Genomic DNA, 135,143 nt, shown 5'->3' with positions numbered 1-135,143 from the left:
TTTTTAACTCATAAACCGTTAACCGTATAACTCTGGAATATTTTTATTTGAGTCCCCTGGGTCCTAACTTAGAAAATTAGGTCAAGGTCAAAGGTCAAGGTCATATTTTAGATTTTTATAAGTTTTTCATTGCCCTATAATTCTTGAACGGTTATAGATACAAAAAAATTAAGCAGTGAAAAATGCTTGGTACTTCAAGGGGCAACTTTTTTACATTATGACTATATTGATTTTACCATCATGTAAGGGACATAACTCCCATCGATGGTTTTTAAAAAGCCATTTTTAGGCAAAACTCTTAAACAAAAGGTCCTTGACCCATAGGGTCTTTTGCAATGACCTTGTGGAGCAATGACCTTGACGAAGGTCACAAGGTCAAAGGTCAAGGTCATCAAATTATGTGGTTTTGGCACTATTTAAACAGTTTTATGTGTGTTTGAATTTCAACCAACCAACCAACCAACCAACCAACCAACCAACCAACCAATCAATCAATCAATCAATCAATCAATCAATCAATGTTTCCGTTTCATGTGTTTGATACGGGATTCAAGGTCTCTTTTTTTCCGCTTGTTTTAATTGAGCCTATCAAACGTGTTTAACCAACATGTTTAACCAATATGTTTAACCAACGTGTTTAACCAACATGTTTAACCAACCAACCAACCAACCAACCAATCAATCAATCAATCAATCAATCAATCAATGCATGTTTCCGTTTCATGTGTTAAATACGGGATTCAAGATGGTTTTTTTTTCCGCTTGTTTAAATTGAGCCTATCCAACGTGTTTAACCAGCCAACGTGTTTAACCAACGTGTTTTACCAACATGTTTAACCAACGTGTTTAACCAACCAACCAACCAACCAACCAACCAATCAATCAATCAATGCATGTTTCCGTTTCATGTGTTCAATACGGGATCCAAGATGATTTTTTTTCGCTTGTTAAAATTGAGCCTATCAAACGTGTTTAACCAGCCTACGTGTTTAACCAACATGTTTAACCAACGCGTTTAACCAACCAACCAACCAACCAACCAACCAACCAACCAATAAATCAATGCATGTTTCCGTTTTATGTGTTAAATACGGGATTCAAGATGTTTTTTTTCGCTTGTTTAAATTGAGCCTATCCAACGTGTTTAACCAGCCAACGTGTTTAACCAACATGTTTAACCAACGTGTTTAACCAACCAACCAACCAACCAACCAACCAATCAACCAATCAATGCACGTTTCTGTTTCATGTGTTAAATACGGGATCCAAGATGGTTTTTTTTTCGCTTGTTTAAATTGAGCCTACCCAACGTGTTTAACCAACGTGTTTAACCAACATGTTTAACCAACGTGTTTAACCAACCAACCAACCAATCAATCACTTAATGTATGTTTCCGTGTCATGCGTTTAACACGGGATGCAAGTTTTTTTCTTCTTGTTCTAAGTGACCCTATCAAACGTGTTTAATCAACCAACCAACCAACCAATCAATCAATCAACCAACTAATCAATCAATCAATATGTATGACTGTTTATTTATGACAGTATATTGAAGGAACAAACTCTCGATTATTCAAGAAAATTTTTATTTTATTATTGTTCTTACGTCTCTTCTGAAAAAAAATCCACATATTCTCTGAAACTACAAGTCCAATTGATCTGACAATTTGCAGTCAGCAGGGCATACATGTCCTGAAGGTTCATAAAAAAACTTTTTGCAGATATCTCTCAAGACTTTTCCTAGAAAAAAGAAATGGCAATGCCGTAAAAATCGCTTGCTAGGTCCGTAAATCTCAGTAAAAACCTACAATAAAATGTCCGCTCCGAGATTGAAATACTAATCTGTGTTACAAACAGGTGCTGAAAAATGTACATTATCAGAAAATAATCAATAAATGTGTTTTAAAGTTACACCGATTCAATTAAATCCAAAACATGCACTGCTTGTGAACTTTCATCAAAATGTCAATTTCCTACAATGACAAAAGAAATTACATTGTGTGCATTCCATCTCTATACATGTTGTCTGTTTAACGTCCCGACCTAAAGAGAAATAAAAAGATTAAGTTTTTCTTAATATAAACCCGCGTCACGTGATGTCTCCTCAATCTTGCGCGCGCGCTGTATCTAAAATAAAAGAAAAACTTTCCAAACTAAACATGAAACTTCTCCGGTAACTAAATAATATAGACCCTTTACAAAAACAAACAAACAAACAAATACCCCCCCCCCCCCCTTTTTTCCAAATCAATAAATCAAAAAAATCAATTGTCCATTCATCAGAGGGGAAAGACTGCCTAACAATTGTTTTCAAAACAATTGCTTTATATTTTTTTTCTTTTTTTTCTTCCGCCAAATTTTGTTCTTGCGCAAAATGTTTGTTTTGCAATATGTCGCTTAGATATTTCTCATATGGTATCGTATAGTTTATGCGCTTTTAAATTTCACCCTGCTAAGGCGAACCATTTTCTATGTAAGAGTTAGCTCCCTTTTCACTGTTTATCCTCTGTGTGCATCTCCTTTGTAACAAAACAAGATAGCGACAAAATTCTTTTTACAAATTGTTCGTTACATCCTCAGTAATTTTTGGCGTATTTGGATCGAAGCGATTCGATGAAATTTTATAGGAGTTATCTACCTTTACAAAATAAATTTGTCGGTATGTTTATTTAACTCATAAACAGTTAACCGTATAACCCTGGAATGTTTTTATTTGAGTCCCCTAGGTCCTTACTTAGAAAATGAGGTCAAGGTCAAAGGTCAAGGTCAAGTTCTCAATTGTGACTTTTGCTTGTTTTTGCATTTTCTCTGACACTTTGAGAGATACATATAAAAGAACAAGTGCAAAATGTCAGCTTTATTGTAGTGAAGATATGCTACATTTAGTCTTATCCAATTAAATGGCATCTTATAGGAGTTGATGCCCCTGAAATGTCTTGATATGAGGTTATTTGATAATAACTTCAATTAAGTTCATTATAAAGACATTTGACCTTATACAAAAGGTTAAGTGACAAATGACCTTGAAAAATGGCTACCGGAAGTGACCTTGGGAAAACCGGAAATAGCTTTTTTTGCAATGTTTTCACATAAAAGTACTCAGAATCCAGATATTTTGTCATAAAGATACATGAACAGATAACTGAAGACTAAAAATGACTTCCAACAAACCGGAAGTGGCCAATTATCTCCCATTCTACATTCAAAAGAATATAGAAACTATATATTTTTGGAATCAGTGTGAAAGAAGCTATCATATGAGACCGGATGTGACATACATTTCACCGGAAGTAGCATATTATCTCCCTTATATCACTGAAAAAGATAATTAAACCATTATTTATCGCATCAGTATGAAGAAACTACCTTCTTATCCAAATTTCTTTGGTGTGGAAAGACTTTCAATTGTTCTCTGAACAATTGGTTTTTAATTATTATTATTATTATTATTATTATTATTATTATTATTATTATTATTATTATTATTATTATTATTATTAATTATTATTATTATTATTTTCTTAATTGAATTTACTTCATCAGTCGTTCTGGGTCTGTTTACATAACAGGTTTGATTAATACCACGGAGATGCTTCCAACATGCATTTAATCTTAAATCAGCTGGGGGAAGGTCATTGTTCGTTCATATCTTGGATTGAAAGAAACACGGCACATAAATATTGCAATAAGTTAACTACTGTTCAGACAGTTCAGATAATATTTTTTTTGCACATTATTTAGCATGTACAAATCAAAATATTCATATTATTCACAAAGACACAAAAACATAACAAAACAGTAGAAAAAGCACACAGCTTCAACGCAGCGTGAAAGTACAGCACCTGGATGCGGGCTTCAGTTGTCTCCTCAACAATAATTCATACTATCAGCGAAAATTCAAAAAGTCATAAACACAGCCCGCCAAGCAATAATTATATAAAAAATGCTAGCTTCAGTAGGTTTGCATCTGCTCAGATGAAATCGGATGCAGCTAATTTTTCTTTATCTTATTACAGATTACTGGTAATTCAGCATTACATTTTTCTGCTTGGACTGGAGATCTACCAATGACCAAATGGTTGATAGAACGTGCAGGAATGGATCCCTCGATTAAGACATCAAGGGTAACACTTTATCTTATACATTGTTTATTATATGTGCTTCCTATAAGACACAATAAGCGGAGATTAAAAAATTAATTAGGCATTAGTGGAAAAGAAACATACTATATAGCATTGCTGAATTTATGGAAAAATTAAACCAATCACAGTAACAAATACAGACATACCATTCTCAATTCATATACAAAGTCTACAGAAACAACATCCTCTGATTATGCGCTTCATACAAACGAGTAACTAATCGTAACATACGGAAATTCAACTGACTATAAACCACAAACAAACCAATTACTGATCGTTAAGTACACATATATCATATACCGATCATACACTACGGACAACGTATCCATTGATCACAGACTGTCATACAAGTGAGAGGTTTGGCTAGCTATAAAACCAGGATTAATCCACCATCTTTTACATAAGAAATTTGTTGTACAAAGTCAGAAATATGACTGTTGTTATCCATTTGTTAGATGTGTTTGAGCTGTTGATTTTGCCATTTGATTAGGGACTTTCCGTTTTGAATTTTCCTGAGAGTTCGGAATTTTTGTTATTTTATTGTATACTATCAACACAAAATCAACCGATCATATACTAAACAAACTACTTTGTTCAAAAAGGGGTGATCTGAGTTGGATCACCATTTCTTGAGTATCTTTGTTCTAAATGTTTTTTTATTGTTCTGTACTATTTTGGCGGGAATGGCGAACACACAATAAAGCTTAATAATATGCGGAATAAATATTTACTTTTAAAAATCTATGTAGAAAAAAGCCCCTAAATGTCAGTGTCTATGTGACGTGGGGAATCGAACTCAACCTACATCAGGACGACTGGATACAAATTGTGCTCCGGGGCTAATAAAGGGTATATACTATATAGTAATATATTAATTGTAATTATTGTATGACAATTGTATTGCAATCTGAACTAGATGTTATGAAGCGTAAATATTTTTTTTCATGTAGTCAAGAAGAGCTGGGATGTAACATTGTTATCTACTCGGACTTGGTGCGTCAGTGTAAGATCACCCTTCAGCCTACGGCTATCGGGTGATCTTACACTGACACACCGCGTTCTCATGGGATAACTATAACTTGTCTTCTACTGTACACATATGTTTGTAAATAAATCGATAACAACTACTATAGAACGGTCAGATGGTTCAAGGTAATCTTGAGTCACTATTGTTTCTTTGGACTTTAATTGGTTTCTACTTGTCACCTGTTGATATTAATCTGGTTTGTGTTTTAACGGATTAACAGTGTGGTAAACATGTCATTATTATAATCTTACTGATGTTAAAAAGCTTTTTGTCAGATAAAAAGAATCTTCGATCTATTAATTTGTCTTATTTTAGGGTGAAACACCATATGTTTTAGCAAGGAATCACGGGTATCATAAAGTGATGGAGTATTTACAGGTACATACTTGCTAATCCTAAATATATTGTAGTTATTCCAGCTGGTTTTCGTGGTATTGCAATTACATCATGCAGCGTGACAAGACATTGTTTTGGGATCTTGTTCTAAGCCCTTTACAATCTGGGTGTAGTTTATGAAAACAACGAATTATAAGCACCTTACATCAATGATTTTAACTCATAGAAATACTGCCTTATCATTTATCAGATTTTACCTGAGTTAGTTTTCTTAAGCTATGATAACATCACGTTATTGAATGTCATACATTACTAATGGTTATGTACTGTGTTTCGAATACTCCAATACAATTGAATAACATAATGAACAGCTTATGCTAGCACAAAATTATGAAGATTCAAATTGTAATCTTGAATATTAGTTTTGGCAATTGAAAATTTATTGCTGTTCTCCTCTGAATGAAAGAGTTTATTTTTCCTAAAAAAACATACGTTGTCATGAACATTTTTTTTTGTTAAAGAAGCTAACAATCAGGAAAAAACAGACCGTTGAAACACTTATTTCTGATTTTGATTAATAATGTATTTTCAGACTAATTTGTTTATCTAGTATTCATTTTAACCTTTTAATGCTTTTTGTTTTAGTCTCTTGGAAATGAAATACAATTTTTTACAAAGATTTAAAAATTGTATCTGCCGCGCTTTATCTTAGATTTATCAATCAAACTAATTAAATTTATCGTTTTAGACAGTAATGCCAACACTGGCTGAAGATATCAACCCGACAACATCAGGACAGTGGCAATCCACGCCAAAAGTTGAAGGTTGAAACATTGAGATTTTTTTGGTTAAACATATTTATATTTGTGTTCAATTTACTAACTCACTAAAATTGTGTATGATTTATCTTTAAAATATACATTAAAACAGATAGAAAAAAATGCAAAGTAAGTTCGATTTATAAAATTATCAATCTTAAATTTCTACTTTATAAACATTTGTCTTCTTTTTTGTGATTATGTTAACATTCTTCTATAAGAGCAAATGTCTATATAACATCATCTTATTTTTTTTTAGATGACAAAGTTCCGATTGAAATCAAATTGATGTTGGACAAAAAATATGTTCCTTTGTATCTCAAATTACTGGAGTCTGGTTCTGAGAAAAAGAGGGATATTCGTTTAGTCATTGTCGGGAAGAAGGGAGCCGGCAAAACTTCATTACTCAAACGATTGTTTGGAGAAGAAATACACAACAGAGAAATGACCAGCACAAACGGGATCGAAATTCATAAAATAAGATGCAATGCAAATTATGATGATGGTGAATGGTATAAATTAGAAGGTAATAGAATTGGGAAAGGAAATGGGGAATATGTCAAAGCGACAACAACCCGACCATAGAGCCGAAGGCCACCAATGGTTCTTCAATGTAGCGAGAAACTCCCACACACGGAGGCGTTCTTCAGCTGGCTCCTAAACAAATATGCATACTAGTTCAGTGGTAATGGACGTCATACTTACCTAACTTCGAATCATAAACAAGAAACTAGAATTAAAATTCATACAGGAGTAACAAATGCCAAAGGCTCCTGACTTGGGACAGGCGCAAAATTGCGGCGTGGTTAAACGTGTATTTTTTTATATCTCAACCCTCCACCTATACCTCTAGTTAATGTAGAAAAAACAAACCCACAATAATACGTATAGTAAAATTCAGTTTAAGAGAAGTCCAAGTCCGATGTCAGAATATGAAACAAAGGAAATTAAACAAAATGACAATAATGCATAAATATCAAAATACTTATATCAGTTACTGACATGCCAGCTCTAGAACTCTGATTGAAAGATTATGTCTTCATCATATCAATATCAAGCACAATCCCTCCTGTTAAAGGTTTAGTATTATACCATCATGAAATATATCAGCAGAACCTAACCCCTGTCAGTCATGCCAATAACTTGTTTTAGAATAAATGTGTTTCATTCCGATGCAAAGACCCTATAAGTGAATCAATATTAAATAGATATGATCTGTATTTTGCAAAGTATTTGAAATATATGGTTTATTCTGAATCGAGCGCCACTCATAAATATTTATTATACGATTCGCGCCTTTGTCATAACAAACAATAGAATAACTCATTAGAAATACCTTGGAAGGCTGATAATTTGGAAGACAGACGTGTGTTTCGTCTACATATAAGAAAAACTTTTTGGGCTCTTTGACTGCTCTAGATCTTCAATGGATTTTCACACTCTTTGTGTACAAAACAATGACCTTTCGCATTTTTAATCGATTTGATTTGGTTATGCAATGCGAAAAAGATTGATGATGCCATTTGGACATTATGGTGCTTTAGACCTCATTATATGTATCTCTATTTTTAACAAAATATTATTAGAAAGAGATTTTAATACAGTTTTAATTCTAATCATAGGCAATAATGAAGAAACTGAACGTCATGCAAGACTGATAAAACCGTATGAGGAAACCCTTATTAACCAGCGTAAGCGACCAATGGAAGCATCAGTAGAAGCAACAGCCAAAAAGCATAGAAAGAACTCATCAGAAACTATCTTATATATGAGGGAATCAGAGGAATCAGAAGCAGCCTCTTTACAGTCTGAAAAAGAAACAGATCCTGTAGGCATTGAAAACCAGCCATCTTACCTGTTGATAGAAGAAGCATATAAAGATATTGAAGCCATGCTACAATCTAAAATTGATCTAAACGATAAAGAAAAGTATGCCACATTATTGTTATGGGATTTTGCAGGTGATGAAGAATTTTACCACACACATCAAACCTTTTTGTCTCCAGACGCCATTTATCTCGTTGTAGCAAAACTCAATGAGGCTGACGACAAAGATGCACAAGGTAAAGATAAAACCGTCTTCATAGTAGTCAAAGTGCGGGCATACAACTAGGCACAGAGTACCGTGAAAGAAACACTGATTTAAATCTATAGTCACCATTAACACAGATTTAAAGTGGAAATAGTTTATGATTTCAAACATTCATTTTAAGAGCATTTAAGCTTCACGAGAGTACAGCGATTAACAAAAATTATAAACAGTTGCGTTCGCAAAAATGTTAAATAGGGAAGGGATGTTAATAATGCGTGAATTGAAAGTTTTTTCTTTAAGCAGACCTAGTATTACACCGTAGGGACACATACGTCTTTAGTATTTCAATAAACTTATCATAGATACGAGGACTAAATTTAGTATACGCCAGACGCGCGTTTCGTCTACAAAAGACTCGAATCTAAAAAAGTTAAAAAAAAAACCAAATAAAGTACGAAATTGAAGAGCATTGAGGACCAAAATTCCTAAACGTTTTGCCAAATACAGCTAAGGTACTCTATGCCTGAGGTATAAAAGCCTTAGTATTTCAAAAAATTCAAAAATTTGTAAACAGTAAATTTATAAGTATAACAGTATCAATGACAACTCATGTCAGCACAAAGAGTGCTGACTACTGGGCTTGTGATACCCTCGGGAAATAAATCTCCACCAGCAGTGGCATCGACCCAGTGGTTGTAAATAGACTCATCATATATACCAGGACTAAGTGATGAGAAATGGTTTGTTGATTTGCAAAAAAACATAAGCGTATGATCTTTAACGATGTTCCAATAAGTAATTATGGTTTATGTTCTAAATCAGTTTTAACTACTTTATTACTAAAATGCTGTTTTGGTTTTTTTTTTATTTTTCATTAGGGATGGGTTTTATAGAATATACAAACAAAATATATACCTGAATTACCTACTATTACATCCATGGTAGCAAAACCAATAGAAACCATACCTGTGAGTGTATTTCTTTAATATTGCTAAAGCTGTATTTGAGTAAACCTTTAGGAATTTTTGTTTGGGTCTTCAATGCTCTTCAAATTCATATTCTATCGGGATCCACTTTTTAACTTTTCAGATTCGAGTGTCACTGATAAATCTTTAACATGTTGAATAGACAAAATGGGGTTCTGGAAGTCAAAAGTTTGTCTTGCTAGGTATCTATTATGCGTCGAAATCCTAGCACTGTAGTATACAATTAGTAAAACCATTCTGCAATTACCATTACTTTGTAGATTTATTTCGATTTTGGATGGATTCAATGCATTGTTATAGTAGAATGGATGAGATGCAAAATGAATGTGAGGACAAGACTATAACAAAAGATGATTTTGATCCACCAGTGGTTATTGTTGGTACTTGGAAAGATGCTGTGACATCAGAGACAGAAGAGGTAAACTTGGTAATGAACACGTACACATAAAGATGAGCACACTTTCATATTGGTTTTTTTTCTGTAATTCTAGTGGGATTTAAACTTTTATTTCACCAAGGCTATAACTATAGAAAATAAGACAAATTGTATACGATTTGAAGATTTATAATATTTCCAAGTGAATTAGACTTATATATAACATGTGTAGCAGGCTAGCCTTCTTGAGCACCTGAGATCACCATCAGTTAAAGTGGGATTCATGTTGCTCATTCTTTAGTTCTCTACGTTGTGTTTTGTTAACAAATATTTGTCTGTTGTTTTTTAAGCCAGGCGTTGTCAGTTAATTTTGAGTTTGAATGTCCCTCTTGTATCTTTCGCCTCTCTTTTAATGCTTAAAAACTGTCTACAATGACAGTAAAATTTAGAAAATTTCGTTATGTTAAATTAATAGGTAATAACAATATGGTTATCAATAGATAATTTTCAACATTTTGACAGCTTTTGACAGGATGCCTCAAGTTTCGTTTTAAACGGACATTTCCAAAACACTTCATTTTACAGATTGAAGATGTATGTAAAGAAAAACTGTTACGATATACAGATAATATGGTAGATGATGAGCGCATACATATCAGAGATACAGTTTATATTTCTAATACAAAAGATGATAACAGTGTTTTTCAGCAAATACGACAATACATCTTAAAGTTAGCCAGGAAAATGAGAACATGGAATAAAGACTATCCGTTAAAATTCATTCAGCTTGAAAAACGTCTTCAAGAGAGAAAGAAGGAGTTACCAATTATTAAATTTCGGGAACTGGAGCATATCTCTACTGAAGTATCCGAACCTTTGACAAACGAAGAACTCATTTTGTATTTGAAATTTCATCATGAAATCAGAGCTCTGGTTTATTTTGAAGATCTGCCAGATTATATTATTTTAGATACACAATGGTTGTCTGATGCATTCAAATGTATAGTTACAGCAAAGGAATTTCGAGCTGTAAGCATTCAGAATCAACAACTTTGGGAAGAATTCTATCAAAAAGGAAAATTGCATAGGGAAGTTTTAGAGGATATATTCAAAAAAGAAGAAGTCATGTTGTACAAACACAAGGAACATATCCTGAATGTTATGGAGAAATTCGATATTATAATACGACCATTAAAATCAGAGAAAAAGGCTACAGAAGAAACATCTTGCTATTATGTACCTTGTATAGTTAAAGCCGAACCTGAGTGTGACATATACAAAATGTTTAATGTGTCAGAAGATAACTGTCAAAAGTCCTCTTGGTTATGTTTTAAGTTTAGATTTTTGCCACCACATCTAATGAATCATGTGATTGCTTCACTGTGCAGGAAGTATGATGTTGCAGAAGTAGGTGTCCTTCAAAAAGAAGAAAGAAAAAATACCTCTCAGCGGGATATTGCTCTTTTCAGAGGGACCGCTGTCTTTGAATTAAGGAAAACAACCAAATTAAGTAAATTACTTATAACAACATGTCCAAATCTTATTCTGGTACAAGTTTTCGACTTTGGGAAACGTGCTATTATAGAAAGGGGTATTTACAAATATATTGCCGACTTTGTTACAGATGAAATGAACAAGATTATTGGTACAAGATTCAAGATGACAAATGTGGAATTTGAGAAAAAATGGGAATGTGGTCTGACAAAACCTGAATCTGTTATTGGATCAAATGATTTTAGTACAGAGGAGGATACAGAATATTTCTGTGAGACGTGTATAACCGTGCACGAATTAAGACATGAATGGTCAGATCTTCAGAGTCAAGCACTATATGTAAGTAAATCATTGAAAACTAGGAAAAAATCAAAATATTATATTCTGGTTAAATAGTCATTCAATGATATACATAAATGTTGATATTGATAAGATGGCATGCAATCATGGTTATTGCATCTGCTTTTAAGAGTCTTAGTTCTAAGTGATGCATGGATATTCATGTCAATGCATTCATAGCAGGAGACGCTAACTATGTCAATGTATTGAGTCGTACTCTGTTTAGTATGCGACACATGTGTGATTTCCTCATTTTTTATTTGCTATCTTTAGTTGTTTTAATCTAAATATTCAATTATTTGATTTAAAAATCGGCTATTTTGAAAGGCGGCGTATGAAGGACATAAAAATATCAAATTCCCAATTAACTTTTTCAATTTTGACAATTCAATTCTACTTTGATAATTTGCATCCATGTCTCAGAGGAGACCTGATATTTTGATTCTTTCAATATTGCAAGGACAATTCTGCTTTAATTTTTTTTTGTAATGAGACCAGATTTAATTTTTTTCTGTTTTATTTCTTTTAATCAGAAAACGTTACTTCGTTTTTAGATTAACTTTTGACTTATTTTCAGTTCAATAATGAGAGGATCAACTTTGCAAAAATGGGGATGATTGTGCTGAATAATCTTACTGATGTTTTATATGATTTATTGAAACAAGATAAACCAAATATTCGTCCTAGGAAAGATTGTGATATAACATATTTGTACAGTGAGCATAGAAAAAATAATAAGCATACTCCAAGTAATGGATGGGGAGGCCAATGGCAAAGAATTAAGTCTACAGACATAGCTGTTGGAGATGATATTGAGCGCATAAGACTGACTAGAAATGAACTACAACACTCCAGGTTACCTATGCTCGATAATAAACGCTTTGCCGAATTATCTAACATTATACGTGAATTACTAAAACGATTTGATATTCATAACATACCAACCAGGCTGCATACAGATCAACTTAACCAAATTCTTGCCAAAACTATTTCCCTAGAGGAGGTGAAAGCTGTTGAAGATGAATTGTAAGATAAATTTGCTTTGATTGGTCAGATTTCTGTGATACTGACATTTGTATATAAATGTAGTTAGTAAGATCGTCTTAGAAGTAGTTAAAGCAGAGTATACGGGGTTTTGTTGTTCCTTGTCTGATTATGTCATGAACTCTAGACGTGCTAAAATATGACATTCCATACACAGATCTAAATCCCCAAAGATAATCATGCAAAATGACAAAATTAATTTAAGAATGTTGAAATCATATATTAGGCATTTCATAAACTTTTGCTCAAAATTGCCGCGTTTATACCACATAACGTCTATTTCACTTTATGTTAAAAAGTTTTCTCACGAATTGGAGATGTATAACTTTATTGTATAAATTCGACATGTAGATAAAGAGCAGGATGTAAAGGAGAGAAAATTCAATTTGATATCAAATTTCATGAAATATTATTCGACTGCTTTCTATTTCAGATTGATTTATAGGTGAAAATGGAATATTATTAAATAAAGGTCTTTATAAAACACAAGTAAATAACATTTTGGGAATACCCTTGTTCGATTCATTTTGATATTTTTGAATTTGATATCAGTTCTTTGTTTTCTTATTTAAGAAAAGTAACTGTCAACATTTATTGTTTGTCTTTTTTTATGAACAAATCGTTCTTAATGTAACTTAGTTCAATACAATCAAATTGCACTTCAAAATATTCTATTTTCTTTCATTTTGAATTTGAATTTGAATTTAAAACTAAATTTATATTTAGATATAAGTTCAAGGTGAAATCCAACTACTATTTAATCAGAAAAAAAGTCCGAGAAACGTGAAACAAAATTTAAACGATGGACAAATATTAAATTTCATTCGCCAAATTCTTTAGCCAATCATGATTTCTAATCGCCACAATTATATTTTTTTCGTTACATGCGAAATGAACCTCGAGCGGAAGCTCTGTAATAGATGAACAAAAGGAGACACAAATTTACACCAATGTGACAGCAATCCCACTACCAAGTTAACAAAAAGACATATAGACGGCTCATTCGTCTATATCAATAGCATAAAACGTAGTACACTCGTTTCAAGTATGGTAAAGTCATTAAACTTTTAGGTGAAAAAGAAAAGGTCGTAAGCACTGCTGTCTTTCTATATAATCATATTAAACGAATCTATGAAACGATTTTAAGCAATCTCTAATCAATCAATCAGTCGTTCCCTGAAAATGGGAAAGAATAAACGATATATAACAAATTAAACGTCACTGCTGTTAACTATAAACATAAACTTTTTCTGTACAACTTACACAATGCTTTTCTAGTTCAAATATAGAAGTATCCTCCAATGTCTGCACATAATACCCTTCTTCATTAGATGACGTTAAACCACACTAATATATCTATATTCTGCCAGAAAGAAAGATATACCATAACACACTTATTTAGAAGTTGTTATGTGGTCTCTTGTCTCGGACAATAATTGACGTTTTGAAATGGCAAATACTAAAGTACAATGATTAAAATATTTTTTTTATTTGGAACAAAATATTAAATTGAATTTCTGGGAAATTAAGATTATATTGGTTATAGAATATAATTATGTTTAGGTTATATTTGAATGAACTTAACTTTCAGTGCAGTGATAATTTAGATGAAAAAGGAGATGTGGTATGATTGCCAATGACATAACTTTCAACAAAAGTTCAAATAAAGTGAATGAAGAAATTAAAGGCAACCGCACGACCTTCAACAATAAGAAAAACAGATACCGTATGGTGAGTTATAAAAAGCTGCGACATGTAAGATATGAAACAATTCAATTGAGAAAAAAATACATTAATATTATTTTATTTGTTTAGAAATTGAAGTTGAAATTGAACATGACAGCTTAAGATAACCATCCAAGTAAAAATTAAAACCTCAATAAAAAGCATCAAATGTAAGGACCAATTGTAACCCTTTTCGAACCAAACTTCTCTGCTTCTACATGGTGGTTCCAGGACTTTCAACGCACATCTGCTAAGTTTCCAAATGGTTGGATTTAAAACTATAGGTATCCTAGAACTTGAAACGCTCATCTTGTGAAAATGCCATAATGATGTGTATTTTAACTTTAATTTAATCAAACACTGTTCTTAACTTTATAATTATTCCGGTAAGGAGTTGTCCACTAATGTGTTACTTTCTATATTTATTGTGGTTTTTGAAACACTAGATAATTGCTTGAATTTCTAGCCATGTCGGCTATGGTGGTTTATTGGCATAACAAAAAAAATCACTTGATTCTAAATACCTACGGATACTTCAAAATTATAATTAAAAAGAAATACCGAACTCCAAGGAAAATACAAAACGGAAAGTCCGTCATCAAAGGCTCAAACACATCAAACGAATGGAAAACAACTGTCATATTATTGAGTTGGCACAGGAATTTCCATTTGTAGACAATTGTGATCAATTCATTTTGTTTACTTGGTCTTGTGGTTTTAGACAAACAGGTGTTTATAGAGTTCACGACGACGATATGTTGTGGCAATTACTCACACGAAGATGAGCTGAAATTATGCACATGGAACTATTTTTTCAAATTTTTGATTTGGATGTTTTTTTTTATTAAATTTAAATGAAAAAGACGTCTTTTACGACAATATTGTAAGAATGAATATCTGAAGCTCATGATATTGAATAGAAATATATATATATTTATGATTATATATTCTCAAAATGTTTATTAAATTGAATAAGATACATGTAAATACAGGGGAATATCTATTTAGAAAATCATGACCTTAGAAAAGGTTGTTTAATTGACCGCTACGTTGCATATACTATGTTTACATGCAGACCAGTTGATGAAATGTTGTAATAACAATTAGTTAAAACACTGGACAAACGTGTATTCTTCAAACATCAATTTCAAGGTTGGTCAAAACATGTCAATTAGAGTCAACTTAATAAATATTCATCCATGTACCTTTAGAATTAGAAACTATTATTGTCAAATTAATAGAAACCTTGACACTGTTTATATTCTGTATATATACGTATGTATGTACTGTATGTGACACATCGGCTTATTCAGCGTTAATTAAAATTATAGCAACTACTTTGTTTTGTTTTTTTGGTGTACCGTGCCAGGACGAATTCTGAAGTATTTTAAGGTACGTGTGATATTTTATTTGATAATCTGAATTATTATATTCGGAAAAATGGCTGAACAAGAATTTAAAATAGGGTTTGTTTTTCAAAATTTAACAACACAAGTTCAAAGTCTTACTCAAAAATTAACTGCAAACGGTGTCAATTCGGTAGTTGAAGGCTTTCATGGTTCAAATTTAGAAAAAATATTCTCAATGGATTCGATCCATAGAAAAATATGCAATGATTACCAATTTGAATCCGAACGATTGTAAAATGGTATGTTACCAAACATCTGTAGGGCCAGTTAGAGATTTCATTACTAGGTGGTTAAGAGAAACAGATGTGGGAAATAACACGTGGGATAATCTAAAAACTCATTTGAATTTTCGCTATGGGCATATTCCTGATGCATCATATGCATTTGAACTTTTGCATAAGGTTAATCAGAAAATTGGCGAAAATGTTCCCATATTTTGAGAACGAATTTTAATTTTAGCAACAGACGCTTCTAGAGGGCAAGATATCAATCAACCAATTGTTTAACTTCAACTTTTCAATAAACACCTGTAATTGGCAAAACTTTTAGGAATTTTGGTCCTCAATGCTCTTCAACTTCGTACTTTATTTGGCCTTTTTAACTTTTTTGGATTCGAGCGTCCCTGATGAGTCTTTTGAAGACGAAACGTGTGTCTGGCGTATATACAAAATTTATTCCTGTTACCAGTTGTTATCATGACACGGGTTATGTTCTTCTCATATATTTTATGATGGTATGATACTAAACCCCTAACGGGAAGGATTGTGCCTGATGTTCATATGATGAAATCATAATCTTTCAGTCAGTTTAAATGACGTCTGGAGCTGGCATGTCAGTTAACTGCTAGTAGTCTGTTGTAATTTATGTATTATTGTCATTTTATTATTTTCTTTGGTTACATCTTCTGACATCAGACTCGGACTTCTCTTGAACTGAATTTTAATGTGCGTATTGTTATGCGTTTACTTTTCTACATTGGCTAGAGGTATAGGGGGAGGGTTGAGATCTCACAAACATGTTTAACCCTGCCGCATTTTTGCGCCTGTCCCAAGTCAGGAGCCTCTGGCCTTTGTTAGTCATGTATTATTTTATTTTTAAGTTTCTTGTGTACAATTTGGAAATTAGTATGGCGTTCATTATCACTGAACTAGTATAAATTTGTTTAGGGGCCAGCTGAAGGTCGCCTCCGGGTGCGGGAATTTCTCGCTACATTGAAAACCTGTTGGTGACCTTCTGCTGTTGTTTTTTCTATGGTCGGGTTGTTGTCTCTTTGGCACATTCCCCATTTCCATTTTCAATTTTACTTGTATCAAGATTATTTGAGAATGAAAATAATGCGTGAAAATCCACAATCTTTGGCTCAAGCAGTAAACTCGGCAATGGATGAAACGCAATTAAGAAGAAAATTTGACTTGAAAAAAGATAACGGTAATGAGCGTAATATAACACCAATGGACATAGCACATTACCGAGAAATAGGTGTAAAATGTAACAATTGTAACCGATTTGGCCATAAGGCAAAATATTGTAGGGATAATAAAGCAAAATTTCATGTAAACACAGTAAGTTCGCGTGCCGAATGACATGTACCCCGAAGGAATTTACTGACAACATGATACGTAATAATGCAAAAACATATCCTAGAAGGTCTAATTATGTACTAAACAAGCCTAACTTAAGAGGACAAACCAGAGGATCATTCTTCTGTTAGAACCGTGGTAAACAAGGTCATTATCAAAGAATTGTAGAGCAAAATTAAATGAACAATTTGGTAAACCAACGGAAAATCTAAACTAAGACGGTCTCTTTATGCTGAAGCCAATAGGGAGACTTTTAAGAGAATTAGGGGAAATAAGATGTTTGAGAGAAAATTTATTTATGGAAACACAAAACCTGTATACAATATATATGAATCATGATTAAAAAAATTAAATAACAAATCGACAGACTTTAACATCGCATGTTCTAACAATTCTAACTATCACTGGAATAAAAATTATTATAAAAGATCTAACAATCGTAATTCAAAACCGGAAGTGAACAAAGAAAAAATGGCGCGATTTTTTTTTCAAACCCGGAAGTAAACGAAGTACAAAAGGCGCGAAAATCAAAATCCAACGGAATTAAAAAAGTAAGAGCTCGAAATTCAAATGTACAAAATAGAAATATTGAAACTGATCAATTAGAAACATTTGAAATTAATTTAGCGGGAAATCCTAATTCTTGTTTGTTTAAAATTGCACATATGAAAGTTAGGAGTTTAATTGACAGTGGAGCTTCAATATCTTTATTGCATAATAAAATTTACAATTCAATTAAGGAATTACCAAAATTAGGAAAAAAGAAAATCAATCTAAAAGGAATTAATAGTTCTTCATTAAATGTTTAAGAAAGTATAAATTTAGACTTCAACACGAAAGGAAACAAAATGAATCATACCTTTTATGTAGTATCTGACACGAACAGAAATGCAATTTTGGGTCGTGATTGGTTAATCATTTGGTGTTAGAGTTTATTTCGATTTGGGATGTTAAAGAGTAAATAAATCTTATGTACCATTAGTAGAAGATATTCATATAGCTTCAAGTGTTAGACTTGCTCGTACCACTGTCTTCAAATCTGAGACTAGTAATATCTGTTATGTAAAAGGTAATAAAAATTATACCTTTTCAAGTTCTAAATCTTTTGAAATTTCACCAATTATTCAAGGGCATTTGAGTTCTCAACTAGGTTTAATGGTTGCTAATTCGGTTGCAAACATTAATGAAAAACGTTTAAATGCCAGTTCTTATAGTTAAAACTATGAATAGAACTTTAGAAGTTTAGAAGAGGCATAGCAATAGGAAGGGCTTCTCCAGTTTAAGAAGAAAATGTTGTCTCACTTGAATCTACTCAAGAAAACTCTGAAATTGAGAATGTTTTTGAAACTGATCTAAATGTTCCTGATGTTCATAAGGGTAGGGTGTTACAAATGTTGAATAATGATAGAGATGTTATTGCTTTTAAGGATACTGAATTAGGTCAAACCGACACTGTGAAAATGAGAATCGATACGGGTGATAATTCCCCGGTTAAATTGAAACCTTATCGAACTCTATGACATAAAAGGGAAATAGTCAATGAAGCAATAACTGACATGTTAGAAGCAAACATTATAACAGTAATTATTCCTCACCAGTTGTATTAGTTGATAAAAAGAATAAAACCACATGTTTCTGCATAGATTTCAGACATTTAAAATTTCTACAGTATCGATCCGATATCCACTTCCGGTTATCGTCGATATATTGACACTTTTAGGGGCTGCAAAGTTCTACTCACTTATCGATCTTCGATCAGGATTTTGGCAAATTAAGATGGCAGAAGAAGATAAATCAAAAACAGCATTCGTTTGTCATCGGAGACTTTTTGAATTTTATGTTATGTCATTCGGATTACAAAATAGTCCTGGTGTATTTAGTCAATTGATGGAAATAATTTTACAAGATCTAAATTTTGCTATCTCATATAAAGATGATATTTTGATATTTTCTGAAACTTTAAAAGAACATTTTGATCATATTCTGCAACTTTAGAAAACAATTTTGATCATATTCTGCAAGTATTTGACAGATTAAGACAACATAATTTGAAATTGAAATTGAAGAAATGTAAATTTTTGCAGGAAAGAACTAATTATTTAGGATTTAACATCAATATCGACGGTGTAAAACCGGACGATGACAAGGTCGAAGCAATAAAAACGTTACCAAACCTTGTTACTGTTAAGTAAGTAAGAAGTTTTATTGGGGCGTCTTCATACTATAGACGATTTATTCCCAACTTTTCAAAGATTGCTATACCTTTAGTTGCTCTAACAAAAAAGTATGCTAAATTTCAATGGGATGAAGAATGTCATAGAGCTTTTAATTTTTTGAAATATAGTTTAACTATGACTCCTTTTTACCATACCAAGAAACCTTATGTTTTATATACTGACGCGTCTAATGATACCATAGGTGCATGTCTTACGCAACCTTGAGAGGAAGAAGAAAGTCATTTACCGTCTATGTGGTCTACTACTGAAAAAGAAGCATTTAGCATACATTATGTATTACAGAAATTATATCATTATCTTCATGGGGCTGAATTTATGGTTAGAACTGACCTCAAACCTTTGAAGTACTTATTGCTTTTGCCACAATGTAACAAAAAATTACAGCTTTGGGCTTTAGGTATTGCAAGTTATAATTGCAAGATTGAATGGCTTGCGGCCACTGATAATACTATTGCTTACTATCTTTCAAGAAGACCTCCGGGTCAAAAAGGCAATCAAAACCAAAATGAAGCAATTGAAGTAGATATAAGTGACAAGAAAAACAAAAACAAAACGCAGATAAAAATAGACAAGAAATAAATTTAGAAATTGGTGATCCTGTATCATGTGTATATTACAAAAATCATTTAAGAAAAATTAAATTAGACCCTTGGTGGAAACCTTATTACAGAATAATTGAGAAAACTTCTCCGGTAACTTTTATCCTCAAAAACCAATTGATGGGTCTGTCGCTAAGAAAGTCCATTTAGAACAGCGTAAAAAAGCTAAGATTGATGAATGGGTTATTCCAACAAATCTATAAGGTAGGCAATTAAGGAAAGCAAATTATGTTGTACCTCCCGAGGACACTGACGGTAGAGATACTTCCGGACGGTAATCCTCTAGAAAGACTCATAAATTGTTACCGAAAAGAACGAGAATCATCTTCCAACGAGGATAATATTTCCGCTCGCTGAATTAAAACAAAAAATAGCAAATAGAAACCGACGTGAAAACGAGGAAGAAATATCTTCCGTTACTTCCGGTTCCGGTTATGGAATGTCAGATAATAAGAGTTTTGATGGGTATAATTTAGAAAACAGTCAAAAAATTGTCTGTTGATAAAATTAGAATACCAAAGAAAACTAAACGAAGTGATAAAAAGTCTGAAAAGAAAGACGAATTAATGTTAAGTTTTCTCTCAAACATTTCTTGTTATCTAAATAAAATGCTCGACTAACAAACATAGTAATAGTTGTATTCAAAATTAGCAATGTAAAAACGAGTAATGTGTTAGCGATAGCGGCAATGTCAAGGATGTAGACAAGAGTATGAAACGATATTGACAATGTAGAAAATGATGGATTAAACCTGGTTCTATAGCGCTAAACCTCTCACTTTGATGACAATTTCATCAAATTCCGTAATATTTACATTGATGCGTTAACTAAACAGATACAATAAATAAAAAAGTCAAAATATGGGTACATCAGTCATCATAGTATAACAATTTTCGAAGGAACAATTTAACAGAACACAAAAACATCTATCTACAAACACATTTATTGATTTGTGTCTGACGTCAGAAAATTTTATACGTCACATAGATTTGTCGTTCAATGTGCATACAAACAATTTTAAAATTTACCTAGGTAATGTTAGCATACAGTGTTAAAAAGTCAAACGTATGTAAGAATAAATTTCAGAATAGACCGAGATTTAAACCAGTCCAAAAGTTATATATAGAATTTATAAGAAACCCCAAATAGTAAATTCCACTAAGCGATTGAATGATTTTGACGTTTGTGGTCCAACTTATATTATAATTCATAATAGAAATATATCATAATGACATAAAATAGAACAATATCATACTGACGGCATCTTTTAAAGTACTAATTCACGTTATAACTTTTTTAGAGGTTTATATATATAAATATATATATTTTTTTAAGTCCATCATATTGTCACATTCCTTCCTTTCTTAAAGGGGCACTAGCTAAGAGATATATAAAAAATCTAAAGTTTGATTTGTTTTTGTTCAATCAATAATGACAGTGAAATAGTGAAATAACAATTCGCTTTTTGCAGTCAAAAAGGTTCAATTTTGTCAAATTACGCTAAAAAACATTGATAATTAGTTTTTCACTTGCAAGTGAATGAGTCGACCTCTTCAAATCCGTATTCATTTGAACTTCAATTTAACCCCTAGCTAGCGATTGACAACGCATGCATTGTACGTGTACTGGTTATTTAAAGAAAAAGAATGTCAACAATGAAAGTGAAACTACGGTAAATCATTTGATTACTAATTCGATGCACATAAAATCATTCTTATACGATTAAAAGCAATGAGAAACATCTATTTTTAATCTATAAAATAAAATCAAACAGACCTATAAACTCCAAGTGCACGTGTTGGTTTAATCTATTCATATCTTTATTTATATTTACATCGCTTATATGGTCATCTGAGGTCAAATCGATAGTTACTTAGATGGCGTCTGGACTAAAATACACACGAAACGAACCTATATATTATCTATCCCATGCTTTGTAAACTGTTTATTTTAGACTTTTGATAGTTTGGATAAATGTTTTACATTGTTATAAATCAAATATGAAAATTTGAGTCACATCGGTGACCATGAATTTGACAGCTAGTGCCCCTTCAAGAATATAATTTATATTTTAGTTGAAATTGGTGACAAAATGAATGCTTGCAAATCCCCCTTCCAAAAAAAAAAACAATATTCATAAACAAAATCATTTCAAAAGTTCAACAACATCTAAATGTTCAGCAATGAATAGTTCATACAAGTCTTGCGTGAATAACTAAGTTGTTAAAGTTTAATCATAACACTCCTCGTAACATCAAATATCGGAACTTCTTAGTTCTAGAAAAAGGCGCAACCATCAACTGCGGACCGTCTTCATAACCCCGACTCCAGTGAACTGCTTCTCTGATATATTCTCAAAATGTTTATAATATTGAATAAAATAAATACAGGGGAATATCTATTAAGAAAATAATGACTTTGGAAAAGGTTGTTTAATTGACCGCTACGTTGCATATAACATGGAGACAAGATGGTGAAATGTTGTAATAATAATTAGTTAAAACACTGGACATACGTGTATTCTTCAAACATCAATTTCCAGGTTGGTCAAAACATGTCAGTTAGAGTCAACTTAATAGATATTTATCCATGTACCTTGAGAATTAAAACTATTATTGTCAAATTAATAGAAAACTTGACACTGTTTATATTCTGTATATATACTTATGTATTTACTGTATGGGACACATCGGCTTATTCAGCGTTAATTAAACTTATAGCAACTCCTTTTTTTTGTTATACACTGACATACAGCCAGGTGCATTTGAATCAACTTTGTTAGCTATTATATACAACTGAAGTGAAGTATAACCTCATATAATTTAACGTAACAGAAATACAAATCAATGTATCTATTATGTTATCACATGTGTAGCACAAACAGCTTATACCCCACATCATCTGAAAACATCACCGGTTTGCTGGTGTTTTTCGTTTTCATTTGTCATGGGGTTGTTAGTTTTTTTTCGACTTATGAGTTTGATTGTCCCTTTAATAAGTCTTGCGTCTTCAACAATAAATAGAATGAGTCTAATAAGATAACATTGTACAGTTCTATATTTACGACTGATAGTAGAGTATTATTTCCCTTCACCTTACAAAGCCGTCGCGAGTCGTATTTTACGCAAGTGTAAAATCTTTTGTTACCCGGAACAATTTATGACAGCAACTTCTATCCTCTCAACCTATTCGTAAAGAAACACATCAGTAAAATCTAAGGATAAAGGCATAACATATGTTTTTTCCTGTGTTTTGGAACAACAACATTTAAGTTGAGAAAAGTTATTACTAGTATATCTATAATACTTAAATAACGAGCACCGATTTGATAGCCGTCATGACGGAAAACCGACGAATCAAATAATTCAAATTATTTATGACTTATATAGGACAATGGTGTTGATTACAATTACACCATGTCAGGCCCAATTGTTTCCACATAAACAATATCACCACTTATATATCACAACAAGTTCCAGGCCCTATCCGATACCGATAACAAAATTGTATGACACATGTAGTTTACGGTTGTCCATATGATGTATGATCGGTATCTCTCTCCTTTATTGGGTGCACCACCATAGGTTATGGTGTATATAAGGACATTTAACACACTGTTTTAGAACAAAAAGTAAAATAACAAAAATACTGAACTCAGAGGAAAATCAATTTGGAAAGTCCATAATCACATGGCAAAATCAAATAACAAAACGCATAAAAAACGAATGGACAAGAACTGTCATATTCCTGACTTGTGAAATTAATGTGAACATTTGACAAAACAGTTTCACAGCCTGGACGTTACGGGTCTTACTGCACGAAGGTTGACCTTCCCTTTAACAACAACTGCAATGCAATGCTACAATCGAACACATACTTACCTGATTTGCTTATCCTCAAAATATAAAACATATGGAAAGATTTGAGGTACTTTGCTAATTTGCAATGCGGTAAATGATGGCAGCCCTTGCAAAAGGATCTAAATATATGTCCCTTCAATCAAATTCGAATATGAAAATTACAGGGTCGAGTCAACAACATGACCTCATACAGGTGAATTGTACATGTTGTTTGCCTTCTGTTCGTGTACAAAGTAAAGAAAAACGAACTCCGAGGAAAATTCAAAACAAGAAGTCCATAATCATATGGCATAATCAAAAACTCAAACCCATCAACCGAATGAACATCAACTGTCATATTCCTGACTTGAACATTGTCAACAATGACAACTTGGGCTTTAGTAAAATCGAATTCTAACCGTAGTATCATTGCTATCAGAATAACGTTTTTTGCAAAAAAAATACCAAATTCAAAATAAGAATAAGCATTCAAGAAATATAGATTATATAGCTGCAACAAGTGTGTTACGATATTTTTCCACCCAAGACAGTTAAATTTTAATATTTAAGTTATAAAGCACGAGGCTTGCCGAGCTTTTAAAATAATTAAAATTTAACCGTTGAGATAGGAGAAATATCGTAATACACGAGTTATCGTTGTGGAATCTTTAATAATTTTAATTCTTCCTTTTCAAACATTTGCAGAAAGTTGTGTTCTTTATATGTGACGTCATCAGGCATGGTCGTCTTTTTCATGACGTCACAATAGGAAGTTTAGAAAAAATCACGAAAATTAAACGTCATAATTAAACTTCGACCAATCATTTGCTGAGAACAGATAATCCACTACTGATGAGAAATATATTTTATCACACCGCTCAGGATTTGTGAAAACAGCACAAACATTAGAGAAGGCATTGTTCATGATTTTACTGCATATAGGAAGAAAACTTGGAGGTTAAATTTTTTGTTTTAATAACTTTTATCTCACCTGCTTTCTAAAAAGTTCGGCCAATGTTTTCAAAGACATATGACGAATTCATCCTTCCCATTCCATAGCATGAATAAGGAGTCAATTTCTAATAATGTGTAATACAAGTTACAAAATATTTAGAAATAGTCAAAGCAAGTTTTTAAGGAAAACGTTAGTTTTAGATCAAACACGGGTGAAGACTTGAATATCCGCAAATTTAGTATAATTTGTATTTTCAATCTATAACTAAGGAAAGTAATTTAATAAAAAGTGCCGTGGTGCAAATTATTAGACTGGGATCCAGCTATTTATAATCACCCTGTTCTATACATAGACATATTAGTACTTTTGTAGTAAACTAAATACTGCGCAGTCAGTCGCGCAGGAGATTCCAGAAGTTATATAAGAATTTCCTTTATTATGAATACAGATGTCAGAATGGTAGAACGTCTGCTACAATGAAGATCGACCATGTAACGCATAATCACATTTAAATGATATCATCACATATACCATGTAAAAATATATATAAATATCATTACTTTAAAAAAAAAGATCTACAAAAAAATGAGGATTTATATATATATTTTTTTTGTAGTGCTTATTTTACCGGCAACAGCAATATAATTAACTTGATATTTTTCCGGTGACCGTTCTTTGTAAAATGGGAAATTTAATGTTTACTTGAAAAGTTCTATGAAAATGTGCAGTCAACATATAAAAGAATCAAATACTTACTGATACACCAGTATTTAAATAAGATGTCATAAATGCATATTTTTCATTCCTTTGTTTATAAGGTGTAACAAGTTCTATTCCTAGCTGACTATGCTCCAAAAATGTTCGTTTTGTATTTTGTTGCCAATTATTTCCTAGTACTGAGCTAAGAAACAACAACAATCAAACATTAATTTCAACACATATCTTTATGTTAAAGAAACATGAACATCTCATTTTTTAACAATGTAGGTGCCATTGTATGTTTAATGTGGTCAAATGAAACAACATTTCATTCATAATTATTTCAACCAAATGAGATGCCATATTAATTATAAGTACCAATATGTTACGTTTCGGTATTGTGTCTCTGTTGTGTCGTAAATCTCTTATATTTGATACGTTTCCCTCAGTTTTAGTTTGTAACCCGGATTTTTTTTCTCTATCGATTTATGAATTTTGAACAGCGGTATACTACTGTTGCCTTTATAATATTAAGATTTTTTATAATAAAATAGAGTATTGCACTCTTATTAGGCAATTATACAATCATCTATTAAAATATGCATATTGACGCAATTGTTATAACTTTGATTGGACAACATCTTGTTTTTAGTCAGAGTAGAGTCAACACATTATTATAAATTTCTCTTGAGGGGGGAGGCGAGACAAAAAATAAACTGTTACAGCAAACATTTTCAAATTCAATTTATAAAAGGTGACACAGCCTCCTTTTGTAGAAACCAATGTATCAAATATAATATACATGTAAGTTGACTCATCTCTAACGAACCAACCATGTGTTCATTAAATCGTTTCCGAGCTAGCTATTTTTTTCAAGTTCACAACTTTTTCTTCTTTTATTAGGGTAAACAAAACGTTGACCTCTGTTTCCCAGTCTTTTGATTTAAAAAAATAATGAAACTTTCTCTAAATCAGAATAGATGGAACATTCAAGTAAATAAAGACTTCTAAAGTAAATAGTTTTATTATTAAAGGCCCTTTTATTTGTAATAAGCTCTATCATATATCTTTAAAACCAATACACTAATGAAACCATTAATCAAAAGTTTTCAACAAAATACTAGATTTCAATCATATATAGATTATATGTACTAGTAACCTTCTCTTAGTTAGACACTGCAGAAAATTTTGTTTTTAACTTAATTGAAATGAAGTTATGTTATAAACTAACAAGACTGTGGAAAAAAAAAAGTGTATTTTACTTATATCAAATTAAATTCCCTGCACAACGGTCACAATATCACTTTTAATTGCACATTGAATACTTTGCAATTGCAAAGGTATCAAGAACGTTGAATTCACTTTTCGTTTACAGTTGATTTTAATTAATGCTATTTAATGTGTCAAGACATTCTGTAGTTTTTATTTAAAATCTTTTACAGTATCGTCTGCTGCCATCTTGTTTATTGTTGTTTGTTACAAATGCATGCCGGGGAAAACACCGGCTTTCCTATTTTGATGACGTCATTTTTTTTTTAATTAGTACAACTGTTACATCGATTTCGAATAAAAAGATGGCGTTGAACCCTACAATTCTTGATATATGAAATATGTGATACCAACCTGTTTCTAGACAGGAGAACCAGTCTATGCAAATCATATGAAAAAAGTAAATAGGATTTTGCCATATCACAATACAAAATATAAAAATGATTAAATCCAAAATAAGGGATAAGGTAAAAAAATAGCATGTCAATGATGGCAACGACGAGAAAACCGATAAGAAAACAGTGTTGCAATAATACCAGGATGGGTAGTCCAAATAATTATGACGTCTTGAAAGGCTGTTATATTTTTTTTCTTTGACGCCTGACATCGACGTCGCAAATTAAAATAGCAATCCAAGACGTCATAATTATGTGGACTACAGGATGGGTTGAAACAAAAACAGGGAAAACTGTGCACTTTATAATCAGCATGACTTTATCAGATGGCACATTTGTGACAATACTTATCCTAACAATCGAGGCTTAAAAAGGCATTTTAATTTAATTATATTCATTTACGGACCAGCGATGTCGCGGGTGTTTTCCAATATAGATTAATGAGGTAAAAAAAAAATCACAAACATACTCAGTTTTAATGCACTATTTTCTACATAATAAAATGCCTGTACTAAGTCAGGAATAAGACAGTTGTTATTCATTCGTTCGATTTGTTCAAGCTTTTGATTTTGGCATTTGATTGAGGACGTTCCGCAAGCTAGCTAGACCTCTCACTTGTATGACAGTCGCATCAAACTCCATTATATTGACGATGTGTGAAAAAACATACATAATAGGTAAAATTGTCACAAATCAGTCAACATTGTTCTATAATCTTAATCACAATAAAAAAAATATGTAACAAAGAAGTACAAAAAGGCTGATAGACAAAGCATATTAGCAAAAACGAAAGACAAGAATACAATGTTTACAATAGTACAATAACACACTTCTTGTGCTATTTATATAACCACCGACAAAAGTATAAACGAATAAAAAAAGTCATCGTACAAGACTGACATACTGAATTTTATTTATCACCGGGATTGTACTAACATGAGTAACACGACGGGTGTCACATGTGGAGCAATATCTGCTCACCCCCAGTTTTTGGTTGGGTTCATGTTGCTCAGTCTTTCTTTTTTAGCCTTAGAGTTGTCCGTTTATTTTCAACTTATGCTTGTGATTGCCATTTTAGTATCTGTCGCCTTCTTTAATTCAACAGAATTTGCATGATGGATATATCAGAAACAGTAAAGTAAATCCGTCTCATATCTTTTTTTTGTAATTATTTTATTTTACATAATGAAACATGTGAAATTTCATACTACAGTATTCGATACACATTATAAGAAATAAAGTAATACTTGAAAGATCAATTAAGTCATAAGGATATAATAAGATATAAATATAAATATTAATTAAATAAAAGCTGCTTCTAACAAATGCCATTTCTAATCCATTTTTACTTTTTGTACAGGGGTTAAGAAACATACAGAGTATTTTTTTATATTAATCCAATATTTTAAATATCCAGGAATGTTGTCTTCTTTACTCTTTTCCATCAGATCATAAATAAATCTAGTACATTCGCCTATATACCTACCTTTAAGAAAACCTTTTTGTGTTTGACTAATCATGTTTACCAAGACCTTTTTAAATCTATTTGCTAGACTTTATGTAGCTATCTTATTGTATACACACATTAGGGTGATAGGTCGCCAGTTCTTTTGATAAAATTTTGACTTACCCTCCTTTGGTATACAGGTCATTAGTGCCTGTCTTTGAGTGATAGAGAACTGTCCATATTATAAAGCCTCATTTAAACATCTTAGTGGTATTCAAATATCATTCCATTTTTTTTTTTTATAAAACTCAACAATGAATCCATCTATACCAGGTAATTTAAAGTTTTTCATATGTTTAAGAGAAGACAGACATTCCTGCACTGATAAAGGTCCTTCACAGGAACCCATCTCTTCCTCGATAGGTTTTGTAATAAAAGGATTGTCATGCTGAAGAAACGTGCTTTTGTGAGTTTCAATGGGTTTGAACTAGTATATAATTTTTTTATTAAATTGTTTTTGTTCATTTTTAATAATACATGGATCTGTTATCTCAGATTCGTCTTCCAGAATAAGTTTGGGAATATTTTTTTCTGTGTAATGGTTTTTTTTTTTCAAATTATAAAAATAGTTACTTCCCTTTCCCCCCCTCTACTTGCCATCTTGCCTTTGCTCTTTTAATTATCCCTTTAACATTTTTTTCTCTTATTTTCAATTCTAGTTCCAACCCTCCCCTTTCTTGGTGCACCGATGGCAAGTTATTCCCTATGAAAGATTGTTATTAACTTTCCATGTACCCTTCCCTCTAATCTGGCTTGAAAATTTTAATTTAATAAGTACCGGAGAATGATCCGATCTATAACTAATCCCTATATCTGATGAAATTACAAATGTTTCTATATCAGAGGTACTCATGAAGTAGTCAAAACGACTTTGTTTGCGATTTGGATTGTTGGTTGCATACACAGTTATTATAACAAGCTTTTTCTCCTTTTCCCTATACGTACAAACAAGATCTTGAAAGAAATCAACTGACAAAGGTCCCTCAAGGGAAAAGCAAACCGTTTTTACCCTCTTGCCAACCAGAGTCTTTGGAAAGTATGATCACTGGTTTAGCAGTATGAGAGCATCCAAACTGGCGTTTGAAGCATTGCACGTTGGATGTGATCTAAAAACGTATTTTCATATTGGGGGATTTTCAAAAGACTGGCTTTCTTTTTGGCGGCTAATTCCACCCTTAGCTTGTTTAGATAATCATGAAGATACCTGCACTTTCGCCTTCGGATTATACAATGAGACGATAAATGCACTTCCAATGTTAACGGCGATTCATGATCTCCCGTTTGAAAAGTTATCGGAGGAGGGAATCACCAGCCTAGTATTCAGCACTTCGGTGTTGATATTCATATCAATTTTATAGTCATTTGTATAATTTACTGTTAGCAAAAGTATTAGTTATTCAAAATACTAAGGATTTTCTTATCTTTGGCATAAATTACTTCAGCCGTAATTGGCACAACTTTTAGGAATTTTGGTCCTAAATGCTCTTCAACTGTATACTTGATTGACTTTCTAACTATTTTGATCTGATCGTCACTGATGAGTCTAATGTAGCATCTGACGTATCAAATTATATCCTGGTACCTGTGATAAAATTTATCATAACTTGGAATATTTAAAGAAGAGCAAATATCCTCTTCAAAGAGGTGAATAATATCAGATTTAAAACATTTCTACATGATACCATCCATGGAAAGGAGCTGAAGATATTGGACCAATAAGATTTGCCAATATCCTGATTACAGTCACATTCTCACGAATATTAGCCAGGACTAAAGCACGACGAACTGATTTTACTGGGTTTATTTGTGCCTGATTTACACTTGATTTTTTAGTCAAAATATGGATACATCAGTCATCATCGTATAACAATTTTAAAAGGAACAATTTAACAAAACACAAAAACATCTACTACCTACGAACACATTGATTTATTTGAGTGTCTGAAGTCAGAATTTTTTTATACGTCACATAAATTTGTCGTTCAATGTGCATACAAACAATTTTAAAATTAACATAGGCAATGTTAGCATACAGGGTTAAAAAATCAAAAGTATGTAAGAATAAATTTCAGAAATAGACCCGAGATTTAAACTAGTCCAAAAGTTATATATAGAATTTATAAGAATACAAAAATAGTTAATTCCACTAAGTGATTGAATGATTTTGACGTTTGAACGATTTTCGTTTTTAAACCGTTTGTAGAATGCTTTTTAATTAAACACAAGAGCCATGAGAGCCTCATATACCAAAGTTAATCCATGAACACATCTGGCATAGACCATGTTACATTAAGGCAACATCATACAATTAATTGTCAAATGTTTGCACAACATATTGTTGACCAGCACGTTTTGACATATTTAAACATTTATTCATAGTTGTATATACTATTGATAACAAGTTTAGAAGGAACTGTATTATTTTTGAGTTGCCTCAACAAACTGTACCTTGCACTCGGTGTAAAATCTAAAAAAAACTTGTTACCTCAACAGACACCAGCTGAAAGTATACTTCAAATTGAAGAATGTATTGAATTCCTTTCAAAAACTATCAGCGACGTAAAAGCTTTCCCTTCTTTAGAAAGAAACACCAATGGTGCGGATGGAACTATATCGTAGCCAACGATGGAATCAGTCCAAATGATGCACTCTTCAATGAGTAGTTTAGTTGATGTCACTTCAACAACAAACCCTTCATATAAGGCCAATTTCAAAGCTTAATTAACAACAGCTGTTAAAAACTTACATTCCTTAAGTCATGTCAAACAAGATCTGCCATCAAAACTGCAGTATTGCCGGGATTTTGGTAATATTTTCACAGAAAGTGTAAAAAGAATAACAAGCTGGTCTGCTTACTACTACACTAAAGACTCGTCTTATTATCCTCTCCCTGACAGCGCAATCTATTTGAAGGACATACCTAAATTAAAGAAGCCAGACGCGCGGTCCATTACACCAGAAGACTCCAAACTTTATGACGATTGGCAAAAACACATGGTAAATGTGTGAGACAGAGGACGGTGCGACAAGAAACCACTATGTACAAGTGTGGCACTTTGCCTTTGAAGATGTATTCGGATAAGAACTATGAAGGGAATGCTCTTGTGTTCAATTGGCAGCAAAACGAAGAGAACGACTCAAATGACCAGAGAGTGGACAAAGAATACGATACAGATGATGAAACATATGATCGAGACGAGGAGGAGGAGAATGGTTTTGTCGATAATCATGACAACACAGAAGTTGCAAAGGAACTCCGATTTATAGTAAATCGTGGGGTGTCTAGATCTGGACGGAACTTAAAAATATCTTGTTGTTTAACTAATTTTTGATCACTATAAAAATTAAACTACTGTCATGAGTGTAAGGTAATCGGTGTTGAAATGATATCGAACTTATTTTCATAATATCTCAAACTGGTTTGATAACATCTTTGGATTGTCTTTGCTAAACATCACAATTTATAGTGCTGTTCGCATACCAGACAGCTTTATTTATCGGAAAATGCTTCTTTCGGACAATTTACGAACATCTTGAATAAAAGTTACCTTCATCGTTGGTAAAAATAAAAAAAGTTACGATCATCATCGTGATTTTTGTATCTCAATTTTCATTGTTTTTGTTACTTTTCCATCATGAACGAAAAAATATTTCAAAGACTATGCTTCTAAGATGTTTCTTGACATAATACAAAATCTGAGAATAAGCTGTAAAAGTGGAGAAATCAGCTTTCAGCTTTTTAAAACTTCCCTAAATGTGTGTCCGCCATATTGGACATATTGGGATGATGATCGATGATCGTAGTTGCAGATACGATCAACACGCTGACACAAGTGTCTAAACAATCAGGGACTGTTTACTATTCTAGAGAATCGACATTTTTTCCTTGTTACATAAGATGGAAGTTTGTGTTCTTCAAAGTATTGGTTTGTTGTATTCTTTGATGTGTTCATATGTGATTGTCCATGTTCCGGGGTTTTTATGTCGAGCAGAAACTGCTTACTTTTTCCGCAGCACCTTTGTTGTCATTGTTTACTACTGTTTTGTTTAGGAGTTCGTGTGGTCCATGTTTCTTAATGTTAGGTGTTCTGTGTTGTGATTGTTTCTCTTGTACCTGGGTAAATGTTTTGGAAGCTTTTTGAATACAAAATAGTAAATATGGACACGATTACACAAGAACGAAACAAGGTTTGTTAGCATAAGATTAGTATTCAAACGAAAGATTTATGTTTTTGAATACTAATCTTAAGCAAAAAGCGTCTGATTTTGGCCACCCACAAAATTGTTTGAGTTTTGTGTTTCACTATCTTAAATTTCGAAGCACTACAAAGTTATTTCCAGTATAATGTCAGCCACTGCGGTAATGTTAATAGTGTACCACAAACAGAGCAAAAGAGAGTCCATATTGAATTCATGTCAAAAAATTTAAATGGAAAGACACAAATAAAGAATTACCAAAACAAACACCGAAAAAAACAACATTGAATTCATTGTATACACGCAACTACTTAATACTGCGGATTGCACACAAAAAGGCTGCAGAGTAAAGAAGAGTAATAACATATTCTATCATACTTCAATTAAGTAACTGACTAAAATATCTTACCGGTTTTTAAAATCAAACTAGCATTTCTATATTAATCATTGTGACAGTGTCTTCGAATTTTTGGAATGTGTCAGTCTCCATATAAAACTATATTAATTGTTTTCAGCTAGACTCACTAGTTTAATATGTTAATATGTAAGATACAGGAACTACACAACAAACTGAATGATTGCTTTGAACAGTATAGATCAGTATGCAATCATTTATCAATGTTTTTGCCCCAAAAAGCATGTTATTTTATCGGGATTTCGGGATATGGTCAGATTAGGCCCGGGAAATCGGGATTAAGCAAAAATAAGCTCGGGATTCCGGGATTGAACCCCCTCATACCACCCCCCCCTCACTATTGCCATGTCGCTAAACTTGACACCTATAACCGGAGCATAGGCTACAGACGGAGTTTCAGATTGAGTTTTTTGTAAGAGCCGGTTCAAAATGGAACAATTTGTTCAGTGCTTTCTACATCAAATGGAATCGAATCTAAGTTTTGTCTTGGAAGAAGTGGCAGAAATACCAAAGACAGGAAAGATATATCTCGGTTTGCCATGAAACAAGACACAATCTTCCCATAAAATATCAGAAGAAAGAGGAGGTCCATACCGCTCTGTTGACTTGTCGAAATGGAAACATGCCATACAATTGGTATTCGAATCCTTTAACGTCAAAGATCTTTCTATAGTATCTGTTAAACCTTTACGGAACTTATGTGGGCGTTTGATGATTGGTTTCGATACTGAAATACAATTATAGCCAGGGAGTGAAATGTATTTTTACCATCGATTGTCTCAGCATTTAAGTCAACATTTTCTGATCCCTTCTGTATAATACGACCCCCGGTTTTAAATAGAGCAATACCATAAGGTACATTGAACATGTCTTGGATTCTGTCTATTTCCAAATTTGTTAAACCAGTCCGATATCTACTTATCTACGATATGATTCAGTTTAAGATTCAATTAAATAATCGAAAATTGTTTTGTTTTATTTTGATCTGCAAAATAAACAACAAAATACATTTAATTGTTGTTCTTAAATGAACGATGCATCATTACGGACATCTGCAATGAATATTGGTAAAATCAGTGCTAGAGACTATTTAAAATCATAAATTGGTTAAATATTTGAACCCTGGTGAACTATTAAGATTTTAGATACAAAACGCGCAACATATTTATTGTTTTTTTAAGTTGTTTTTATTTCTTAAGTGATAAAAAGTAAAACCACAAAAATACTGAACTCCGAGAAAAATTCATTACTGACTTGGTACAGGCATTTTCAAATATAGAAAATGGTGGATTGAACTTGGTTTTATAGCGCTTAACCATTCACCCGTACGACAGTCGCATCAATTTCATGATATTGATGCATGAACAAAATGTCACAAATAGGGGTACAACAACAACACGGACCCCACCAAAAACTTGGGATGATTAATCACAGCCTAGCCGTGACAGAGAAAAAATATATACCTATCATGTGTCCAAGTTTTCTTCTAATATGACTTCTAATTTACAGTCTCTTTCTTAAAATGATTTTAACTATCAATTGGCAATGACATATTGTGACAGACAATATTCAATGCATCGTTTAAACAGCGAAGAAATTATTTTGCGATAAACTTGCAATCTAGCTATGTTTAACACGATAAAATAAATAAATGAAGATATAAGTTTAAATACCGAATAGTTATATTATTATTTTTATAGAAATGAGATACGAAATAAGATCACCACCTTTAAATATTTACTTGATCATGTGTTTACCACGGTCTAGTAGTTTTGTCTGTATAAAAAACGGGTAGAGAACAACACGAATGTCGAATGAAGGATTTGAAGCCTTGTGCAATTTTTTGGATTTTGATACAGCAGTTATCTGAATACGCCTGGTGAGTTTTCGAGACTTTAATTAAAGAAAAGCCTGTCTATTTTTAAATTTTGACAAAAAGTAATCATCTAAGAGATATGATTTAGTAAAGACTATTTTTGTATTTGATTACTGCTACTATCATGTACAAAAAATGTCTGTTTTGTTTAAAGACTAGCCATTTAAATCAGTTTTGCGACAATTCAAACGTTCAGAAAAAAACGATTGACTAACAAGGATACATCAATAAAGGACAAGGTACGATAAGCTATTGCAACTGGCCCCCTATTTTCGTTGAAATTAGAATGCATAATATCCAAGAAACATGGCTATTTCTAAAAAGAATAGTGTCTCTTCTTACAAAAAATCAATATAACTTTTCTTTTTCCGTGTGAAAAAATATTAAATACCTCTCTCTTTCTCATGAAAAACGTAAATTTTATGAAAATCCGAAGTTTTTCCGTCCGTTTGAGCAATTTTTAACTATGAGCGAACGCGAGTACCACAAAGATATTTCAATGTGTTGTTTATTGTACGGAAATAATTCACTGTTTTAAATATATTCGTGGTACTCGCGTCCGCTCATGTTCAAAATTCAATAATTCTACACTGAAAATTCCTTGATTTTACGGAAACGGCGATAATATGTGAACCAAGGACCGGAACGAACTTGCATTTCCAAGTCTGCTCGAACGTCTTATTTTAGCTCAGGTGATCTTGATTGAGTTACAAATCCTTAATGCCGGGAAGAAAAAAAGCTTTTTCGTTCTTTATCATGTTTACGGTTTTTTTTAGTCGGGCAAGGTAAAGGAACATGTTATTCTACATCATTTTTTTAAAGTGACAGTGGCAGTGTTGTCAAAGAACAACCATCAAACTGTACATTCAACAACACTAAATGAACAAAGACCCTACCAATTTATTATAACCCTTTGTATCCGGGCACATAGTACGTAAATGGCAACTGGAAATTTAAATCGATTTCACGTGAAAACAAAATTAGAACCGAGATTACCACCCCTGTCAATAGATTATACAGGAAATTATTTGAAATATTTTTTTAAAATAATTTTAAAGAAACAAAAATCTTAACTCATTAAATTTATTATAAGAATTTTAAATATATAACATGTATTAAAAAGAAATAATGCAAGGTTTAGACATAATTTTGAAACTTTAATTAAGTGTATGCAAATGTTGTATTTGAAAAAATACAAAGTCAAATATGACACCATATAATAATCTCAAGTACGATTGATTCTCAAAATCCGAAGATACATTACAAATGCATGCTTAATTTTTTTAAATGAAAAAAAATCCATGCGTCTACTCTCGTATAAAAGGTGATCAGCTGCTGTTACTTGCTACAAGATGACATTACAACATGATAAAAGTTTCAGTTAAAACAATCATAATACTATCTTTTTTGTGACTATTTTATTTTATTTTATTTCTTTTCACTTTTTTTTTTTAGAATCTTTTCTCTTATATAAAATAAAAGGAGAAGCTGCTATGTGTGCGACTTGTTAATTGATAAAAGGAGAACATAACTAATTTGTTTAAAAGAAATAAATTCACGTCTTTTTGGCACATTCCCTATCCAGTCCATTCCAATGTATTTGTTAGTCAATGTATATTAAATTTGTATTTTGTGTATCTTCTCAAGGGTTGTAGAAAAGACATTTCCTTACTAAAGAGAGGCACACCTTGTATCTGTTAGATTACGAGGAACAAAAAGATTCAGTGTCTTTTTGTTTTTGGAATGTACCCGGCCACGTCCACTTATTTGTAATATTTGTATTTTTATTGATCTAAAGCCTCTTTTTAACTGATTTTTATAGTTTGTTCTTATGTTTTACTGTTACACCACTGTCCAAGGTTATGGTGAGGTTTCAGATCCCGCTAACATGTTAAACCTGCCACATTCTCTATGCACGTGCCTGTCCCAAGTCAGGAGCATGGAGTCAGTTTCACAAAAAAAAAACTTACGACTAAGACTGATCGTGAGTTATGAACAATTCAGTATACTTACGATCAATCTTAGTCGTAAGTTTTTTTTGTGAAACCGACTCATGTAATTTAGTGGTTATCGTTTGCTTATGAGTTAAATATTTGTTTTTTGGTTATTTTTTTCTGCATAGATTTAGCCACTGGTTATCTTGCTTGAATCGTTTGAAATTGTTATTTCGGGCCTTTTATAACTGACAATGCTGTATGGGCTTTGCTCATGTTGAAGGCCGTACGGTTGTTGGTTGTTAATTTCTGTGTCATTTTGGTCTTTTGAGTGGAGAGTTGTCCCATTGTCAACCATACCACACCTTCTTATTTATAATACATGCATTTAACACAATGACTTAAACTACTAGACTCCTATCATTTTTCGGATATCCCAAAGATAGATATGTTATTCTATGTTTTCATGATATATTCATCTTTTGTCTTAGATTAAAAATAAAACTATAAAAGAACCCAAAGTCATCGCCCCCTATCCTGTCGGCCCCAGTTGAAAAATATCAATGTGTAGATCAATTTAACAATCAGTGTACAGTATGCACCAAATTACTCAATGTTCTAAATAATAATATGAATGGTACTACTTTTTACTGCATAAAATTTATTTTACAACTAAAGGGTTAAAAAAAATGGACGTTTATGTAAATTTTGAAAGTCAGCAGCCAAGTTTACACATCAATAATTTTTACTCTTACTATTCTCAACTATTTTTTATGCTCCACGTATGTAGTAAAAAGCATGCATACGTCGTCTCTGTACCGGAGCGAGCATTTTAGTTGTTCCCTTGTCCGTCTATAAATACGTACATAGGTCCGTCCGTCTGTACGTCCCAAAATTGGATTCCGATCTCTAACTTTAGTTTGCCTCAACCAAATAATAAGAAACTTATACACAATGCTTATCACCACAACACACAACTCAAGTTTGATTTTTCTGGCGCAACTTGATACTAGAGTTATTCTCCTTACCAAAAGGAAAAATTGCTGAATTGTTCGTTTCCGTTCTCTAACTTTAGTTTGCTTCAACCAAATGTTATGAAACTTATAAACAATGCTTATTACCACAAAACACAGACCCAGTAAAAATTTTGGTGAATTCTTTTTTCTGTTCTTGGGTAATGCTCCTTTACAATTGAAAAAAATGCTGATTTTGTTTTGTTTCCGATCTCTAACTTGAGTTTGTCTCAATTCAATTTTATAATGCATATTATAATGATTATTGCCACAAAACTCAGTTTAAGTTCAAATTTTAGTAGCGTCACTTTTAAAGTTCTTGAGATATGTCTCTGTATAACTTTATATGTAAGCGAGGGAATCAGTTGAGTCCCTATGCCAATGGACACATTCTCCATTTATTTATGTTAAATTATTTAATCGTTAGGGGGAAGAAAAAAATACCGGAAATTGATTGAAACCTTATAGTCATAAATTACATTGTCTATTCATCAGATCATGAACAATTGATTTTTTTGGAAAATAACAATAGAGAAAAAAAAAACATTGTGAAAGCTGAAAGCAGGGGGGGGGGGTGTACATGGTATCAGGCTGTTGTTAGAAGCAAAACATCTTAGATTATTATACAGTATGTAAAACTAAAAATATATGTCTCTGTTGTCTCTCTTTTATATGAAAATACATACTTAGGTATGCATACAAATTATTTTATCTGATTTGCGATGGTTGCTCAGCAAGATATTATATCATGGATACGTCCGTGTGTAACCATGGATACACTGAATTAAGAATTATATTAGAATTGAACATATGCACTAAAGGTACTGATAAATATCCTTTAGTTCCACGTTTCAAGCTTTAAAATTACATTCAGTAATACTAAAAATCTTTTGAAATGTTCTTCAACTGCTAATTTAAAACTAACTTTGCGTTGCTAAGGAAAACTCGGGTTGATTTGAAAGGTTATATGAATACAAAATCATTTTTTTTCATGCAAACATTGTTACTAAAAATATCAATATAGTAGTCGACTTAATATGAATTGTATAAAAACATTTGAATTTTTCAATTTTTTTATGGATAACAATGGATAAAAAAGTACTTTTGTGTGGTTACTAGGCAACATTTTGGTTGCTAGGTTACTATTAAGAACTTTTTAAAGTGATAGACCCAACAATAGTAAATATTCAAGTGTTTGGTAACACATTACCATTGATTTTAATAGATACAGAAGTCTTTTCCTTGGGCAATTGCAATAAAGATGGATATTATAGTTCGTTTTATAAAACCCGTTGCTAGGCAACCAAATAATCACATAAACGCAAAATGTTCAACATTTTCTTAAGTAACTATGCATAGACTAATGATGGATTGAATTATGGAGTTATTTGAAGAGGGGGCCAAAAAAGAATGTAATTTTAACAGATTTACCAAATAAACTGTGGACTAGAGTAGTGATATCATATTTGTTAATATTATCAATAGAAAAATACTGAACGACCGATTCTGATTCAAGACAGTTACCAAGTCATAACCCTTATGAGCAGAGATAAGACCAAGATATAAGACTATCCAGAACTTTGATCATGTTGATTAGAAGTTATTTTTAATATGACATTAAAATGTAAGAATGCAGTATTTTGCGTTTCAAAATTTTGAATATAATTTACGTAGAGTTTTTTTTTTTATTTATTGATTCAAGATACAACGATTCGCTTTTTTCTTCAACCTAAATGAACTACATCATTTCAGACACATATATTGAGTATGGGATTATAAACGTAACTTTTGTTATTAATCATACACAGATTTGTGTAGATAGATACCCTGTTACTATTCACATCTGTAGGTTACTTCTATTTCTGTATGTTTCGATTTTTTGTGTACGGAAATATGTTTTTGTACCTCAGAGGAAATGTAATGTTCTTCGTTCATACGTCTGGAACACTCTAATCCTTTGATACCGTTTGCCAAACTCTTTCATACCTGGAATGATTATTTGTCATGTTCTCTTGACTATGCTTTAGCATGAGTTTGATTTTGAAATTTTTGCAAGTGAAAAGGGAACTTGACCATAGTTCTAGGTATTATAACTTCTTACCTTAAAGCTCTTATACTTGGTAGGATTGTTTGCCATGATGAACCTGGCTAGCTTTCCATTTTTTTCGTCAAATTCTACGGGTGTTGTGAGAATTGTCTTCTTTTTTGGTACTGTGACAATAAAACATTGTGAAAGCAACTTGATAATCTAGCCTTAGATGCATGATCTATTTTTATTAGTTGTTAGTGGTTTTAAACTAGCGGTCAGAAGCTGTGAGTACTCTCAGGTCTGTACTTAGTGTCTTTTCGTTGTTGGGATATACTAGTATCCTGCAAAGTCCACCCTGTATAGTATTTGTATATGAATCTATCTGATGAGTTTGAGGTTTTTTTCAAATATTTTTTGTAAATCGGTCTCATGTTGTAATGTTACACCACTATCAGAGGTAAGGGGGATGGTTGGGATCCCATTGACATGTTTTACCCCGCCACATTCCGAATGCATGTGCTTGTCTCAAGTCAGGAGTCTGTACTGCTCATGATTCAGTGCTTGTAGTTTGTTTATGTGTTATATATTTTTTTTTCGTTCATTTTTTTATACATAAATTAGCCTGTTTGTTTTCTCGTTTGAATTGTTTTACAATGTCAATTCGGGGCCTTTTATAGCTGAATATGCAGTATGGGTTTTGCCTATTGTCGAAGGCCGTACGGTGACCTATAGTTTTTAATTTCTGTGTCATTTGGTCTCTTGTGGAGAGTTGTCTTGTTGGCAATCATATCACATCTTCTTTTTTTATACCCCTGATACATTTCAACAGAAATCTCCTTACACTTCTGATGCTATCATGTGTAATTAACAGTATTTAACCATTTTGTTCATTTGAATATTTTACAGGACTAGAGGGACTTTGACCATTTTGTGGTATAATAAGAAGAACATCATATTCCTACAACTCATTTGAGAACGATTTACAAAACGGTTCATACTTAGAAGTATTATTTATCATAAGGTGTATTTGAAGTTTTGCGGACGTTAATCGGTAGGTTTACTGTCGCAAATACCCGTTTACCTGTCTCCGCTACGCGTCGCCAGGTAAACTAAATTTGCGACAGTAAAACTACCGATGGACGTCCTTTAAGCTTCAAATACAATACAGTTATCTTTTAACTGGAATTAAGGTATTTAAGTCTTAACTCGTGTTGAAACAGTGACGGCTGTTACTTGATGTACCATAGTGACATGTAGTAAATGCAACTCCTGTGACGGTTTTTCAAATGAAAACACAAAATATGTCTCTGGCTAGATATTAATAGACAAATAGTGTGTCCTAGATATGATTTTGTATACAAAATCACATTTCAGAAAAGAGCACAATGGTCACATGGAAAATTCAAATGCTCTTTTTTTAAATCCAAGGTTTTATCCTTTCGTCTGAAATAAACTTTATAAGTAGATTAGGTTTTAACGGGCACTACAGAAACACCACAAATGACATGTTTACATTTTTATTTAAAGGAAACATCACAAAACGAGTAGGCAATAAGTTCCCTTGTGGTTTTTCTAAAGGATCAGCACAAAACGAATGATATCTTTTTGATATCTGCTAATTACAAAACAACCAGGGGTATCTATATAATCCTTACTTTATGTTGACAGGAATGAACATAAAATAAGTATCGTTTTATTATAGTTAGAAGTGAACAGAATATCAAGTGTATTTTGAATATAGTAACTTTACAATCTAATTTTGTGAGCATTTAAGTCTAGCAATATACTTATACTGATATGATTTCTGAGTAGTATAATTCGGACAGCACGCCACTATCATATATATTATGGCATTCGTTTAACTGTTTTACAAATGTAATTTTTCTTTTGCAGATCACGTGTAATAAACATCGCAAAAAATGCCGTATACTCAAGAACAGGAGAACTACTTCAAGCTGATCACATTAATATTCTGCTTTGGTGCGAATGTTAACCGTGATCTGTTGCATCGATTTCTTCATTTAACAAACACTACCTTAGAGGAATTTATAAATGATCATCAACATGAAATATACCATTTTTTCTGCAATGTTAATTGCTGTCAATGTAAAACGAAGCCTATACCACCAAAACCAAATTTTGTAAAGGTCATTACCCAAAAACAAATGCTATCTATTTTTGAAAACTCTCACACCGATCGACTTGACAACCATCAATATCAAAGAAAAGGACAACTTTGCTGTTTGAAGGCAAATAAAAGTGTTGAGCTAAAAGATTTAGATTTCACCCTTATTCGATTTTTTCTTGTTCAATTTTGTTATCAAGTATTTTGGGAATGCCATCTAAAAAATTACAACACGTCTTTCTCTGCTTTCCTATTGAAAAATGTCCACAAGGTTTATCATTTGTCTGTGGATAAGATTTGTTGTTGTAAGTGTAATGCTGACAGAGATATTCCAGACAAGTGTATTCACCAAAAACAATTTGAAATAATATGTAAACAAGGGAGTTCACCGTGTCCTCATCAATTTTGCTCCTGTCAGTACACTATCCAAAGTGATTTGACCTTATCCTCATTGATCCAACAAGATACAGATTTGACTACAAAATTAACAAAGCAATTTTGTTCCTGTCGAAAATATCTTGAAAATATCTATGAAAATCGAAACAAAATTGCACATCATCCAGACTGCAGCATCAACAATGATAAGTTTTGGGAAATTTGGAATGAAACACAACCAAACATTCTTAAAGTAGCAAAAGCTTTAGACAAGGAAAACGAATATACAATAGATTTACAAGAAATAATAGATGGACCAACTAATAAGGTGTTGTTTGTTACCGTGGTATTGAACTTGCTTAAAACATCTGAACACGTATGTATAGTTATTATATTATCTAAAATCTATTAAAAGTAAATCATAATTGAATATTATAATTCAAACAACATTATGTACATATTTATATTAACCCTTTCCCTTTCATGCATTTTAGACCTTTACTTATCGAAAATACATTATCGAAGTTTAAATGAATACAGAATTAGTATCAATGGTCATACACATGCCATGTTGGGGTCAAATGAAAGATAATTGGTAAAATATTTCAAAAAATTAAGTTTGACGATAATTCATCATTTTTTGGTCACGTGGTATCTTTCCAAAAGTCACGTGACTGTTGGAGAAAAAGTGAGAAAATACGAATTCCATGGGCAAAAAGTCGTGCAGAGACATATTGGTGGGCTAATATGGTCAGGTTTTGATGGAAACACAATGCCTCGAGTCTGTTGAAGCCATATAAGCTATCATAGTGGTATAAATAGACGCATAACGTGCTATAGGCCTGGAAATATCGATGTCCGTAACATTCAAAATAATTGATTTTAGACGCTCTTTTTGTCCGATTTCAAACTTGGACCCTAGTTATTTGTCTAATTCGTTTTCAATCAATTAGCAACCTTAACTTTTTTTTTACAAGGGAAAATTCATTGAATTACCAATGCTAGCTCGATCTTGGACACCCTTGACCGAGCCCGATGGAGCAAAGGGGGTTAAAAAAAAGGGGGGGCAATTTTGCACACACATTCTTTTAAAAAAAATATTCGTAGGTTTCCTTTTTGAAATTGAAAGTAAAGTTAAGTTAAGTTACATTTAATATAGGAAATTGTTTTTCCAATTCCGGCAGTGAGATTCAAACTCTCAATCTTAGCGCCTTGAGATAGATCAGCGTACCCCTGCGCCACTGACATTGTAGTGAATTTATCGAAATTTAAGTACTTAAGTCTTCTACTACCAAAGAAATGAAAAAAAAAATAATATAAAGATTCTCACCCAGTTTGTTTTCTTTTTGGAATTATGTGTTCAGAGGATAATTTTTTGTTGCCAAATCCATGATTTTTACGCAAATCTAGGAGGAATCCACTCTTTAAACTGTCATTTTTTCATTGAAATATACATGTTTCTTCATTCAAACAAAAGTGTTTTCAACTTTAGTATACCGCAACACTTACGAAACCATGTTTTGTTACATCTATTTCAACTTTGCCAAAAAAATTTAGAATATTTTAGCGGTTTTTGTCTCTTTTCTCATAATATCTTTAAGAAATGACTTCAGATTTTTAGCGTAATTCAAGTTTGTGATTGCGCTGCTACACTTAAAATTACATTTGCAACTAGTGTACAAGTTAGAACTATTAGTTTAATACTATTCTTCAAAAACTCACTGCACAGTTATTGAAAAAAGACATAAATCCTCTTAAAAGAGCAGTTTTCTTTGCACTTTTATTTGAGAAACATGTCTAAATGTCCCAAAAAAATCTTGAAATTGGTTTCACCGGTAAGCTGTACCGGTGTGAAAGGGAGAGGGTTAATACTTTTTGCGAAAATTGCCTATTCGTACTCATCCTTGCTTTCTATGTTTATGTTTGAGCGTTCCTGTTTCTATTTAACAATTATTGTGTTTCAAGTCATATAATCATGAGATAAATGTTTAATTTATTAAACTTGATGCACAAAATGTTTTCGTAAACTTGTCACTAGTTAACAATAATCAGACTAAAACGGCCAAATTGAACTGAAAATTCTTAAACATGTTAAATCACTGAGAACAAAAAGTTTTATATTTTTCAGTTTTTACAGTACAATTTGAAATGACTCTATATAAATTTCACTCACCTACACGACTTGCTATGAAAAAATGAAAAAGACTCGTCTAATCTTAATTTTACTACAAGGATAAAACAAGGCCAGAAATATCTTCATTTTAAATTCCTAGCACCCCCCCCCCTGAAAATCAATGGGTCCGATGCACCTCAACTTTGTCCTAATTTGGCTTTATAAATATTTTGATATGAGCGTCGCTGATGAGTCTTATGTATACGAAACGCGCGTCTGGCGTACTAAATTACAATCCTGGTACCTTTGATAACTATTTGATACATGAATGTTATATTAGATTTAAACAATTGTGTAACTATCCTACTGAAATCTGAAATGCTTGAGACCGGCGAAGGGAGACAACCAGAATTTATATAATGTCTTATAAGTCTGTATAATTGTAAACCTAAATTACTTGCGTTTACGTACGTAAGTTTCGTTTGAAACTAAAAATTCTCTATTATCACTTTGATATCCTTAGCATCTCTTTTAGGTATCCAGTATAAAGTCGGGCGAATTTCATAATTTCTTAATACGTTCATACCAAAGGATTAAGGGACGGATTTGTGATTACCTAATATCTCCTATTTTGTGAATGGCAATTTGGCTATAGTGAAACGTTCGCAAAATTTTCTTTTACCTGTTTCATATCTTGATTGTTGTCGAGTCGAAATAAATTTGCCATGCATATGCATGGTCTATGGAGACTACTTTAGAAATTTGAATTATTTGAATTTGACTAATTACAATTCATCCATACTGTCTTGTTTACATCTTCGCTTAAATTCTCTGATTTATGATGGATGTTTGAGAATCGTCACCATATAATGCCAATGTGCAACTTTCGTTTGTTTGGGTTAAGTTTTTTATCTATCAGAGATATTTTTGATTATACATTTAAAAGGTTCCATTGAATCTTTTCATTAATTCTATGTTCATTTTGAATTTGATCATATAGTATAACTTGTAATAGATATGAATAACAGATGTGCAACAACACAACAACATGTCAGGTTACTGAACATATCTTATACATTCTGACAGTTATCCTTTTTAAAATTTTATTGCAGGTAATATGAATACTTATATATTGCAGGTAATATTAATACTTATATATTGCAGGTAATATTAATACTTATATATTGCAGGTAATATTAATACTTATATATTGCAGGTAATATTAATACTTATATATTGCAGGTAACCGTTAATACTTTGCAGAAGATTGAAGGTAAAGAGGGTTCAATTGAGGACAAAATCGGAGCGGTTTATACACTAGTCCAAGACATTCAAATTCCAAAATGTAACAACATGAACAATAGTGATTGTAAGCATATATAAGCAGATAAATATGCATCATGTGGCCCGAGAACACATTTACTTCGTTTTACTATTTTTAGACATAAAAGGCATATCAAAAACATCGCCAGTGCTCTATCCATCAAAGTTTATTTACAGAGTAGTGTATTACAAATTGTTATAAAATTATCGGAAAGTTGCTTGGCTCTTATGGCTATTTTATGTAAAGGGGGTCTGTCGTTCAGTTTGATAGTTTAAGACATACTTATTTTGTACCTTTTCAAATTTGACAGAACCATTATTTCACATAACAATTCATTTTTTTACATGTAATTTCACTTTTTTACTTTTTATGCATAAAGTATCAAGAAATGAATTTAAAAGGTGTATGAAAAAAAATTGCAAGTTATTCTTAGTTATTACTAGGACTAGCAGAAAACAAAAATAAAATTACGAAAACTGTGTCTCCGGACCTAATATATTACAAAAGAGATCCAAAAGATAACACAGAGGCATTCAAAGTAATGTCAAAATTAAACTGACAACACCACGGTTACAAAAGAAAAAGAATAGCAAACACAAAACACAACTTAAGACTCTAAAGCGGACTACTCATCAATAAATTTATACATATTTTATGCACACAATATGTACACAACATGCCAAGTTGGTTGAATTTACTTTCATGCAATATTTTGAACATAGAAAAAAGATAGGCATTATGTTGGTTTTTTTTTTTTTTTTCTGTTTATGGGTCGGATGTTTGAAACTCGATCTGTTAATTGGTCTGTTAAGAGTTATGCATAGCAATTAAAATTTAATTTGATTTCTATGTGGGGGTGTTATCGGAACAAATGGGTAGACTCAAGATGAGTGACTAAAATATACGGAAACAACAAATGAACAATGAAACATAAATCTAGGCAATGGAAATTGAAAATTGGTAAAAATAGTTTCAAAAAATGTAATATTAGAGTAATGTTAATTTTATCAAAATATGGTCACATCTATCAAGGTCATACGATACAAATACAAGCACGTTTGTACACTGCTAGTCGGCTAAATAACTTACAATGGTAATGCATCATTACTGGAAAAATAAGATTAATATTATGCATTTTTTGTGTTTCAAGGAAACATTCTTTTTGTTACACATTAAAGTTAATCAGCATCTTACACAAATGTTGATGGAAAAAAACTTATTAATGTCAATTGATAGTTTAGAATCATGTCTAAGAAAACAACGATCATATTTCTTACTTGGCACAGACATTTATTTAGGCAGAAAATGACAATGATGACTAGGTAGAAAAGACAATGCATATAGGAAAACGCATGAAATTGAACTTAGCTGCATTGCAACACAAGAGATAGATTCACAGATGTTGCAGACTTTGAACAGACACCACAATTTAGACTGATTGATAACGTAAATAATGAATTCATGCATATTCCACCGGCCAATCCATATCACGCTATATTGAAGTGACACACCCTTCAATAAAATGCAAAGAAGGTCAAAATAAAAATGCTTTAACGAGAGGATACTGTTACACCGTATTGTCATTTTTTCTACACAAAATCTCATATTTGACTTTTTCAATGGGAAAATATAAAGGTAGCAAAACTATTGTCGTGGCTAAATAACTGACACAATTCAAATGGTCCATTAACAGACTTTATTCCCGTAATATTCACTAAAATGTCGTATTATTCAAGTTAAATTACAATTATGAAATATTTTCTAATGTCAGTTTATCTTTTAGAACCAATGTACTATTTTGTGTCCTTTATAAGAGGGACGAACGATACCAGTGGGACAGTCAAACTAATAAATCGAAAATAAACTGACAACGCCATTGCTAAAAATGAAAAAGACAAACAATAGTACACATGACACAACATAGAAAACTAAAGCACAAACAACACGAACCCCAAATGATATCTAAGTAATAAAATGTTCGCCTTTTATCCAAAACATTGCTATGCGTTTAAGCATCAATATCACATACTTCCGCGACGCCTTTTAGTTTTACTGAAAACTGTGAAAGCTAAGATTTTTTTTACAGATGGAAAATGTTCTATTAAAGATATCGTTATGTCAGACACTTTGATTTGGTTTTATAATATGACAAACATCTGTATATTTAACAGAGTTTTACATTAAATTGTACGTTTTACTCCTAACAGACGTATAACCGACCCGATTAACAGACCAACCGCCGATATAGCCGCATACACAATATAGATTAACCGACCAATCTCTCGGTTCGCCGAGTGACGGCCGTGATCCAATCGCTCTTGAGTTAATTAATTCGTAAAAGAAACATAAACAATTTTGATTTTTTTATCTCTTTATATTCAAGGGATTAATTAAAAGCACTCGCTGTTTAAAGCACACATTTCTGTGAGACAACATAATTTGTGTCTTTGGATGACATTGTGCGACAGGTATTGCGTCTTTTTCGTCTTTTTTGTTTACTGGATAAGCTGAAAAAAGAAATCATATTTAGTCATTCACTTTTTGATGCAAGTTACGATTTTAACCATTGCGATATTTTCCTACTTGAGATCTTGCAAACAGGTGATGCACATTAAAACTAATTTTAAATAGCGCATTTACTTCAATAAGATTTGATTATGTGTTAAATTATCATTTTAGATGTACGATGTCGATTTCGATTTGCTAATTATCACCTTTCTACTTCATGTTTCTTTCAAAATTGTATCATTTTGTTTCCATGTAATATCAAATTGAATGTTCCTGAACATAGTTTGAAAAAGATTAGATAATTTTTCTTGATTTGCCATTGTAGGTTTCAGATAAACACTGTTATTTTGTATCGTTGTATATTATTATTCTGCCTACACATTTGTCGTCGTTTTTTATTTCAAGGTTCTGTTCTGAGCATTGTAAATAGTTTACGAGATATGGCGATAGGTCTGTGTAAGGAGAATTCATCAGAAGGCGATCTGGACAATTTCCGAGGTATATATTCATAACGTCTTAATAATGATAATGATTATATTTCAATATTAATCATGATATAAAATAACAATTCAATGTGCGTTCATATTTAAAAAAAACAAAGAACCTCTCTACACCCAAACACAGAATGAACATCATGTTTCGATATTAATCTTTCTTTTCCATAAAAGCCTCGATCTTATTCGTATTCCAGTATACCTTTCTCATACTACTTCTGAGCGATTTGTGAAGTGTTGTTTGTTACATTACCGTTTAACACGAGCGTGTGGACATGTCAAAAGGAACAACTGCAATATCTGCAAAATTATGGAGTTTCCAATAAAATAAATCTTAATGCAAGATCTCGTTTTTGTCGAGGTATATCTTAATTCGATTTTGCGTGTGACCAACGGTGACTCTGACATTGTTGAAAAAGTAAATTTGAGTATTGTAAGTTATGCCAGAAAGTTGAAATTCACAAAAGAGTAAATATAAATAAGTACTAGTAAGCATGTATAATGATGATCACATAAAAGTCTTTATCAATGGTAATATAACTCTTTTTTGAAAATCACAAATTTCGGATAAATCATCTACGAATTATAGGTCACAACTTTAAAGATTAATAAAGGTTAGACCCAAAATTTTATGCTTTTTGCATTTTGGCCGTTTCAATGGTTCGGTGGCCATTTTGGAAATCCAAAGTCAAATTTCACTTCATATACCAGTTAATAACTTTTAAAATTCAATTAGATTTGAAGAATTTAAAAAGAAATAAAATTGAGAAAGGAAAGTACATTTAAGCAGTGTACATTGAAACTTCAGCAGTTAAAACTTTCCCCATGTCGAAGTGCTGCAACACAGGCGTGGTATGTAGCTACCCATAATACTCTATCGTCTAGGAAAAAAATAACACTGATGTTCTAGTATATTCAACAAAACCTCGCCCTAAATTAACAGAGTAACGGCAGCTGTTTTCAATAAAATTCCAAATTCAAACACTTTATCTATAGACATACCAGGTGAACATTCCATAAAGTACCAAGCAGTAAGGTGTTACAATAAGGATTATAAGTAAGATTCAGTAATTTGTAACAATTTATAATAATTTAGGAGGGGTGATCAACACATAATATATACCTTTGGATAAAGCAATTTTAAAGTTCACGAACACATTATTTACGCTCACGAAAATGTTGGACAGCTAAGGCTGAATCACAAGCCATGAAAAAATGAAAAAATAGTCTGGTATCTTAGAGACGAAATGAAGAAATAGAAAAAAAATGTACGAAGTTGTCAAATCGTTAATATTTCAAATGTTATCCTGTTATTTCCCGAATAGCACATCGGCTTGTACACTCTAATTGTTCTTATTATTCATTTTACAGAAGTCAGTTTCGAGTTAAAACTGCAAGTTAATCCGACACCAATCCAAACATCTCAGGGTAAGGACTTCAATACAAAACGGCACTTTTTGCTTTAATGTTTTGCCTTTTGTAGTATTGATTATATGTTTAATGCTAGAATTATCATTATATGAATGTGTAGTTGTATATTTGAACTTCAAAGCATATGATCTTATTGAATTATTCCATTATAAAAAATATTAAATAACAAAAATACCGAACTAATAATATTCAAAACAGAAAGTTCCTAATCCAAATATAAAACTTAAACACATCCAACTATTAATGGAAAGCAACTGTCATATTCCTGACTCGGTACACGCATACTTAAGGACATATTAAACATTGTTAGTTCCATTTTCAAGCAACATTATGCATTTTAATTTTCTGGGTTTTTTTTTTTATTTTGTAAGCTGCTCTATTCTTTTTACGGTACTTGAAAATAAAAAAAAAGTATAATGCATCATGCTCTAGTATAGCATAGACAGCATAATGATCGATGAAATTGAGAATGGAAAGGATGAAGGTGTCAAAGAGCCAACATACCCGAACAAAGAGCAGAAAACAGCCGCAGACCACCATATGGTCTTCAACACAACGAAAAAATCCCGCACCCGGAGGCGGTCGTCAGCTGGCCCCTTAACAAATTTGAGTAATAGTTCTGTTAAAGTGGACGTCATACTAAACTATGAAAACATATAAATTAACAAAAATTAAAAATCATACACGACTAACAAAGGCCAGTCTTGTAAGACATATGACTAATGTCATTATGATTATGATTTTTCCGATTTTTCATAGTCACTGAAACAAGGTCTAACAATTTAACATAAGAAGACATGTATGAAACAATTTCAATCATACAGCTAGATTTGATCCGGAATATTTCTTCCATGTTGATAAAATTTTCAGTTAAATTATATTTGTTTTTATACGACCGGATTTTTTTGTTTTGGTCGTATATTGGTATCATGTCGTCGTTGTCGTCGGCGTCATCGTGAGCGTCGTCCGAAGACAGATGATTTCCGGATAATAACTTTAGTATAATGACTAGGAATCAATAAAATTTTAACACAATACTCATTACCACTAAAGGAAGGTTAGGATTTATTTTGTGGGTTATGTACCCAAAGGTTTGAGAACTAGAAACCCAAAGGGGCCCAAAAACAAGCATTTATCTAGTTTCAGGACAATATGTTGTGTATAAGTGTTTCAATTGCTCTGCAATTTTTCCACAATGTGTAGTACCATAAGTAGAAGGTCGGAATTTATTTTAAGGGTTATGGGACAAATAGTCTAGGAATTAAGGGCAAAAAAGGGGCCAAAACAAGCTTTTGTGTAGTTTCTGGACAATAACTTGTGTGTAACTGTATGGATCTCTCTGACATTGTACCACAATGTTTCATTTAACAAAGGGAAGGCTGGGATTGGGAAATTTAGATATAAATAGATTAAGCAAACTCGTGCTGCTTGATTATTCTAGATCTATTTAATTTCATATTATAGATGAAAAATAAATATTAATTATCGTTTTCACCTGTCTAAAAATGATATTTTGGTGGATCGAATCCGTCAATCAAATGATTTACCTTTGTTTCACTTTCAATGTTGACATTTGTTTCCTTTAAATAACTTTACACATACAATTCACGTGTTATCCATCCTAAGCTTAGGGGTTTAATTGAAGTTCACATGAATACGGACTCAATAAGGTCGAATTATTCACTTGCAAGTAAATAATTCAAAGTCAATGTTTTGTAGCTTATTTTGAAAAAAATTGAACGATACTGGCTGCTTAAAGCGAATAATTATTTCACTATTTGTATTTCATTAATGATTGAGTAAAACAAATAATATATTAGATTTTTTATATATCTCGTAGCTAGTGCCCCTTTAATTTTGACGATTTATCTTCATAGTAGAGCATTATTCTGGAAAATACTTGATATAGCAAACTCTATGATGGTTACATTGTATTAATGTTTGAAAATTAACAGCTCCTTATTATGTAAATAATAAATATCGACATCTTTTATCTTGCAGGTAGTAGAGATGACAACTCTGATCAAGGTAAATTTCGAAATTTCTAACATAAGTTCTAAAATAGATTTGGTTGATTTAATTTTCATAAAATGTTTACAAAATATTTATTTTAAAGTGTTGAACCACATACATATCATGAATAATTTCATAAGATATATAGCAGTTTGACAATGAAACACTAATGTTGGTCATTGAGAGAGGCTTAAATTCTCTTCATTATTAGTATATGATAACAAGTTTCAGTTAGTTTTTGAATAATTAAATAACCGTAGATGTTCTGTACAACCTTAAATTACAATTCAACCCAAACTAATTACTTACAGATGATCACCGACAATGAAGATTAGTTTGTTTATTACTTATTCTTTACAAGATATGAACGAATGACATACTATATCAATAGAGTATGTGTGTAATACAGCAGATTGAATAGTAAAAGGGAACATTTTGAATTAAATTTTATTTTGCTGGAAGATTTTATTTGCCTTGACAAAAATGTCCACATCTATTCGATTTATTAAAGTTGTTGTGGGCGAAGCTAAAAATGATATCCCGACCCTTGCAAAGTACATGATTTGGTATAGGAAATCCTCAAAATAATTTTGACCCGAAAACAAAGAAATAGCAAAAAGGCATCCTTTGGCATGGAATCTGAAAACAGTTTTATCAGTTTATGTTAAGTACGACTTGCGGACACGAAATGAGTACTCACGTATAAAGCAATAGCAAATTATATAATTAGGTGATGGTAACCTAAACAAAAGTTTAAACCAAATAACAGAATGAGAGGCATGCAATGGTATCATATGATCAAGATTCATAGAAATTTCATTAAATTATATATAAAGGCCTTGGACAAGTTGTGAGTACAATATGGGTACTTCCAGAATATTGCAATTAAACAAAACTCTGTCAAGCGGTTAAGTAGCAAATACAAAGATGGAACAGAAGGACGGATGGACTCCCAAAATATTAGTATTCCGCCCGCTTAACAAGACAGGGTATAATCAGCCATTTGATCTATTGAAATAGACTTTTTGTGAAGCATGTTATCAATATTGAACCAGTGTTTTAAAAAAGTGTATATGTCAAGCTTTAATTTATTCTCCTGGACAACATATATATACTTTTCAATGATAATGGGTATCGACAGGTAGTAGATATTTATATGGACAATAATTGTACCCCTTTAATAGCAGAAATATTCCTGTATTGCTATGAATCTCAGTTTATGACCAAACTCAGTAAACACACGTCATTGTTACTACCGTTATTTTGAGAAGATTCTAATGTTAAACAATCCTAAGTTCCTCAAATATACAACCAAAATTTACCAAAAGGAACTTATTTTAAATAAATCTGACAATAACAGCAGTAGTTGACTTTTTATAGATTCAGACATTTCAATTTCTAAAGGGAAAATCCATACTAAAATTTAAGACAAAAAAGACAATTTTTATTTCCTAATTTAGATGGCGAGGTTCCTTTGGGTCCATCATACGGTGTTAATATATTCCAACTCGTTCGGTATGCCCGTGAGTGTAGTGATGTCATAGATTTAAACAAACGTAATCAATACATCACTAGTAAATTATTAAGTCAGGGATTTCGTTACCATAAATTACTTAAAACTTTTACTAATTAAAATTCTTTCATAGATTTGATAAGCAAATTTGTCTGTACTCTTTACAATTAATAATATTTTATTGATAGTTTCCTGTATATGTTATTGTTTTCAATGCCATATTGTCCCAGTTTATAGTTGTCTTTTTGACATTGTTAAACATGTTGTATTTATAGTGTGTCATATATCAACTTTACAGGTATTCGTTCAGTGTATGTTTACATTTTTGTTAATCTTTCTTTTTGCTCGAGTTTAGCTATTTCAATAGATATTTTACACATGTTACAATGTGTCTTTCTGGATTTCTTTTTGGTATGACCCTAGGTTACTATTCAAGGCCGTACTCCGACTTATATTGGTTTTCTTTGTACAAATTATGTTTTAGATGGAGAGTAGCCCCATCGGCACTTATACCACATCTTCTTGTATCTATAGCCATCTATTTTGAGTCCTTTAAGGTGGTACCTAATACTAGAGGATTTTATTCTGTAAAATCAGCTAAACTTTATAATCATGTTTCATTGTTTAGAAAATATTAAGCTTCTCCATGATCAAAATGAGTGTTTGTCAAACTGCAATAATTCAATCATTTTTTTTCACGAGAACATGATTGGTTCATGTTTTTTGTAAAAACAATTCCAAAGGGTCCAAGTACCACCTTAAGCAATTACCACTATTCATAACATATAAAACTAGCCAAAAAGTATAAACTCATAACTGACTTTAAAATGCTATATGTATTAGGCTAGCAGTACAAACGCTTTAATTATAAAATAAAGTACAAGTTTATAGAAACCAGTAACTGTTCAAAAATGACTTAAGTTTTCAAATGAATGTTATGCTACAACTTTAAATTCCTGATGCATTTGCTTACAGATGAGCCAACCGATAATTTTACATGTGGAAAATGTAAAGAAAATTTCACCAATCTAAAAAAGTTTTGCAAACACAAGGACACGTGTGATACGGTAAATACAACTATCAAGTTACTAACTATAACGCATGTATCTTATTTTCAAAGATCAAAGTTAGCTATCCCCTGTAAAAATGTTCCTTCCCACATTCAAGACACTACAGATTATCTTCGTAAAATGGAATCCATGAACCCTCTTCCTCCGGGAACCCTCCTTGTCACTTTGGATGTCACCTCAGTGTATACCAACATACCTCATGATAACAGCATAAAATCTTGTAAGGAAATATAGGACTCGCACAATACTGGAGAACCACCAACTGAATGCTTAGTACAGCTGCTTACACTGGTCCTGAAATGCAACAATTTCACCTTTAATGGTGATCCTTACCTTCAAATAAACGAGACCGTGACGGGGACAAAAATGGCATCATCTTACGCCAATATTTTCATGGACAAATTAGAAAAACAAATTATTTCAACATATTTTCCAAACCTCTGTCTTGGTTCCGTTTCATTGATGATGTTGATATGAACTGGATTGAATCCCAACAAAAAACTGGATGATTTCATCAGATAAGAAAAACAACGCCCATCAGTCAATTAAATTTACGTATGAAATTTCCAACTCTGAAATATCTTCTTTAGACACAACTACATCTATTACGGTCGGTGTCATATTATATCAACAGACCTCTACTGTAAACCTACAGATAAACATCAGTACCTTTCTCCCAAACGCTGTCACCCCAAATACTGTACAAAAAGTATCCCGTTCAGTCAAGCTCTTAGAGTAAAGCGGATTTGCTCCTCTCAAGAGGTTGTCATGAAACGGTTACAGGAACTTCGCGGGTTTGTGACCAAACGAGTTTATAAGAAATTGGACATACATAAGGGGTTTGTGCGCGCTATCAATAACAGCCGCAATGACCTGTTATAGTACAAACGGAAGAGGCGCAGAAGAATAGTCACGTTTGTTCTAATATACAATTCCACCTTTACTAACCTTTCACGTGTTGATCCGTGCCAATTGGCAAATTATTGCCAAGCACCCTAAATTATCTAAGATCTTTCCCAATCCTTCTGTCTTAGCTTTTCGGAGACCAGCAAGTCTGAAAGACTTATTTGTAAGAGCTGAGGTCTCCTCAAATAAAAGCTGTTCAACTGCAGGATGGTGCATGTCGTGTGGTAACAAACGTTGTCTGACTTGTCAAAAAATACTAAATACTCAAACATTTACTTGCCACCCGACTGGGTATGTCTACACTATATTTTGCAATGTAACTTGCAAAACACACAATGTTGTATACCGCCTTCAGTGTCGATGTGGCATGCATTATGTTGGCGAGACAGAACAGCCATTCAACAAACGCATGAATGGTCATCGAAGTGACTACACTTACAAGCCCGACCTACTCGTAAGTCGTCGTTAAAGAAAAGACAAATTAGACTTTCGCTTACTTGTCATTATGAAACAAAAAACGGCGAAAGTAAAATATCAAAAATATTGAACTCAACTGAAATTCAAATCGTAAAGGCTTTATCAAATGTCAAATCAAAACATCGAACACATCAAACGAACTGAAAACAACTGTCATATTAAATTGACACCCAAATAGGTATAATTTTTTGTGTTCGTTAAGGGGTATTGTTTAAATGAAATTGAATAGAAAGAAGTCCACCAGAATTGCTAAAGATCATGACTTTTGATTTAGTAATATAAACTTCCAGTCCCCAATTCAGTTATTAAAGCAAGTATTATTTGCTTATGATAATTATAAATAATATGTTTTATTTTATTTTTTAAATGTACATGTATGTGGCACAAGAATGTTTTGATCCCCTATTATACATGTATACATATACTCTTATATAAGTCAAGAGTCAATATTTTTGTTTGTGTAGCTTTTATTGGCCAAAAAGGCCTTCATTTATACATGTACCATAATTATAAACTTTACAAAAATGTATATTATTTACTCTATTTACTGTAAAATTTGTTACATTACTGTACAAGAAACTTATATCTATGGATATCTCAGTTTTTTGGTCTTTTTTCTTTTTATGTCTGATGATTTTTTCCTTCTGTGTACTGGTTATCAAAACACTTTACGTGTAAGCTGTTGGAATATTAATGGTTTTAAACTAAAAGGATACAGTGATTCAGATTTTATTAGTGAATTCAACAAAAAAGATATTTTTTGTTTACTTGAAACCCATTGCTCTCTTGAAGATGCATTGGAAATACCAGATTTTAAAGCTGTGCATCTTATTCGGCCTATGTCTGCACGCACAAGAAAACGGTCTGGTGGTATTTCTGTATATGTAAGGTCTACACTGAGACCTGGAATAAAATTCTTAAAACACAAAACAAATGACTACATTTGGCTTAAACTTTGTAAGCAATTTTGTGGCTTACCTGAAGATTTATATCTCTGTTTTTTTATATAACCCCCCTGCCAATTTTACATATTCTCAATCTCTAACCTATGATATTCTGGAATATGTGGAAAATGATATAGTAAATTATTCCAAACTTGGAAAGATTTTAATTGCTGGCGATGTAAATGCTAGAACAGGGTCCAAACAATTAGACTTTATTCAAAACGATATTTTAGATACTCATATCTCTTCTTTATTTGAAGAATATAACCCTAATTTTGATATACCAGTCTGTCATAGCAGCAAGATAGCATTTCATCCCTAAGGGACAAGACACTTAACGACTTGTGTGTGCAGACAGGGATCCGTATCTTAAATGGTAGAACCCCTGGTGATAATATAGGTCAGCTTACTTGCCACACCGCTATGGGTAGTAGTGTGGTAGACTATTTTTTTATCTTCCGAAAGTCTTTTAAGTAATATACTGTTTTTTAAGGTTCATGATTTCAAAGCCACTCTGATCAATGCCAGGTATCCACAATGTTAAAAGTTAACTGTATATTTAATGCAGTGCAAAAAGATGTTCACTCTTTACCAAACCAATATATATGGGAAGAAAATTCTGCAGAGAAATTCCAAAATGCTCTAGCTTCACAATTGGTTCAAGAAAAAAATAAAAACATTTAATAACACAAACTATACTGGTGACTCAAATATTATGATACAAGATCTGAATAATATCCTTTATGAGGCAGCTAATATTTCTGTTACGAGAAAGATTATAAAACAGGTAAATGGTACTGCTAAAGTGAAGAAAAGTCAACAGTCTAAATGGTTTGACCTACCCCTTATAAATATGAAAAAACAGTTATGCGATAAAGAAAAGCTTTTTAAAAAATATAACAAAGATCCTTATATTAGATCCTCATTCTTTGCTTTACTGAAAAAATACAGAAAAGCAAGAAAAACTAAATATAGAGAATTCCGTGCTGATCTTATAGATCAACTTGATAACTTGCGTGAGGAAAACCCGAAAAGTTATTGGACTTTATTAGAATCCCTTAAAAATTCAGACAAAAAGACAGAAAAATCATCAAATATAACAAGCACGGAGTGGGCTGAATATTTTAAAGATCTTAACAAAAAACCCAGGAACTCCTTCCCCTTATATAATAGAATTTTTACGTAACTTGGAAAATGCTAAAGTGTTTTACTGAGCTAGACATCCTTATCACAGATAAAGAAATTTCTGATGCAATTCATACATTAAAGAATAAAAAATCATGACAGCATTTCAAATGAAATGACAAAAAATAGTCAAAGTTTTCTAATTAAAAGTTTTAATCATGTTTTTAATAAAATAGTGGAAACTATCCTCAGATATGGGCTAATGGTTTTATAACTGCCCTATTTAAAAATGGTTCAAAGGATGATCCATCAAATTATCGTGGACTAACTGTGACTAGTTGTCTAAGTAAAGTATTTACAAAAATTCTTACTAAAAGATTAGAAAAATTTTGTATTAAAAGAAATATCATTTGTCCTGAGCAAATTGGTTTCTGCAAAGGCAAGCGTACTTCAGATCATATGTTTGTCATGAAATGTCTTATTGATAAATATACTCAAACAGGTTTAAAACATTTGTATACCTGCTTTATTGATTTCAAAAAAGCCTTTGATAAAGTTTGGCATGAAGGCTTATTTTATAAATTATGAAAACTTGGTGTTAGTGATATATTTTATAATGTTGTTAAAGATATATATAATAATTTTTATTGTCAGTGAAAATTGACCCTAATCATGTAACTGACACTTTTTCATCTTTTATAGGAGTGAGATAGGGAGATAATTTAAGTCCCATCTTGTACAACATTTTTGTTAATGATATTCCAGATATATTTGATGAGGATTGCTTTCCAGTTAAACTAAATAATACAAAACTTAATTGTCTGATGTATGCAGATGATCTAATTTTGCTTTCTGAAACTCCAAGGGGTCTACAATATGTCTTGATAAACTACAGATCTATTGCAATAATTGGGGACTGGAAGTTAATATTAATAATTCCAAAGTCATGATTTTTAGCAATTCTGGTAGACTTCTTTCTACTCAATTTCATTTAAATAATACCCCCCTAACGAACACAAAAAATTATACCTACTTGGGTGTCAAATTTAGTATTAATTGCAAATTTACAGATGCCCAACATGAAATGTATATTAAAGGGCTAAAGACCTTTTTTAAACTAAAAAAATGTTCTCAGGTCATAAACCAAAAATAAAAACACTACTTCATGTTTTTGACCATACAGTTAGATCAGTCTTTATGTATGGCAGTGAAATATGGGGTGACATTAACTTTCACAAACTAAACACTCAAGGGGATAACTATGTCAAAAAACTATGTGGAGACCTGGCAGTAGAGAAGGCTCATTTAAGCTTTTGTAAATTTATACTTGGAGTAAGTAAAAAAGCAACAAATATTGCAGTTATGGGTGAACTGGGCAGATATCCTCTGTTTTTGGAGGTTTTATTAAATATGTTTAAATACTATATACGTTTAAAAAAATCCGATGATTTATTATTAAAAGAGGCTTTCAACCTCTCATAATCTGTACATCATGAGCAGAAAAAGAGCTGGTATACCAGTATTCAAACTTTATTTAAATACTTTAGCATCAATGAAAATTATGCACTTAATTTACAGACGAAGTTAAAAAACTATTTATGCAAAAAGATGCAATCAAAATATTATTTAATATGGCAAACTGAGCTTAAAAATGATTTCAGAGACAATAAACTATATGGTAACAAGCTTAGAACTTATAAACTTTTTAAAAGCAGATTTTGCTTAGAAAATTACCTTTTGCAGGAAAATTTTAGATATAGACATTATTTAACGAAATTCCGTATCAGTGCTTACGATTTAGAGATTGAGAGGGAAGGTACAAAAATCTGATAGTGTCAGAACGTATCTGTAAATTGTGTGGTACTGAGGTTGAGGATGAAATTCATTTTCTTCTTCAGTGCCAACAACTTTCCAATATTCGTTTTAACTTTTCAAAGAAATAAAACAACGGTTTAAAAATTTTAGTGGTTTAGATATTAAATCACAATTTATGTCTTTAAGTAGAAAAACTAAAGGCTGGGTCGCTCACCTGTATTTCCTGAAGCTTTGGAAATTATGTAAAACAAGGTTAACATCATAATAATAGTATTAAACATTAACAATCTAAACCAAGGAGTAAACAAAGACTCGTCATATTATATATTATACTATAATGATATATATGATAAAATAACAAAAAAATGCAAAATTTCTGTAAAATTACTTACTCCGAACCCTACAAATTTCAGGACAGATAAATCAAAATCTGCTGAACATGTTTGCCACCTGTCAGATTTGCTTTGAATGCTTTAGTTTCAGAGATATAAACCAAAAACTGCATTTTACCCATATGTTCTATTTTTAGTCATGTCGGCCATATTGATTAAAAGGCTGGATCATTGGACACATTATTTCAACTAGATTCCGTTATGATGATTGTGGCCAAGTTTGGTTAAATTGTCTCTGTAGTTTTAGAGAAGAAGATTTTGTAAAAGATTACAAAATTTAGGAAAAATTGTAAAAAATTGACTATAAAAATCAATAACTCCTTAAGGATCAACTGATAATTTTGGTCATGTTGACTTATTTGTAGATCTTACTTTGCTAAACAGTATTGCTGTTTACCTCTATCTAATATAATATGCAAGACAATAACCAAAAAACTGCAAAATTTCCTTACAATTACTAATTCAGGGGCAGCAACTCAAGAATTGGTTGTGGGACTCGTCTGAAAACTTAGGGGAGAATAGATGTTAACCTCATGAACATTTCAATCCCATGTCAGATTTCCTCTAAATGTTTTAGTTTCAGACAAACCAAGAACTGCATATTACGCCTATATTTTCTGTTTTGTGTCGGCCATGTTGGTTTGCGAGTCGGGTCATCGGACACATTTTTTTAACTAGATTCCCAAGTGATGATTGTTGAATTTGTCCCAGTAGTTTCAAAGGAGAAGATTTTTATAATGGTAACAGACGACGACGACGACGGACGACGATGGACTACGGACGCCAAGTGATGAGTAAAACTCACTTGACCTTCAGGTCAGGTGAGCTAAAAAGTATTTAACCTTGTTTGAAAGCTAAACCTCTCGCTTGTATGACAGTTGCATAGACTTCTATATGTTTACAATTAGGTTTGAGCAGAACAAACATACATCATAGGTAAAATTTTAAAAATTGGGTTCAACAGTCACTATTGTGTGAAATATGTTTTAGATGCCGTTTTCTACTGTCTAAAAAGTTAAATTATCTAAACATCGAACTCCAAAGAAGGTTTAAAACGGAAAGCCAATAATCAATTGGCAAAATCAAGAGCTCAAACACATCAAACGAATGGATTACAACTGTCATATTCCTGAATAGGTACAGGCATTTTCTTGTGTAGAAAAAAGGGGATTAAACCTGATTTGATAGCTAGCTGAACCTTTCAACTGTATAAAAAAATACTACTAGCAGTTAACGACATGCCAGTTAAAGACCTCAATTAAACTGATTGAAAGATTATGTCTTTATCAAATGATTATTAAGCACTACCCTCCCGTTAGGGGTTCAGTATTTTACCATTATAAAATATATGAGAAGAACATAACCCGTATCATGCCAAAAACTGGTTTTAGAATATATGCCTTTATTTTTTATGCAAAGATCCTATAAGTGAGTCATTATTAAAGCCAACATAGGCAATATTTTATGACCTATCAACAGTATCGTAGCTATACCCTTTCTTAATTAGTCTTTAAAGGTTTTGTTAGCTTTTGAGTTGAATGCCGACATTTTTGTGCTTTGTAAAAAGAATATTACCATAAAAAATTGGATGTGAAATACCTGAACGTATAAGATGTCTGTATGTTGAATACTATTTACGAATGATGTCCTTGTACTGATAATAAAATTCAGTAAATGTTTTGACTAGTTTGTGATATCGAAAACCCTGGTGTAATGATTTTTCAGTAATACATACATTTCTCTGGGTGTTGCTAAACGGCGGAAACGGAATACGGAACGGAAACGGAAAACGGAACAGAAAGAATTGACATCTTTTCATTGTGGTTATTTTATCTACATGGGATTGTTTAATATAGTATAACACGTGTTAAAAAGAAAGAAAAAAAAACGGAAGAATAAATTTAAAATACAAGATTTTAAAGCATAAAGTATTGACATAATAAGCAGGGGATGATGAGACTATGTTTTTGAAATATTTCTCACCAAATTACAATACTGAAGTATGCAGTTTCGGGTATTTACGTCAAAAAAGCAAATGCATTTCCTCGAATTTAAAATCAATAAATACGAATTGATGTGGAACAAGTGGCGTGAAGTTAGTGGGGCCAAGTTAGTAGACTACATTGATATAAGTTTTGCACAGTGCTCTTAGCAAGTTAGTCGTAGTCATGACCTAGAGTTTTCAAAATCAAATTGTCCACACTGCTTTTATTATCATGCCGCATAATTCTTCTCTCTTTCAAGCAGCCGTGAATTTGATTTCATAATATTACAATTGAAAATAGTGTCACTCATTTAGTATGTTGTTTTACTTTATAGTTTAGAAAACATTAAAAGATAGGCGAAAGATAGCAAAGGAACATTCAAACTCAAAAGTCGGAAATAAACTGACAAGACCATGACTAAAAAAGACCAAAAGACAAACAGACAAACGGACAAACAATAGTACACAAAACACAACATATAAACTAAAGGCTGAGAAACACGAGCCCCACCAAAAACTTAGGGTTATCTCAGTTGCTCCGGGAGGGTAAACAGATCCAGCTTCACATGTGCCACCCGTCATCATAGTAATGATTTTATAGATTTTTTAAAGATGTTGATGCTATGTCAAGACAACTGAAAACGGGGCTTTTTTCAAAATATAACATGCCGGTATATATCCTTATCGATGTTTTTGGTGCAATCATTGATAATAGTACATAGTTGCTACTGCAATATTTACGAAAAGCATTGATGATATCATTATAATCAAGCCGGTTACGCACTATGTTGGTGCATACTATATGTTAGAGTATCTTGCAGATAATGCATGTTTGAGATACTTAGCGGGCTTTTCTCTTCATTTGGCGTCTGTCGTCCGTTTTCGTTTTTTTTTTCTTTTTTTTTTTTTCTAACTTTTCAAAATATCTTCTCTGAAACTACTGGGTCTTATGTATTTTAAGAAGTCGTTCGACAGTTTTGGTTAAATTTTGCAACATTTATCATTGGTGTATCTAGTTTCAAAAGTGTCACGGATAACCAGGTTCCATCCAGCCAAGATAGCAGCCGGCATGGCTAAAATCAAAACATAGGAATAAAATGCAAGTGCTCTCTTGTGAAAAACTTGTTTAGAAGGTTGAGCTCTACCTAATGTCATTCATGTCAAAAAGATCAAGTGATTTCTTATATGAGCCATCGCCTTTAGACAGCTTAAAGTAAACCACTAATTCGTCGCCCAGTTGCTTTCTTTTTTAAATTCCTCAATTTCAAGCAGACATAACCCTTTTGTTTTAAGTTCAAATAAAGTGACAATCATTGAATGTCAAAGCAACACTTCATGGTGTCTTGCACTGAAAAAATCAACATACCTTTAATGACATAGAAGAAAGAACTGGTTTCTGGAAGTTGGAAGAATGTACCAAAACAGTTAATCAGATCTGACAAACAGACAAAATGTACCCTCTTCATAAAATTTGTTGCAGTTTTTTTTTATATTCAAAATTATAAGTCAAAAAGTGTTCTACAATGATCACCAGTCATTGAACTTTTATTTGATACCACCAATACCTAAATATTTCACATATTTGAAAGTTACACTCATGCGTAGGAATTTTTTTGTGTTAGATATTTACTACTTTCTGGTATGCCGGGGCGAATTAGTGGTGTTACTTACACCTTTATATGACGAATGTACCACTTTCCATTTTTGCCTATTGTATTGAAATATATTTTTAAAAAAACAGGTAGCAAAAATTACCATCAAGACACGATCTACAAGGAGGTCAAAATGCCTGGCGAAATCGTTAGTCGACTCGTTATTGGAGACTCGCTTTTGATGATTTTAGCAATTTCTTATAAGATCTACATACAAGTCGAAATTTCTGTTATAGTAATAAAATTGAGAATGGAAATGGGGAATTTGTCAAAGCGACAACAACCCGACCATAGAACAGACAACAACCCGACCATAGAACAGACAACAGTCAATGGGTCTTCAATGTAGCGACTGCGAAACTCCCGCATCCGTTAGCGGTCTTCATCTGGCCCCTAAACAAATATGCATACTAGTTCAGTGATAATGGACGTCATACTAATCTCCGAATTATACACAAGAAACTAAAATTAAAAATCATACTAGACTAACAAAGGCCAGAGACTCCTGACTTGAAAAGTACACATTAAAAGTAAATTATTCAATGATTGCCCTTATAAATGACGACTTTTTTTTCCCTCTAGTGGTTTTGGTAAAAAATAAAGGTAGAGAAAGTTTTGTCATGAACTATTCAAGCCTATAATGTTTGAGACGGTTCCCATTGTTTAAGATGCATATGCAAATAGACCAAGATGAACTGCACGTGCTCTTTATAGCCTCTTGTTTTTTTTAAAAGCTGTTATGTATTTTCAAAACTGTTTGCTTTTTTCTTTGATACCTTGATCCTATTCTAATGTCAACATAATTGTTGCGTGATTTCGTTACTGTTTCTCGTATTTCTTTCCAGTTACCGCCTTAAATTCCGTCAATTTTTTTTTCTTTCCGTTTCCGTTCTGTTTTCCGTTTCCTCCGTTTAGCAACACCCCATTTCTCTCGCTAAAATCTAATACGTTTTTACATACACGAGCGAATAGTTGAGTTGAGTTATATAAACACCACTTGAACACACCCGTGATTTCTCGGGTCCGTGACTGATTTAAGTATATAACTATGCGTAAGGCTTATTTTAGTATTGGTATTGTCATCTGATAAAGTCATGCCGATTAATATAAGATACACATTTCTCGCTGCTGTCAAATCTTTCTGTTTGAACCCGTCAAACATGAATAAAAGGTCTTGGACTGGAGTTTTTTTTTTAATCAACAACATTGTCCTATATTAGTTATAAATAAAATTGAATTCTTTGATTCGCTGTTTTACGTCATGTCCGCTAATAAATTAAAAACTGTACCTATACGCCTTATTTTAAGTCCAGATTTTTAGTATTTGTATTGTTATCTTAGAAAGTATTACTGATTAAAGTACTACAATAGGGATTAATTTGACAATGAATGAATTTCGTAGTGTCAACCCTGTGATTATGACCCGTGTATATAGCAAAATCATAAATACACCGTTTAGTGTTGCGCCTGTCAGATGCGGAACGAACAGATAAGGTAATAGGTAACAGGTGAATATACTATTGGTATCGGTATCGGATTCAACCTGGAACTTGTTAATTATTGGCAATATTAATTATGTGGAAAACAAAAGGGTATGGAGTGGTGTAATTTTTAATCTACACCATTGTCCTATATTAGCTATATATAAAGTTGAATTCTTTGAATTGTCGTTTTTACCCCATGACGGCTGACAAATTGGACCTTGTTATTTTATTATTATAGATAAGATGGTGACAAGGTACATCACCATCTAAAAATGGATAATTAACGATAAGATATGAAAAAAACATTCATCTCTTTTATCATAAATTTTGGTATACAGTTTCCCGTTAATGATATATATCGAAAAAAGGGCAGTGTCATAGGCAGTATAAGCTTTTTTAAAGTTAGTTCAACAGGATTAATTTCTTTAGTCGTCATTATTGAGAGTCAATATACCATCAAAATATCTAAAAGTATTGTTAAAATTATGTATCAGATATTGTTTCGATATATGCTCCTTGTTAAAGGCCGTGCCTTGATCTAAAATAGTTTACGTTTATAAATTGTTACTTGGACGGAGAGTTGTTTCATTGGCACTCATACCACATCTTCTTATATCTATATGTATATATATCTATCAGATATTGGAATACGAGAATCATCGTAAAACGCATTCATGTGCATTAATCGCAATAATAAAGCTCACAATAATTTCTGAATTTACAGTTTTAAGAATTGAATACTCATTATGCCTATATTTCTGTTTTTTTAGAAACAAGTGAAGCCAGCTCAACACTATCTAAGTAAGAAATAAACTTATAAATATTTATTCCATTTACGTACATGTAAATATGAATTCCTAGGCAGAAGTGTTTTGTTTTAAAAAACAACTTTACGTTACTGGTAATTCAAAACCACGGTTCCATGTTGAAGTACCTACCATTATTAATTTTTTATACTATGTGGCTTGGATGGAGAGTTGTCTTCTTGGCACTCATTCTTATCTCCCTATTTATATGTGACACATCATAGACTTTTTTTTCGTACAAAAGACGGATTTATTTTTTTCTTCGATTTGTTTTAATGAAAACAAGTAAACACATTACACATGTTACAGTTTGTCCTTGGGAATATGTATATTACTATTATAAATTGTGATCTTCAGTCCATTAATTTGCTCTCTTAGTTAACGAGGAACTTTTACTTTGAAGTTATATTACATTGTTAGAAGTGTTTATCGTGGAAACGTTGATCATGATATCTGCATGATTTTGGTTTTGGCATTTGAACATTTTCTCTGATATCATATAGCCATAGGAAAGCTTACTTTTGTTAAAATAAGTTTAAATACAAATTTTATGTTAACCAATCCCCCCTTGAAATGGTGGTTCATAGATTGAAAATAGAATTAGTTTGCCATCTTTGGAATCTCTTTGAATTGCTACAAATTTTCTGTTTATATGTCCTACATAATTTGTAAAACATATGATGCTTTGAATAATGATTATTGTCTTATCATATGTCACTTCTATCGAAGGACTGTCAGTATTCGTTGATAAATAATCCTATTAACAGTGATTATATATTTTGAAAATTCATGTTCTATATGTAATTCTGATTCTAGTGTTTTGTTCATTTTTAGAAAAATAAAAAAAGGTAAACTTGCTAAAACAATTATGCAGCTCTATTATACAAAATGTACCTTCTTTACTAAACATACTTGAAATGGTACATTCTTATCTTTTAGAAATAATCGGAAAATTCATAATTTCTGAATCAAGTGAACGATTGGAAAAAAACGCAGCCAAAATGTTTCAGGATAATCCAGACCAATTTGATACTGATGAGATAGATGTACGTTATGTGGAGAGAGGTTGCTTGATAGTGTGGACCGAATCTTCACAATATGACTTTGAAAATGAAAATAAACTGAAAGAAGACTCTATTCAATTTAACAAAAATATGCTTGAAAAATGTTCTTTGGATTCGACAGAATCTACAAATATCAAAGTGAATGTCAAGTTTTCAAAAACATTTCAAGGTATATATTATATGTTTTTATTGTCAAGCGCTTTCAGTCTACTTCAATAACAGAGTATGTGCCTGTCCCAAGTCAGGAGCCTGTAATTCAGTAGTTGTCGTTTGTTTGTTTGTTACATATTTGTCTTTCGTTCATTGTTTTACATAAATAAGGCCGTTAGTTTTTTCGTTTGAATTGTTTTACATTGTCATTTCGGGGCCTTTTATAGCTGACTATGCTGTATGGCCATACGGTGACCTATAGTTGTTAATTTCTGTGACATTTTGGTCTCTTGTGGACGGTTGTCTCATTGGCAATCATACCACATCTTCTTTTTTTTTTTTTTTTTTTATAACCTTATAATTGTGTTTTTGTTCATCTAATTCTTGATTTTTTATTCAGTCTGCATCGCTCTTGATCCCGTAGAATATGATTATTGTAAAAGAGTGCATAGATATAATTAGCTAAACATATTTTACTTTATCTCAGATTCATTGGAAACAAAAGAAGACGACTCAGACTATTTACAGTGTGGAACATGTCGACAGGAATTTTTCGCAATCCACTCTTTCATCTCTCATAAAAAAGAATGTATCAGGAATCGAAAAATAAGTAGGCAAAACCAGGAAGACATTTCAAAGGTAAAAATAATTTATATATAAAAACATGATTACTAATGAGACAACTCTCCAACACAGACCAAAAACCATGTAAGTTAACATAAGTCAATTTATGACCATAAACAATGAGAAAACCCATACTGCAAAGTCAGCTAAAAAAGACCCCCAAAGGACAAATTTAAAACAATTCAAAGGGGCACTAGTGGCCTGACTTGTGTACAAAACAAAAAAAACGAAGAACAAATATGAAACACAGCAACAAACGACAACCACTGAATTAAAGGCCAATGGACATTGGTGTTGCAGTACAACATAAGAACAAATTATAAAAATCAATTTGAAAGGGCTTGACTCATTGGATCCATAGAAAGCAAAAACAAAGTACAGATCTGAGAGTACTCGCAGTTACTGAAAGCTAGTTCCAAGCAAATAACAACAAATAAAGAATCATGCATCCAAGATTAAAATATCAGTCAGTAAAAGTCCAACATCCAATTGTTTTAATGTAAAGACGTCGTTAACAGTGAAAGATGTTCGATTGTTGTTGTTTTAGCGCCACTATTAAGCGCAACTTTCAGTGTAAAGTAAGACGAAGATTCTATGAATATGACATAATATAAACAATAAAAGCAACCAATAATTACATATAACTCACATATTCAAAGTCATTACAAATTCGTGTTTTTCATTGCAGTTTTTACATGCGACATAATTTACGTATACTAATGCAACAAACTTAGTCGGAGAAGAAACGGAAATCCGAGACAGTCTCTTTAAAAAAAAGAAAATAGTTCCACGTGTGTGTGTCTCATTGGCGGATCCAGGGGGGGTTCCGTAGTTTGCACCCCCTTTGTTCCGGCCGATCAATGCATTTGAATGGGGACATATATAGTTGGACCCCCCTTTTGTCCTGGGTTGGGACACCCCCCCCCCCCCCCCCCGTTTTTTAAATGGCTGGATGCACCCCTGTTGAAGGTTACAAGAGTGCAATTATTCGTAATGCATTTTCCATAGGGTACCACTGGTGTTTCGTATTTTTTTCTTTCTCGAAGACTACATAAACTAGGGGAAATGCCAGTGTTGCATTACAACCAAAAAAAACATTTTAGGGTCATGCGGCTCAAATCGACTAAAAATGCAGTTGAAAAAGATCGTCTACTATTTTCGCTTAATGAAAAAGGCATATTTTTAATGGCTCCGACGTGCAGAAATGAAAGATATTTTCTCTACTTCGTAATATGTGAATATGATTTTCGGCAATTTTTAAACCTAATTGGATAATCTATCGATTAAATCTAAATCCAATCATGTATCATCCAATCAGAAGCCGTATAGGATTCTGGGGCGGTAACATGTAAACAAATAATTGCGCTCTTGTAACCCTATAAGTTATCTACTTGTTACTTTAATACGAAGAAAATAAATTTAACACAAAAAATTGTTGAGATCTAATATAAAAAAAATAAAATTGTTGCAATAAAGAATACACAAAAAGTAAACTTATCTTTAAAGGCATTGCATGTTCTCGTTTCTCCAACTCAATCAGCTGGTATTTTCAAAATGGCGACAGGGAACGTAAACAGAGAAATTATTTTCATATTGTGCCAGATGAAATATTCCTGGTTTTGCTACGATAATATGATAGACAAATATGCTACAAACGGTTTCAAACAAGTTACTTAAAATCAAAACCTTTCTGTGTATAAAATCCTGAATTGATCGCATCTCGTGTTTCTTCAAGCTCGCTCTTAATGAATGCGCCTTGATGGTATTCATCCGCAACAACAATTTTTCGGTACGTCATTGATATTAAAGATTGTTTGACTAATAATCTAATATTTCTTACGACAAAACATTTCCATATTATTAATTTGTATTTAATAAAAATAAATTTTCTAAATATCCATTGAAAACATGAGTTTAAAAGAAGCGATAAGGAATTTTATTTTGCACTATATAATGTGCGCGGATCTATAATTTGTATAGCTCGGTTATCATTCCGAAACTAATTATATATGCATATATATATTCAAATTAGGCAGAAAATTAGGCGATGGCAATACACCCGAGGCCCTGACGGTCTTCTGATGTAAAAACTATTAAATTTTAGGTCAACGTACGTCCTCAACACTTAGCCTTGGCTCACACTGAACTGTAAGCTATAAATGACTAGTGTATAAACATTCAAACAGGAAATCAACAGTCTAATTTATTTTAAAAAAATGAGAAACAAGAAACGCTTATAAATTACAACAACAAAAGGCAACCACGGAACAACATGTTCCTGACTTAGATGGTTACATTAGAATGCAGCAAGTTTAGGCTTTGAACAGGTGCCATCCTTCACCCTTACATGAAAACGTATTACTTTTCAATATTAAATGGCACACAATAAGATACAGGGAAATTTTTTCGATTACAAAATAGATGATTTTGTTTTCTGTTTATAAGGACTCTAACCATGACAATCCATTTGACCATCAACTATCCTCAGAATCAGGAGGTGAAACTGCTGATGATCCGGTATCCGAGCTGACAGAAGAGAAAAAGGAAATGTATAGAGAGAAAAGAAGGTAAGAAAGAATCATAATAAATGAAACAAAAAGTTCCATTTAAAAAGAAAAATCTCAATGGAAAAAAAATGTTGCTATGTTTACCATCATGACCATCTTTTAATGGAAATGAAGAGGCAGGAACTTGGGGAAGAGGGGAGTAACAATAGAAATATTTTAGAAGAAAAAAAACTGAATATATTTATGTCTGAGAGTTAGTGGGAGGAAAGTGGGAGATCGGCATAGGTTATGAAAGTAAAAATTAGAGATCCCCCGTCCACCCCTGTTTACTGCTAGAAGAAATTTTAAGATCATAAAGGTAGCTGCAAGCCTTGACAATTAACATTCTTTAGTATTGCATGTAGTTTACCATTTATGGAACTAATTAGACATGGAGTCAAATAGTACATGTATATATATGCCCGTTTTCCCCCCTAATGTGAAAATTTGTGTAATTTATGACATATCTATATAAGACCTACTACTGTGGTGATGGGCTTGATCTGCTTTAAAGACCCGCTACTTTGACCTCTCTGTCACTCTTAGGGGCGCTGTTGTATAAGCCTGGGATTAGAATAACTAACATGATAGTTCATATATTAACATTGTAATATACCCTGTGTCAGTAGACTAAATTGCTACTATAAAATTATATATTGATGGTTGAAAATGCATTAAGTCATTTTTAAATGCATTTTAAGAAACGTGATATTGAAGACATATATTGTTATCTTCTGGTATTTGTAATGTCATCTTTTAATATTATCTGATTATAATTGATATGAATACACAATACTGTATGATAATTGAGAAAAAAATATGATTTAACACAAAACAAACAAAATTCTTACCAAATACTAAAAATTTAGAATGTTAAAAAAAATCATATTAAATTACTAAAGCCGTTAGATTCAAATTGTTTAGTCATATTTGTTATTATTTACAACTCATTAATTAGAAAAATGATCAATTAAAAATTTTATAGAAATAGTTTCAGTAAGAAACATATACAGCTACACAAGTTTAGCAGAAATAGTTAAATCCCTTGCTTTTCTTGTTTTTAAAGTTTATTTTGTACATTTCAGTTATGTGATTCAAGAATTACTAGATACAGAAAAAGACTATGTCAAAGATTTAGGACTGATTGTAGAGGTAAACTTATTATTGGAATATAAATCTTAAATGTACAAGGAAGTCGTAGCTTGGACAACATATTATTACTTTTTAGATTCTAAGTCTCATTTACAAAAATTTTGAAGAGAGGAATTTATATTTTTATGCCCCATCTAAAATAGCAGAGGCGCATTTTGTTGTCCGGTTTGTGCATCCGTACATTCATTGGTTCTTCAATCAGTCTGTCTGTCCCACTTTAGGTGAAAGTATTTGGTAAAGATAGTTTATGATGAAGTTGAAGGCCAATGTACTTGAAACTTGATACACGTATGTTCCCTATGATAGCATCTTTCCAATTTTAATGCCAATTTAGGGCTTTTACCCCAATTATGCACATTTTCAAAGATTGCTAGAACTGCAAAAACTGAATGCACCACATCTATTCAGTATACTGTGCATGCAAACTTTTAGAAAGTTGATACAATGTCTATAGATTTAACGTTTAAGAACACAATTTCTAAATTATATCCTGTAATTCCAGGGTTATATGGAATACCTGAAGGAACATGGGATGCCGGAAGACTTACAAGGAAAAGATAAAATAGTATTTGGAAATATACACCAGATATATAACTGGCATCGAAAGTAAGATTTTTATGTATATTTAAGGTTGATGGCTAAGGGAGGTTACCCTGCTTTTCCACAATACTGTCATATACTGTGGATTCATTATTATTCATTAGAGACCAATTTTGGTGGGTTTCCTGGATACATTTGACCGTTGAATTCAAATATTCAATGAATTACAAATTTTCTATAGGCTTTGTATGTAGATATTGGCAAAACCACGAAATTAAATATCCATGAAAAATGCAACTTTTCCTAAATCAACGATAATTGATAACCACAGAAATAAATGAATCCACAGTAGTAATAAATCATTGCTGTCTTGAGCATTAAAGGGAAAATTCACGATTTTTTACTTATGGTTTAAATATGTTCATTATGACATAATATATATATTCACAAAGTTTTATCGCTATATGTGCAGTAATAAAGGAGAAATTCAATAATTAATGAAAAAATATCAACTACTTCCTGTAGGTCGTGACGTTTTCTCCTGATTTTTGCATGCCGGGATTTAAAATACAATCATTAAAAGTCTTGGTTTTTAATCATATTTTAACGTAATCGTAAGCGCGCCGATGACTTATGCTTTATCTAATAACCATCCGATAATAAGAAGATAAAACGCACAGACGTTCAATTGTACTCATTCGTGAGATAAATTATCTATGTTAAACGTATATATTCGAATTATTTTTGTAGACAACACAAAAAGTTATAAATTTATTTATAATAAATGCATTTTCGGACTGATAAGGTGAACAAATTAAAGTAAAATAATCTGTAAAGACAATATGTTGGTGTACTATTATTGACCTTTTACTATCTCTGCTATGACTAGGTTTATACGATGTGTGTATTCACGGTTCTGTGGCAATACTAGTAGATGGCTTGTTGAAAGGAAAATTGTTATTTGCACTTCGGTATTTAACCACGCCTCTAGGGCACACCTTGCCAGGTGTGACTGTCTATTCGGATCAGTGGGAGCATTTAATACACACATTAAAAATACATATTCAAGTTGGTGACAAATAAAAATTGGTCGCCGTGGAATTATTTAATTATATTTGGTGCTATTATTTATTTGAATTCAAATAAGTCAATTTACTAAGAAATACACAATTTTCGGTTAAAGACGGGAAACTTAATTCATATGTCAGAATGAAATGATATACAAGTCTTGTCCTTGATTTATGTCTCATAAAAAAGGGGGACTTAGAAATTAGAAATAGCTTCACTAAATCATTTTTATTTGTCTTTATTAGGCGAAAAAATGTACGAGAACACTTACATTTAGACTTTTGAAAGCCATGTATTAATTAATATATGAAACTATCTGAAGATAACTCTACCGAAGCGGAATATAATATGTACGAATAAAGAAAAAATACTTTTGTATTGGAATGGAATCGAAAAATTACGAATAGATATTCTTTTCAAGTGTGAAAAACGTCAACCAAATTTATTCATAATCGGGAACGTCCTTATTAAAATCTGAGACTACTATAATAATCGTCGTCTCCCAACGTATATATATACTTAAATAACTATTTGACCAACGATGTTTAAAATTAAAAGACAACGAATTTAATGTTATCTTTCCCTATTTTTGAATGTTTTTATAAGTCTGTTCAACTTGCAAGAATACCCCTAAAGCGGACAAATATCCGACAAGCAGTTTATTCTTTAAATTGCTGTCATTGAATATCAAGAAAGAAAATAAATCCCGAAATTGATACTCAATAGTTTTCCTAGAAAATATTCACATCCCTTGGGGATTATTAGTGTACGTCCAGTTGCATATATTTTACATGAATGTTGGAACAATTGTGATGATGACGAATTTCGTTCTTATTCGAGAACAATCTAATTGATATATAAATCTGTGAGTTTACTATGTTCTTAACTTCGATGAACCAAAGCAAGTTATAAATTGACCTGTATTTAAATCAAATTGTTTCTTTTTTTTTCTTCTTCTTCTTTTGGTATACAATAGTCTATCGAATTCGTTGATTACATACTGTTGGCATACGTGGACTAGTCTATTTACAAAACTTTTACCAGAATTTACACAAAATGTATGTTTCTTTCTTATGTTCAATGTATACATGTATACATATTTTAAATTGCGCTACTGACTATAGTTCCGTAACTTTCTACCCAGGCGTATGTATACACGAATCGTCGACAAGTGCGCACATTTTTTTAAATCAATAATTCTGGTATGTTCCAATCTGTCCTAAACTATTGACAACGAGTATATATTACATTTTCCCAAATTAACCCTTGGAAAAATATGTAAATAGATTTGTATTTCTTCAATTTTTTTTTTTTTGTATTATTTTTTTTTTTGTAAATAATATTCTTTACACCAGAAATGTTATTTATAAACAAGCGTATGAGTTCAGTAATGACTAGTATATTATATCACTTTCGGACACGCAAGACAAAAATGTATATTATACATGCACCTGATAGTTCAAAATGGAAAGTTATAAGTAACGGTCGTGTACACTGATCAATACCTACAGAAGTGAAACGATGCATGAACTTGCAAGCCCGCCGGACAGGAAATCGATTGAATACCTGGACGTGTCACCTTACACCCCTTCCAATACCTTTGGGAGTAATACCTTTAGCCATGCTGGTGATCAGATGAGGGAAGATCCGAATTTATTTAAATAAAGTTTATTACTTGAAAGAATTATGAACGAATTAGATTTTCGAAAACAATTTCCACGGAACACTTATTTATGATTTGAACTTTGACTTTTTAACTAATTACAATATTATCAGTTTAAAATTAACAGACTATATGGTTATTTAAAAATAAGACCATTTTCCGTATCAAGTTAGTCAGTCAGATAAAACAACCGTACGATTGACAAGATATCGACACGCAATTACGACTACATCGTTTACTGTAGTTTTGTTCCTTTGTGATTTATAGACATATCGGGATTTTTCATCGGAGAAGGTGACAAGATGGCGGAGAGCAGAGAACTGATACTCAAAATTTAAAATCGATGGTGATCTCTTATTTAGCGGAATAAAACTTTAATATCTATAAATTTGAGCATTTTTATACAGAATGGACATAATATCAATTTTTGATTTTTTTGCGAAGTTTCCCTTTAATTCATTTTGCAAAAAAAAACACCATTAAATGGTATTTTTGGTTTTGAAGGCTCGTTAGTAAATTTGTATCTAAAAATTACCTGTCAAAATCGATCAATACCAATCAAAACAATAAAATATAATTAATCATTTGCATGATTTAATTAAACAAGCAGAGTATCCCCGAAGGTATTTGAGGTTTAATGAACTTGTGAGTTGTTATTACAAACTAATTAGCATGTCCGTGTGCATGCATAAGTGATTTTTCTTTTGTAAAGAAACGTTAAACTGGTCAGCTACCCCCATCGCCGATAATGACAAGAAAGTAACTTTCCCTCAGATCAATTAAATGCACCTTACTCAAATAATTACGGCCACAAAATCGAAACTGCCATTCTGTAGCTAAACATTTTAATTAAATAATAGTTTTAAAGCCTTTCACCGGATTAAGAAGTCGTGCAACACAACAAGGTCAATGGATTTCGATTGCTGGAATCCCATTAGAGGCCCTATGTATTTGATTCGAATAAACTGGACCCCTGCTGTTGTTTCACTGTTATCGTGTGCCGAAGTATCAATCAGCGGGTGACCAGTTTAGTCCGAGATGACATTCCCGATTCAACTACGGAATCGTCATATGACAGTGACTGTGAATCTGAATTGGTCAGTGATTTAACGGATGAGAAAATAATTATAAAAAGCAAAATCGCTCCATGCACGTCGGACATCTCCCAACGACGAGCGTGATTGACGGAGTGGTGTTTGATTTATAAACAAAAATGAAGCAAAACGTCTATCTTTTATCTTCTTTTATTTTTACATTTACATCTAAATCAACACAAAAATAAACTGTCGGCTGTTGTGTCACCTATTATTCCTGCCAAAATTATTTTGGTGTCGACTACCGTCTACCTCTACAATCCGAACACCTGTGAAAACCGAACAAAACGCAAAGTCCCGTGGGTGTTCGGTTTTGACAGGTTTCACTGTATTTTCACCAAATAAATAAACCAATTATCAAAAATTGTCACAGAATATCATAAATAAAAGGAAAAGTTGGCATAGTTTGATGAGACAAAAACAGATCAACAGAGATTGCCTAGGCCTTTCAGCAAGCTAAGGGGAAAAAATCACACATATTCCTCAAAATAAAGTAAATTTATGAAATATAATGTGATTGAGAAAATGTTGTAGTGCTTTTCACAACACCATAACTTGAGAAATAAGAGTTTCAGTACAGTTACTGTTAATTACTTACATATATTTCTTTTTGGTTTTCTTTTTAGGATATAAAGAAATATAGTGATCGTGCAGGAGAGGACACAAAGAGCTTGAAGAAGGCATTAGCGGTCATGCCATTGTGTGTTGTTCCTAAGGCGGCCAAAGACATGATGCAACTTGGACGACTACAAGGATTTGATGTAAGATAAAAAAAACATTAAGACATAGCAAAACTATAATTTCTATTTAGGACTACATGTCTCTCGATTAAATGAATTATTTTTTTATAAAGTAGTCTTATCACAGAAATTTTTTTTCCGCAAGCTAAGGGGAAAAATCACACATATTCCTCAAAATAAAGTAAATTTATGAAATATAATGTGATTGAAAAAATGTTGTAGTGCTAATCACAACACCATAACTTGAGAAATAAGAGTTTATTTGGTGAAATTGTTTTTCTTTCATTTTTTAGGAACGTAAATTTCTGAAAAGATAGATATATGCATTTTAATCCAATTTCTATTAATTGACCAAATAAATTCTTTGTTTTCATTTTAAAAGTTCTGACATGTTATACTAGTAATTGCGTATTTCCCATTACATATCTCTGCAAAACTGGTGCCCAAAATGTTCAAAAATGAAAAACCCAGTCAATTGCAGAAGGATAAAAGTGACAGCACCAAAAATTGATCTTGATCTGAGTATTGTGGTAATACACTTGTGTATAACTTTCATAACATTTGGTTGAGGCAAACTAAAGTTAGAGAACGGAAATCAATTTCAGGATGTACATACGAATGTATGGATGGACAAGTATAACACTAAATACCCCCTCTGGATATAGCAGGAGCATAACAACACTTTGATCAGGCTGATATCAGTTTATTTTAATTACAAAAATGACATTGTTTATACATGCGTAATAGAGTTTATGGTAATTTTACTAGGAAGTGAACAAAAAGGGGAAATGGTAAAGAAAGTCATAAAAGTCAAATAAATACTACTAGAAGATGGAGAATGCATATGAGAGAAGAGCACTCGGATCCAATACTTTGAGCTATAAAACTATTAAAATCACCAAGTTGTTGGATTATACCGGGTTGTCTGGAACTGTAGTTGTATTCTGCTTTTCATTTGATATCTGTAATTTAAAAATTCAGAATTTGATATATTACAGCAAGGCTACAACATAGCAACCCTTCTTGCCTAGCAATAGTTTGATTGTGTCAAATATTTTGTCTACTGTGGATTCATTTATTTTTGTTGTTACCAATTTTTTTGGATTGAGGAAAACCTGCATTGTCGTGGATATGTTATTTTGTGTTTTTTTCCAAATTTTGTATCGTTCCTATAGACAATTCTTATTTCATTGTTCACTTAAATTCATAACCCCTCTACCCAGGATATCCACAAAAATTGGTATCCAACAAATAATAATGAATCCACAGTATTTAACTATTGGGAAAATTGATTGTATTTATTTTATTTTCAGGGAAAGATTACTGCTCAAGGAAAACTGTTACATCAGGATACTTTGTTAGTATCGGAAATATCACAGGGACAGTCACAACCAAAATTTAAAGAAAGACGTGTTTTTTTGTTTGAACAAATCATATTATTCAGTGAAATGTCGGAGAAAAAACGGGGAGATCTTTCAGATACAAATTATGTGTATAAAAATAGTATGAAGGTAAGCTTATAATGTTTTGATTGTAGATTTATATCATTATTAGCTCAACTGGAACAAAGGGTTGTACATGTAGTGTGTCCTTCATTTAATGTGCTCATAGACCAAGGTGAGCGACATAGGCTCTTTAGAGCCTCTTGGTATGTTTAAATCCAAAAATCATAGCGTATTAATACAATGAAAAGATACCCTTGTCTGTAAGTATGTTCAGAAATTCATTCGCTCTATTTTCCGCAATGCTTATTACCACAAAACACAAATCAAGTTGGAATTTGGGGTAGCGACAATTTATTAATCACTCAAGTTATGCCCCTTTATATCATCATTTGTCAGCAAGTGCATCAAGCTGAAAAGACAGTATGAAATTGATTATACTGAGCGTCATAAATCTTTTTGTGATATACTAATGGATCGAAGGTCAATCATAGAAACGACTCAATTTAAATTTTAAGATAAACAATTTAGTAATTTTTTTCAAGATTTGAAAATAACCTATTATTAAACATAAGTATCTCAATTCTATTTTATTTTTTTTTTTATTTTGTCATCACTCAAATAATTGTTCATTTCAGGTAAACAATATGGCGTTAACCAAACAAGTGGAAGGAGAACCTTTGCGGTTTATGTTGATAAACAAAACTCCGGGTTCAGACTGTAAATTTGTGATACAGGCACCAAGTGATGCCATCAAACATACGTGGACAGGACAGATAACGTCATTACTAGATATGCAAGGGGATTTTCTCAGAGGTAGGTAGATATGCAAGGGGATTTTCTCAGAGGTAGGTAGATATGCAAGGGGATTTTCTCAGAGGTAGGTAGATATGCAAGGGGATTTTCTCAGAGGTAGGTAGATATGCAAGGGGATTTTCTCAGAGGTAGGTAGATATGCAAGGGGATTTTCTCAGAGGTAGGTAGATATGCAAGGGGATTTTCTCAGAGGTAGGTAGATATGCAAGGGGATTTTCTCAGAGGTAGGTAGATATGCAAGGGGATTTTCTCAGAGGTAGGATTAGGACTTGTTTTGACCATTTCACAAATTGATGGCAGATCTCTTTAGACCCTAGCTGTGAAAAAAGCTTTTTATCACTAGAATATATTTTTTTTTTCACCCAGATTTCAATCGCATGATATAAATAATTATAAATATAAACAACAATTAAAAGAATTGTAAAAATGAAAAAAAAAAACAATTTACCGACTAGTATCTGCTTAACAATATCACTAATTCTCTTGACATCGATTCACAATTGAAACTATGAAAACATACATGTAGGTGCAAGAGCAGACAACATATCACAGATGATAAATGTATGATATGACATTGCTTTGTGTCAATTTCTTAAGAATTGAATGCTTCTTTTTGTAACTTTGTTGGGGTGTAAAAGCGTTGACCGAAGTAGATTTTATATGAAGCGCGGAAGCGCTTCATTCTCAAAATGTGCGCACGGTCAACGCTTATACGACCCTATGAAGTTACAAAATGAAGCATTCAATACTTATAATTACATTTTTTAGTGAGGATCATGAAAACACGATTTACATCAAGTTTTCATTTAATTTACTTGTGCACTTTTTTATGTGACCTCGTGTGATCATGAATAATAAGTTTTATTGTGTAATGCAATTGCTAAAGGAATAACACGTGATGTTCAGTTAGCCAATAAGAATAACGTATTATAATGAAACATACATCTTATGTAATTATATTAGAATTGAGATAAAAATATTTTATTTTGAGCTCCAATGGCATCAATTGGAAATTTGATGGTGGTCAATACTGGTTTACTGGCTCTGCTAATGTTTCGCTTGTAAAGTTAATTTGCAGCAATCAAATCACCAATTGGTGCTGTCAGACCTTAAAATAATATACAGTTATATAAGTTCTTAATTTAGTTTTACTCATTGACAATCATCTAAATCTTTTGTAGCACTTCAATCACCTATAGAATACCAAAATAAAGTCAGGAAAGAAACGTAAGTATCCATCAGTCTATAATGCCATGTTATATATGTTTAAATTAGACAAATTCTCAGAACAAATGCATTGTATATCAATACCTACCTTTAAGTTTATCCGTAAAAGTGTGAATACATATTTCTTTGTATTTAAGCTTCTGAGTGACATGATTAAAATTGATGGTATAGGTTTTATTTTCAAGAATGCTTAGTTTAAAGTTGATGAATTTGTTCTGAAAAGTTTAGCTCAAGAGAAAAAAATTTCAAGTTCTGCATTTATCAACATTAATGTGTTTCAAGTTTTAAATTTTCTTTATTACTTATTTATTTTCAGTAAAAGTTAACATATGGTTTGTTTATACAAAATATATATACTCATATCACTATGACTACAGCTATATAATACGCTAACTTTACATCTTGCTAAAATTGCCCCCCTTATATTACATACACTAAGAATTTCTTTATTCTTGCTATTATGCTTCTTTTGCTTATGCAAATTAGTCTTGAAATGTTATTAGAAAAAAACACTGTATCAAAGAGAACATTTTTACATTGAAACTATTGATATGTTAACCAATTGTCTCCCTTTTGGTCAATTGTTTGTTTATCAATATTAGAAAATTATAAAAAAAAACATATGCTCTGTGTTGAAACAAAAATTAATGAAACGTAAGATAACTAGATCAATCATTTTTACCAGAGCATAATCACCTCTAAACCATTATATAAACAACTAAAATAAATTCAAATTGTGTTACTCCCCTGCCATGGCTGAAGGGGCATTAAGTTTATAATTTGTCTTTATGTATGTCTGTATGAAAAACCTATATCCAATGCTTAATACCACCAAACACGAACAAGTTTGTATTTCAGTGGCATCACTTTCACGATTTGAGTTTTGTCCCTTTATAAATTTTAAAAAATACTGAATTTGCCAGATAATTACAACCTAGAGCATTTATGTTCCATGAACTTTTTTTCTTCTTTTTCTTTTTAAAGCCAATAAGATACTTATATATTTCCATTAACTGTAGTTATATTATCTTCAAAAAGTCAAAGTTCCTTCTAAAACATGAATATAATATACAATTCTATGAAAATGATAAATGATAAAGCATCAATCTGACAAATTGAACTTATTGCCAATAAAATGTTGACACATTAACTGTTTCTGCTGTAAACATTATTTCAGCTTACACAGGAACCTCATGGGAAAGATATTTTCATGAAATAGCATAATAAAAATTACTTTATGATTTAATATGAACAGTAGTTTTTCATTTATAAATTGAAAAATCCAAATTGGTTGGAACTTAACAAAAGTTCTTAACTCTTATATCATATATATTGGGATATAGAATATTATAATTAATAATAGCAGGGAACTTATATGTATTTTGTAAATTTGAGTAACACTTGTGATTAATAAGTAACTTTTTAATATACATTCCTAATCAGTGGTGTACTGGTATTACATAGAAGTTATGGATATTAAGTTGATTCATGTCCATAGGAGATATTTGGTAAACATCAGTAAGACAGCAAGTTACAACACAAATAAACTTGAAGATATCTTAGAAAGCAATTAAGTCAACTAGCACCATGTGAATAGGGCATGGTCGACTCTGCACTAATATTCTAAGTTTTTGTGAGTAATTCATATTATGATGTTTCCTCATTCTTTCTTAGGAATAATAACACAGTATGTACTACATGTGTATATGTATACTAAAGCTTTAAAGATCAAATCAGAAGCACAAACAACCTGCTTACATAACTTCATTTGATATATCTTTCTATAAGACATTTTGACTTTAAAAGCTTCTAAATATACATTAATCCTATTGAACACTTACAATAATAATATTTACCTGTACCTTTTCTAAATTATGAATGATCAGGATTGCAATACAGAGACATATTTGGTCTTGTATAAAACACACTTTTTATCCTAAATGTATACTGTGGATTTATGATTATTCATTGGATTATAATTTCCGTGTAATTCAGATGAACCACGAAATTAAGTGTTCAACCAGTGACAAATTTCCACAAAAATGTAAGTTTTGTCCCATCTACGAAATTGGTACCCACGAAAATAAATGAATCCACAGCAGTCTTCAGATGGGATGCATATGATACTCAGCTGTATGACAGATTTATTTTAAAATTGAAATAATTTTTTTTATAACATCATGGACTCATAGGAATGCCCATCTTGTTTTCTTCTTTGTATTTAAAGAAAAAAATCATTATTGAATATTTTTTACATAATACTTAATAAATCCTGAAATTATGTAGGGATTATTCTTACAAATTTTAAGGTTCTATAAATTCGCATTATGTTGAGAAATTTACTTTTATAAATAGTAAGTAATAAGTTCTCTATTATTTTGTAGGTCAACACCAGAATTAAGTCAAAGACCAAGAGAAGGTTTACTCAGGAAAACTCAGTCACAATCACATCCTAAAAAAGATCGTTTTCTGACTCCGCCTGGTTCACTACAGGACTCAAAATATACTCGATATCGTTCTGTGCCCTATCCCAGCAAAGCCAATGTTGACCACGATGATAGTTCAAAATTGTCATGTCCAAAGTCTCCTATGGAAACAGACAAAGAATTCGACCAGGAAAAATTAAGCAAATTGACTATGACGTCTTCTTGTAACAGTCCCTCTTTTATGGGTGAAGTGTCCCCAAAACCAAAGAAAAACATTTTTGAAGGATTTAAAACTTCGCTGAAGAAAGCAAAAAGTGATGCATCAAAGTCAGAGACAAATAAAGTTCCTGATTTATTACATGATGATGAGATTTAGATTTCTATAAATAATGGTGGCCCAGCAGATGGCGTCACAAATCATAACACATCGTCGGACAATAACGAAGATGAATCGGTAAGTCTGACAGCATCGTGATCATGATCGTCAGTGTGTGTTTAAAGCGGAGATGGAAATGCAGTGCTGATATAAACATTTTAGTGATTATGACACAGGATATATATAACTATACTCTGCATCGTGGAATTTAACAATGCAAGATGATATTATTGTCAATGTTTAACAAGGCATGTTTATTTAGTTGTCACATGGTTAAAAATTTCCTGTGGAAATTATTTGTAAAGTGATCAAAATAAAATTGAACATCTGACCTCATATATCCACTTCCGTTTTTGAAGAGAATTGATGTTTTTTTTATTTTCCTTCAGAAAGCTAGAAGGGATAACTGCCAACTTTGTTTTGTATTGTCTTTTTTTAAATTATTATACAGAGTGACAAGAACTAATTTTATTTTTATTTTTGCTAATTTTTTTTTGGTTTAAGCAACAATGGAGGTAAAATGTTCCCTGTAAGTCTTTTTTGTTCAATCTTTGTGCAAGTTATGTGCAATAGAATTTTTTTTCAATTCATCTTTTCAAAAATTGAGTGTTTTGAAACATTCCAAACATCCAAACATAGACAATGTCACGAAATTTGTCGCAGGATACTTTAAATGTATTTTTTGTGAACCTCAAGTTTTCAATTAAAATTACTTTTGAATGTTTTAATTATTGTTAAGATTGATAATGAGTTTGTGCATAACCAAAGAACTAAAAAAAAATATGTATTTTGTACACAAAATATAACCACGAAAATGAAAGAACTTTTTAAAGTTTTACAGTGTAGTCTAAATAATCCCTGAAGAATTCATGATGTAAGGGAAATACATTTTTTAAAAGTCAAATAAACGTTTATTGAGCAAGATAAAAGGGGGGAAAATGCCTTTTGTAAAATAAACCTCATTTGATTTTATTGGTCGTTATATAGTTTTCTGTCATGGATTTTTTTTAAAAGGCATGGAAGTAAGAGCAACACCAATATTTAAAAACCCTGTTACCATTTAACACTGTATAGAATTATTCTTGTGATACACTGCAACACTGCCCAAATCCTCTTCATTATAGTAGCATGTATGTAGAAATTTAGAAGTATCAGATATTTGCCACAGAAACTAATGTTTTAGTCTAAAACCTTTAGGTAACATGATAAAAACAATGAAAAATTCAGTTAAAAGAAGTATTTGAAGAGAGGTATAAACTTAAAAAGAAGGGTATGTCTTATACAGATATAAGAAGATGTGGTATGAGTGCCAATGAGATAACTCTCTCATCCAAGTCACAATTCGTAAAAGTAAACCATAATAGATCACACGGAACAGCAAGCTATAAAGGCCCCATAAAAATGATTAGAGGTCCATTCAAAAGGGAAAACCAACGGTCTACATGTATTTACAAGAGAATAAATCATACAACAGTTAAATGGTAACACCTAAAATTTGGACTATATGTCAACATTTACAGTAATAAATCTACATTCCATATATTTATTTAAATTAGATTTGATCATGACAAAGGGTATAATGCTTTATGAGTATTTAGGTAGGACTTAGTTAGGACAGACAAATTGTGTGCAATAGTTGAAATTTTCTATTTACTCAGAGATTAACTAGATGTATTCATATAACATAATTATTTATGGTAATAATCTGCAACTATATGTATATTTTCTTGCGATCAGATTTTTGTTCAAAGCTGTTTAAATTTTTGTTAAATTGAATTATTTATAGGTAAATGTAATCAGAGATGCACAGGCAATTTAACAAGTTGAAATTGATTTTTTATATTTTCTTAAAAATGCTCAATCAAAAAATTCCTCTGTGTATCCAGTATTACTTTTATCTTTTTTTTTGTTTATTCTGCTTTTGATTTTGAAGTAACTTAGCCATGTTTATATGTTTACAAAATCTATAGAACTAAGTGAGGGTCCGAATTGGGTTTACAAAATAGAGAATAATGGATCAATACAACCTAAAAATGTGTTGAACTATAATGCATTCAAAAGAAAAGGCTTAAAAAAGAATAGAGAAAAATGGCTTAAAAATTAGAGAATGCAGAATTGAGGGACTTCACATTCAGACTCTCATATGTTTTTATAAATTGGTCCTCACATCCCTAAAGCAAATATCTTGAGTCAGGAATTGAAGTGTTTATCAATCTTGTATAGTGTTTTGAGGTAATAATTGAACTTTAAAATATACTGTGAAGTTTTCTAAATCTTTCTCGACCACACTGAACATTGCCATATCTGTATTATAAAACACTTGGATCACTGTCATAATGATAACACATTTAAGAGATTATCTGTTTAGAAATCCATGACAATAGAAGTTATAGCAAAACATAATTATCAACATTATTATAGTTTTTTTAAATAAATCCATGTTGTTGGATTTCTTACTCAGAAACCCATGTTTGTGTCTTATTTCATCACCCCTTTGTCAGTTCAAGCAACTTTTTGGTTTTGATGGAATGTGAAAAAATTGATATGGTTTTATCATACATTTTTGCATGCAGCCTATTTATAGAAAAAAACAAATAACAATGCTACTAAAACAAATTCTTTCATAACACATTTGCTGATTTTGGTATGTAGCAAGGTCAAATTCTTTATTCTCTAACAAAAAACATATGTTTTGAAAAGAAAGCAAGTTGATTTTTAAGAAAAAGTTGTAATGTTGTCATGACATTTCTAAGTTATGACTGGTTACCTCATAACCAAAAACATTGTTTTTCATTCCAGTAGATTTTGAGGTGATGTTATAAGTAAACTTGGGTTTCTGATTTTAAAACTATCTGAGTAATGGGTGCCTGTCAACCAAAAATATGGTTTATTTTTCATTCAAGTAGATTTTGGGGTGATGTAATAAGTAAAACTAGGGTTTCTGAGTATATAACTATCTGAGTACAGAACTCCTATAAACATGTGGTTGTTTATTTTTGTACATTTGTTTGTAAAGACTGTTAGAAAAATCTTTTTTACAATAATTTTAACATTTAAAAAAAACTAAATGTGATATCTAAAACTTTGTATAAAGACTCTGATCTAGAAATTATGTAGAAATTATTGTGTATTTATTTGTGTGTATGTGTGTACAAGGTGTATGTATGTGTATTTTATGTATAGGAGTGTGTTAAAAGTAAACTGTTATCAGGAGAACAGTGTGTAAGATTTTAACTTACCATATTGTTGTCAGTGGGGTTGTCACGATTATTATTAGATAGAGTTATCTTTCCTTGACTATGATTTTTCAAAATTAGAAATCTTACCATGCACTCACGACATAAGCCCAAATTTCCAGCATACATTTTATTACTGAATAACTTGGAGTATATTTGTTTTTTATGATTAATATTTATTCAGGATTTGCAGGCAATATCATGCAAAGGAAATAAAATTGAGACATTAAAAATATAAAATATAATATTCAGCAAATATTACATAAAATATTTTTTTATTAGATAAATTTTATTCAGTAGTTAATGAACTACCAACTTAGCTATATAAATTACTGTGTGGAATGTTACACTTCCCCTACTGGTTTAGAAATTCATCCTTAAATGGATGTATGCTAAACTATAGACATATACATGCATTCTTGTTATAATTTGCCTCAAATATCAAAAGTTGTTTGATAGTAAAGGAGATAGAATTATGTCAATCCAGAAATATATGTGCCGAAAAAAATCAAAGATTGGTTTTAATGGAGAATTTTATTTAAGAAAAAGCAAAACACAATTTTAATTTAATTTTATTAGAATTTTTAGATTTGGGTCAGATACCAAACAAGCAAGCGTTTTTGATTTAAAAAATCTAATGAAATTCGGAAACTAGTCGATGCCACGGACAACAATATGGTATGTTATGTATGAGCTTCAAAACTGTATTCATCTGATATTGAAAATATGTAGGGTTCACAAACTGCTATTTATAGCTGGTCAAAAAACCGAGACAATAAAAAGTGTTTCTATTGAAGGTTTTTGTCTTACTTGTAGTTGCATTAGCCTTGTAATAACCATATCTGTAAGTGCTATAGAATTCTTCAGTATGGTTAAACATGAAATAAAAGACAGTTCACTGAAAGAAAGTTTTAACTTTGATCCTTGTGATATACAGATTTCAGTGATTTTATATGTAGCCTTATATTGGTAACATTTATTAGCAGGACAAATGATTGAAATCAAACTTATAATGTTACTGTCACAATCAGGATGGAGAATAATTTCTTGATATATACATCAATGGGTATCACTTTTTCTTTAATGCATTGCTTTGAATGTTTCCTGTCTTTTGAATACAAGAGTTTTTGACAAGTGATGCTGAAACTTTAATCAGAATTAGATATTGACAAGATTAACAAACAAAAAATAGCACGAAAAAGTAAATGTGGTTAATATTTTTTCTTGAATGGTTGCTGATTGACTTCTTCTAAATAGCATATCAAAACATGAGCTGGCACAGTCCTCTCCTTTTGACATACTGCTTGTCCACCAGTCACTGAATATATATGAAATACGATTAAATAGGGGTTGGTCAATGAAATTTTAAGTTTGCTCTTGGTATTATTATTTCATACTGCACAACATTCAGTTGATTATTGTCCACTTTTATGAAATTCTTCCCACTATTGTAGGTACTTTTGAACTTTTCCCTTACTGTTCTTAGAAGTTGCAGTCATCACATCACATCTATTTACCTGTGTTGTATGACAGTGGTTTAATTGTGTATAGCTGGTTTCTAGAAAAATAAACTGTCATTCAATACTCTCAAACCTACAGTTTTGGAGGACTAATAGATACAATATTCCAGAGCATCATAACCAAATTCCTCACACAATGTCCTTATTTTGGGTAAATCAAATTGAACAAGGATTTTGATTTACAGCAATACTTGAAAGACTCTGTAACTTCCATTTCTTGATTAATTAGCACTAGTATATCATTGCATACTTAATTATCATCATTAAGTATTCTATATTGTGTGCCATTCGGTGTTACTGACGTGTACCTCTTGCAATCTTTTATTAATACTTTTTTAGCTCACCTGGCCCGTAGGGCCAAGTGAGCCTTTTTTCATCACTTGGCGTCCGTCGTCCGTCGTCCGTCGTCGTCGTCGTCGTCCGTCGTCGTTAACTTTTACAAAAATCTTCTCCTCTGAAACTACTGGGCCAAATTAAACCAAACTTTTACACAATCATCATTGGGGTATCTAGTTCAAAAAATGTGTGGCGTGACCCGTCAAACCAACCAAGATGGCCGCCATGGCTAAAAATAGAACATAGGGGTAAAATGCAGTTTTTGGCTTATAACTCAACAACCAAAGCTTTTAGAGCAAATCTGACATTGGGTAAAATTGTTAATCAGGTCAAGATCTATCTGCCCTGCAATTTTCAGATGAATCGGACAACCTGTTGGGTTGCTGCCCCTGAATTGGTAATTTTAGGGAAATTTTGCTGTTTTTATTTATTAACTTGAATACTATTATAGATAGAGTTAAACTGTTAGAAGCAATAATGTTCAGCAAAGTAAGATTTACAAATAAGTCAACATGACCAAAATGGTCAGTTGACCCCTTTAGGAGTTATTGCTCTTTAAAGTCAATTATTAACCATTTTTCGTAAATCTGATATATCTTTTACAAAAATCTTGTCCTCTGAAACTTCTGGGCCAAATTCAGACAATCTTGGACACAATCATCATTAGGGTATCTAGTTTAAAAAATGTGTGGCGTGACCCGTCAAATTAACCAATATGGCCGCCATATCTAAAAATAGAACATAGGGGTAAAATGCAGTTTTTGGCTAGTAACTCAAAAACCAAAGCATTTAGAGCAAATCTGATACGTGGTAAATTTGTTTATCAGGTCAAGATCTATCTGCCCTGAAATTTTCAGATGAATTGGACAACCTGTTGTTGGGTTGCTGCCCCTGTATTGGTAATTTTAGGGAAATTTTGCTGTTTTTGGTTATTATCTTGATACTATTATAGATAGAGATAAACTGTAAAAAGCAATAATGTTCAGCAAAGTAAGATTTACAAATAAGTCAACATGACCAAAATGATCAGTTGACTTTTTTAGGAGTTATTGCCCTTTAAAGCCAATTTTAAACCATTTTTCGTAAATCTTATATATATTTTACAAAAATCTTGTCCTCTGAAACTGCTGGGTCAAATTAATCCAAACTTGGCCACAATCATCTTTGGGGCATTTTGTTTAAAAAATGTGTGATGTGACCCGGCCAACCAACGAAGATGGCCGCCATGGCTTAAAATAGAACATAGGGATAAAATGCAGTTTTTGGCTTATAACTCAAAAACCAAAGCATTTAGAGCAAATTTGACATGAGGTAAAATTGTTCATCTTGTAGTTACCTATCTGCCCTGAAATTTACAGATGAATTGGACAACTGGTTGTTGGGTTGCTTCCCCCCCCCCTCAAACCAATTGGTAATTTTTAAAGAAATTTATCTGTTTTTGATCATTATTTTGAATACTATTATAGATAGAGATAAACTGTAAACAGCAATAATGTTCAGCAAATTAAGAACTACAAATAAGTCAACATGACCAAGACGGTCAGTTGACCCCTTAAGGAGTAATTGCCCTTTTTAGTCAATTTTTAACAATTTTCATGAATTTGGTAAATTTTGTTAATTTTTTACAAAGTATTTTCATCTACAACTAAGGGGGGAAGTTTATTACAGATAGAGAAAATGGTAAGTAACAAGAATGATCAGTAAAGTATAATCTACAAACAAATCACCATCACACAATTTTGTCATGAATCCATCTGTTTCCTTTGTTTAATGTGGTCCGTTTCTGTGTGTGTTGCGTTTCGGTGTTGCGTCGTTGTTCTCCTCTTATATTTAATGCGTTTCCCTCGGTTTTAGTTTGTTACCCCGATTTTGTTTTTTGTCCATGGATTTATGAGTTTTGAACAGCGGTATACTACTGTTGCCTTTATTTAATGTGCACATACACCAAGGTGAGCGACACAGGCTCTTAAGAGCCTCTAGTTCCCTTTATATATAGCAAACTGCATATAGATTACCTGAGGAATATCATCATGTTAAGCTTTTGGATTGAATTCTTGTTGTAGAGGGTGAACTATAAAGTATATATCAATACAAAAAAGACTTGTGACCTCAATATCCTGATTTTTTAGATGCAAGTTTGCAGCCAACTGTAAACCAACTTATTTATTTTTCTACGCTTTTAGTCCTGATTGCATACTTTGCAAGGATTGATTTCACTAATTTCAAATTTACTTGGTGTTGTTAAATAAGGAAAGATAAAAGTTTAATATATTTTCAACTATTTGTATTCGAACAAACGATATCGTATATTACGGTATTTTTCCATTAAAACGAATCAGATCTGCCCACAGACATCACTTACTGATCCTTCTTTCATGAGTGGGTGTGTCATAAAACTTGAAATCCTTGATTCACAAACTGGATACATAAAAACCGGCATTTGATGAATAAAAAGGCATTTAAGCATCCTTAAACATTATAGTTCATTATAAGCAGTTACACAATTTATTACAGATGCATTTGTTCCTTTGCATGCATAGTAGTAGACACGTACCCTTTTGATCTGTCTTTTTGGACTTCATGCGATTTTCTCAGTTTTCTCATCACTTGGCCTCTTGCGGCCGTCGTCATCGTCGTCCGGCGTCGTTAACTTTTACAAAAATCTTCTCCTCTGAAACTACTGGGCCAATTCAAATCAAACTTGACCACAATCATCATTGGAGTATCTAGTTTGGAAATGTGTGGCGTGAGTTGGTGAACCAAACAAGATGGCCACCATGGCTAAAAATAGAACATAGGGGTAAAGTGTAGATTTTGGCTTATAACTCTGAAACCAAAGCCTTTAGAACAAATATGACTGGATTAAATTGTTAATCAAGTCAAGATCTATATACCTATCAATTTTCAGACGATGTTGGATTTATGCCCCTTAATTGGTCATTTTTAAGGAAATTTTACCGTTTTTCTACGATGAAAATTTTGTAGTCGTATATTGATATCACGTTGGCGTCATCGAAGTCGTTGTCGTCCGAAGACATTTGGTTTTCGCACTCTAACTTTAGTAAAAGTAAATAGAAATCTATGAAAAGGTTTATGACCATAAAAGGAAGGTTCGGATTGATTTTAGGAGTTTTAGTCCCAACAGTTTAGGAATTTGGGGCCAAAAACAGGACCCAAAAAAACATTTTTCTTGGTTTTTGCACAATAACTTTAGTATAAGTTAATAGAAATCTATGAAATTTTAACACAAATTTATGACCACAAAAGGAAGGTTTGGCGTGATTTTGGGAGTTTTGTTCCCGACGAATTAGGGGCAAAAAGGGTCCAAAATTAAACTTTGTTTGATTTCATAAAAAAATGAATAATTGGGGTTCTTTGATATGCCAAATTCAGTCGTGTATTCAGATTCTTAATTTTTGGTCCTGTTTTCAAATTGATCTACATTAAGGTCCAAAGAGTCCAAAATTAAACTTAGCTTGATTTTAACAAAAAATGAATTCTTTGGGGTTCTTTGATATGCTGAATCTATACATGTTCTTATATTTTTGATTATGGGCCAAGTTTTCAATTCGCAAGTTGGTCAAAATCGGGGTCCAAAATCTTTATTTTAAGTATTGTGCAATAACAAGAAATTTTCAATTGCACAGTATTCCGCAATAGCAAGAAATCTTCAATTGCACAGTATTGTGCAATTAACAAGAAATTTTCAATTGCACAGTATTGCGCAATAGCAAGAAATCTTTAATTGCAGAGTATTGTGCAATAGCAAAAAATCTTCAAGTGCACAGTATTGGGCAATAGCAAGAAATATCTCATTGCACAATATCACGCAATAGCAAGAATTTTCAATTGCACAGTTTTGCGCAAAAGCAAGAAATATTCAATTGCACAGTATTTAAATTTACCGATATTCTGCACTTTTACTCTCTTTTCTGTTAACCTCATGTAGGCCATCCTTAATTTGGTAAGCTCATCACAAAAGGATATGAAAGCCATCTGCATACGTATGTGGAAAGACACGATACATTGCTTTTTAAAACGGTTATTGTGGATCTACAAGTATAGATGTTGCATTGATTAAAGTAAAGAAAGGAATTGAAATATGTCCAACAGATTATGTAGTCACTGGAAATGATCATGGTCAAATTTGTAAGAGTTAAAATTATTATTTTATTAAATATATACTGTTTTGGAATTGACCTACTAATTTCACATGGATTAAACCAATAGACAGTAGATTGTCTATTCCTTAAAAAAAATAAAAACACCTTCTAAATTTCGATTTAAAACCAATGAAAGCATAAAAAAGACTTTTTTAAAAGGTTAACTCATAATAATTTAGGATAACGTTTTTTAACCTTAAACCATGGATGAAATAAATTTATCGGACTAAAAGGGCTAGATTCAACATCAGTATATAACAGCGATCCTATACAAAATAGCGTCTTTCTAAATGATAGAAGGGCTAGATCCAAGAGCAGTATATAACATCGTATCTATATAAAATAGTGTCTTTCTGAATGATAAAGGGCTAATTTCAAGATCAGTATATAACAGCGATCTTATACAAAATAGTGTCTTTCTAAATGATAGAATAGCGAGATTCAAGATCAGTATATAAAACCACGGAATCGCTGTTTTATACTGATTTGACATTATAAACAAGAGATTATTTTTTTACGGAATAAAAGTCATGCAAAAATATGTAAATGCGCTTCATTCCTAAATTACTCCTAGTCGAAAACAACGCCTTCGTATCAAAGAAAAAGACAAACAAACAACACTGAACAAATCATAACATAGATAACCAAAGAATCAGCACCACGAACTACACCACCAACTGAGGGTGGTCTCAGGTCTCCGAAAGGGGAAGCAGACCTTGCTTAACATGAGGCAATCGTCGTGTTGGTCATGCATGATAGTACAAACTCTGTGATTAGTTTTTTTCGGTAGTTCACATTCGGGGGAAAGGGCACGTGATTATAGTCACAATAATTGGAACATTTGTATTGTCATCTATTTCACAGATGTTTAAATAATATACAGAAAGTTATATTAGTTCTAATAAAGAAAATATTGCGATTATTGCCAGTTTAAATTACAAATTAACCCCTTATCATAATTATTTGATGAGCTTTTTGTCGAGTTTGCGAAATTGATTTCGCGAAAGCGATACAAAGCGATACTATATTCCGTTTTCGGAGTCCTGATATCATAGTTGCTATTTTACATTTAATATATCTATTATCTTTCCGTCTAGAACCATTTTACTCTGTAATAAACGTTTGAGTTTCAGTAAAATAGGCGAATAATTTTACAAAACGCATACTTTTAAATCATAAAAACTACTTATACAATTTTAAATGTGAACATAAGGAAAGTTCAGTTAATTCAGTGCTGATGATATTAAAATTAAAGTATTCAACTATTTAAACTGATCAACAGCTACAAAACCCAACAATAGAAAATTATGATACAAAGGCAACCTATATATTAGATACAGGAAGGAAGTATGTGGTATCATTACCAAAGAAAAAAAACTACAGAACAAAACACAACAAACACGGCTGGTAATACACGTGAAAACCGAGGGAGGATTTTCCGATTACGCTTGAGCGGATTAATGGTCACTAGTTCGAATGGTATGTACATTTCTCAATCGCCATTTTCACTGGTATTAAAGAGATAATCGTAACTTGAATTACGATTATCTCAATATGGCGACGGCAGATATAGGTAAAATCTTAACTGTCATTTTTCTCAAATGTAGTATGTTTTTGTCAATAGTTTACTTAGATGCAAGGTTTTTCTATACTATTACATCATATTGGAATCGAAACGGTGCACTGGAATTGTCTAAGCGCTTTGAAAATTGCTGTTTTGGGATAGTCGTAATTCCAGTCACGATTATCTCTTTAATACCAATGATTTTCCAATTCAACTGATCAAAATATTGAAAATCGAAGAATGCTGTGCTGTGGTGAATACTTTAATGAAGAGACACACGTATCATTTACTGTTGGACACGGAGTAAAACTTCTTCAAAATTAATCGTCCGATGAGTAATTGCCGCAAACAAATGACATTTAAATTTTGAGATGATTCAATTAACGTACAAGTTCAAATCTAGTTCTGTAAACATAATTGAATGTCGTTTTGGGCGATGTGTACGCTGTCCGAAGTTGCTCGACTTTTAATAAATCTAAAAACTGCCAATTTTCAGTCTTTCATGCCTGAGGGAATCGGTTGTGATTGAGAACGTCGTGACTTTATGAGGGGAAGTGCAATTTTGGTCAATCATAAATCTAAACCACTGCTATTGCGTTGTAGCCATTGCCATATCCATTGTCAATTTATATTTATTATAAACTTCAATAAAACTATGCAAATTATTTGCCTATTTGAATATAACTATATGTATGGTAAGGATAAGATAAGATGTTACAAAAGTTCGATTGTCAAAGTGTGACCCATAATTGAGCACCACCGGTTGGCAACACCGGTTCGCCGATAAAATACCCGTATCCAGCCTTAGCAGCATTAGAAGATCGTAAACCAAGAAAAAGTATATGACGAACTGAGCCGGACAAAAAACAAATTAAAAAGAGCAAAGGTTCAACGCCATTTACTTTTTGTTAGATTTGTGAACTTAAATATGTTTAACAAAGCAAATCAAATGAATAATTGTCAGATAGTTTTAAAAGTTTTATAAGTTTGTTATAATTCAAGTTCGATTTATCTTATATTGAACGCAATATTTCAAATTAAGAGGTATATGTCACAAATCCTATTTGACAAACTATTTCACGGTAGGTATATTGTCCGACTAGTATTGGGTTTTTTCGAGTGATTTGATTGGGTTTTTTCGAGTGATTTGATTGGGCTATTTCGAGTGCGACCACATTTTTACGAGTTATTATGATCAAAAATGTAAACCAACAAAACGTCGTTGTGAACTGTCTATATAATTCTGAAATTTAGTTCAAATTCTATTTTAAATGGGAATAAAAACTGGTCAAATTTAGTGTGTAGACATGCTTTTAGTTTTTGTTTTGTGGCGGCAGGGGGCAGACTTCTTGCATTAGAATATTTTTTGTAATATAACATTTTCTGATTCTTCTCTGATGTCCAGTAGGTTTCTTACTGCGTTTTTTTATAAAGAGCTGCGCCATGAGCGCCTGCTATGCCAGAAGCGTTTTACAGTTCATTCTCTTATTGTTGTGGCATATAATCAGTATCTTGCATGATTAGACATTTTTCGTATCACACTGCACAGAGTGTGACACGAAAAATGATTCGAAAATCTGCGTTAACTTGATTTGCTTATCCAGATTCATAAGATGCTATTACGGCATTTCATTGGCTATTCGTTTAGTCATTGATGACCTTCAACGGTTACAATGATGTATATTTCATGTGACAAATACTACACCAAGGATTCGTGTATTTGTTTTATTTATCTCTACGAGAAAAAAAGACGTTATTAAGACAAATAGGTTTAAAAACTTGTGATAATGGGACACCGTTTGATATCAACTCTCGTTATTTAATTCAAATAGAATAAACTCGCCGTATTATATTGAAATTAAATAACTATAGTTGATATCAAGCGATATAAACCTATAAATAATTTCACAATGTCATAAAAAATTTATGAAAAACTAAACAGAGGTTATCTTAATCTATTTAAACTAGTCACCATAGTTTCGTTAAAACTTCTAAAAGCACTTTAAAAATATTGTCTGAAAACTTTAATATCACCCCTTTTTAGCCCCAAAAGGGTCAAGTGTGATTTTTCCATCACTTGGCGTTCGTCACTGTCCGTACGTAAAATCTTAAATTTGTATTATCAGAGAGGGAGGATAACTCAATACATTGAAACAATACTCCGAAGTTTCATGTAAATTGGTTTTATCGTTTATAAGTTCTTTTCCGACTTGCTGACCACGGATGGACAACGGTATATCATAATACGTCCCGAATAAAAAAAACTGGGGTTCACCACGAAAAATAGTATTAGCTATGATAACAAAAGAACCATGAAATGAAGCTTAAAAGATTATCAGTCCACTGCACTATGTTCTAAAGACCTTTTTATAAAGGATCCAATAACTTCAAATTTAATACTGGAAAATTGTCGTAGAACCTTTTCCGCATAAAATTAAATTGAAAAAGGTTAATTTTGACCACAGTAGTAATATGGTTTTGTGATTTGTTGAGAACATATGATAGTGTCCTTCACTTGATTACGGATATAAACTAGAAAAAATAATTTTTTCAGGTCAAGAATACTTTTATTTTTATCAAAATGTTCTTTTAAAAAACCCGAACTATTTGTTAAAAATCCGGACGAGTTCACATTTGCTTTCGAAAAAGCCAAGACAATAATAAACAATCATTGTTTTGTTATAAAAGGAAATTGTGCGACTATTTTTATCAAAACATGTATAGTGATCAAAATAAGTTGGGTAGTCATGAAAAAATAACTATTATAATTACAAATTAGCAGTTAATCTACCTTATTGCATGTTTTTTTTTCACTCGAAAAAGCACGAACTACACTAGAAAAAAACGTATCGAATCACTCGAAAAACCACGATCCTAGCCGGACACTATACCTTGTATTTGCCCTTTTCTATATATTCTATAACGCTCGATTGAAATTAATATAAATGTTTTGTAAAACAAACAAAAAGCATTACTATCCCAATGTTCAATAATTGTTTTATGATATGGACACTGAGCAAGCATAGGGAGTAATTCTGCAGTTGCCTGCTGTTGAACTTTACCTACCATACCTAATTGTATCGTTGTAATTCCATAACTCTAGTACATAATTGGTACATTAAAGGTAAATTTAGATTAATATTGCCTAGGTAAAAATCGATAAAGTATATAAATCACATTATACAAATAAACTATCTTAGTGATTACACGTATGCCAGACTAATAACACATCGGAATACACGACCATCAGTTTTGCAAAGTTCCAACTTTTTGTTTATCAACAAATCAGCATGAGATGGTAAGTTTATTTCGTTGTTGGGGATTTTTGCTACAGGATTTAAAAATTATTTAACAAACTTTGTGTTTTTCACATGCATGTCAGATCTTTGGCTGATAAATAACATCATACTTTTTTGGTTACAATTCTCGTCTCCGTTGGATATATAATAACATTTTGAAGTAGGGTGGACATTATGTATTAAACGTATAACTTTGTATAATCATCGTAGTAATGGATATCGTACGTAAACTTTTTGAAAGGTCTACATAGCGGACAATTTTAATAGGCTGAGTTAAATGAGAAGCTTAATTTATCTTCTAAATGCGCAGCAGTGTTAACGGAGACGATACAAATACAAAATTTCATGTGTATCAGCACACTTTTGTTCGTCATTTTTTTTTTCAGAACGGGCGTTAGATTGATTAGAATACATTGATATAACTGTTGAACAAAAGACTTCTTGTTGAATAATGCATAACAATGTGGATGTGGTAAAAAAAAAAATAAAAAAAAAAGATCACTCAAATTTGTGTTGTATTTAAAGCATACTTTATACTGAGCTCAAATAAAGATTTTGAAATTTCTTTTTTTTATTGTGAATACATTATTTATGTATGTGCCTGTCCCAAGTCAGGAGCCTGTACATGTATATTCAGTGGTTGTCGTTTGTTTATGTGTTACATATTTGTTTTTCGTTCATGTTTCACATAAATAAGGCCATTAGTTTTCTCGTTTGAATTGTTTTACATTGTCTTATCGGGGCCTTTTATAGCTGACTATGCGGTATGGGCTTTGCTCATTGTTGAAGGCCGTACGGTGACCTATAGTTGTTAATGTCTGTGTCATTTTGGTCATTTATGAATAGTTGTCTCATTGGCAATCATACCACATCTTCTTTTTTTTATATATAGTGTTATTCGTAAATTTGTAAATATTTAAGCTTTCAGCGTTTATAAATTAATCAGTTTCGTTTTAGATCGTGACACTTTAAATTAAGTTAAATATGAGATTTTCATATCATTAAATAACTGTTGCTATAAAAAAAAAAAAGAATTATACAAGTAACAAATAGGTTATTTATTTATTTTGTTTACCAAATCTCACAAATTTTATTACAAGAAATGTGATTCATTTTATTTGATAAGCATGATGTATAGATACTTCAAACTGATATTCAAGTGTTCACCCACAAAGAAAGACTCAGCATATACCACAGCGAATTATATGCGTTGTAATTTAAGTGTTCATGATGTAAATCAATACTGTTCAAACATAGTTAAACTTCGTAATATGTACATATAGGTATGTTATAAATTTAACTGTTTGCTGTTTACAATAAAAAAAACTTCGTTATATGCCAATGCTATTTATAAGTGAAGTCATTCAAGTGTTTTTATTGCAACCCTATTTGACGCGACAACTTAGATTAAGGAAGATGTGGTGTGAGTGCCAATGAGACAACTCTCCATCCAAATAACAATTTATAAGGTAAATCATTATAGGTCAATGTACGGCCTTCAACACGGAGCCAACACTTTATATACATGTAACCATTTGACTTTATTTTGACTGCTGATTTGATGTTCGACAGAAGTAAATAGTCTGACTTTTAATGTTTTGTATTGTTTTTATTAGAACCGCTAACGACAATAAACTAACACTACTGATATATATTTTGTCTGTAAATAAATGAAGATAGTTTTCATAGGAATTTATATACAAAGGAAGCCATAATGGCCGTACGTTGATGCGCTATTCCCGTGCTTGCATTTCCTTTCATGATTTTCTTGATAGAGGGTTACTGCTCACAAGGAAGCTATTAAACCAAGAGTTCCAAATGGTGAAGTTGAAATCATCCCTTCGTAAATTTTACGGACGCCATCACGAGTTGGTTGACCGTTATGGAATAACCGTTTCACAAATGATATCGGATATGTTTCTTACATCGTAACTACAATCCCATTCCCTTTCATGAATGTGACCTACCGAATTAGACTATTTACCGGATTTGTAATCACATAAGCAACACGACGGGTGCCACATGTGGAGCAGGATCTGCTTACCCTTCCGGAGCACCTATGATCACCCTAGTTTTTGGTGGGGTTCGTGTTGTTTATTCTTTAGTTTTCTATGTTGTGTCATGTGTACTATTGTTTTTCTATTTGTCAATTTCATTTTTAGCCATGGCGTTGTCAGTTTGTTTTAGATTTATGAGTTTGACTGTCCCTTTGGTATCTTTCGTCCCTCTTTTGTCTCAGTGGCAATCATACCATATCTCCTTATATATGTTGTGGTTATAACGAATTTAAGATTATCTGTCAAAAACAATCATGTTTAGACAAAAATATCTCACAGTTAGACAAAAATTATGTACCCCTTATTCGATTAAATTCCCTGACATAACAAATGTTAACGTTTATAAGGTAAACTGACAATCATACCGAACTCCTGGGAAAATTCTAAATGAAAGTCTTTACCTTGATTGTTTTTTTTTTTTTTTAAATACAATAAAACTTAAGACCTTAATACAATATATGTAAATATGTTGAATATATTCTATAAACCAATAAGCACCTTCTTCGTAACATAGCTCCTTTAAATTGTTATCATAAAAATACTTTTGATAAAACAACGTTCATATTATTACAAATGTAACCTAATATGTTACTTTTATTGTTTCGTTAACTAGTCTTTGAATGCAATTTTAATAACGCGATCTCATGTCGACTATTTTCTATAACCTTTTAAGATTTCCATATTAACTTGTTAACCTATACCTGGAACACAACTGTTTTGAAAGTCCTTAACCAACACAGGTGAAACTGAAGAAATTCTTTATTTTGAAATGGTCCGTATAAATAATTATATTACATGTATTCTCAATTTTATCTCAAACTAAAATGTAAAATGTTATGAATAGTTTTTAAAGGTACCAGGCATATAATTCAATATGCAAGACGCGGGTTTCGTAAACATCAAAGAGGGACGAAAGATACCAAAGGGACAATCTAACTCGTAAATCGAAAATAAACTGACAATGCCTTGATTAAAAGTGAAAAAGACAAACTGACAAACAATAGTACACATGACACAACAGAGAAAACTAAAGAATAACCAACAAGAACCCCACACCCGTCGTGTTGCTTATGTGATAATAAATCCGGTAAATAGTCTAATTCGGTAGGTCACATGATAGGGAAGGGGATTGTAGTTACGACGTAAGAAACATATCCGACATTATTTGTGAAACGGTTATTCCATAACGGTCAACCAACTTGTGATGGCGTCCGTAAAATTTACGAAGGGAGGATTTCAACTTCACCGTTTGGAACTCTTGGTTTAATAGCTTCCTTTTGAACAGCAACCCTCTATCAATAAAATCATTATAGGAAATGCAAGTACGGGAATATGTTATGCAGGTGCTGCTAGTATGTTGATACTTAGAAATGGAAAGTTTACAATTGGAAATCTGAAATCATCTCTTTTGTCGTAAAGTTTTGTTTTCAATCGACCCTCATTGTTAATTTCTAGATGTAAGTCAAGATATGAGGCCGACTTAACTGTATCTGTAGTATCCTTTATCTCTAGTTCGATGGGATAGATGCGTTCCACATAGTCACCAAATTTTGAATTATTTAGTGAAAGAACTAAGACTCATCAGTGACTCCCAGATCAAAAAAGTTAGAAAGCCAGTCAAGTATAAAGTAGAAGAGCATTGAGGATCCAAAATTCCAAAAATTTATGCGGAATGCGGCTACGGTAATCTATACCGTGGAAAAAAATTCCGTATTGCTTCGAATAATTCATACTTTTGCTTTTAAATAAAGTAAATTTTTAAAAGAAACCATATCATTGATACTCTTGTCAAAACCGTAGTGCTAATGACTGAGATGCTAATATCCGTGGGCAGAAACTTCACAATAAAGAGAATTCTCTCTGCAAATTGCCATTTTGAGGTTCATAAGGTCACACAAACGTTAAGACATAGATTACACCGAATCAATCGAAAATTAATGTTTGAATTTATGTTTCTAAAACTACATGATCGTTTTACGCAGAGGAAGGTGATTTACATGATTGATTCTATATAGACTCTCACCTTTTGAATATAATGATAAAACAATGTCGCTTAAGATAATCTGATTCCATCTTCTGTATAACCACAACAAGGAGATGTGGTATGGTTACCACTGAAACAACGTACGGCCATTATGGATTCCTTTGTATAGAAATTCCTATGAAAACTATCTTCATTTACTTTCAGACAAAATATGGATCTGTATAGTTAATTTATTGTCGTTGGCGGTTCTAATAAAAACAATATAAAACATTAAACGTCACACTATTTTCTTTTGTCGAACATCAAATCAGAAGTCCAAATCAAGTCAAATGGTAATATAAAGTAATTATTATAGTTTCCTTTAATTTCAGGATAGAAAATACAAAATAATTGGTTCTCCTGTTTGCAGAATATAACATGTATAATGGCAGATTGGAATGAGGTAAGGATTTGGTCATGTTACGTACATAACGACGGGAACGGTATTATTTTGATCTGAAAATTTATGATTCGTTGTCGGTAACTATATTTTATAATATTTTACTGCATAGCTTGGTTTTCGGTTGTTCTTTTACACTAATGTCATAGGTTAGGGAGAATGATTTGACGCTAACAAACTACTACTTTTAACCCTCCCCCACACATTCTGTATGTACTTCCTTCAAATCATTAACCTGTAATTTGGGGGTCGTTTTTTGATGTGTTACATATTCGTTTTTTGTTCATTACTTTGTCGTTTTCTTATTTGAATTTTCTTACATTTGTCATTTCGGGACCTTTTATAGATGCCTCTTCTTTTCATGTTTTTATATATGATAGATATTCATGATGTCTATATAACTGTTTATAATTTATATATCATTCTGGCAACCAGTACGGGAAATATGGATACACTAAAAGTAAGTGTTTAAGATTTTGACCGACGGGCACAGGTCATAAATAAAGGAAATGTAACTCTGATCAAAATGTTCATTTGTATTTAGCTTCAGCGGTACTCCTAACCTTTATCCAGTTCGTGATAGCATATAGACAGAAATCGGTAATTTCTCAGCAAAAAATTTGAATTTATTCACAATGGAACAGATAAATAAAAAAGACAGAAAACGTGTTTTGATAAAACATGGTTGTCGATGTGATGGAAGTTTATGCGACCGACATACTATTGAGAGATTAACCGAGCTATAAAACCAGGTTCTACCAACCATGCAATTTCTACATTAGGAAATACCTGTACAAATTCAGCTATATGACAGTTATTTTCCATTTGTTTGGTGTGTTTCAGCTTTTGATTTTTTCATTGAATAAAGGACTTTCCTTCGAATTTGTTATTTTTGTTATTTTACCTTGTACAGAAAACATTAATAAAAATTTTATAAAAGCGTTAATACTACTAAAACCATTAATCGAGTAATTTTCTTTGTTTTTAATTTACATTTCGTCTTTTTGCTTATTACCATGTTAATCTACAGAATCTATCAATAGTATAGATCATCACCAAAAAATATATGAAACTTGTCAATGACACTAGAATTCTAAGTTAAACCTTCATAAGCCCAATAACCATTGGTGAAGCCTGCTATGTAACAATAATGAAATGGTTTAAATGACATTTGGTTACTCTTTACAAAATTTTAAAGAATTCAATTCGAAAAGTTAAAGTATTGAAGCTATTTCATATACCGCCTTCAAACTATACGAGGCTATGTACATTTTTCTGAAACACCAACACATAGTATTTGTAATCAAGGAGGTTTTAATACTTTCCAAAATCATTCGAAATTATGCACTTATTTGATTTTGTCTATCACTTAGATTTTTAGATATAATTTACGATGTGCTTATACCAAGATTTTGAAGTTTCCTTTATTGTAGTGAACGTAAAATATTATCTAATAATTAGTGTTTATTCAGGCTTCCATCGAAAACAGATTTTATTAGTTTCGCCTTATAACTTGTCACTTTAAATATAATATAATTTAAGTATGTAATTTTCATATCAGTAGATATCTGTTGCTTAAAACCTAAACAAAATACGAGTGGATTGTTAATTTATTCTGTTTTTTAAATATCATATATGTTATAAAGAGAAAGACCATTTCATTCATTTATTTGATTAGAATGATGTATAGATGTTGAAACCAACATTTAACTGGTAACCCACAAAGAGCTCACAAAAAAACCTAGCGAATTATCTGCGTTATTATTGAACTTTTTATCTTGTAAATCAATACTGTTCAAACATAGTTATAATATACACAGCATTGTATCCATATTGTAAATCTAACTGTTTGTTGTTTACAATTAGACCCACTTAGTCATTTTCATGCAATTGTTCAAATGTTTTTTTCGCGTCAACCTAATAAGACTACAGAATTATCTGTCAAAAACTATAATGTTTACATGAAATCATCTCCCAGTTAAAAACAAAAGCATATACCACTAATTCGATTTATTTCCCATAAATAGCAAATTCTAACATTTAAAAGGTAAACTAACAAAAATACCAAACTCCGAGGAAATTTCTAAACAGTAAGTGTTTCTCTGGATATTTTTTAAAGATACAATGAAGCTGTAGACCTCAATATCAGATCTGAAAAGATGTGAAATATATTTAACATAGGAATGATAACGAGTAAAGTTTAAGTCCACTGATACTCTTTTTCGTTTAAAAATCTAGACGCATTTCCTCTTTCAGCTGTAGTTGTAGATCAGATCATAATGCTTAACAAGAACAAAATTAAGGTGCCCTGTATACGGCTGTACTGAACCCTACATACCTGACTATAGATTTTTGTAACAGTGCTTGTACAAGGATCAACACTTTCATGGATAAATAACGTATTAGCCGTATAAACTTACCTTTAATTGCTAAATAAGAGTTTTTTGTAAACGTGATTTATAGGAGATGTACTTTTAAGTGGATAAATGTTTATTTTAAACTTTATTATTATTTAATTTATAATTATATATCGTTTTGTACAAAATGAATTTAAAGTTCAATACTTCGTTGAAAAATTATGGTACAAGTCTTAATATCAAAATTACAACCTCCCTCGGAACAGATGATACATATTAGCTTTTAAGTCGGACTTTATTAACCTATCGAATGACAGGTTTCTGATTTACTAATGGAACAATTAAACATAGTTGCTATCATGAACAGAGAGCCGTGGTGTAGTGGTTAGCGAATCGGACAACAAACACAAAAATTCCTTGGTCAATCATCGCTCCGAGGGAAAAAATCAGGGATAAAATTTGCGGCTCTTCCTTGACACCATTTGCGAGTATGGTCTTGAAAAGCGATGTAAGAGGATAATAAATGGCTCATCCTTGATCAGAGACAGTCATTTCTCTTGCACGTGAAAGACATCCTTGAAGATTTTAAAAAGAGCAAGCTAATGTTGCTACAGGGCAGCACTCGCACCTGCAAAGTGAAAAGGGATTGATATAAGTTGCAATAAGTTGTTTCCCAAGCAACAAAAATAAATATGTTTAAACTAAGATTAGATTTAGAAACGGTGATCAGTTATTCTTTATCTTGTTCAATTGACAAAAAAAACCGGAGCGGTACACACAACAGTTTGAGGTCTGAAATAATACGTATGACTTATGTTAAGAAGTGAAGTGATGTCATCATATTAAATTCAGTTCATGAAAGGCAATATCAAAGATCCCGCCAAACAAAAGTCGATACTTTGAATTCACAATACTTAGAGAATTATCATGACAAAGTACTCAAGTATTTAATTTTTATCTTTTGGTATCCCTACTAAAAATCTAAAAAAAACTAAGTATCTTCTTTTTGAAATATTGTCCTAAAAAAATTATTGTATAAGCAGAAATTTTCGTGGAGGATTTAATTTTGTTTATTCCGTGGACAGAATATATTCACGAAATGTAACCCCCCCCCCCCCCCCCCGCCCCGAAAATTTAATCTCTATATAATATCACTTCTAATTAATGGAAACCACGAAATTAAATCCCAACGAAATATGATATATAGTAAAAACCACGAAAGTTTGACCCCACGAAAAAAATGTTTCTACAGTATTATAAAAATTACAATTAATAAAATAGATTTTAGAATATTGCAAATGTACCATATATAGTTTTATTGTTTTTGGTCAATGCCACTGCTGGTGGAGATTTATTTCCTCGAGGATATCAAAACACCAATAGTCAGCACTTCTGTGCTACAAATGCTGACTTGAGTTATCATTGATATGTTCATAATTAAAAATTCACTGATAACAAAACTTCGAATTTTTAAATACTAAGGCTTTTCTTCCTCAGGAAAAGATTTCCTTACCAGTATTTGGCAAAACTTTTAGGAATTTTCGGTCTTCAAAGCTCTTGAACTTTGGAGCGTCACTGATGAGTCTTTTGTAAATGAAACGCTCGTATGGCGTATATATATAATTTTAATCCTGGTATCTCTGATGAGTTATTTTACGAAATTTTTAAGGCTATTTTTATATGCAATTTCTTGTCGACTATTGTCGATGCACTTTTAAGATTTCAATATATATTGGTAAAACCATACTTGGCACACTACTGTTTGGTAAGTCCTAAACCAACACAGGTACAACTGAGGAGATATTTTTATTGAACTTTTTTCATCTGAGCGTCACTAGTTAGTCTTGTGTGGACGAAACGTGCGTCTGGCGTATCAATTTTTTAACCTGGTACCTTTTGTTAGCTATTATTCGTGTGTTTCTTTTTCCTGTATGTTTTCCCATTTATTTGTATTGTAGTCCTGCCATGTAATATTGTCATTTTAATGTTATATTTAACGTTGTCATAAAAGCGGGAGGTTTAGCATGCCACAAAATGAGATTCAACCCACCATTTTGTTCTTATATGTACTGTACCAAGTCAGGAAAATAACCATTGTTATAATATAGTTCATTTTAATGTTGTGTTTCTGTTGTGTCGTAGTTCTCCTCTTCTATTTGTTGTGTTTCACTCAATTTAAGTTTGTAACAGGGTTTTTTTTTTTCAACCGATTTATGAATGTTGAACAGCGATACACTACTGTTGCCTTTATTTATTTGGATTGGTCATTAAAAAATATCATATGTTCTCAATGTTCTCTCAAACAAAAGTGCAAAATGTTATAAATAATTATAAAATTTACCAGGTATATAATTCAATACGCAAGAAGCGCGTTTTGTCTACAACAGACTCATCAGTGAAGCTCAGATCAAAACTGTTAGAAAGCTCGAAAAGTATAAAGTTGAAGAGCATTTAGGATACAAAATTCTAAAACGTTGTGCCAAATACGGCTAAGGTAATCTATGCCTGGTATAATAACATCCCTAGTGTTTCCAATTATTCATACTTTTAAAAACCTTAAAAACCTAGTAAAGTCGGTTTTTAGTGGAGTTCGTGTTGTTTCTTAATTATTATTTATAACTGTTGTTGTAAACGGCCTTTGGTTTTGTGAATCTTTGTTTACTCTTTGGTTTTGATTATTATTGTCTTTACAGTTAATTACATAAATACATAAAATTGAGAGTGGAAATGTTTATTTATAAAAGAGACCATGTAATTCTTACTCATGTCAACACCGAAGTGCTGACTACTGAGTGGTGGTACCCTTTGGAACGAAACATCACAATGTCGATAAGGATTCTCTCTGCATATTGCAATTATGATGTGCATAAGGTATCAAACGTTCACACATGGATTACACCGAATACATCTTGAATCTATGTCAGGGTTTTCTGGTATGCTGGAAAACATGTCGGGCTTATTGATTAACTCATTTAAAAGCCTAAATGCCTTGATTTTATATGTATCATATATGAAATGATGTCATAGTCAATGAAATGTCATTCAAGTTTTGGTTTATTTATAGAAACTCATTAAAGCTGCAAAGGACGGAAAAATCGATGACGTGAAATTGTCATTACAAAATGGAGCCGACATTGAATATAAAACTGTAGGTGTACCAGTAATACTTAAATTCAAGTAAACAAGATTAACGTATGAACTATAGATCAAAATACTTAGTTGTAAGTGTATGACGTAACAATGATTAACTTGATTCCATCAAACTACTATACTGAAGGTTTAAAAAAAGAGGGACGAAAAATACCGAAGGGACAGTCAAACTCATAATCGAAAATGATCTGACAACGACATGGTTAAAAATAAAATAGACAAACAGACAAAATATAGTACACTCAACATATAAAACTAAAGAATACGCAAATCGAACCCCATTAAAAACATCTGTTTCAACATACCAAACAGCAATTTTTCTTAAAATATCCAAGAATCAAATAAAATGATGACGGTAAAGATAATAAAAGAAAGTGAAACCAAATTTATTTTGCACCGGTTTATATGAATTACGATATATTTTGTGATTGTAAAACACCTTATCATTAAGTTTTTGATACATATTTTGATTTTGATTTCATCTGTATTATAACAGGTTAATGGAACAACTGCATGTATGTGGGCCTCATGGTATGGACACGTTGAGGTGATCCGATATTTACTTGACCAGGGAAGTAACATAGATACACAAAATGTATGTCAGATATCTTTTATTTCAGTCTGATTACATTTCACATATGAGGAATTACATGAAATCATATCAATCGTCAGACCAATCTTAGCGAGTGACAACTGGTTGTTAGATATGCGCATCACATCCTTCAGATAGTTTTGATTTTGATTTCCCTGAAAAGAATTTTTTTAATAAAAGGTTTCATTGTCTGTAAAACAACACTTTCTTTGTTCGAGAGTCGGGAATAGTAAATAACATCTTTAGTCAGACGCGCTTTTCGTCTACATAAGACTCATCAGTAACGCTCATATCAAAATATTTATAAATCCAAACAAGTACAAAGTTGAAGAGCATTGGGGATTCAAAATTCCAAAAAGTTGTGCCAAATACGGCTAAGGTGATCTATGCGGTACGTGCATGTTTGACAGGGGTGTGTTTATTTTGTAAATGAAATACTCCAACTGAGTGAATTCTAAACCAACAGTATTTGTTATATCATTATCGTGAATTGATTGACTGATATCACGTATCGGTGTCGCACCTCACGTATTGCAAATTGTAACATTCTGACACAATGTATATTTTTGCGGTTGTTTCAAATATGTAGTACTCAAATCTATAGTGGGTTTTAAACCTATGGCAAATTCTTAATTTATGGTAAATATGACGTCATGCCACACCCAACATACGGCAGAGTTTTAAATCTGTGATAGATTTTCTTAAAATTGCGGAGAAGTCAGTACATAATCAACCTATTAATTCAAGTGGCCGAGATCTCTAAATGTAGCGAATTCGAAAGAAGTGGCTTTGAAGTAAAACCAGTATAAGAAAAACTAATTATAAGTACTACTGGTAAGCATAGCCAAAAAAGGATATTGTATCGTCAGCCCAATTTATGTTTTGCAAAATATGTCTGGGGATATTTTTACCATGGTGATAAACCTAAGTATAAAAAAAGAAGATGTGGTATGATTGTTTAAATTGAGAACATGCAAACGATTTAAACTCCTTCATTGAAGTGATTACTTTATCAATGAATATCTATTATAACATAAACAGGATTAATTTTTTCGACCCCATGTGTGCATTTCGACAATCAATCTCTTCAGTGATGCCTCAAGCCTATATATTTGAAAACCAAAAGTTTATTAAAAGATAAAGAGCTACTAACAAAAAAGGTCAAAAAAAGTAAAACCAAAGCCGGACAAGGAAATTGAAGGAATCGGAGCCCTGCATGAGGAAGACACATTCCTTAATTTTTAACTATTTCATATAAACGAGATCAATAAATAATCAGACATTTATCAAAAATGTAAAAATATAAACTTTTCAAATCATAATATTTGGAATCATTTGGAATCATGGTACACTACTGTTGTCTCGATTTAATCGTCTCGTCTCGTCTCGTCGTTCTTAATAAAATAACATGAATATCCATTGCCAGCCTTTATTAGAACATTATTTTTCTTAACAATTCGACTAGAGAATATGTATTAGGAATAATTTATTTCGGTATTTACCACTTATTCATCTGATATAGTACATTGATTATGTCTACTCCATAATGTTGTCTTGTTTATCATTGAATTTTCATGTCACAAAGAAGCTATTAAAGCAAGAGTTCCAAATGGAGAAGTTGAAATCATCCCTTCGTAAATTTTACGAACGCCATCACGAGTTGGAATAACCGTTTCATCAATGACATCGGATATGTTCCTTACATCGTAACTACAATCCCCTTCCCTCACATAAATGTGACCTACCGTATTGGACTATTTACCATATTTGTTATCTCATAAGCAACACGACAGGTACCACATCTGGAGCAGGATCTGCTTACCCTTCCAGAGCACCTGAGATCACCCCTAGTGTTTGGTGGAGTTCGTGTTGTTTATTCTTAAGTTTTTTAGTTGTGTCGTGTGTACTATTGTTTGTCTGTTTGTAGCCATGGCTTTGTCAGTTTATTTTCGATTTATGAGTTTGACTGTCCCTCTGGTATCTTCCGTTCTTCTATACTTACATGATCTATACTAAAATTTTCCTTAAATGTCCGTTTATAAATTCAAAACCGACACAAAGGGTTCACTCCCTCATGAAAAAATCACTTCATACGGATTTGGGCCTTGTCCTGTAGCTTTTAAACTGTTGTGGTTCTTTTCACATTTTTTTTGGCCTTGAGTGCTACTGTTGTAGTTAAATACACACAAGAAATTAACACATACAATTTATAAAGTGTTGTGTTTATGTGTATTATTTCAGATAAATGGATTTTCAGCGTTAATGTTGGCCGCAGCAAACGGACACTTGGGGGCCGTACAATTATTAATTGGAAGACAATGTAACAAAGAGGTCTCATATGTAAGAATTTTAAAATATATTCGTATATAGTTTCCCTTTTTAAATTTAGATATTATTCCTTTACAGTGAATCTCAGTTCAAAGTACGAATGAAAAATATAGAAATATAAAGGAATGACGTTTCCTAAAATAAGAATGAATGACATTTCCTAAATTATAAAGGATTAACATCTATTAGAAAACAAACAAAACAAACCTTGTAGGTATATGATTAAATAGGTATATGATTGAATGATATTTTTATACATTAAAATGTGTAACTTTTCTAGAAATATCAATGACAAGAATTTTCTGGAAATACAAAGGAATAAAAAAAAATGTATAACATCTATCAGAAACATAAATTAATAACATATTTTATGAATATAAATGAATAACATCCAAATTTGGCTATACTTTTTGGACCTTTTGGATTATCGCTCTTCATCTTTTATATAAGCTTTGGATTTCAAATAGTAGCCACGAGCATCACTTAAGAGACATGTATTGTCGAAATGCGCATCTGGTGCAAGGAAATTGGCACCGTTAATTTTATTGTACATGTTTTTAGCCATGGCGATGTTAGTTTAATATTGATCTATGAAGCTGAATGTTCCTCTGGTATCTTAAACCACTCTTTCGTAGAAATATAAATGTTTAAAAACGTAAATACAAAGTCGTCACATCGTGCTCATCAGTGCATACATACTTTTCACGATTCTTTGATACAGTTTTGTTTTGTTAAAGATGATATATTATGAATCAATAGTATACAGTATGTGATGTTAATCTTGACCGTTTTGAAAGAGTATCAGCAAACATTTGTTGGAACAATTAAATTAAACCAATTTTGATCATAACCCGTGATGTCGATCTAAGCAAATAAAGATATTATACAGTAATGTTCCCCCTTTAAAGTTATTGTGCTATGTAATCACACTTTTTATTCATATTGTTTACAATACACATAAAAACATATAATTTAATAGAGAATGAAAACAGGTAAAGACACAAAAACCTAATCAAAAGTAGAACAGGTACAAGACAATGTATGAATGCCCGAATGAGGGCTTCGTTTGTCTCCTGAACAATAATGTTTACTTTCAGAAGAAAAGGACGCCTACAGCATACAAATTCTAAAATTTTAAAAGACATAAAAACACTCCTTCAAACGTATCTTGCTAAAAAAATAGTTTCAGTCCAATAACATCTGCTCAGATAAAATCGGATGCAGATAAGATTTGTTTTAATCTTATTTCAGATAACCGGTAATTCAGTGTTACATTTTTCCGCTTGTTTGGGAAATCTAACAATGACCAAATGGTTGGTAGAACATGCAGGAATGGATCCCTCGATTAAGACATCATGGGTAACACTTGGTCTTGTATATAGTATGTTCTTCTTTTCAAACACAATAAGCGGAGGGTAAAAAAAAAGAAAACGACAACAGTTTTGCCAAAAAATATAGAAAAAATGAACAATAATCACAGTAACAAAATTAATACAGACATACCTTTCCCAAGTCATATGTACAGACAAAGTCTCCAGAATCAGCATCGACCAATTACATGTATGCACTGCAAACAAACGTAATAAATAATAACATACGGAGAGAGTTTAGCTAGCTATAAAAAACATTTTTACCTCAGAAAATGCATGTAATAATTCAAAAGTATCACACAGGTATTCATTTCTTTGATGTCTGAGCTTTTGATTTTACAATTTGATACGACATTTTCCGTCTTGCATTTTCCTCAGAGTTCAGAATTTTATTCTTTTACTTATACTTCAAACACAAAATCAACCGTTCATACAACAGTCCAATAAACATAATATAAAACGTTGAACAATTAATTACCGTTTATACACGTCATACATATACAGTCATTAATTAAGAATTCTTTTTGTAAATTTATTAGGGTGTAAAAGCGTTGACCGAAGTATATTTTGTATGAAGCGCGGAGGCGCTTCATTCTAAAATGTACGCACGGGCAATGCTTTTACAACCCTAAAAATTTACAAAAAGAAGCATTCAAAACTTATAATTACATTTTTTAGCTAGGATTATGAAAACACGATTTTTATCCAGATTTATTTAATTCACCTGTGCACTTTATTGTGGGACCTCGTGTCATCATGAATGATAAATGTTATTGTCTAATGCAATTGCTTACGGAATAACTTGTGATGTGCAGTAAGCCAATCAGAATAACGTATTATAATGAAACATACATCTAATGTAATTATTTGTATGTAAGCTACATACACACTTATACTATAAAGCATCACATAAACATTGGTTATAAAATATCTTTAGCCCATTAATCAGAACCTCTGTATTGACATTTAGTACTATTGGTATGGGTAGTGTCGTCTCATAACTGATTTCAGATTTGGAATCAAACTCAAGACGTTAAGATAATTAGGGCACGCTTCGTATTTCTTTACCAGGACGACTGGACATCGTTAATTCAAAATAGTTACACATTGGATCCGGGGCTTATATACTATGTAGAAATGTATCAATTTATATCATAATTATTGTGTGGCAATTGTATGTCATTCTGAACTGATGTTATGAAGCGTAAATGTTTTCTTTCTTTAAATAGTCTAGAAGAGCTGGGATATAAAAGAGTTATACCACTCCGACCTAGTGTGTCAGTATACGATATGACTCCGGCTTCCGGCCATCGCAATGATCTTACACCATGTACACTGACACACAAAGTCCGAGTGAGAACTTGATAATTTGTCTGCTACTTTCACATATGTTGATATATTAATAAATAACAACTGCTCTATAAAAGTCAAATGGTTCAAGGTAACCTTGAGTCATTACTATTTCTTTGAACTTTAATTTGTTACCTGTTGATATCAATATTGTTTGTTTTATCATCAGATTACCGTCATGAGTATAATCTTACTGATATTGAACAGCATTTTGCCAGAAATTTAAATATTTTGATTTGTCTTATTTCAGGGTGAAACACCATACGATTTAGCAAGGAAGCAAGTGTATCCTGCAGTGACGGAGTATTTACAAGTACATACTTGCTTATCATAAATATATTATATCATGCAGCGTGACAAGACATTGTTTTGGCCTCTTTTTATTAGCCCTTTACAAACTGGTTGTAGTTTATGAGAAGAACGAGTTATTTTACGCCAATAATTTGTACTCTTATACATACTTTTTTTAATGGAAAACACTCTACCCACTGCCAAAGAGACAGTATGTTAGTACTTGGATTTTTAGTTACATTCATTATCACATTTTACCTTGCGTTTCTGAATGTCATACATTACTTAATTTTATATTTTATATGTGTAAAGTTTTTCGTTTGCTCCAATAGAATTGAATAACATGATAAACAGCTAATGCTAGCTCTAAATTATGAGGATTCAACTGTCATCTTAAATATTAGATTTGTCACTTTATCTATGATATATCAATGGGACTAATTTTGTTTTGTTTTAGACAGTAATTCCAACACTGGATGAAGATTCACACCCGACAACAACAGGTCAGTTGCAATACATGACAATAGTTGAAGGTTTGAAATATTGAGATTTGTTTGGTTTATCATATTAATATTTGTGCTCAATTTACTAATTCACTAATATTATGTATGATTTATCTTTAGAATATACAGTAGGCACTCCTTGGATGGAGAGTTGTTTCATTGGCACTCATACCACATATTCTTATATCTATTAAAACAGAAAAACAAACATTACAAAGTAAGAAATATCATTCGATTCATTTTCAACTTTCTACTTTATAAACATTTGTCTTCAATTTTTGATTGCTAGTATGCTATCATTCTTCTCTGAACTAATATCTATTATTCTTAGATGACAACGTTCCGATTGAAATCAAATTGATGACCGACCAAAAATCTGTTCCGTTGTACCTCAAATTACTGGAGTCTGGGTCTGAAAAAAGAGGGATATTCGATTAGTCATTGTCGGAAAGAAGGGAGCCGGGAAAACTTCATTACTTAAACGATTGTTTGGAGAAGAAATACACAACAGGGAGTTGACCAGTACAAATGGGATCGAAATTCATAGAATAAGATGTAAAGCAAATTATGACGATGGTGAATGGAATAAATTAGACGGTAGGGTACTTATATCTTGACACAACAATTTCTCTTTGTTTTTTTACACATGCACAGTTTTGAATCCGTCTATCCAAATTGAATTTCTGATAAAGTTTCTGTAAATCATGTGGACCATAATTTGTTTCAATTGAATTTATTGATGCTGGTGGCGTGCATTTCGCTAACAGTATACATTTTAGTATTAACCATTTGCAAGTATGGTCTTGAGGAAAAGATATTAGTCCGTCGGAAGGAGACCCGTGTTAAGAGAGAGTCGTATCTCTTGCACGTTAAAGACACTCTTGTAGATTTCTAAAAAGAGCAGGCTAAGGCCGCTACAAGGCAGCACTCGCACCACCAACGTAGAAAGGGATTAATATAAGTTGCCAGACTTGTTTTCCAATCCACTATAAATAAATATGTTTAAACTAAACTATTATTACCCTGTTTTTTTGTCATGTTTTAGCAATCAACACTATCTTTATCCTGGTATATATAATAAGATTATTTGACTCATTGGGTGAAAACATCCCTATGAAGTGAGAGGTCCATGGGTCAACAGAAATTTCATAGATTAAAATTTCGGGAAGATTATTTTTTCAGAATATTGCTTTTATTCATATGTATAACCTTAATTATACCATTTTGGCTAGTATTTTTTAATTTATGATAGAAAACATTGGACAAAAAACGAATAATATGGTTGACTGGTAGTGAACAACTTTGTCACGAATGACCGTAACCTCAATTTTGTTCCGTTTCTACTATTTTGAAATCAGCGGGTTTTTACTTGCAAGGAAAAGGTAACACTTGTAGAACAGGAAATCATAACCTTCCAAAGCAACTGACGTGAATCTTCTTGTTTTTTTCTGGGCTTCAATTTGCTTAATCTTTAATTATATGTGTGTGTTTGGTAGAATATTCTCTGTCCTTTGCGCTTTAATTTTTTTATGAGTTGGTGAATACATTGTCCAACAGTAGAAGTTTTAATTTCTAATTATAGGCAACAATGAAGAAACTGAACGTCATGCAAGACTGTTAAAACCGTATGAGGAAACACTTTTTAACCTGCGTAAGCGACCAATGAAAGAATCGGTAGAAGCAACAGCTACTAATGCTAGGAAAAACTCACCAGAAACTATCTTAAATATGAGGGAATCAAAGGAATCAGAAGCGGCCTCTCTGCAGTCTGAAAACAATACAGATTATGTTGGTCATCCTGTAGGCATTGAAAATCAGCAATCTAACATTATGTTAGAACAAGCATATAGCGATATTGAAGCCATGCTACAATCTGATATTGATCTACATGATAAAGAGAAGTATGCCACATTATTATTATGGGATTTTGCAGGTGATGAAGAATTTTATCACACGCATCAAACCTTTTTGTCTCCAGACGCCATTTATCTCGTTGTTACAAAACTGAATGAGGCTGACGACAAAAAGGCACAAGGTAATGATAAAATCCTCTTTATAGTAGTCAAAGTGTAGATAATCAACTAGGCTCAGAGTACCGTGAAATAAATAGTGCTTAAAATCAATGGTCACAATTAACACATTTTCTAGGTTGAAGAAATTTATGATTTTAACAAAAAGATGAGAATGGAAATGGAGAATATGTCAAAGAGACAACAACCCGACCATAGAGTGGATAACAGCCGAAGGCCACCATAGGGTCATCATTACAGCGAGAAATTCACGCTACCGTTCATTTTATGAGCAAATATTACAGAGATAGAACATTTTCTTATTTGAATAGTTGCATCCGCAAATTTGTTAAATAGGGAAGGGATGTTCATAATGCTTGAATTGAAAGTGTTTTCTTTACGCAAACCCAGTAATACACTATAAAGACACATAGGTCTTTAGTATTTAAGTGATGAGAAAATGTTTGTTGATTTGCAAAGAAACTTTAAAAGCTAATAATCTTTAACATATTCCAGTAAGTAATTATGGTTTATGTTCTAAATTAGTTTTAATAACTTTATTTTTAAGTTCAATTTTAAAAAATGCGGTTTTTTGGATTTCTTTTTTTTATGGATGGGTTTTATAGAGTATATAAATAAAATATATACATGAATCACCTACAATTACATCCATGGTAACAAAACCAATAGAAACAATAAACCTGTTTTAGAATGTATTTTTCAAGATTGGTAAAGCTGTATATGAGTAAACCTTTCGGAAAATTTTGTCCGGGTCTTCAGTGATCTTCAAATTCATATTATATCGGGATCCACTTTTTAACTTTTAAGATTCGAGTGTACCTGATAAGTCTTAATCTTGTTGAATTATTAAAACGTGCTACTGGCAGTCATAATTTTATTTTGCTAGGTATATAAATGCGTCTAAATCCTAGCACTTTAGTATACGCTTAGTAAAATCATTCTGCAATTACCATCACTTTGTAGATTTATTTCGATTTTGGATGGATTCCATACATTGTTATAGTAAAATAGATGAGATGAAAAATGAATATGAGGACAATACGAGAATAAGAGATAATTTTCATCCACCAGTGGTTATTGTTGGTACATGGAAAGATGCTGTGAAATCAGAGAAAGAAAAGGTAAATTTGGTAATGAACACGTACAGATTAAGATGAGCACACTTTCATATTGATTTTTATTCTAGTGTTATTTAAACTTTTATTTCACAAAGGCCTGTAACTATAAAAAAAAAATAACATAAATTGCATACGATTTGAAGATTTAGCATATTTTTAAGTGAACGAGACTTACGAATTAACATGTGTAGCAGTTTAGCCTTTTTGGGGACCTGAGATCACTCCCAGTTTTACGTGTGGTTCATGTTACTCATTCTTAAGTTTTCTATATAAAAAAAAGATGTGTTATGATTGCCAATGAAACAGCCCTCTACAAGAGACCAAAAGACAAAGAAATTATCAATTATAGTTCACCGTACGGCCTTCAACAATGTAAAACAATTCAAACGAGAAAACTAACGGCCTAATTAATGTTTAAAAAATAAAAGAAAACAAATATGAAACACATAAACAAACGACCACCACTGAATTACAGGCTTTTGATTTGGGACAGGCACAAACATAATGTGTTTCGTGAACAATTATTTGTCTGTTAGACGTTTTTCTTTTTTAGCCAGGCCTTGTCAGTTAATTGTGAGTTTGTATGTCCCTCTGGTATCTTTCGTCACTCTTTTAATACTTAAAAACTGTCTACAAAGACTGTCGAAACTTTGAAACAGGGACGAAAGATACCAGATGGAGAGTCAAACTCATAGATAGAAAACAAACTGACAACACCATGGCTAAAAATAAAAAGACAAACAGACAAATGAAAGTACAGAAGACACAACATAGAAAACTAAAGACTAAGCAACATCAACCCTACCAAACCCTGTGGTGATCTCAGGTGATCCGGGATGGTAAGCAAATCCTGCTCAACATATGGCACCGTCGTGTTGCTTATGTTATTACAAATCCGGTAAATAGTCTAATTCGGTAGGTCACATTCGTGAAAAGGGAAGGATATTGTAGTTATATCCGATAGTATCTGTGAAACCGTTATTCTATAACGGTCAACCAACTCTTGATGGCGTCCATAAAATTTACGAAGGGATGATTTTCACTTCATCATTTGGAAATCTTGGTTTAATAGCTTCCTTGTGATTAGCAATACTCAACCAAGGAAATCATAATAGGAAATACAAGCCCGGGAATATCGTATCGTATTTGAAAATTCCGTTAGGTCAAATTGATAGATATTACAATATGGTTATCAATAGTTAATTGTCAAGATTGTTGGAGCTTTTGACAGTATGCTTCAAGTTTCGTTTTAAATAGGCTATTCCAAAATACTTAATTTTTCAGATTGAAGATGCATGTAGAAAAAACCTATTACGGTATACAGACAATATGGCACAAGATGAGCGCAGTCATATAAGGCATGCAGTTTTTATTTCTAATACAGAAGATAATAACAGTGTATTTCAACAAATACGACAAGACATCTTAAAGTTTGCCAAAACAAATAGAACATGGAATACAGACTATCCGTTAAAATTTATTCAGCTGGAAAAACATCTCCAAGAGAAGAAGAAGGAGTTACCAATAATTACTTTTAAGGAACTAAAGCATATCTCTACTGAAACATCCGAGCCTTTAAGATATGAAGAGCTCATTTTGTTTTTGAAATTTCATCATGAAATTAGAGCTCTGGTTTATTTTGAAGATCTTCCAGATTATATTATTTTAGATCCACAATGGCTGTCTGATGCATTCAAATGTATAGTTACAGCAAAGGAATTTCGAGCTGCAAGCATTCAGAATCAACAACTTTGGAAAGAATTCTATCATAAAGGAAAATTGCATGAGGCAGTTCTAGAGGATATATTCCAAAACGAGAAAAATATTTTCTACGAACACAAGGAACATATACTGAATGTTATGGAGAAATTCGATATAATTATACGACCAATAAAACCAGGGGGAAATTCTGGAAACGATGCAAATTGCTATTATGTACCTTGTATTGTTAAAGCCCAGCCTGAGTGTGACATATACAAGATGTTTAACGTGACAGAAGATACATGCAAAAAATCTACTTGGTTATGTTTTAAGTTTAGATTTTTGCCACCACATTTAATAAATCATGTGATTGCTTCACTGTTCAGGGAGTATGAAGTTGCAGAAGTGGGTGTCCTTCAACAAGACGAAGGACCAAATACCTCTCAGCGGGTTATTGCTCTTTTCAGAGGGACTGCTGTCTTTGAACTAAAGAAAACATCAAAATTAACAAAGTTGCTGATAACGACGTGCCCAAATATTATTTTGATTCAGATTCTAGAATTTGGAAGAAAGAGTATTTTAGAGAGGGGTATGTACAAACACATTGCCGACTTTGTTACAGATGAAATACACAAGATTATTAGCACAAGATTCAAAATGACAAATGTGAAATTTGAGAAAAAATGGGATTGTGGACAAACAAAACCAGAATCTGTTATTGCATCAAATGACTTTAGTGCAGAGGAGATTGAAGAATATTACTGTGATAAATGTAGAACCACCCACGAGTTTAGAGATGAATGGTCAGATCTTCAGGGTAAAGCACTATGCGTAAGTAAATCATAGAAAACTTGGGGAAAATTGTAATATTCTTTTCTGCTTAGATATTCATTGAATGATATACATGAAAGTTGATTTTAAAGAGACGACAGCAAAGGTTAACTAGAATTTAGCTAGAAAGTAAAAATATAATAAGAAATCTAACTAGAATTCCCATTGCAAGCAATAACAGATGTCACCCTGGTTCCCCAATTGCCACTAAACGGCAGTTATTTCGACATTTTCCATCAGTGAATGCACATATATGCATTACAACCGATTTGTATATTGGTTTTCATAGCATTCTGTACGTTTTTCAATTTTCAACAATTGTGCTGTTTCCATGGCAACGGCGGTTATTTTGAAAATAAGAAAGTCAAAGGCAACATCTATGTTTGGTGTTTACCATTTTTTTAAGGTTTCAATTAGTTTTGAGCATTTCGATATGTTTGCCTTGTTTCCATGGTAATGGCAGTCATTTTGGAAATTCCAAAGTGAAATGCCACATCTGGATTTGCTAGTCAAGCGTTCTGCATAGTTATAAACATTTTTAAAGAATTTTTAAAATTTTGATATTTTTGTTCAGTTACCATGGCAACATTATAGATCTGAAGATATCCAAAATCATCCAAAACATGTAAATCGAGGACAGCTACAAAGTATAAAAAAATGATGATCCAATGTTCAGGCAAACTCAAATTATCTACTAAAAACTAAAATCTCATTTTTTCACTCTTTTACTGTTTCCATGGTAACAGTGGCCATCTTGGAAGTGCAAATTCTCACTGCATTTCTTGCAATGGTGGTTTACATTATGGCATAGTTCCATTACAATTGGTCCATACAAATGTAAGAAAATTGTATGGACAAAATGTGTGAATCAATCACATTAATTTTCATAAATTTTTGAGCATTTTGAAATTTTTGAAATTTTTGACATTATTGATGGTTCCTATGGTAACAAAGAAAGACCATTCCCAAAATGTAATAACAGATACCACATTAGTACATGGAAGGGAACACACTATCAAAGTTTCAATCGATTTCACCTACCATTTTAAGAAAGTAAATGCCACTTTAAGGTTTTGGAGCATTTTGACCTTTTTGGCATTGTTTTCATGGTAACAGAAGACATTTTTGAATCTCAACGCCAGATTCCACATCTACCAATGTTGCTAATCGTTACTGTGAAGTTTTATGAAATTTGGAGCGTTTTGATATTTTGAACATTTTTGTGTCGTTTCCATGACAACATAGTAGTTCCAATGATTGCCAAAATCATACCAAAACCAGTATATAGTGGGCATCTACATTGTATCATCATATAATGATTCTGTGTTTAAACATATCCAAATAATCCACCAAAACCAAAAAGTGTATTTTTTTCACATTTGTTCCGTTTCCATGGTAACGGCAGCCATTTTTTATGTTCTAAAGAGCTACTGCAACCCGACATTCCTCATTATACATGTTATACTTTCATTAAGATTGGTTCCATTGGCTCCGAGAAAACTGCCGGACAAAATAGGTGGAAGTATAATAATAATAATACAGAAAAAGAAACAGAGAGCAATATGTCACCCAGGTGACATAATAAAGATAAAAAAGAATCGTGCAATAACAATATGTCACCCGACCTCCGTCAAGGTGACATAATAAAAGATAAAAAGGAAAAAATATTGGAAAATATCGTATAAGTTTTTCAACTAGAGATTTTCACTTTTTTAAACGATTGTTTTGTACGATAATAGGAGTTAGTTGACATCATTTCTAAAAAGTTATGATATTTTGTAAAATTCCAGTTTTAATATTTTGTGTTACACTTTACATGCTTTACCTGTAAATGTATATTGTTCTTTTTTTTCTGGAATTCATAATTAACTAAAGATTTTCAAGACAATATGTCTCTTGTATATAGATGTGGCCATTGCATGATCCTGATAAATGTTTTGAATATCATTTCAAATGTTTCAGAGTTCAGAAGAAATTACAGAAACAAATGTCAGACCAGAAACCACAAGAATAAACCAAATAATTGCAACTAAGGTTAGAAAATAAAACAAACTGTTCAATACATAACTTGTGTATTTAACATTTAAAAACTCTCAATTTTTATAGGTTTAGAAAGAATAATCTCATTAATTATTAGTTGACACTTTTCTGAACAATATCATATGTCTTTAGATTATTAAGTATAATACTGCTTTTTTTGGCACGGCACTGGGAAGGGACCCATTTTCCCCTCCTTTACTGCAATGCTTATTTTTAACATAATTGAGTGACAGATTTTTATGCCCCACCTACAATAGAAGAGGGGCATTATGTTTTCTGGTCTGTGTGTCCGTTCGTCCGTCCGTTCGTTTATCTGTCCGTTCGTTTGTCCGTCCGTCCCGCTTCAGGTTAAAGTTTTTGGTCAAGGTAGTTTTTGATGAAGTTGAAGTCCAATCGACTTCAAACTTAGTATACATGTTCCCTATGATATGGTCTTTTTAATTTTAATGCCAAATTAGAGGATTTACCCACTTTTTCACGGTCCACTGAACATAGAAAATGATAGTGCGAGTGGGGCATTCGTGTACTGGGGACACATTCTTGTTATCCCCTATTATCCCCTATGCAAAAACAACAGCAGAAGGTCTCCAACAGGTCTTTAATGTAGCGAGAAATTCCCTCACCCGGAGGCGTCCTTCAGCTGGCCCCTACACAAATATATGCTAGTTCAGTGATAATGAACGCCAGACTAATTTCCAAATTGTACACAAGAAACTAAAATTAAAATAATACAAGACTAGCGAAGGCCAGAGGCTCCTGACTTGGGACAGGCGCAATAATGCGGCGGGGTTAAACATGTTTGTGAGATCTCAACCCTCCCCTATACCTCTAGCCAATGTAGAAAAATAAACGCATAACAATACGCATATTAAAGTTCAGTTCAAGAGAAGTCCGAGTCTGATGTCAGAAGATGTCATATGAACATCAGGCACAATCCTCCCCGTTAGGGGTTTAGTATCATACCATCATAACATATGTGAGAAGAACATAACCCGTGTCATGCCAACAACTGGTTTTTGAATAAATGTGTTTAGGTCCGATGAAAAGACCCTATAAGTGAATCAATATTAACGCCAAAATATGCAATATATAATGACCTGACAACAGTATCGTAACTATATCCCTTCTTTAGTAATAAGTCTATTCAAAGATTTTGTTAGTTTCTGAGGTGAATACTGACACCTTTGCGCTTTATAAAGAATATTTCCATAAAACATGGATGTGAAATACCTGAACGTATAAGAAGTCTGCATGTTGAGCTATATTTACGTACCGATGATAAAATTTAGTAAATGTTTTGACTAGTTTGTGATATCAAAAACCTTGGTGTAATAATTTTTCAGTAATACATAAATTTCTCTCGTTAAAATCTAAAACATTGTTACATATACGAGCAAATCGTACAAGTTGAGATATATAAACATCGTAAGATGGTGACAAGGGAACGTCACCATCTACAAATGGATAATTAACGATAGGAAATAAAAAATAATTTCTTTTATCGTAAATTTTAGTATTCAGCTTTCCGTTAGTGATATAGATATCAAGATCGAGGAAAGGGCAGTGGTCATTGTTAGTATTAGTTTTATTTAAAGTAAGTTCAACAGGATAAATTTCTTTAGTAAACATACTGAAGTCGTCATTATTGAGAGCCAAAATATCATTCAAATATCTAAAAGTATTATTAAATTTGTTTATCAGATGTTGGTTCGATAGGTCTTTGCTTATTTTTGTCATACATTGTAACTCATAGCAATACAAAAACAGGTCCGCAATACGTGGTGCACAGTTAGTCCCCATTGGAATTCCGATAACCTGACGATATACGGAGTCCCCAAAGCGAACAAAAATGTTATCTAGTAAAAATTCAAGGGCATTTATAGTATCAAAGCATGTCCAATTGACATAGTTTTTTAGTGTATTGCTACTAAAAAATGACCTAAAAGAGTTTGAACATATATATTCACATTCTGACTTTTTAAATGCCCATTTAATTAGGTGTGTGAATTTTTTCTTAATGAGAATATGAGGCAATGTGGTATACAGGGTAGAAAAATCAAAACTTTGAACAGATTCAAAATTACCAATATAAGCATGCAATTTATCAAGTACTTCCAACGAGTTCTTGACACTCCAAAAGTAAGTAATTCCACTATTTTCGAAGGCTTTATTGGAACAATTTATTATCAGGTTTTTGATTGTACCGAGTGTGCTGGTAAGAAGAATAGACAATTTAGCAGTGGAACAATGGCTTGAAGACGAAATAAATCTATATCTGTAAGGTGTTTTGTGTAGCTTCAGAAGCCAATACATAGTTGGAACTTTCATTGTATTTGGTTCTGCTTGTAAAGCGGTAGCTTAAAGTTTATGTTTGTTACATATGTCGTTTTCTGATAATGGAGTCAGTTAGAATGTTGGTGAATTGGTGATTTCTTTTTTCAGAACCTCAATGTAAAATTTACGTCAAACAATAATAATATTATAAGCAGCTTTATCGGCCGGGACAAAAACAAATTCCTTGGCTAGTTCTTTTAGTTTATGTTTGATACGAGAAATAGGTTTATTGTGGTTATTGTTTATAGTAAAACGTTCTTTAAAATGTTGAATACGTATATCAACTATCTTCATTACTGAATTGAAAAAAGAGTCCAAAGATTTTTTGTCAGCTTTTTCCCGTTTTATCCATTTCATACAGTAAGTATGGAGTGAGTCGTGGATGATATTACGACACTCATTCCAATTTATGATTGACGGGGAACGATATTTAGGTCCTTTACTGAGGAATGATTTTAACTCTCGGTCTCGAACGAGGTTAAGATCTCCTGTTATAACATGGGAAATGGGTCCATAAATTTATTCGAAATTACTACAGTTACATGAAGTAGGTGTATTTTCACTGATATTAACATCTTTACACAATTGACTATAATTAAACACAAATGTCCGGGTAGATTTCTTGTAAATATAACAAATAAGAGGTAGCTCAGTATTGTCAAAATATCAAGGAATTTGTTCTTTAACAGAATGGTCGTTAAATATACCTGCAATATTTATAAAATCAAAACCTTTATTGACATACTTTATTTTAATAAAATGTTTTTTATGATCTTCAGGGCGATCAATTTTGGGAAATAGTTTAGAATAACAATATGCCATAATAATTTGAACAATTTCATACTTAGGACTGCTATATGAAATTGTGTTGCAATCCTCTAAAATTTTATTTAACTTATTAACCGGTATTGAACAGAGCTTTGTTAACAGATAATGTCTGCCGTTGTTTTTTTAAATAGAAATTAGGTCCGAAATATTGGTATGATTGGTCCGAAATTTTCTTTGATTGCGATTTGTTCTACGACCGTGAGAACGGTTTTTACGAACAGTTTTAGAAACTATATCCAAAATGTTAACGGAATCGGTTTTAGATATATTACCAATCCCCATGATATTATCATTAAGAACGAGAGGGTAGACTGTCTGTAATTTTTTAATCCAATTTAATTAAACTTTTTTCCGTCATCGTACAAACTTTGAATGAGATTTATCAGGCTGCTTATTTACTACTTCTAAAGGTTGAACTGCTAAATATTTAATAGGATGATTGTGCTTCTTAAGGTGTTGATAAATGATACTTTTGAATTACAGATGTTCTTGAGTGCGTTGTATACCCTATACATACTTTTCATTTCGATACAATATAACATTTAAAACATGGTAGATTTATTAACGGACTCCATTCATGTGTACTGGACTAGTTTCCTTAACTGAGATCCTAGTCTTCTACGTTGTTTTTTTTTTGTTGTTTTAATTTCATTTATATTTTAAGTTTAGAGTTTAGTATGACGTCCATTATCACTGAACTGATACATGTTTTTTAAGGACCAGCTGAAGCATGCCTTCGAATGCGGATTTTATTTTTGTATTGACAACACATCTTCGACTGTTTTCTGATTTTTGGTAGAGTTGTTGTCTCTTTGACATACTCCCAATCTCCATTCACAATTTTATTTTTTAAAGGTAAAGATGTCAAAATAAGGGAGCAACAGTCAACTTTGTGTTGTTATCTAAATCACTTCAAAAACAAACAAATATGTAACAAAGAAACTTAAAAGGGCATATAGGCAAAGCCCTTAAGCAAAAGTGAAAGACAACAATTCAAAAATTTACCATAACACAATAACACAATGACGGAATGTACAAGTACCGAGACACATCAAATGGATATTACAAAAAAACCAGTAAAAGTAATATTCAAAAAGACAAATAAAACAATACTAAAGATTGTATTTCTGTAAATATAGACAATGAAGTTCCTATATGAACTGCCTTTGCGGCTAAAACTGTGCTGGCCCAATTTCACTATTTAGCTTCGTAAAAAAAATATCCTAGAATGGTTGATATGCATTACAATTTTTTCAAAAGTTCAAAAGATAGGGCTGTGCTGCATATTTTCAACATTTATGTGCCCCGAACTTGTTAGTATTTAAACTTGTACGTAAATGCTAAACTACCCCTACCTTCAATTTGGGCCTTCTTCAATGTTCACCGCAACAATATGTTTCTTTGCTGGTAACATTCAAAAGTTATGCCTCTAGAAGGTTGCTGCTCACAAGGAAGCTTTTAAACCAAAAGTTCCAAATGGTGAAGTTGAAATCATCCCTTCGTAAATTTTACGGAAGCCATCGCGAGTTAATTGATCGATATGGAATAACCGTTTCACATATGATATCGGATATGTTTCTTATTTCGTTACTACAATCCCCTTCCCTATTTACGAATTTGATCTACTAAAGAAGACTATTTACCGGATTTGTATTACCATAAGTAACACGACGGGTGCCACATGTGGAGAGGATCTGCTTACTCTTCCGGAGCACCTCGGTTTTTGGTGAGGTTCGTGTTGCTTAGTCTTTAGTTTCTATGTTGTGTCTTGTGTACTGTAGCCATTATTTGTATGTTTGTCTTTTTTTTTCTTTTTTAGCCATAGCGTTGTCAGTGTATTTATAATCCATGAGTTTGACTGTCCCTCTGGTATATTTCGTCCTCCTTTAAGTAACAGCTGTATTTACAAAGTGCGACCTATACAAAATTATTATAATTGTTATTGAAATTGAAAATTAATTTTCATTTTCACTTAACATGTGTTTTTTTTTTTTTTAGGTGCGCTGCTTTTTCAAAACTGAAGTGCACGCATTTTCAAATGTATTTGAAGAGTCAACTAGACCTGGCAATTCAACAGGGGTATGTAATGCCTAAATGTAGTGAGGATTTAATGATTATACGAAAAGATACTTAACTGTCAATTGTTTATGTAATAGTATGCATCTTAACAACAAGAACCAGCAACAAAATATTTTAGCATATACTTTTCCTGTCATGATTGTCTTGATTGAATGTGTCTCCTGAATAAACAAGAAAGGATTGAAATGAGCGTCTTGTACAGTAAAATAGATGTTAGAAGATTTGGTATAAGTGCCAATGAGACAACTTTCTATCCAAGTCACAATTTAAAAGTAAACCATGATAGGTCAAAGTATTTTCTTCAACTCGTAGCCTTGGCTCACATCGCAGAGCAAGCTATAAAGGGCCCCAAAATATACTAGTGTAAAACAATTCAAACGGGGCAAACCGATGGTCTGATCTATGTAAAACACGAGAAACACTATAACTTCTGAACATCAGATTCCGGACTTCGGATATGTGCAAACAATTGCAGCGGGTTTAAACGTTTTAATGGTACCAAACATTCACCCTTATAGCAATAGTGTAACATCACAACATAGAAAGACACACTATAAAACATCGATTGAAACTCAATCAAAAGACATATTATCACAATGAGCATATGTAAGTGATCAATGTGTACTGTTGAAATGTGCCTAAGCGTACACATATTTCTAATATCAAAAGTCCATGGTTACAGAATTTACTAGATTTAAGGATATTTAGTCCAATGTTGGTAATCTATGTCCCCAGAGTATTCTTCCCAGGAAATCGAGTCCTATAAAATCCTATCATAAATTTAATTGTATATAAACAATGAAAATGTTAATGTTATGTTTTAATAATGTTTAAGAGTTATAATATATTTATATTTTTGATAAAATTAATGTCCCCAGACTAATATTCTTAGATCAAAATTTTAAAGGTGAATATATGAAAATGTTATGTTTTAATATTGTTGAAGAGCTGTGTGTCCATTTTGTAATTCTGGGAAATTATGTCCATGTCAATAATATTCCTAGGTAAAAATTCCATGTCCTTTTAGTTATGATTTAAGTTGCTGCTGACAAAATCGATATTTGTGCAAATGTAAACTATATTTAAAGATATTATTACAATATTGGTAAGATAACCTTTACTAATAACTTAAAGTTTGTTTAAAGGTTCGATGAGTTTACACGGATCACGTACTGATTTCCGCTCTTTCAGTACAATATTACCGTAAAATTTTGAATGTGAAATAACGTTTTTAATAAGTTTTTACAGCTAAATTTACTAATGAATCTTTGTATCTATGAAAAAATTTAGTAAAAGTTTTAAGTAATTTATGGTATCGAAATCCCTGACTAAACAATTTTCGAGTGATGCATTTGTTACGTTCGTTAAAATCTATGACATCACTACACACACAAGCATAACGAACAAGCTGGGATATATAAACACCGTATAATGGAGCCAAAGGAACATCGCCGTTTAAAAAAGTAAATTTAACAATAGGGAATGAAAAATTGTTTCTTTTGTCGTCAATTTTAGTGTGGAGTTTCCCTTTAGAAATTGAAATGTCTCAATCTAGAAAGAGACAACTACTTCTGTTAATGTTAGATATAGCCAAAGTAAGTTCTTTAGTGTAAATTTCGGTAGCATATTTATAGAACTCTGAATTATTTAACGAAAACATATCATCCAGATAACGGCAGGTATTGTTGAATGTATCAACCAAATGTAACAATGAATGACGTGACTTTACTGAGTTTGGTGATAGATTGCGACTCAGAGAAATACACGATTAATAAAACTGCTATTAAAGGGGCGCAGTTTGTGCCGGAACGTACATTTGTGTTGCCCAGAAAAAAAATTAAAGCTTCAATCATATCTCTACATTTTCAGTAAGTGTATCTAGCTTACTTTCCATTTTCGTTGCAGAAAAAGGCTTTATTTTTTATTAGTTGTTAGTGGTTTTGATCTAGCTGTCAGTAACTGCAAGTACTCTCAGATACATGTATGTACTTAGTCTCTTTTTATTGTTGGTATATAAAAGTTCCCGGTCACGTTCATTATTGTACATAAATCAGGCTGTTCGTTTTCTCGTTTTAATTGTTTAACAATGTCATGTCGGTGCCTATATTAGATGACTATTCAGTGTGTGCTTTGCTCATTGTTGAAGGCCGTACGATGACCTATAATTGTTAATTTCTGTGTCATTGTGCATGTTGTGGTCTCTTGTGGAGATTTGTCTAATTGTCAATCATATCACATCTTCTTTTTTATATATTTAAACGAGTTACAGAAAATAAATTTGCAATTATATATTTTAAAAGACTATTTGATTAAACATGAAAAAACTTTTTCTTTTTCTAAAAAAAACATTGCTATCAACAGCATTAAAAGGACTATGTTTTTTTAATTTAAAACCATTAAAGAATATTCAACATTCCAAAAATTATTATTTTCGTGAGCTTTATTAGTACTTAGTGCGAGTACTTCAGAGTTTATTTTTAAGTCTAGAAATGGAAGTATCATGGACCCTATTATTAATTTCAAAATTGTTTTCAAAATGAGATATACGAATATTAACAATATTCATAATTTAAACAAATAACTATCTAGAGATTTTTTATCAAATTTTTCACGTTTACACCAATTTTTATAGTAGGCAGACTTTGATGAAATGACGACAAAGTTTCCAATCTATTATGAATGGAGGACGATATGTCGGTCCTTTCTTAAGAAAAGTTTTGACCTCACGGTCTTCGACGATGTTGAGGTCTCCTGTAATGGCATGACCATAGGGAACATATCTTATACTAGATGTTTCACAGTCTGAAGTAGAAGGAACATTATTTTCTATATTGACGTCTAATATAACTGACGTATAATTAGAAATAAAATATCTGCTTTTTTTATATAGAATTCGAAATAGTAGTTGGTTCTATTTTATCAAAATATGAAGGTATTTGGTTTTGGATAGAAGAATCATTGTTATACTTTATTCAATTTATTCCATCACCATTAATGACACATTGTTCAATCCACTTAAAAGCTTATTTGTTTATGATGGAGTTGATAATGTGTGGCGTTTTATCAGGCGACACTTTTACTATTGCATGCAACATTCTATTTTAATCTTTTATTTGATGTAAAACCATATTTGAACTGTTTTCAAAATATTTTAGGGATCAGGAAATTTGACAACGCTTTTCATTTCACTATTTATTAATTTTCAGTTGACCAAGGAGGAGTTTAACTTTGCAAAAATGGGGATGATTGTGCTGAATATCCTTACTAATGTTTTGTATGATTTATTGAAACAAGATAAAACATTCGTTCGTACTAGGAGTGATTGTGATATAACATATTTGTACAGTGAGCAAAGAAGAATTAATAAGCATACTCCAAGTAATGGATGGGGTGGTCTATGGCACAACATTCAGTCTACAGACATATCTATTGGAGATGATATTGAGCGCATACGATTAACAAGAAATGAAATATTTCATTCTGAGACATTTAAAATTGACGAAAAACGATATACTGACTTGTGTAAAATTCTAGATGATCTGTTATCAAGGTTTGATCTACATAACAAACCAGTCAAGCTGTATATATATCATTTTAACGAAATTGTTGCAAAAACTATTTCAGAAGAGGAAGTGAAAGTTGTCCATCGTCAGATTGAACATATCAAATCAGGTAAATATGTTTTAATTCGTCAGATTTCCTTGATAATGAAATGTTTATATACAAAGACAAAACTTCAATCCTCGTATCTATGATGAGTATATTTAGTTAGCTAGTCTTATCGGTAGTTATTGACGACTTTACTGTACTGTTTACCTGTTTGAGTATGTCATGAAATTCAGTAATCACAAAAGGTTCATAACATATGTGAGCTATGTTTTGTTATTAGGTCCATCAAAATCTTTCGTCAAAAATGGCACCGTTTCAAAACATATAGAGTTAAACCAAAACATTTTTCCCACAATTTGAGATATACTACTTTAAAAAATCGAAATATAAATGACCTTTACCCTAACTTAACTTATGATAGTGTCCGTAAAATTGACGAAGGGAAGATTTAAACTTTACCACTAGGAACTCTTGATTTAATAGCTCACTTGTAAGCAGCAACTCACTATAAATCAATAATCAATCAGTCTTCCTATAATAAGGTAGATGGGCTAAAATTATGTCAAAAATAATGAAGTCATATCTAAGTAGATGTATACGAAGACGATGATTGATTATTGATTGAGACTAAAATGACACAGAAATTAACAACTATAGGTCACCGTACGGCCTTCGACAATGAGCAAAGTCCATACCGCATAGTCAGCTATAAAAGGCCCTGAAATGACAATGTAAAACAATTTAAACGAGAAAACTAACGGCCATATTTATGTACAAAAATTAAACGAAAAACAAATATGTAAAACGTAAACAAACGACAACCACTGAATTACAGGCTCCTGACTTGGGAAAGGCACATGCATACATAATGAAGTATGTTATCAGAGGGCTTTTTGTTGAAGCAGGTTGATGAAGGATTCCCGATATTACTTATAGTCTGTATTGCTTAAGCATTACTTGTGTATGTTTCGTTGAAATTGTAATATTGCCAAAAAATTATGATATATGATCTTTGATTTTTAAAATAGAATTTCATGCATCAATATAGCTTCAGTGTTTTGATGATTAGTTTTATTTTCAGGAATGGCTTTTGAAGTTGAAATTGAACACGAAGTGAATGTTGCACCACAATTAAGCAAATAACTCGACTGAATGTCTCATAATTGACAATGATTATAATCAGAATGCCAGCGTATCTTATTTGCAGAGGAACAAATCTAAAACCTTTTATTGATCATTTTCATGTTTTAAGATGATGTCATGTTGCTGCTAAATCACTCTAAGATACGATACCTGGGATTAACAAACTGTCTGGTAAATGTAGTAATCGAGTGTTGGACATGCTCAACGTTTTAAAAGGAGGAAGAATGGAAATAATGAACTAAAAATTAAATATTATTAATATGTTTATACATTAAGTGAAACATGATGTTTATTGAATTCTTGAACCAATGCATGTATATATCATAAACTTAGCCTTCTGTGCACGATTTTATCATTTAGTAACGCAAATATATTGTATAATCATCAATATTTTTTTTTCTCTTTCTGTTATGAGGTGAACCATTAAATCAAAATCAATTTATGCAAATCATTATTTTAAACATCAAAAACGCATTTCGTTCGGTTTAAATGTTTATAGTGTTAACACTAGTTCACAAAAACATGTTTAAAATGTAATATTTAAAAAGAAGATGTGGTATGATTGCCAATAAGACAACTATCCACAAAAGACCAAAATGACACAGACATTAACAACTATAAGTTATCACCGTAAGGCCTTCAACAATGAGCAAAGCCTATACAGAATAGTCAGCTATAAAAGGCCCCGATAAGACAATGTAAAACAATTCAAACGAGAAAACTAACTAAAACTAAACGACAACCACTGAATTACAGGCTCCTGACTTGGGACAGGCACATACATAAATAATGTGGCGGGGTTAAACATGTTAGCGGGATCCCAACCCCCCCCCCCCTAACATGGGACAGTGGTATAACAGTACAACATAAGAACGAACTATAAAAATCAGTTGAAAAAGGATTAACTCATCAGATGGAAAAAAATACAAGTGGACGTGGCCCGGTACTTATACATCCCGACATAAAAAGACACAATGAACAGATCTGAAAGTACTCGCAGATATCTGACAGCTAGTTCAAAGCCATTAACAACTAATAAAAAAAATCATGCAACTAAGACTAAACTATCAATCCGTACACTGCACCGTGTACGGTGCCCGTCGTGTCATTTTTTTTTTTGTTCAGTTCTGTAATGATAGAAAGTTATTATGACTGGTGAAGAATATCAGATATGATATCGGACACACTTTTATCATAATGGCCAATCAGCTCATGATGGCGACCGTAAAATTTCTTGATTGATGACCTTAATTTGATTGATTCATAACCCTGTCCTATCAACTTTAGAAAAAGCAGTATTCCTCGTTCAACACAATTAACGTACTTTGAGCTAGCTCTAGAGTAACGTATCAATTGAGACACATATACTCCATATGCTTTTGCCGCTGGGATGTTGCTACACAGAAATGGAAAGTTGACTATTAAAATCATTGCGTTTGTCATAAATTTTGGTATTTAACCTACCATCAGTTGTCATTTCGAGAAAAAGGTCTAAATATGAAGCAGATTTATCTCTGTCGGTAGTATCTTTAATTTCAAGTTCACATGGATATATCAAATGTAAGTGATCACTGAATCTAGCATTATGAAGAGACAGTACATCATCAATGTACCGAAAGATGAAATTAAAAGACTGGGCTAATTTCTTTTCTCCTTTCTGCACAAGCGTTTGGATATATTCTGCTTCATAGGAATAAAAAAAAAAAAATCTGCAAGTCGAGAAGCGCAATAGGTACCCATTGGGATTCCAATAGGAAGAACAAACCTCCAATTTCAACACATATGTTGTCAATTAAAAAGTCCAGCATGGCAGTGATATCCTCGTTGGTATATTTACTCCTTTACTCTGTATGATTTTCCACAAAGTAAGCTGAATTCCAGCCCAAAACTAGATATTTAAAACGTCTATTGCCCTTTTTGTTATAGAAACATAAGCTGACGAGTTCTTTCAGTCGTGATTTAAGTTTAGTATGTGGAAAAGTGGTACAAAGAGTTGAAAAATCACCAATAACTCTTTTGAATTTTTCAGTATCCCCATCTGATTATCACCACTCCTTGAATATGTCGTTTCGAAATATTTCTGAAGTCCTTCCTTGGTTGCAGTGAGTATGGTAGTAAGAACTTTAGAAAGGGGTTTAGTGAAACACTTGGAAGAACATGCAATATACCTTTCCTTATAAGGATTCTTGTGTCAGCTTAGGAATCCAATATAAGGATGGAAGATCCTGGTCTTCGTCCTTTGGATTAACACCAAAGGAGATTAGAAACGATTTGTGGTTTTCCTGGATCTCCTGCTTCGTAAGCGTACTTAGTGTATATGTAGGATTTCCAAGTGTGTTATTTATCCCTTGTTCCTGAATCAGGCAGTCAATGTAGTGTTTCTTGCAAACAAAAACTATATTTTTTTAAGCTTTGTTAGCTGGAACGACAACATATTTGTCATGGAGGCAAGAAAACTCCTCTATGACCTAAAGATTGAAGGAGCTTTTGTGCTCATTGACCCTTTTAAGCTTACTTACTCTTATCTGACTCAATGACCTCACTGATTTTACCCACTCCGAAAGAGTGTCATCCTCAATCTTTTCTCTTTTTGCCCCTTCTTTTGCATAACCCTCAACAGAATCCATTAGTAGTTTAAAGTTCTGATTCCAATTGATTGGATGTGGCTCTCTGTATTTAGGAGCCTTGGACAAAAGTTGTCACAACTTGTAGTTATTGACTATGTTTAGGTCTTCAGAAATTACATGGCCAGCAGGATCATACACGAAATGGGAATGTAAACAGGCACAATCAGGTGGTTTAGCTTTGAGGTCATCAATATTTAGATTCTCCAACACTTTTTTGGGATTCATTTTTTTTTAGATGCAACAGGGTTGGTATAGGAATACGATACTGAGGGGGGAGATTGATCCTTACAGTAAGAAGGATTGTTGCTTTTTATTATTTTATGGTGTAGAATATTATTAATATTAATAGCATCATTACCCTTGTCTGTGAACTTTAAATTGAAGAATGAACGTTTTTGCAGTTCCTTCGAGTGTTCAAAAACGGGTCTGAATATTCTATGGTTAGCAATATCCATCACCATAGCAACTCTTTTATATTTCGTAGATCTGTCGTGTGGCATTCTTCACACGCTT

General features: G+C 32.1%; 5 protein-coding genes and 1 long non-coding RNA gene across 6 annotated transcripts in view; all 6 read left to right on the top strand.

The window, feature by feature from the left end:
- Positions 1-5,550, top strand: part of LOC139503805 (uncharacterized) — a 90,797-nt gene extending 85,247 nt beyond the window's left edge. The window contains exons 2-3 of the long non-coding RNA XR_011659195.1: positions 4,017-4,124; positions 5,485-5,550. This is a non-coding gene — a long non-coding RNA (uncharacterized lncRNA). The remainder of the gene's footprint in view (positions 1-4,016; positions 4,125-5,484) is intronic.
- Positions 5,551-6,259: 709 nt separating this feature from the next.
- On the top strand, positions 6,260-12,580 carry LOC139504419 (uncharacterized). Its single transcript, XM_071294502.1, has 6 exons — positions 6,260-6,329; positions 6,583-6,849; positions 7,946-8,386; positions 9,602-9,759; positions 10,303-11,550; positions 12,128-12,580. Exons 1-6 carry the CDS (start codon positions 6,260-6,262, stop codon positions 12,578-12,580), a joined length of 2,637 nt encoding a protein of 878 aa, XP_071150603.1.
- Positions 12,581-35,191: 22,611 nt separating this feature from the next.
- On the top strand, positions 35,192-73,040 carry LOC139503804 (uncharacterized). Its single transcript, XM_071293734.1, has 13 exons — positions 35,192-35,299; positions 42,166-43,148; positions 46,128-46,254; positions 49,123-49,215; positions 50,583-50,639; positions 52,644-52,670; positions 55,144-55,235; positions 66,788-66,818; positions 67,763-68,056; positions 68,525-68,676; positions 71,107-71,228; positions 72,293-72,359; positions 72,862-73,040. Exons 2-13 carry the CDS (start codon positions 42,192-42,194, stop codon positions 72,967-72,969), a joined length of 2,127 nt encoding a protein of 708 aa, XP_071149835.1. The 5' UTR covers positions 35,192-35,299; positions 42,166-42,191; the 3' UTR covers positions 72,970-73,040.
- A 4,178-nt stretch (positions 73,041-77,218) lies between these two features.
- Positions 77,219-87,774, top strand: LOC139503803 (rho guanine nucleotide exchange factor 25-like). The gene is made up of 5 exons (XM_071293733.1): positions 77,219-77,485; positions 78,778-78,975; positions 79,545-79,722; positions 80,904-80,949; positions 83,334-87,774. Exons 1-5 carry the CDS (start codon positions 77,417-77,419, stop codon positions 83,749-83,751), a joined length of 909 nt encoding a protein of 302 aa, XP_071149834.1. The 5' UTR covers positions 77,219-77,416; the 3' UTR covers positions 83,752-87,774.
- A 14,560-nt stretch (positions 87,775-102,334) lies between these two features.
- LOC139504418 (fibronectin type 3 and ankyrin repeat domains protein 1-like) lies at positions 102,335-113,924 on the top strand. Its single transcript, XM_071294501.1, has 6 exons — positions 102,335-102,352; positions 107,771-107,854; positions 108,353-108,451; positions 110,690-110,788; positions 112,028-112,135; positions 113,747-113,924. The coding sequence occupies exons 1-6, from the start codon at positions 102,335-102,337 to the stop codon at positions 113,828-113,830; spliced, it is 492 nt and encodes a 163-aa protein (XP_071150602.1). The 3' UTR covers positions 113,831-113,924.
- Positions 113,925-114,709: 785 nt separating this feature from the next.
- On the top strand, positions 114,710-132,123 carry LOC139504417 (uncharacterized; the record flags this gene model as incomplete). Its single annotated transcript, XM_071294499.1, has 8 exons — positions 114,710-114,887; positions 115,873-116,325; positions 117,284-117,441; positions 118,723-119,970; positions 121,933-122,004; positions 127,171-127,251; positions 130,458-130,923; positions 131,942-132,123. Coding segments are annotated over 8 exons (2,718 nt in total), but the record flags the coding sequence as incomplete, so codon positions are not given.
- Between the last annotated feature and the right edge of the window lie 3,020 nt (positions 132,124-135,143).

Source organism: Mytilus edulis, chromosome 14 (assembly GCF_963676685.1).
Source record: "Mytilus edulis chromosome 14, xbMytEdul2.2, whole genome shotgun sequence".
In the NCBI taxonomy this organism is placed as follows: domain Eukaryota; kingdom Metazoa; phylum Mollusca; class Bivalvia; order Mytilida; family Mytilidae; genus Mytilus; species Mytilus edulis.
The sequence above is the reverse complement of the archived record's forward strand: the minus strand, read 5'-3'. Positions and strand labels throughout refer to the sequence as shown.

Bases quoted from the DNA above. Each gene is read 5' to 3' on its own strand.
- LOC139504418 (XM_071294501.1), top strand. The intron at 108,452-110,689 runs GTATGTCAGATA...GTATTATTTCAG, and splicing joins GTAACATAGATACACAAAAT to ATAAATGGATTTTCAGCGTT. The intron at 112,136-113,746 runs GTAACACTTGGT...GTCTTATTTCAG, and splicing joins CCTCGATTAAGACATCATGG to GGTGAAACACCATACGATTT.
- LOC139503803 (XM_071293733.1), top strand. From the start codon at position 77,417: ATGCCATTGTGTGTTGTTCCTAAGGCGGCCAAAGACATGATGCAACTT. The intron at 77,486-78,777 runs GTAAGATAAAAA...TTTTATTTTCAG, and splicing joins GACGACTACAAGGATTTGAT to GGAAAGATTACTGCTCAAGG. The intron at 78,976-79,544 runs GTAAGCTTATAA...TGTTCATTTCAG, and splicing joins TGTATAAAAATAGTATGAAG to GTAAACAATATGGCGTTAAC.
- LOC139504419 (XM_071294502.1), top strand. From the start codon at position 6,260: ATGCCAACACTGGCTGAAGATATCAACCCGACAACATCAGGACAGTGG. The intron at 6,330-6,582 runs GTTGAAACATTG...ATTTTTTTTTAG, and splicing joins ATCCACGCCAAAAGTTGAAG to ATGACAAAGTTCCGATTGAA. The intron at 8,387-9,601 runs GTAAAGATAAAA...ATTACTTTGTAG, and splicing joins TGACGACAAAGATGCACAAG to ATTTATTTCGATTTTGGATG.
- LOC139503804 (XM_071293734.1), top strand. From the start codon at position 42,192: ATGCCGTATACTCAAGAACAGGAGAACTACTTCAAGCTGATCACATTA. The intron at 49,216-50,582 runs GTATATATTCAT...TTCATTTTACAG, and splicing joins CGATCTGGACAATTTCCGAG to AAGTCAGTTTCGAGTTAAAA. The intron at 55,236-66,787 runs GTAAATACAACT...CTGTTTTTTTAG, and splicing joins ACAAGGACACGTGTGATACG to AAACAAGTGAAGCCAGCTCA.